Raw genomic sequence first — 104,032 nt, 5'->3', positions numbered from 1 at the left:
TATTAAATAGTGTTCAGTATCCTATATTGCCGGCATTAAGACTTTTTCTTCATATGGTGCAGTTAACTGTTGTTTCAGGTTTCCAATTGAACTGTCTTTTTATAATAATAAAAAAGCTGCATGAAAAAAGCTGCTGAACTGTTTTGAGCATTTGTTTTTCTCTTTCATTGCTTCCAATTGAAGTTTTTCCACTTGAGAAAGTATTAAAGGTGCTGTACATGATTTTAGCCATCACACGACCCTGAGCTGTTGAATTATATGGCAACAAACCCTTTTGCATCAAAGATAGCATTAAATCCAACACTCAGAAAGAGACGTGTTCCATGTTTGTCAAACACAACTGTAGCAAAATAGCGCCCTCAGCTGACAAATATTATGAATCTGAAAATGGAATTTAGCCTCAATTATTCACTTCAACCACAACACAATGAGAACATGCTAAATTATTGACAGGCAAAAGCAGGGGTGCCGGAACCGGGGGCTGGGGGGGCCTCTTCTCTTCTCCTGCCCAACTCCCATCATGAGCCTGGCTGAAGGACAGCCCTAAGAGGTGGGGCGACGATGACGACTGGCAGGGGCTGGTCATTCCACCACAATAGACTTGTTTGAGATGCCAAATGCCTCGCCTTGAAATTAGAGGAGAGTAGGCGGGTGCAGTAAAGGGAGAAGTGAAATAAGAGCTGTCAAGTCAGTTCTCACTTCTCATGGTGGATCAGACACCTTCGAGATCAAAAGCAGATATCACTGGATTCACATTCTTGCACAGTTAATTCTTCTTCTGTTTTATTGGCGGATTGCAAATTAACAGTACATTACTGCCACCTGCTGTTATAAGATATTGCTGATAAAGTGGATATATATGTTTGGATATATTAAATATATGTTTAGATGAAATTAAAATAAATATGATGAAAAAGACACTCAATGTACATGTTATTTAATTTCCCCTATAAAATGTGTCTTTCCATCCATCCATTTTTCTTTTGTTGTTGTTGTTTAATAAAGACATATTTTAGATATTTCAGAAATATGATAACAATCCCATACAGTCAGAATGTTGGGAATATTAAAATATAATTTCTACACATAAAAACATAATATTAGAGAAGAAAAAAAAAGAGAAGAAAACATCACGATTGTTTAAGCCAGTGAGCATTAAGCTGTGTCATCAGCAAGTCTTTTCCCATTGTGCCCATGTCAGCGCAGTTGACCCCGACTTGCACTGTGTTTTCTGGCATACGTCAGATTATTTTCACGGTTGTTGTTGTCATGTCATATATTCTGGTCACAGGACCATGCGTACGTTCCCGGATATTAGTATATCCGAATTCTATTCATAGTGCCTCTCGCATACCTAAAGAGTTTACTGTTTTACCGGCCGAGAAGTGTGTATACAGCAATTACTGTTGAAAACCACCTTCTACAGCTCTCCGCCATTCTTCTTCTTCTTTGGGGTTTTATGGCAGTTGGCATCCGGATTGTTGAATTACTGCCATCTTCTGTTCTTCTCTTACCTAGAATCCATTATTTTTATTTTATTTTCTCTAAAGTCGCTTGTCCAGTCCAGTCTTTTTTTAATTTTTTATAATTAGACACTTCCTCCCTTGTTTACTGTCTGCACATTCATACCTTTAATATTGACCTCTATCTGTCCCATTTCCCGTAGCTGTATCAACAATTCTTGTCTTTCTTGATTGAATTTCTCACATGACATAAGAATATGTTCCGTATTCCTCGTATTCCTGGCACTAATTACACAGATCTGTTGGATGTTTTCCCATGATGTGAAGTGTACCATTAAGGTTGCTATGTCCCATTCTTAACCTGCTTATTATTACTTGCTCTCTCCTACTCATTTATTTCTTACAATTGTTACTGTGCTTTGTATTGAGTATAAATGTCTCCCTTTTACTGCATTATCCCACTGTTGTTGCCATTTTTTAATTATTTCCTACCATACAATGCTTTTCCCTTCTGATGTTGATCATTTAATATTAAAGTCAACATTTTCTTTTTTGACTGCTTTTTCCACCACAATAGACTGGACTCTCATTGCCCTGGATACCTGAATTTGCTGGTACCCACATGAATGTAAAATTTTCCCCCTGCCTAGTTAATCTTGAATAGCTAAACAAGAATCCATAGAGTAGATCCTGATGGTTTCTGGTTGTGCCTGATTCAATGCTTACAAGAGCAGCTACTGAATCACTGCATACTAAAAATGTATTACCCCTGGCTTGTTCAATCCATTCTACTGCCATCAAAATGGCAAATAATTCAACAGCATAGACATTAAGATAGTCAGATGATCTTTTACTTAGCTCCACTAGGAAACTAGGCACATTAACTCCAGCTCCTGTTGCATTTGTTTCTAAGTCTTTTGATCCATCTGTGAAAATCTGAATATTGTCCTTGTATTTAAAGTCTCTATACCTATAATATTAATCTACAATATCAGAAGTCTTGTTGTTTTGTCTAAACTTCAGTGGTTCCATATCTATGACTGGACACTCCAGTGCCCATATTGGTTTAATGGGCCATGCAACACTCTTAACCCGAATTAGTTGACTTAACTCGCAAATCGCGTGGAAACCCGTTGCCCTATACCACTTTAGTTTTTACACAAGCTAAAACTAAACATGTTGAGTTGTATTAACATGGAACCTTAACTTTTTACACAAGCTGAAACTAAATATGTTGAGTTGTATTAACATGTAACCTTAAGTTTAGTATTTATATTTATTAGTAGTGTGTTCTCAAAATCATTAGATAAAACTATCTATTATGACTTGTTATTGCTACTCATAATTTAACACAATTACTGTATTTTCCTATAATTTAATTAGCTTTTGATTTTATTTTTTTTTAAATATGTTATAAAACATTGTTTCAATTAAATTGTATTGAAAAAAGAAACACTTCTTAATGCTTCCATGCATTTTATTTTTTTTAAATGGCAAAACAGCCAATCTTGTTATGACAAACTTAACATCAGGTCAACATCAACACATCCATGAATAATCTTGAAAAAGGTCATTTAAAATCATTGAAACAATTGTGTGTGGGTGTTGTATGTGTTTGTGTGTGTTGTCTGTGTGGGTGTTGTCCGTGTCTGTGTTGTTTGTGTGTGTGAGTGTTGTCCGTGTCTGTGTTGCGTGTGGGTGTTATCCGTGTGTGTGTTGTGTGTTGTCTCATGTCTGTGTTGTGTGTGTGTGGGTGTTGTCTGTGTTGTGTGTGTTGTCCATGTCTGTGTTGTGTGTGTGTGTGTCTGTGTTGTGTGTGTTGTCCGTGTCTGTGTTGTGTGTGTGGTTTGTCCGTGTCTGTGTTATGTGTGGGTGTTGTCCGGGTGTTGCCCGTCTGTGTTGCCGTGTGTGTTGTGTGTGGGTGTTGCGCGTGTCTGTGTTTGGGTGTTGAATGTGTCACAAATTTACAAGAAAAAAACATAATGTCTCCAGAGATTAAAGTGGTAAATCCATAAACAAAACAAATTTGACCAGAAATACCCACTCAAATGTACAAGAAACGCAAACAAACAGGATCTGTTTCATCTGCCTAAATGAAGAGAGGCCTGAGCTTGAACCAACAGACTATCATATAGAACAAAATCTGATTCCATCTACATAGACTGGTGAAGAACTGAAACAATAATGTCTTGTCTTTCTGCTACAACTCAAGTTTTCACACAAGTCACATCCTACAGCATGCTTCCTACAGCACTTAAGTGTGTGTACGTGTGTCAGTGTTGTTTGTGTGTGTTGTACGTGTGTATTGTGTGTGGGTGCTGAATGTGTCTGTTGTTTGTGTGTGTCTGCGTTTTACGTGTGTCTGTTCGTCCACTTGTTTTACAGAAAATAAAAAGGTTTACCCCACAGGTAAGAAAGTATTTTACTAGTGTGGCAAAAAAAAAAATGTAGTCAACAGCTTCTTACAGTAGACTTGACATCTCTTTACATTGCAAGCTGATTTTTCAAAGTCTGTAGCTTTGGCTTTAGGTCAGCGTGGCCTAACAAGAGCAATACCTGTTGGATGAACTGAAATGTGAGCTTCATAGTCTTGGGGTAGTTATGATGGAGTGCATACATGAGTCCAAACAGAATGCACATTGCTTTTGGCAGATCTTGAATATTGTCCATCACGACTTCTCCCTCAGTGATGATTTTCAACGAGGCTGGACTGAGATGCTGGGAAGATGTGAGCACAGCACCTTCAAGCTCAATAAGTATCCCAACATCAAGGTCACGAAAATAATCATCATCATCAGATTCCTAAATAAAGAATAACAGAAGAGCACAATCATTACATTATATTTCTCATTTGAAAAAAAAACTTTAATCAATATAAGAGTGTCATGGTGAAACATAAATAATGATAAAAATTATAAGAAAGCAAGAGCTTACTTACAAAGCCTGCTTCGAAGAAGTTTGTGGGGTTGTCCCCAAGGATGATTGGAAGCCCTCTGAGCACCTGTGTCCGGATTGCAGTTGGCTCTGTAGTCTTTTGAGAATTAAACACAGTACCACAAATTAGCTAGCTAAAATAAAAAACAAATAATAATCTATAAAAAAATAAAGCTTAAAAAAAAAACAAGCAATGTTTGGATTGAATTATACAACTAATAGAGTAGCATTGTGATATGAAGTTTATACAAAACCTGAGAAAAACAATGCCAAGTACAGAATGTGTATGGACTTACATTGGTCTGTTGTGAAATCTGTGTCAACAACTGTCCAACATTCCCTCTCTTGGATCGAAATAACTCGAGGAGAAGAGGACTCTGCCGATCGATGCTCTCATAGAATTCCAGCTTGAGGTTCTTGCCCACAATCCTGCTGAACTCCATGAACACCTGAAAAATACAGAGAACAAAAAAACTGAACTTAGAACAACTGAACTATACAAGGCAGCTAAGCCATCTGCAAAGCAGTGCTGAAAAACATCCATTAATGTGCTTTTTATATGATTTGCAATGTTGATGAAAAACATCATGCCCCAAATTGAAAATACCAATGTTTTCCTTAAACAGGACAAGAGAAATATACATCTAGACACATTATATAATAATAGAAAGATGTTATGTTCTCTTTCTTAAACATACTTTATCTTCAGTGAAAAGGGCAGGCCAGTGCTTTACCATCGTGCGTATGGCGGGTTCCGACTCCACTACCTCTTTTCTTCTCAGAGAAAACGTCTGATCCATCTTCTGTTTCACAAGAGGTCCATTTGGTGTTCTCTTTTGCATTTCATCTACCAAGTCTTCACAGGCACCCTCCAGTACTGCCTGATCAAATCCATCCGGAAAGTTGGGAAAGTAGTTGATTTCACCTTTGTTTGCCTTCTTGATGCGCTTGTTAGCTTGTTGTCCTGCTGAATGCCTTCCCCGCTTACCTGCATTTACTGCAACATCAAGGCATCCTGATTGCCTACACTTTGTTCTATAATTAGCCATTTTATGCTTAAGGCTATTTTTCCAACCACAACAGCGAGTGGTTGAGCCTCGCTCCTGGAGACAAGGGTGCTTGTTTATCAGTGCTGCTGCAACACTTTCGAACTGAGTAGCAGTTGGGTATGCTGTGTAGCTATTCATGCTCTCTGCCAATCTTTCAAGTATCTCGTATTTTAGTTCTTTTGATACTTTAAGGTATGTACCCTCACTCATAAACAGCAGATCTGCTTGCCTATACTCTACATCCACAGAAAAGGTAGGGATATCATAAAATTCTGGCCACTGTTTCTGTCGCACCTGAGATGAGTGTCTGTATCTGCTGTACTGGGTGTGTCACTAAAGACTTCATCAGATGAGACGGGTACCAGCTCAAGGACAGGCATGACTTTAACTGTTGGTTTTTCTGGAAGTTCTTCAGTATCTATCAGATTGCATAGTTCATTATTGAATTCAGGGTCTAGGTATTGGAGACTGAAGTTATAATGAAGTCCCAATGATTCTTGAAGCTTGCTTATCAAATCATCAACTGTAGAGGCCTTGTGGTAAGGATGACTTTTCTTATATCCGCCTCTGTTAGAATGACCCTCAAGGTCATCTTCTGGTTTGCAGTCATCTTGGGAATAGAATCAATAATTAGGTCATTAGAAATATAAATATCCAAAAGGCCTTCAATTGCTGAGAATACCATCTACATAGACTGATGATGCAACACGAACTGATGTAAGCTGAGGAACTCTCTGGCAGAAAACCTGTTGGACATTCTCAGGATAAGATGTGATCGATGCTGTAGTGACCTTGTCCATTTCAATCAGGGGCGTGTCTAGGGGGAGGCTGGGGGAGGCAGTGCCTTCGAGCCTTCCTCGGCTCCGCCTCTCGAGCCATCCCGGGCTCCGCCTCTCCAGCCTCCCAGGGCTCCGCCTCTCCAGCCTTCCTCGGATCTGCCCCTCGAGCCTTCCACGGCTGCAATCCCAGAGCTTTCCACGGCTCCACCTCCTGAACCTCCCTCGGCTCCGTCTTCAGAGCCTTCCAGGTCTCCGCCTCTAGAGCCTCCTACGGCGCCACCTCTCTCGGCTCCGCCTCCAGAGCCTTCCAGGTCTCCGCCTCTAGAGCCTCCTACGGCGCCACCTCCCTCGGCTCCACCTCCAGAGTCTCCCACGACTCCACCTCCAGAGCCTTCCACGGTGCCACCTCCCTTGGCTCCGCCTCCAGAGCCTCCTACGGCACCACCTCCCTCGGCTCCGCCTCCAGAGCCTCCTACGGCACCACCTCCCTCGGCTCCGCCTCCAGAGCCTCCTACGTTGCCACCTCCCTCGGCTCCGCCTCCCGAGCCTTCCTCTGCTCCGCCTCCCTCAGCTCCACCTCCTGAGCCTTCTACGATGTCGCCTCATGAGCAGTCCACGGCTCCGCTACCAGGAACTTCCATGGCTCCGCCTACCTCGGCTCCGCCCTCGGAGTTCCCCATGGCTGTGGTACTGTGGCCGCCTCTCAGGCCTCCTGAACCTGTCCCCGTCCTGTGGCCGCCTCCCAGGCCTCCTGAACCTGTCCCCGTCCTGTGGCTGCCTCCCAGGCCTCCTGAACCTGTCCCTGTCCTGTGGCCGCCTCCCAGGCCTCCTGACCCAGTCCCCGTCTGGTGCTCCCCGTGGACTACCTGCTTGCCCTCTGTGCCCCCATGGACTGCCTTCTTGCCCTCTGTGCCCCCTTGGACTTCCTGTCTGCCCCCTGTGCCCCCTTGGACTGCCTTCTTGCCCTCTGTGCCCCCTTGGACTTCCTGTCTGCCCCTTGTGCTCCCTTGGACTGTCTGTTTGCCCCTTGTGCCCTCTTTGGTCTGCCTGTCCCCCCTCCCTCACTCCTTGGACGATTTTTGTTTTTTTGGGGTATTCTTTTTTTGTTTTCTTAGGAGCGTCTAGAAGCCGCTCCTTTGGGGGGGGGGGGGTGTTATGTCACGATTCCCTTGTTGTCTGCCCTGTGTTTCACTTGTTAATTGTCATGCACTACAATTCCCATGATTCCCGGCCCTCATCACTCTCTCATTGTATTCACCTGTTTGTCATTTAGTCTCATTACCTTGAGTATTTAAACCCTGTTTGTTTTACATTCCCTTGTCGATTGTTGATGTTTGTAGATGTTGAATGTATATGTTTCAGTGTTATCTTTGCCCTCCGTGGATGTTTCCCCAGCCTGTGTTCTTCTTTGATGTCTTTCATGTTTTTGTTTTATTTTCCCATTGTGGACGTTTTCTTTGTTCCAGTGTTTGTCTAGTTATTTTGCAAATAAACCGCACTTAGATCCTCACCCTTCATCTTCCTTCGTCTGCCTTCATTACAGGGGTAGTCCTTATTGCTGCTAGACAAACTCTTAAAGCTTGAGCTTTCAGAATATCTAGAACCACCAGTGCAGATTTTGACGCTGAGCCATAAACAATACTTCCATAATCTAGTCTTGATCTTATTAAAGCTATATAAATATATTTCAAAGCTATAAAAATTAGCCCACCATTTTAATCCTGAAAGACATCTCATTACATTTATCTACTATATATGTTATACGTTTCTATGTTAAATTTGTATAAAAAAAATACTCCCAAGAACGAAAAGCTTTTAACTTGTTCTAAACATTTCCAATTCAATTTTAACTGACCATCTCTGATTTGTTTTCTAGTAAAGAACATAACCTTTGTTTTTTCAATTGAAAATTTAAAACCCCATCTTATTCCCCAACTTTCAACTTGATTAATTCCATCTTGTACTTTCTTTATTATATACTCAACATTTGTTCCTCTTTTCCATAAAGCCCCGTCATCTGTGAACAACGACCTTCCCAGTCTATTGTGATACTAGAGAATATATCATTAATCATAATGGAAAACAGAGTTGGGCTTAGTACACTCCCTTGGGGTGTTCTGTTTTCTACTATGGTCTGTTTGGAAATCTCTGTTCCTATCCTCACTTGGATTGTTCTTCTGTCTAGGAAGTCCATTATCCAATTAAATATTTTTCCTCCTACACCCAATAAATGCATTTTGATTAAAAGTACCTCTTTCCATAGCATATCATAGGCCTTTTCAACATAAAAAATACAGCCACTACTGATATTTACTTGGGCCTTTCTTATTTCATCCTCTAAACATATTTTTGGATCCATAGTACCGCTTCCTTTCCTGAATCCACTTTGATAAGTTGTTATTTCTACTCTCCAAGAAGTACATTAATCTCTCATTTATCATACATTCCATTAATTTACAAATGTGTGAAGTCAGGGCAATAGGTCTGTAATTTTCTGATTTGCTGTCATCCTTTCCAGGCTACCTTATTGGTATTATTATCACCTCTTTCCAGCTCCCTGGTATTCTAACTTCTTCCCATACGTTGTTATATAGCAATAGTAATTTCTCAAGACTTTCTATGCTTAAGTGTTTAATCATGTAGCATATCTCATCTTTACTAGAAGCTGTTTTTCTAGTTTTTCCCAATGCTCTATTTATATCTCCCATGTTAAAAGGAACGTCAAGCTCACCATCACTATTATCTTTCCTCGCTGTACTCAGATTTTCTCTCTCTCTGCCTCTGTTTCCTTCTTCAGATAAATTATTAGAGCTATTTATCTTATCAAAAGTATTTGCCATCATCTCTACCTTTTCCTTATTAGTTACTGCTATTTCACTTCCCACACCCAGCACTGGATACTTCCAATCCTTTCTATCTCCTTCCATCCTTTTTATCATTCTCCACATATCTCCTACCAGAGTTTCATTTCCTATTGTATCACAGTGCTCTTCCCAGCATGATCTTTTTGCATGTCTTATTGTCCACCTTACTAATGCCTGTGCATGTTTATGTTGGATCAAATCTTGGAAATGACGTGTTCTTTTAACCAGTTTAAATGCTCTGTTTCTATTTCTCACGTCTTCCTTGCATTTATCATCCCACCACGGCATTATTTTTTTCCGTATATTTCCTTTACTCTTAGGGATAGCTTCTATTGCAGCCAACCTTATTCCCTGCTTAATTTTGTTATCTAATGTTTTTATATTCATTTCATTATTAAACTGATTTAAGAAACTATTACTTATTCCCAAGCCTTCTCATATTTTCATTTCCCACCCGAGCTTTCTATGGTCAGGGGAGTTTCAATATTTATCTTACACCATATAGGATAATGGTCACTTCCTACAGTTCCTTCTTGATATACTCACCAATTGCTAATTGCTGCCATGCTGTTTGATACAAATGTCAGATCCAAAACTGATTCTTTTCTTGTACGAACATCTACTCTAGTACTACTTCCGTCATTTAAACATACTAAGTTCATCTCATCAATATTTCTTCTATTACCTGACCATTAATATCTGTTCTTTCACTTCCCCATAAAGTATTGTGCCCATTAAAATCACCACACCACAATACACTACCATTAATCTGACCTTCTATTTCCTCTCATTTCCTAACCTCTAGTCCTTTGCATGGATTATAATAATGTATAATTACCAACTCCTACTTTTAGCCCACACTTTTACTACCACATACGCTTGCTCTCTTCCTACACCTATTATTCTATATGATATTCCTTGTTTTATACAAGTGGTATCCTCCCTCATCCTCCTCCCTCCTTTCTATCTCATCTTACTGCCACATAACCATATAACACATATTCTAAGTTTAGTTTAGTTTTAGCCAGGTCTCTTGAATACACACCACATCTGGTTTAGCTTTTCTATTAACTATAAATTGTTTAAAATCCTGTCCGTTTGCAATCAGGCTTCTCGCATTCCATTGTAATATTAACACTATTAATATTAACAGCCTACACATGCAGACTCTTGGCTTGACTGCATTCTTAGCTCATCATTTATCTCTTCCCATTTTAACCCTACCATATTCAAATTATGTTCTGCTGCTTTCGCGATAATCTGAATCTTTTCTGTTTTTGACTTGATCTCATATATTGCATTTATCAAACCTGCAATAAATGTCACCAATTTCTTCTTTTCCATCCATGCTTTCTTTCTATCTTGCAGCTCTTTCATCACCATTTATTCTTCAGTAACTCCTTCCTCCCTATTTTGCTTACTCTGTCCTACCATTTGAACTGCCTCAGCATATGAATTTTTTTTCTTTATTCTTATTAGTTGTCCACCTCCTTTTATACACTGCACATCCCCAATATGCAACACTGTGGTTTCCTCCGCAATTACAGCATTGTGGTTTCGATCCCCACTTCCCATAATCATGTTCCCCTCCACACCTAGCACGTCTACATTTCCCCTTACATCCCTTAGTTACATGACCAAATTCCTGGCAATTTAAACATCTCATGGGTTTTAGAAAGTATTCTCTTACACTGTATCTTATGAAACCAAAATATGCCACCTTTGGAAGTACTTTTTCCTCAAACTCTATCAGGATAGCCTCAGTCTCTTTTTTTCTCTTCTCCCCTTGTCATTCTTTTAACATTCTTTACCATATTATTATCCACCTTCAGGTTCTCCACTACATCTCTTATGTTAACACTGAGAGGAACCCCATAGATCACTCCCTTACCACTGATTCTTTTTTCTCCAACTTTTACAACCTTAAACACTTTAACTTTCCCAATGCTCATCAATTTCTTCGCCTTTTCTACCTGTGCTTCAGTCTTGCATCCTAATAATAAGTTTCCATCTCCTAATATTCTTGCATATTTTACTTCCCCAATCTGTCCTTTAATCATTTTTGTTAGTTTGATCGGATCAAACTTCTTAACTCCTCCTTCCCCCTCAAACCTAACTATTACATTCTTCAAACCTTTCTCTGACGTCTCACCCTCTCTTCCACCTCTAACTCTCCTACACTAGATTAATCTTTTTTCCTTTTTTTCCGACTTTCCCCCTTCTTGCCTTTATCTCCTCTCCTTACCTCAGCCCATTCACTTCTCTTACTTCCTTCTACCTTTCTATAATCCATACTATTGCTATCGTTTTCTGTTTCCCTTCCTGTCATGTTGTTTGGTATTGCAAAGAACCCTGTAACAATATCTTTCTGGACCTATACAGCCCATTGGTCGATATCCTCACAACACCTCCTCCACAATATCCGGTCTTACTGTTTTCCGCGTCAATAGTAGTAAGTCCAAAGTCAGTTGTTGTCCTCTCCAATACGCATGTCTCCACGGAAGTGCAGCCACGTTCCGCACTCTCCGCCATTTGTTTTAAATCCAGCATTTGAACCTGACGTCTCCTCAGCTCCCGATCTGCCGGAAGTAGTAGGAAATCCAGGCATTTCTCGCTTAGTGGCTGTGTCTCGTTTGGAAGGCTGCGTCCTCCAGGGTCGCATTTGACGCTGCATATGTCATACAGGCATATCTCCAGTAACTTTGGAGCTGGGAGGAAAGCGCCTCTGTTTATTATATGACCGGCTAGACATGAAATCTGCTGCTAAGAGGCTGGTGTGGGCCAAGTTTTTCAACATAGGTCAGAGTTGTGTGGCTCCAAAGTCTCGTTTCAGAAAAGCGAGTAGGACACTTCGAATGCAGCCTTCAAATGCGACCTTCTTTCACAGGAATTTAGAGGGTGCATGAGGTGTATCCTTCATGGACACTCATAACCCACAATACTTTGCTTCAACTGAAATGTCTAAAAAAAAAATATGCCAATTTGCCATCAATAAATATGATGTTCAAACGCAAGTAAGTTGAAGTACCTAGATGGGTGCAGAGCAGGGCCGGCCCGACCCAATAAACCAACTAAACATTTGTTTAGGGCCCCGTGATTGGTTCGGGGCCCCACCCACCACCCCCCTTTATTTTATTTTTTGCCCATCAATTACTCTAATCAACAAAACACACAACCGTATCAATGAAACGTAGTATGTTTCATTTTGTATATTTTTTCTAAATTAACTAGAATTTTCTAGAAACCTGTAGGGCCCCATACACTATTTTTGTTTTGGGCCCCCAAAACCCTATGTCCGGCCCTGGTGCAGAGTATATAATATGTATAATTATATTAATATATATTAAAATAAAGTAATATAGACTAAAAGCACAACTGTAAAATCTATTTTCCTTTCTCTTTACATCATTATAACTATCCTAAAATTGACCTCATACATTTCCTTAAAGGGAATTGGTTCCCTTCTCACTCAAAGCGCTTGGGCTTGTTAAAGAGTGGCGTGCTCTCATATCAACCATGATACGTTCCGTTTCCATTTGTCATACGAAGGCCGTCTCATTTAAACGAGGTTTGTTTGAAGGAGGACACTCGGTATACAACAGCCTTCAAAGGACAAGTCCTACCTAGCAAGCAGCCTTCGAAACGAGACACAGCAAATGTCTTATGCGTCCTATGGATTCGGACATACTGGGCATACTAGCGTACTGTTTTTGGCATACTATATAGTTGGGAAGTTGGATATTCGGACGCATATTAAGACACATTACTAACCGACATGATCACCGGTAATCGGTGTTGCGCAGATTTTGCTCATCTCGATCGATTCTAGACTGCGCTCCCTAAAGGCACGATGGGAAACGAGTTGCTGACACACAGCTTTTTTTTTTATTTTATTATTATTTTTTTATTATTATTGAACTATAGCATATACAAACAGCATGGCAACAATCATATATCATTGCAATATAACAATGAAATCAGGTGCAAAATTGCATTACAGAAAACAAAACAAAAAAAGGCAGGGTTTGTTTTTTAAATCATAGGCCCTATTCTTCAATTATTTCAAAAAGTTTTTGTGCATATTTACTTTTCATCATTTGCAGGGCCTTTGTGTAAGAAAGAAACACATTGTGAAATGCAGAAAACCTGGGTTTAACGTTCAAAAATTTAGATTTGTGTATATAAAATTTTCCAAAAATGAGAATGTCATTAACCAGAAAATCATCTTCGTATCTGTTCATAACAAGTCCAAAGACAATGTCCTTATGAGAGAAATCTGAAAGAAGAGGAACCTTTGGGAAAAGCCACTCATGAATGTCAAGCCATAAAGCCTCTACATACATACATTGAAAATATAAATGATCAGTGGTTTCTACTTCATCACAAAATACATAATTTCTAGTTTCAATTCCAAATCTTTGTCGCACTAATTCACTGGAAGGATAAACATCATTTAAAATTTTAAAATGGATTTCCTTGACTTTGGGGGTTAATGGGAATTTTAAATAATTAGTTTGTAACCTGTAAATTGTTTCTTTTGAGAAGAACAGGGATATCAAGTTTCTATAACCTACAAAAGGGAATAAAATGTTATCAAACAAATTTCTGATAGATTTGTTTGAGAATGTAGTTTCTTTGAAATCGTAACCTCCAGTTAAAAGTGATGGGAGACACAGGGTGGTGGAATTAGAGGTTGAAAGGAATCCTTTGATTAAACATATAATAGAGTTGGGGATAGCTTTGATTATAGAATTAAATGTGTTCCGATTACAGATAATATCATATTTAAGACAAAAGTTCTCATATGAAATAAAACATCCTCTGCTATTGACTAAATGAAGCACTGACCAGATACCTTTCTCCATCCAGTCCTTATTATACAGTGATTTATTTCTTATTGTGATATATCTATTATTCCATATTGGGGTCTTATGTGGCGTAAAATTATTATTGTATAAAAGTTTCCAGTACAACCAGACTTGCTGGTGAAACTGGGATAGTTTGACAGGGAGACGTTGGGGAGTGAAATCACATCTAAGTAAAAATTCTATCCCTCCCAATTTTTTAAAAAGGTCTCTGGGTTGCTGACACACAGCTTAATGCTCATAGGCTTAAACAACTGTGATGTTTTTGTTCTCTTCTAAAATGTTAATAGTTTTTTAAATGTATTTTTTTATCTCTAATATCATGTATTATGTGTATATATATTATATGTGAATATTCCTAACACACTGCCTGTGTGATTTCTGTCAGGGAAATGTGATTATCATATTTGTTTAAAATGTTAAGTATGTCTTTATTAAACTAAAAATTTATGGAAATGGAAATTTAATAACATGTACACTGAGTGTATTTTTCATCACATAATTTTATTTTCAACGAAACATATTATTAAATGATGTCCACTTCATCAGCAAGTTTATAACAGCAGGTGGCGGTAATACACTATTAAATTGCAATCCACCAATAAAAGAGAATATAAATATAAATTGGCAATATTGACTGCGGAATATTGTTGTGATGACGTCACAACCAGTCCAGATTGTGAGACCCTTGAAATATTTCAGGACACTTATTTAATTAGCCTAATATCTTTCAGGGAGTATGAACATTTTGTGCACACCATTCCATGGGGGAAAAAAACAGCTTACAGCCCCTTTAACTTAAAATAACGTTGTAAAATCGCTGCTAGTTTGTCTTTTGGAGCGTTCTTATTTTAATTGATTATAAAATTCCGGATAAATAGCAGGTTTTTCGAGCTGCAACCATCCCTACAAACCCGACAAACTTGAATTATCTGAATGAAAACACAAAACCCCGGAAATAGATTTATTCTTCGCGTGATACGGAAAAATACACTGGGTTTCCAGCTAATAGTGGTCAATTCTGAGGAGGGTGAGTATACTTTTTAATCTCGGCTCTGTAAAGTCCGTCTCACATTGACGAACATTTAAAGGGCTTTCTTCCATTGCAAATATAACTGTTTTTAAAACAGTCTTTTTACTTTTTTTGATGGTTATTCTCTGTGTCCAGAATATTGCACTGTTAAAGGATTCGCATTAAATCAAAAAATGTATATAACACCGTTGTGAAGACTATGCAAATATTGGTCACGCGACTAGAACTTGTGTGTGTCGTACCAAAAACGACTTGTGTTTTGCTCACGAGAAACAGGATTTAAAATGTTTTGCTTGAGGGAATTTAATAAAGGCGTCAATGACGCGTGTTAAATATGTCATCTGTTTGGATGTGGATTGAAGTTAAAAAATTGTAAGAGATAGTACAGTGCGAGCAGAAACAGAAAAGTCGGAAGAATGTCAATTATAACGAAAATGGGAGAGCTTTAGCGTACCGGAAGTTGATTGTAATGCTTGAACTGTGGGTCTTAATATGATGTATTTTCAATTCAGTTTCTAAATGTATTTAAGTAGCCTATAATTTTTTTTCAAGGCTGCTGGCTGAGACAGCATTGTCATTTGCAACCTGTTACTTTTCTCAACGCTGGTAAGGATGGACTAATCACAGTCGTTTGTGATGGCTAGATACAGATTTGTTTAAATAATTTAAAGGGAATATCTGTGGTGGCTTTTCACTTGTATCTCAAGTACAAATATTGTCAATTAACAGATTTAAACAATTATACTTTGTAGTGTACAAATCTGCAGGACAGCATTTGAAAATATTTCAATGGGGAACCGTGCGCCCTCTGGAGGAAAAAAACGGTTGCGTCATATGATACAGTTAGAGCTATGATAGGAAAGGTGGTTCTGACGACTTTCACACATTTGTTTGCAGTCAATCCTCTTTAAAAATCTTTTCAGACACTTACAGGCCTGCCTGGTAATACATGCAGGATGATAATCTCAGTGTTGTCCAATCAAAATGTCTTTTTAATGTCCCAAAGATCACTTTAAAATAATTAGGAAATTAACTTGATCTTGCCTGCACCTCCATGGCGAAAATAGGTGTTCTTGTGATGGAGAGCCAGAAACAGATGGTGGAGAGACTGCGGGGTGCGTTTCGCTCAGGCGTGACCATTCCAGTCCACTTCCGTTTGACTCAGCTGGAGGCCATGCTCGCTCTGCTTGAAGACAATGAAGCACAGATTTTAGAGGCACTGCATGTAGACCTTGCTAAGGTGGTAACACACTAACATGTGGACACATCAGTATCTACTCCTACTTGTGACAGACCAGTTTATGATGCCATTTTAATGCTTTCATCATGTCTGTCCCTCTGCAGCCCAAGTTTGAATCAGTGCTGTCAGAGATTGATATGGTGGTAAATGATCTTTGCTACACCATCAGTAACCTGCACACTTGGATGCAGCCCAGTTATGTGGGCACAAACTTGGTGAGATTCACATTAAGGGCCATGAGTTACAATATCCAGCCATTTGTTGCACCATTTACACATGCACCCATTTAGGTACCCATTGATGAGCTATAACATTAATAAAATGTCAAAATGTTAACAGACTGCACTGCTCAGGATATTGTGCTATTCAGAATCCCTCTAAAATGCATGACTATACAGATTTGAGGCAGAAAACCATTTCATTTGTATTTCAGGCAACAAAGCTGGATGACTGTTTTGTTCGGAGAGAGCCATTAGGTGTTGTTTTAATTATTGGAGCATGGAACTATCCTCTCCAGCTAATTTTGTTACCTTTGATTGGTGCCATTGCTGCAGGTACTATCTATCTGTATTTATATATTTATATCCCTATCATAATATTTTTAGTATGTTTAACTTAATTGTGTATTTTTAACAGGTAACTGTGCCATTCTGAAACCATCAGAAATAAGTCAAGCAACTGAAAAACTTCTGGCCGAGCTTATTCCTAAATATCTGTCCAAGGTAATCCTTTAAACAGGCATGAAAACTGGTCAGGGGTAAAAAAGGTGAGAAGAATACGGCAGCAAAAAAATCCAATATAATCGACTTTATATACTGTATATAGCACATTTTAATTTTTCTCATTCATTTCACATTTGCTGCACAAAGAATAAATTGAAAATATAGTAACACATAAAACATACAAAATATGGGGGCCATTTTAATGTGTGGAGGCAAGTATTTACACAAAACACATTATTTTTTCTTTTTCAGCCTGAACCAGAATCTCAAGGGCCCGTAAAAACCGTCCTCGCAAGGGAGCATTTCTGCTCCAACAAATTGAATTATTAATGCAGAACGGATAATTGTTAATTTATCATTAGCCTACTGCTTCGCTAAAAATGGAAATTCAGCATTTAAAGCATGCCATAAGTTAGGGCTGGGCAATTGCCAAAGAAATCTGAATTTTGGGGCTAAATGGCGATGGTATAATCTCAGTATTTAACTTTTTTTTTTTTTTTAATCTGTATTTAATTTAAACAAAAAAAAAGTTATTTCATATCCTGGTACATATTGTCCTACAAACAATGTTCATATTGAAGGCTATGAAAACAAACAGTGAATGCAACCTTTCAGTCTATCCAAAAAAGGGGTCAAATCACATTACACTCTAACATTGCATACATTACGATCTAAAAACAAAATAATGCTTTTTAAAGAAGTAGGCCTAGTAAAATTTACTAAACTTAAAATGAAAATAAAAACAAAACTGATATCATAAAAATACACTTGTAGGTTTGAAATTCTCTAGCACATTTATGTTCACCATCAACAACAAATATTCAACAACAAATATATTAGCAAAATCTATTTATTATTTAGTGTTAATGTATATTTTAGTCAGAATTATCGCGCTCCTATTCTATTGCGCTCCGTCTGTTCGGCGCGCATGCTCGTTCACGGAAGTTTAGCCTGCTGAAGGCTCGTCCACTCATGACCTCAAAATGGAAATATTTGCATAACTTTCTAACATTTACAGATGGAGAATATGTCTGTGGAATCAAGTAAGTTATGCACTGAGGAAATTATTGGAAGTCACTTCGTTAAATATTATTAATAGAGGTATATTTGTTTCCACCAATCGCTGCACAAGTTAAGGTCACGTACTGTATGAAAGCACGTTAGTGCGAGCCCTCCCGGAACCCATAGAGAATGCAAATAACATTGTAAGCTAACTTACCTCAGGCTTGCTTTTGGACGTGCAGAACTGTCTTTGTTCGGCAGTGTGTCCAGTTGTCAGATTCGCGGTGTGACTTTGAAAAAAATTCTGCCGTACTCTCTGACTCGGATTGGCTGTCAGTCGGCATTAGGAATGATGATTGGTTTTTAAAGCCGCGAAGTTTATGGTAACTATAGATACATCACACACACCCCAACACCCCCAAATGTTTTTTCATCGGATCTGCACAAGTCACGTAGGTGACCCATTTTGTTTTTAAAACGGCGAAATTCGCCGAAAGGTGAGGAGTTTTCATGCCTGTTTAAAAAACAAAAAACAAATCCTCATCTCTTTATCCTTTAGGGGTGCCGTTTCCACCTTGGTATATGTCTGTAATACTTCTCTGTGCGTTTTGTCTTTTCCTTTGTAGGAGTGTTATGCAGTCTTTTGTGGTGGACCAGAAGAGACCAAGACATTGCTAGAGAATAGATTTGATCATATCTTCTATACAGGTAACAGTTTTCATCGATAATGATTCAGTGATTTGGCTCCATTCCATTTGCTCCAGCCCTCCGTTACATCCCACCTCTTTATTTCCCCAGGTTCTCAAACAGTGGCCCGTTGCATCCTCCAGGCAGCAGCAGTGCACCTCACTCCAGTAACTTTGGAGCTGGGAGGAAAATGCCCCTGTTTATTATATGGCCGGCTAGACATGAAATCTGCTGCGAAGAGGCTGGTGTGGGCCAAGTTTTTCAACATAGGTCAGAGTTGTGTGGCTCCAGACTATGTTTTATGCACTGCTGAGACAAGAGATAAATTGCTGCCTTTAATCAAAGAGGCTCTTGAGACCTTCTATGGACCTGAGGCTCAGCAAAGTCCAGATATGGGTCGTATTGTGACAGACAGACACTGGAACCGACTGGTTGATCTGCTAAAGAAGACTGAGGGAAAGGTAGTGATTGGAGGAGAAAGTGTCAAAGAAGAGAAGTACATTGGTGAGGAAACAGGGTGTAACTAATCTATTCTATAGATCTTCACAATTATGAACAAAATCATAATTGTCAATCATTTTCCTTGATATTGTAATTGCGATTGATTTTTGATCAATAGAATTTACCTTAAAATATATATTTTGTGTGGGGCATCTGCATTCCATATTTTTTTTTATGTAAGCTACACATCCAAAACAAGCTGAGAAGTTTACTTTCTTTAGTTACTGCTGATTTATTCATCAGTACATCAAGACATGGCCTAAATTACTTAACATTTGCCTTTGCTCAACAACTTTTATTCATATTTTGAATAGACTTAACACTGATGGTCAGCAACTGACATGTCTGTGATTATAAATGCTCCACATCTGCAAAAGAAAAAAAAAAGTTGCATTTACGCATTGGGAGTAGACCTAAATGGGATGCTGTAATTGATCATTTTCATGATTCATTAGTTAATTGTGGCCGCTGTAATTGTAATCTTGGTTATTTGGTTAACTGTGCTGCCCTAGAAATTCCAGTGCAACATGTACACTGTGGTAAAGATTCAAGCCAAGCTTAAATTTTATCTGTTTCTTTTTATTGATTGTCTTTGATTATAGCCCCAACTGTGGTTGTGGATGTAAAGGAGTCAGATCCTTTAATGCAGGATGAGATCTTTGGCCCCATCCTTCCCATTCTGACCATCAAGTCTCTTGATGAGGGAATCAACTTCATCAACGAGAGAGAAAAGCCTCTGGCACTCTATGCCTTCTCTGATGAGTCTCAGGTATGGAGGGAAGAAACAAATGCCAATAAAGGGATAGTTTGCCCCCAAAAAATATAAATTCTGTCATCAAACCAATATGTCTTTGAATTATCTAATCAGCCTTTTGTATGAAACACAAAAGGAAATGCTTTGCAGTGTGTTAGCCTCAATCAACATTAACTTTAATTCTATAGAAAAGGATGGTGATTTAAGCTAACATTCTTCCTAAAATCTCTTTTTATCCTCCTGAGACCCTAGAGCGCAGTCATGGTCATTGTAATCCCTGTGTGCATTTTCCATTCCCCTTTTTGATTTGTAATTAGTAGCCCCTAAGTAAAATGCAAAAAATAAAAAATAAACTTTACCAAATAGTTTTCTATGTTAGTTACTAAGTTTTTAAATTGTACCAAGCTATAAAAAATAATTTTTTTATCAAATTGTTTGTTTCCAGGAGTGTTGGTTATTCATGTTTTTGAGATGTTACAGACATTACACCAGGAATTAGCATAAATAATTCTGATTCAAAGTAATGGCCAGCATCATACAATCACTGCCGTCATTGTTAAAATAAAATTATACATTACGTATACATACATTCTGAATCTATGTACTGATTCATATCTGCCAAACATGTTGAGTTGTACAAATATCATCTGCAGCCTAAAACTGAAATTTTGAACGGATGTTAGGATGCACTTTGGCTGCATAGGAAAGCTATAGGATGCTCCCTAATAAGGGAATGACTTAATCTCCAGTGTGATATCTGTCTGCTTTGGTCTCAGAACAGTTTGAAACGTACCTTATTTTTATACTAACTCCATATAAAGCCTCTGAAGCAACGTTTTCCAGCCCTTTCATGCATTCATTTATTCTCATATCAGTGATAATGCACAGTGAATATAGGATATTTTAGGAAAATTAGCCTATAGTGTGTCAGAATTTTAACCCTTTAATGACAGCATAGAGTCTCCTGAACTGAGATCAGTTTAAATTATTCATAGCCTATACCAAAGTCAACACGTTATGTCCACGCATGTGGACGCAGAGTCTCAGGAGGTTAAACAGAAGTCAGTCATACAGGTTTGGAACAACATAAGGTAAACAATGACAGAATTTTCAGTTTTGGCGGAACTATCGCTTTAAGATAAGTAACTGAAATAAATGATGTGATGTGACAGATAAAAGGATACATCTTTTTTTTTCTAAGGTTGTGAATACAGTTCTTGAGAAGACCAGTAGTGGTGGCTTCTGTTCAAATGATGGAATAATTCACATGACCCTTCCTGGTTTACCCTTTGGGGGAGTGGGTATGTGTGTTATCCAAGTACCATGCTTAAATTAAGTATGTACTTAATGTAACAACATCAGTGTATGCAAATTCACTTATCTTTATTTTCTGAAATGTAATGAAATATGTTAAGAACTTCTAATTTGTGTTTGTCCAGGTGCCAGTGGGATGGGTAGCTACCATGGTCAGTGGGGTTTTGAGACGTTCAGTCACAAGCGTGGCTGCATGCTGAGGGGATGGGGGCTGGAGCGTGTCAATGTTCTGCGCTACCCCCCCTACAAAGAAAGCAATCTTGGCTGGCTGCGCTGGGCCACCACTGCCAAGAAGAAGGGGTGGGCAGGATGCTCCATTATGTGAGGGGTGTGTATGATGACTGATGCCGAGACTTTTCCTAATGCAGCAGACCGTAACTAGCATACAAAAAACAAGCCATGTATCGGAGTTTGGTCAGCCACACAGACCTTTTCTTTGGATTTCCAATAGTGTCAGATTGAGATTGAAACTGTGTGTAATTAAAAACTCCACCTTCTGACACTTCCCTTTTTTAAATGTTTACCCACATATGTTGATTGAGAAAAGCCTATCCAGTCTAGAGAAACGTACAGAATGATACAGGGTCCAAAATGTATCATCCATGTTTGATATCAAACACTACATTGAAAAGTGAGCATTTTTAGATAGTTACGTTTGGATACAAAATATGGTTTTGTAGTTTTTATATTGTCATTTATTTTGCAATACATCTCATTATACATCAGTATTGTCTATAGGTGAAAATATCAAGGACTTTTTTAAGTCTATATGTTTACCTGTCATGTTGCTTTTATCTTTGAGTTGGAGTATAAACCATCTTTGGGTTTTCTTCTTTGTACCATCAGGAATCAGTACATGATGGGAATGATTATTGATATTTGTTTAATTGACTTACTGCTCATATTCTTTGTCAAGGAACATGATCAAAAACATTTAATTCTGTTCACTTTCCGATTAAGAATCAATACATAGAGAATGACATTACATATACCGTAAATAGTGTGGTTCTTGGACTCTTTTAACATACCTTGTGTAAACCCTTCAAATTATATGACCTTGAAGTTTGTGACTTTATTGGGGCCTACTTTTAATTGTAATGAATTTCAGTAATATTATGTAGTTAAATGAAAGAGGTTTCCTGAAAGGAAAACCAACATAATTTTATCTGATGTTTTATTTGAATCATTTTCTAAACAAAATAGTTTACCAGGGATTATATTAAACCAACAGGCACAGTATATTATGCGACATGGTAACACACTTCATAGAATATACAGACATAAAATCATGTACTGTAATCTTGTGTTGCCATCCAGTTCATTTAAAATGAACCTAATGTCTTGTTTCTGTGCAACATACAAATGTGAGAGCTAGACAGAGTTGTACACTTGCATCTGTAATGTCCAGATTCCAGTACTGTGTCTATGGACTAGACTTAGTGAGACTTTTCAGTAAAATGTAAAATACAGAAAGGAAGGTCACATGGTTCAGACGTGGTGTGCGAGGTGGTGACTGTCCCCACAAATGTCTCTGAACAGACACTGAACCAGTTAAACAGTTGTTTACTCACTCCTGCCTAGAGTCTATTTCAGGGTCCAGGTTTGTAGGAGGAGGGAGGGTTGCTGCCAGGCTGGCCAGTCTCAGAGACCTGAGGTTGAGGGGAAGTGGAGGTGCTTCCAGGGCTGGTGGGTTCTTTTTGAAGAAGTTCTGGCTCATCTTGCCCAGCCTGTGGAGGATGAACCAAGACCTTGTCAATTATCCCGAAATCCTGTGCTTCCATCGGACTCATGTATCGATCTCTCTCCATCACACCCTCTAACCAAAGAAAAATTAATTCATCATTTTATGAAGTCAGGAAGCCAAGCAATATTTGTAAAACCACCCAAGGAGCATTACCTATAGTCTCCAAAGGCTGTCCTGTGTGTTTGGAATAGATGTTGTTGATCTGTCTTTTCAGCTTAAGAATTTCCTCTGCCTGGATGGCAATATCTGTTGCTTGCCCCTGTAATTATTAATAAATTGTGATTTTTTTTTTTTTTGTTGCTAAATTATGAAAGCAACTCTTTCCAGTGTTTTCGCTTGATCAGTTTTTTTTTTTTTTTATCCCCCATTCTTACCCTTGCACCTCCGGAGGGCTGGTGCACCATAATTCGGGCATTAGGCAAAGAATGCCTCATTCCTGCAGTTCCTGCAGCCAGAAGCAGACTGCCCATACTGGCAGCCTGGCCCACACACCAGGTAGAAATGGGATTTAAGATGTACTGCATAGTGTCATAGATCGCAAGTCCAGCTGTAACTACACCACCTGGAAGATGGAAGAAAAGAGAAAAAGAAAGCAAAAAAGAGTGACTGACAAAATGACAGAGTAGAAATGTGTAAAGAGGCTTCCACATCATTCATGTCAAAAATACATTGAAGTCTTGAGTTTACTCACAGCACTGAAATAATTTCAACTTTGACCCCATTGCCACTAACCGTTAAAAGCATCAGCCAATGATTACCAGGCAATTTACATATACACAAAATGTGTTCGAAAGACAGATTCAAATTGATTTTCATACACATTTTTATCTCACTAATTATGTATTTTAGAGTACAAAGCAACAAGAAATACACTCACTGAGCACTTTATTAGGAAAACCTGTACACCTATATATATATATATATATATGCAATTATCTAATCAGCTAATCGTGTGGCAGCAGTGCAATGCATAAAATCATGCCGATACGGGTCAAGAGCTTCAGTTAATTTTCACATCAACCATCAGAATGGGGAAAAAATTTGATCTCAGTGATTTCAACCATGGCATGATTGTTTCTGCCAGACGGGCTGGTTTGAATATTTCTGTAACTGCTGATATCCAGGGATTTTCACACACAACAGCCTATAGAGTAACAGAATGGTACCAAAACCCCCAAAAAATCCAGTGAGCGGCAGTTCTGTGGACGAAAACACCTTGTTGATGAGAGAGGACAATGGAGAATGGCCAGACTGGTTCGAGCTGACAGAAAGGCTACGGTAACTCAGATAACATCTCTGTACAACTGTAGTGAGCAGAATAGCATCTCAGAATGCACAACACATCGAACCTTGATGGGCTACAATAGCAGAAGACCACGTTGGGAACTTTATTTGGACCATGGTGTTCCTAATAAAGTGCTCAGGGAGTGTATTTTAAAACTGTAATACTTTATGAAGAGACCTATTATGTTCTACAATTTTTTTTTTAATTCATAAATATTTACCTTATTGGTTTAGCGTATTCAGAGACATTAGTTCTTTATTAAAATTCACCAAGAACATCCTAAGACGTAAGCAAGTGCAGTATTACTTTCTGCATTCTTTTCTCCAAATACATATTTTCAATGTTTACTGAGCACACCTCCTACTTTCTTGCCTGGAAAACCCATAAATTTGCCCTTCTGTGATGCTTTATGCCATGCTTGTTGTGTAAATAAAGCAAGTAATACATATCTACATCTTACATCTAACCCTGTATAGTGATTGATCGGAACACAAAAACGTGACAATCTTATATCTGTCAATGTTCTTTTGGTTCACATACCAGGACTGTTGATGTACATGTGAATAGGCTTATTATTGCTCTCTGACTGGAGAAAAAGCAGCTGAGCGATAACCAAAGAGGCCACAGAGTCGTCAATCTAGATAGAGAGACAGAGAGGTAGGAATCAACTGGCAAAAAAAAAAAAACATTTCTGAAGCTTGCATGACACTCCATGCATTTGTACTTACTGGGCCCATCACACAGATGATTCTCTCTCTCAGTAGCCTTGAGTAAATGTCATAGGCACGCTCTCCTCGACCCTGAAAACAGAAAAAGTGTTGTAAAGAAAGTGGTCAAGTTCCATCTTTATCATTTTAGAACAATCATTGAAGTAATTAGCTATTACATTTATGGAGATCTGGTGATCTAGAGCTCACTTCTTGATACTAGTAATCAGAGTCCAGAAAGAGAGTAAGCAAGCAAGCAAGAAGAAATGTTAACGTTCTTCTAATCTGCTCTCACCGTCTGCTCCACAACGATAGGTATGAGTGGACTTCTCCATGTCGCACTCTGATGAATGGACCGACTTCCTTTGAGTGCAGAAACACCACATTGTAAGACCCTCTATAAAAACAACAGTTATGGGGGATAATAATCAATGATCAGCGTGTAAAAATTACAGACACGCTCTCTGCTAGAACATTTTGTACAAGGTCGTTGGAAATGCTGTGTCGAAGTTCCCTGGTGATATTTACTCAATATAACAATGATATTACGGTTAAGTGTGTATAGGAAAAAAAGCAAAAACTATTGTGAAAACGTCTTTAAAATTTCAGACAGGTAACTTGAAATTTAGATATATAATTTAGCAACCTTACAGGCAAAAGAATGATTACACAATAACGTGGTTTTTCAGTACTATCTTTGGAGTTGTTTGACCAACATATTTGACATAGATGGACCGAAGTTTGTAAATGCATTTAATTTTTTTTTTTTTTACATGAGCAAAAAAATGTTTTAAATACTCACTCGCAAAAACATGTTTCTGTTGAACATCCCTCCACACGACCTCTGTTTCTGCTCACCCGGATGTGCTATTAGGCAGCTCTGTCGTGGGTAGAGATCTTCTAACCTCTTTGCTTTTACCATAGGAGAGCGTAACGTTCAAGTAGGCCGTAAACCGACAGCTAACTGTCGCAAAATTGTCCGTGTCTCCACATATAAAACCATTTTATCGTAGTAAACTCCACACATAGTTAATTCCAAACGAACAGTTTAGTATAAAGTCTGTTGAAGATTAGCGGACAGTCGGTAAATTAATTAAGTAATGAGCTGTTTCCTCACAAAAACAGTTTATTCACATACCCAAGAATCTTCTCCATAGATATTCGTAAAAAAAAAAACAGCCTCTAGTTCTCCACCGGTGTACGTTACTCCTTTGTTGTGCTTACTTTGTAGGTAACTATTGGTAGAGAGGTTCTGGCTTCACACTCCACTGTCACATGACGAGTCCTAATGTCACACCACATATGAACGCAAGATTACTACAGTTAATGTTGAATTTTGTATGACAAATTGCTTGTTATGTTAATCATTTGGAAGTCGCTTTGGAAGCGTCTGCTAATTTACTCAATTTAAATGTACAATAACTAAATGTACAAATACTATCTATGAAATATAGATACTAATGGATTTTGTTTTAAAGCACACTTGGAGGCCTATGAATATATAATGCTTACAAAATGAAAAACTGAAAGTGACCATCTTCTATTATTTTATAAAAAATGATACCTATAAATATTCTGATCAATATAATGAATTAACTTATAATTAGCAAAATGCAGACATGCTACCTGTGATGCATGAGTCTTATTAGCATTACTATTAAGTTATTAGCAATTATAATGGATCTCTCTCTCTCTCTCTCTCTCTCTCTCTCTCTCTCTCTCTCTCTCTCTCTCTCTCTCTCTCTCTCTCTCTCTCATTTCTTCATTTTTAAAGTTAAAATTGCCATACACAAAGCAGATAATGACAAGACAAAACTAATAATAAAACTGTAACAAATAACAATACAAACTGAATAGAATTCTATAATAGAAATAATAAACTAAATAGAATTCAAATAAGGTGCTAAGTCATGAATAAAAAACTAATAACAATATACACAATACTATATCAAATAAAATAAGCATTTAATAAGACACTATGAACATTAAAAAAAATACTTTGACTGAATTAAGGCTTACTGAGTGGTTTCTGAGTGTGTGCAGCTCAAAAATTAATTTGGCTGCAACTGATGCATGATTGTCCTCCCCCAGTAACACCTACATTTGATCTGTTTCCGCTGAACTGGAAAACTGTGACATGAGGTTTGAGAGTTTTTCAAAGTATTTCTCTCTCACCTCTGTAAATGAAGAAAGTGAAGGAGTAAGTGTGTCTCAGTCTCGACATCACCCATGTCACAGTGAGCACAGACCTTTGGAAGCAATGTTTGTCTGTGTCTGCCTTTTTCTATGGCCAGACCGTGATCACTGAGTCTGTATTTGGAGAGGATCTGTCTCTGTTTTGGATCTCTTACAGTGTGAAGATATTCTGCCAGATCATATGTTCTGTTTGATAACATTCCGATTTGCTTTGGTTTTTACGTTCATTTTCCCAATGATACAAATATGAATTTTTGCTTTCTTTTATAATTTGGTTTATTCTGATTTGGTTGTGTTCAGCAGTGCTAGTCTGAAACTGGAGTTTGTTAGTTGTTAGTGGGTTGTGAGTTTCAGAGCCAACTGACAGAGGGGACTGGTTTTAGGCTTCAGCTCTTGGGTTTTAAGGGCTTCATCTTGCAGTGTCTTAGGGGAACTTGAATTTAGGTGTGTGCAGATTGCATGGGATAATTTTTCAATATGTATAATTAGGGAGTATCTGCCTAGTTCGGCCCGGCATGCATTAGTAGGTGTTCTTCTCTGAACTCTTTCTACTGAATACTGCATGCAGGGTTTCTGTGGGGTGTTTGTCCCATCTAGAGTAATCTGCCATATAGAGTGGACCCTAAACCTCACATCCGTACAGAGCAATAGGCATAATAATACTATCAAAAATGTAACTCCAAATTGTTACAGGAATGGCTATTTGGGTAAATTTGCCCTTAATGCACCCTGTGCATTCACTGCCTGACCAAAACCCCCTGAAGCACTGATTTAAAGATTGAGGTAGTTGTAGTGTAGGGTGTGTTATATGGCAGTGTTTCCCAGAGTGATTGTGTATCTGGTTTCCTGTAATCTGGATTGTGTATCTGGTTTTTTTATTTATCTGGAACATCATCATTTTAGTTTTTTCAGATTGACTGTCAGGGCCCAGTTGTGACAGTAGTTCTCCAGCAGGTCCAGGTGCTGTAGCCCTTGTGCTTTGGCTGACAGCAGCACCAGATCATATGCATAGAGAATACATTTTACTTCAGAATTATTTAGCGTAAGACCGGGTGTTGCAGATTGTTCCAGTAGCACTGCTAACTCATTAATATAAAAGTTGAACTCAAACTGCAGCCCTGTCTCACTCCACGCCTTTTATCGCCAATTTTAACTCCTCATCCAAATACATACATTTTATTGTGTCGTACATTTTACCCCCAGTGTCGGATTGTAGAAGTTTATAATATAGACCATCATGCCAATTGGAAACAAATGCTTTTTTAAATCAACAAAACATGCATACATTTTGCCTTTGCTTTTTTGGTGAACATGCTGGTTGACTATCATATGTAATGTGTGAATGTGGTCGGTGGTGCATGGTTTGGTAGGAATCCAATCGGACTCTTACTCAAGACATTGTGCTTGGTAAGGAAGGCCTGTATCCGGGCATTCAGGATACAACAGAAAGTCTTCTTCAGATTACTGTTCACACAAATGCCTCAGTAGTTATTGGGGCCGAATTTGTCTCCACTTTGTCTCCACTTAATACACCCATATAATGGGTGTATTAAGCTCATACATACTCCATGTATCAGGAAAGTATCCAGTTGGCAGAACCAGACTGAACAGTTTTAAAATTACTGCAGGGCTGTGCTTCAGGATTTATATTCTAATGTTGTCTAAACCACATACCTTTCTGGGTTTTTGTGCATCTGTCAATTATTCTCTACTTCTGATAGTCTGAAGGGTTTTGGTTATTTTTTTTATTGCATTCCAATTGACTTATTTTGCATGTTTTTTTGGTCAGGTGTGAGATCTTTGGGAGAAATATGTTTGAATACGTTTTTAAAATAGCCATTTCATAATTCTCTGTTTTGTATGGCTTTGTCTGTGTTTATTTAGACTGTTCCATTTTTCTCAGAACTGATTATCATTAATTGAGTCTTCAATTTCATTAAGAGTGGTTTAGATGTTGCTTTTTGTATTTTTATTTTTAGAGTTCTTCACAATAATTTTGTCTGGTTTCAGCTTTGTCTGGCTCTCTGTGCTTTTGGTTGGAGAGCTGTCTGAGTTTCTTTTAATTTTATGTTCTTTATCAAACCAAATTTCATCCCCAGTTTTTAAATTAGTTTTCTTGTTTGTATGGAGTCAGTTTGCTTTGAGCACCTTTGAAAAATATAATTTATTTGATGTACTGCTGAATTTACATTAATCTTGTCAGCCATAAACTTTGTTATTTGAAATCAATTGATTAGGTTGGACATTTCTTTGGAGCTAACAGCACTAAGGAATTCAGACTCACATTTTGGGGACCATTTGTATGTTATGTTTAGTTTGAACAGATTGCTGGGCTCTTGATCTGTTCTATGGTGTTGAATTTTCTTTTGGAACACATTAATTTGACTGGTCTGATAAGGAAGACTGTGGTCTGACATTGAATGCACGTATTTAGGAGGGGTCCATGCCTGTAATGGTATATCGACTACTCTAGATCACCCTCATGATATCCCAGAAAGTCGAGATTTTGAGTAAAACTAAAAAAGGACTTCAATTTTGATCTGTTTCTCACCACACATAACATATCACTTCTGAAGCCATAGATTTAACCACTGGAGTTTTATGGATTACTTTTATGCTGCCTTTATGTAATTTTTGGAGCTACAAAGGAAATAAAGATTGAATGGACATACATAACTGAAATATTCTTCTAAAAATGAACTATCACTTTAAGGGCTAATGTTCTCACAAAAATAGTCAAATACTGTTAATATAGAAACAAAGGAAAAAGGTGACACAGCAGTTTTGCTTCGAGTTTTAAATTCATTATGACAAGCATTAATTCATTCATCATACTTGTATAGATATATCGATGGGGAAGCACCAGGAAACATTAATATGTGACTGCTCTGTCGCTTTATGTAGTTTCACGCGGGTTTTAAAGATAGGGGCGCAATTGAGACGGTTACTGCCAAAGTCATTCTCGTCTTGACATTGTAGCAAACTTTTCCCTTTCAGCCAGAAGACATGTCCAACAACAGCGCAAACAGCAGCTTGGTGGTTCTCCAGAAAACCGTAAAACAACTGCGAAACGAAGCAGGCATCCGGAGAATTAAGGTGAGTAAAAGACATTCAAAATCTAAAAGATTGGAAATCTTCTCGAATAGGGTGTGACTTGACAGACTTGTTTTTGGCCAACTGCTGACGGTCTCTGCAAATCCTGCTACATTGTACAATCATTTAACTTTTTTTTTTTTTGTTTGTTTTTTTTTTGTATACATCAATCAGTATACTGACTCTCATGAGAGCTATAAAGCACGCTTCAAACAAACGAAGAATTATACATGTTGTTGTTTACAGTTGTTTGCTGTCATTGACAGCTTCTACCGTGGCCTGTCTGACGTTATGGCTCTTCAAAATTACCTTCGTTTTACTGAACTGTTCTCGCCTTAACCTGCGGATGATAAAATCCTCATAAACTGATATCACACTGATATCACTTTTTCACCTAGTAGTACTATTTCAATAAGCTGGTGTTTTAAAAGGTAACATACAATCTCCAAACTGTTCCTCGCGCATAGTCTTAATTACATTTGACAAACTCCATCCAGTCTGTATCGCGCGATAGTGTAGCGCGTTGACGCGACGCGAGCTGCGCACAGTGGAGCTCTTTGTTGATTGTGAGTGTGTGACAGTGCCACAATTGTTGGCCGCAAAAATCCAAATCCTTATTAGTTGCCACGTTACCACTGGGCCCCAGAGACATTATTTTTAAAACAACATAGGGCTTTATGTGTTATTATAAAATGTATCATGAATCAAATAAACACTGTAACTTCTGACGACCGCGTGACTCTTAGAAATGTTAGGTTTTTTCTTCAAATTGTCAACAGAGCTGTTATTTATCCAAAAGCCTATGTTTAAAAAAAGGACTGTGCAAAAGTCTTAGGCACTTAAGATGCTTCACACAAAAAAAACATTTTATAGCTTCAACTTTATTGTGTCAATTGGAAATATAAATTCAACCTCAAACAGTCCCTTTGCAAATAGAAAAGAAAGAAGAATAGGGAGCCCTGCAACAGATGGCATGGTCCCCACAGAGCCTCCCACTAAACATTGAGTCAGAAGCAATTGAGACTGTGTACTAAATAGTGCTGTGGTGAATTCTTCAAGAGGATAGGAAAATCCTATCTGCCAACAGCCAAGAAAAACTGTGTCCATGTGTACCTTGTTTGGAAGGCAAAAGGTGTCACATTGAATATTGATTTAGCTTTTTTATGTTAACTGGACTTTGTGTGACGTTAATTGATAAATGGACATGGCAGCAATTATCGATCATTGTTTTAATGAATGGTGATCATGCATGATATGACTTTTCATTTAATTTTAAAATTCAGTGACAATTATCTGACAACTAAACGCGTATCCAAGAGAGAGCTTATTTTTAATTTTGAGATTGATTATTTTGTGCTTTTTTTAGGGGTACATTGATAGTCAGAGACATCTCATAGCAACCAAACTGATACAACACTGCAATGCTATTGTTAGGATCATTAAAAGAGAGTGTAATTACCCAAGTTTTGAACACCTGTCCTGACTCATCAATGGATATTATTTAATAAAAGTGAATGTTTGTCACTGACTGTAAACCTCCCTGCCCTGGGTGCTGACAAGTTTGTGTGATGTAACACCTGCTTCTCGACGATATGGGAGTTGAGAATTTCCACACGAGTTTCCAAGTTAGAAGTCTGACATAAAGTGTCATTCCTTTGCACTTTCCCCCGTTGAAAGGTGGAAATTCTGACTCTCCGAGCTGAATGAAAGGCTTCATGAATCATCAAAGCAACAACAATATGGAGCATCGCAGCTTTCCCCACAGGAGCAAACACTTGAGGACACACACACAAGGTGCGTGTGGCAGCGGACTCAATGCGCTGCGAGTGCTTCAGACAGCTAGACAGAGCACAGCTAAATGGAACAGAATGAAGCATCTTCAAAACTGAACTTTAACTTAACACGCATATTAAAAACACGATGGTTATGGTGTCCACTGTTAAGCCTTCTGCGATTTGAAAATAGACGGTTCAGACAGTCACTAAAAAAAACTGGTGGACACTTACTAAGATTACTACGGTAACCTGAAGGAAGAACTGACAGACACAAGTTGTACCCATTCTTTAATTGAGTTGGGCAGAAAATATTCACATAATGACAAAATATGATGCATTATATTTTGATTATGCAATCTTTTGTACATTTTGTAACAGATTATTTGATAACAGCCTATAAAAATGAATAGACGATACACTGTAACAACACGTTGCAATGCAGCAGCCAAAGATGTTTGTCAGACATGTTATTATAGAGATATGTACATGTCATAGCCCCTCGAGTACTCGGCGAGTAATCAAGTAGTTAGTCCGAGTACTCGAGTAGACAAAATTACCAAAATGACCATCCATAATTTGTATATTATATAATCATCTTCAACCTAGGTTTCTCAAGCTGCAGCCGATCTAAAGACATTCTGCTTGCAAAATGCCCATAAGGACCCTCTCCTTATGGGGGTGCCATCCAGCGACAACCCCTTCCGCCCCCCCAAATCATGTGCACTGTTCTGAGGTACCAGCAATCAACTTGGTGTTAAATGGTTTGTAATTTCCCTGTTTATCTTTAACTGAAATATAAACCTCTCTCTCTTTCCCCCTAAGGAGTTGTGATGAAGAATCTGGAGAACTACTGAACATTCCTGTTTTACACCAACTTTTTCAATATACAGTTGCATTTTGGCCTAAATCCCCTTTAGCTGCTGCTCTCTACAGCGGAGCTAAATTAACACTACTCTTATACAGTACATTTTACATTTTTATATCTGAGCTGTGTTGTGATTTGAAGTCTAGCAGATTTAATAATATGATTCATGAAAAAAAAGCATCTAAAAATGAATTTAAAGAGTGTGCTGATACTGCTAATTTGTGCAACACCTGTGGACATTTTCAGTAAATTAGGGAGCTCAGTTGTTGCCAACAAGAGTTTGAGGTCTTATTTACATAAACATGTAAAAAGGACCTTTGGTAAAATGACGGTAAATATGCAAAATCTTTGACAGGGTTGTTACTGTGCTGCCAAGTCAATTTCAATATTGGCCTTAGTAGAAAAGAAAAAAGGTATATTTTTGTGCAATGTGGTCTGTTTTTGATGAAACACTGAATCTCATTGTTTGTTTATTGATAAAATTAGGCTTATACATGGACTGTTGTTATCATTAAACTCTTATGCTTAAGATATTTAATTGTATTAGCCAGATATCTGTATTGAAGGATAAATATTTCTTGACTCTCAGGTTCTGTTTTATAAAGTTCAATGCTGTCTTTCTGATAAATACCTACTTATTCTAAATACTGAATAAGGTACTAACTTTTATTTCGGTGTATTAAAAAAAGAGAGATCCACTGAGTAAACGTTTGATGTAATAATACACATAAAATACGTCGACACTAATCCATTTAAGTTTGAAACTTCCATTTTCAGTTTCCTAATGTCATCGTTTTCCAAAGTATGCATTCTGTTTTTGGTGGAGGAAAATTACATTCTATTTGTGGTTGAGAGATTTTCAAACATAAAATGTAGTGTGGATGTGGCCTATAGTGTTAACACAAGATACACAAGTGTACATATTTGTTGGTAAAAGGGCGCTGCCTTCCTGTCTTTGCTGTTTACATTGGAACACCAAATGTCTATTAACCTATCAGCCACCCTGCTTTGCATATTCTCTCTAAACGTGGATGCATATTTATCTCATTTTATATCTGTATTTTTAACTGTCAACCACTAGTGGACAGGGATTCCAATGTAATTTCTATGTGATATTTGTTTTTGTAACAAAATGAGTATTGCATAGTTTACTTTTTCAGTAACACTTTAAAATAAGGATCCATTTGTTAGCATTAGTTAACATGAACTAATGAACAATGATTTTACAGCATTTATTAATCTTGGTTATTTTTGGCAAATTTTTTAACTAACAATAAACAATTGATTAATAAATGCTGTAATCTAATATATTGTTAACTGATAAACAATTAGCAATATATTATATTACAACATTTATTAATCTTTGTCTAACTTACATTAATGAATGGAACCTTTTTGTAAAGTGTTGCCTCTTTTTCTGTCTTTTCACAGAAAAATTGTAAGTGTTCTTAATGCTTTGTGCTTGCAGTAGCAACATCTAATTTGTTTGCAGTAGGCAACATAGAGATAACGATAGCATACTCCACCCTACCTTACATCATTTTACCATATAAAAAAAATATTACAGCTTCTCATAGCTTCTTTATTTGAATGGGATTTTATTCTAATCATGAGTTTAGCAGTTAATGTAAACATTTAAGAGAGCTATCTCCTATTGGTTGACTATTGTGTTGTACTTTCACATACAATAAAGTTGAAGTTTTCAAACTCACACATTTCATGCATTATATTTATTAGTGACTTTACTAAAGATAGGGACACAATTTTTCTTTGTTGGTTTATATTTTTTTAATTAAACTACATTTGGGGGAGATTGAGACATGTGGCCATGTGGAGGCGGTAGTAAGTCGGGCCTATCTTGACCACTGACTCGAGACGAGATCTGAGCCGCAGCGAGCTGCCTGTCTGTCTCTCCCCAGATCAAAGATGGCGATGTCCGTGTTCTCAGGCGTGCGCCTCCTCTCCATCGGAGACGCCAATGGAGACATACAACGACATTCAGAGCAGCAGCCTTTGCGACTGGAGATCAAAACCAACCAAGACGCGGCTCTTATAAGTCTCTCGAACAGTGAGTAGATGCTGCCTTATACATATTTTGTTCCCGGCCTTAGCTGAGTGTTTTATCCTAGCTTAGCCTAGTGAGAGAGTGTGTGCGGCATGTGCATGTGTTGCGCTGGCTGACCGTACATGCGTGCAGGACCAGCAGCTTATGGGTTATTAAATCCCATGCGTCTTTCATATAGGCCTGTCCGTGCTCTCAGAAGGACTTACAGTTGTTAGAGCCAAGGGTTTGATTTGATCATGCATGGCACAAACCACGTTGATTGTAGCCTGTTAGCACCTTTAAACACTTTGAATTGTTAAGCTGCTTATAGTTAGCAGCTACCCGGCTAACACTCATTTTAGCTCTGAATAATAACAGTGTATTTCTATAGTCTGATCTGTACACAGAGTTCGGAATATGTCCTGTGCGAAAGGTCGTCCAACTTCATGGACAGACTTTTAGCGGGACAGAATGAACGGGCTTTGGAGAATGTGGATTGGCGCCTATAAAGTTAGCCGCAGTCTGAGTGTGTTTTAACTGTCGTGCTTTCAGAAAGTGCTCTAAAACTTTCAAAGTGACCTCTTCTCTGTTCTGCTCTTTCCTTTTCCTTATAAACATTAGATCAATGCATTGAGTTACAGATTTCTAACGTGTATTTGTTGTTTGGTTGAATGGATGCTGTGAGTTGACTTGATTGAGCACATCCCAACCGCACACTACTATTACTGTAACATACTATGCTATTCTATACTGTGGTATACTATCAAAATAACAACTTGTCTCCAGGGTCAAGCACAGAAAATATTGTGAAAGTAATATTAAATTAAGCGGTGCTTTCTTATGCCAGTACCGTTTGGTCATTTATCTTTGTTCTGCGGGGAACAATAGCGAGTCCCCCGCCTTCCTTGTCTCAAGTGTCCTGCCTGTTCATTCAGCGCTCAGAGCTTTTGTTTAGTGCTCATGCTGCTGCTGATGCCCTGTGAATGAGATGAATGTCTTGAAACACAAACAGATGCGTGACCAACATTCAACTTAGACTGAGGTTTATTTTATTCAAAGCCAAAACAAGCTTCTCTAATTTTTTTCTCCTTAAAAAAGTATTTTGAGTTCAATACAAGTTAAGCTAAATCGACAACATTTCTTGCATAATGTTGATTACCACAAAAATTCATTTCGACTTGTCCCTCTTTTTAATTTAATTTATTTATTTTTTAAATCTGGGTTACAGTGAGGCACTTACAATGGAAGTGAATGGGGCTAATCCATAATCATAAAAAACTCACCGTTTCAAAATACAGCCACAAGACATTAACAATATGCGTGTTAACATGATTTTTGTGATCAAATCTTTTACTTACGTTTCTGTGTAATGCCCAATTTTACAACTTCATTGCCATGACGACGTAACACTTTAAAACCTAAAACAATAATGAACAAGATTTAAACAACTATACAGCTCAAATAATACAACATTTTTACAGAAGAATTAATGCAAGTGCTTTTTTTTTTTTTAATTATAAGCATCAAATTGGCCCCCTTCACTTCCATTGTAAGTGCCTCACTGTAACCTTGATTTTTGTTTCTAATGGAAAGGAGGGAACCCAGATAGCACACGTACATCTCTGAGATGTCTGTTTAAATCTTTTCATCTGGAAGGCATCACAATCTAATTAAAATCTGCTAAACATCTTAAAAAGATCAGATTTACTAACATTTAAATCATAAAAAGATCAGGTTTACTAACATTTAAATCATAAACATCTCAAAAGACATATCTGCTAAATCTCTTATTTACATTTGAAACATACTTATTGTCATATGTCTCATATTGCAGATGAGCAAACAACATAAAAATATGTCTTCCAGATGTAAACACACATCAAATAGACATTTGGGTTATGTAGGTGTGCTATCAGGGACAATTTGTGGTAATGAACATTATGCAACAAATGCAGTCGATTGAGCTTGTATTGAACCCGGAATAGGCTATTCTTTTTAAGCCCAGTTTTATTAAGCATTATAACTAGAGGTCGACCGATTAATCGATCAGCCGATTTTTTTTTTTTTTTTTTTTTTTTTGTGCATTTTTTAACATAATCGGCATCGGCCAATATCCAAGTATATCAAGCCGATTATTAAGCAGGCGCATCTGTGGGCAGCCTAGTGTTGTTGTGGAACACGTGTTCGACGCACACTGCCCCTAGAGTCATTTTCCAGCAGAGTGAGCAGACCTCATCCAGTGCCTGAGGAAGGAGCTAAGTTCCTTGGAGAAAACAGTAAGGATTAAATTTGTATAACTTATTTATATTTAATTAAAAACTTTTGATATTTTACTGCCAACTTCAAGAAAAAATGCGTCAAACGCGATGTTCGGCTACTTTGGACATTGATAGCGTAGTTGAAGTTGCATTATCACAGCAGAAGGGTGGCTATCATGTCACAATAAGTAAGCAAGAATTTTGCGATTACAGACAGTGAATCTGAGACTTTTATTTGTTCTGTTTGTGTGTCTTATATTTGAGAGGGTTGTCACTCAATGCAGAGAAATAAGTAATACAAAAGATACCAACGCACTATAGGCTATTGAAGGACTGGCTTTGGTAAGCTCGGACGTTATCGCTTCTGCTGTCGGTACTGGAGAAATTAAGAAAATACATTTATTATTGCTATAAAGAGAACGTTATTTTATCTTGCCAGCCATTTCTATGTATAGTAATATGAAACCATTCGTCTGTGATGCAATTTAGCTATTCGCAGTCAGAGAGAGAGAGAGAGAGAGAGAGAGCGCGATCTCGCGCACAGCGAGCACAACACGAGCCCTGCTTAATGAGTGACAGAACTAAACATACAAACGTAGCCTGGTTTAGATCTGTGATATTAGTCTGATTTTATTTTAGATTTCGCCTTCCAAAGATTATAAAAATAATATTTATACATAAGCCGCATTCTGTCTAGCACAACTTCCTTCCCTTCACAGCGGTGCACTGACATTTCTCCCTAAAACTCAAACTTAACGTCAGAATCAGCACGATCGGTGATTGTTGTAAAATGCTACTGTTGCTAAATTGCGGGACACGTTTAATAATAAAAAGAGCACAAGAGATACCGTTCCCAAGGCGGCGCACGCTCCGAAACAGACCACAAAGAGACAAGCCAAGTATAGGCTACTTTGGGTTTCATGTGCGCTTCTAAACGATCAAATATACACACAAATATGTCAAAACGACCGGCTTGGAGATTCACTTAAACACAGTTTATGTCTTAAATGGATGTAGTTATGGAAATAGTTGGGAGAAAATATGCTGCATCAGGAGCCTATTAGATCTGAACTCGGCCCTAATAAACATGTTGATGATTGAGCCATTACTGTGAATCAAACAACAAAAGGCAAAGAGAAAATCACTTACAGCTCTTGAATGAATAACTTCTGCATTAATGAGCATTAATCTATCTATGATAAACTATGCAGTGTTATTTTACAATTGATTACTTTATTAGAATTCTTTTTAGACCACACCTGAGCAGTAATGTTAGTAGACCTTCCTGAAATTAAATCACTGTGCCTATATAACGTTTATCTTTGTTTAATATATATATATATATATATAACAAAAAGAACCGTTAAGAATACCGTTAAAGTACCGGATCGATAAGCAGTATCGGTAAGAGTAGTAATACCATTAAATCCTTAACGATACCCATCCCTAGTTATGCCTGTGCTTCTCTTGGATGCTCTGAATATTGGATTATGTGTCTGGATTGTCCCTTAATTAAAGCTGGATTTGGATCTCAACCTTCATGTCTCGAAGCAGTTCGTAACACCTGCTTTGTTTATTTAATATATTTGTTATGCATTATTTATACAATATGTTTTTACATTATGCATTTTTAATTTAAGTCTACAAGTGCAGATTGGTCAAGTGTTCAATAAATGTATTTGTTGAGAGATTTTGTCTAAAGTAATTATTTGTTACATTTTATCTTTCAGATAAGAGGTTAAAAACAAGCACATATCGGCCAAAATAAATCGGCAGCATTTATCGGCCATCGGCCGACCGGGATTTCAAAAGATCGGCATCGGCCTGAAAAAACCCATATCGGTCGACCTCTACTTAAAATCGTGTAGTGTAAACTCAGCATAAGTATTTCTAGCAATTCAGTCCACTGTCGGCTATCTTTGGAATGTTCTCAGGAGGCTATTTGCAGTCATGACAATGGAGCTTCTATCTACTTGAATGGGGGAAAATCTTCAGAATAGTTTAAGATTACAATCAAAGAACATTTCACATCAGTAGTAAAATCTGACAACACTAGAAATCATCAATTGTGCTTCTTTACCTCAGATTACGCTACAGTATTTTTTCCCCCCAGCTCATATATCTAATGCTCATTCGTGTTCTTGAGTTGATTGACAGGCAATGTCTGCATCTAAAAGGTGATTGGCTCTTTTCCTGTAAGGCGGGATTTCCTCTCTACGTTCTTTACGAAACCTCTTGTGAGTTTTCTCATTAAAGTCAACTACTGTAATGGCAGAGCAACAGTTTGAAGAGAATATTGCTGAGCAAGTAAAGCCAATATGTTTACAGCAACTTACAAGTCCAGTTTAATGGCAGACTTTTGAAGGTAACTCTATCGCCACATTGAGAACTGAGGTTCGTTACCACCACAGTAACACAAGAAAACCGGATATGTACAGTATGTTCAACCTTACCACGCAATGGCAATGCATATTGTCAAAGCACTCTTATTTGTGTATGCATATATAATACAATAATACTTGTTTAAAGTATGTTTCTGCCCTTACCTGTAGTAAAATCACTGTAATGCATAGCCTCTCATGTCTTATTGCTTTAAAAATACATTATATATTACTATGATGAGATATTTAGTGAGTCGTTGTTTTAATGATTTTTTTTTAACGAGCAAGAGCTCATAAATGTGTAGGCCCCTATTATTTGTTATCAATTAACATACTATGAAGAGATATCAGCAAGCGTTTCAGACTTGTTAGTTCACATATTACTTTTCACTTTAATTGTGTCTTGCCCTGTCATGACTTAGGGAGAACCTGTTGTCTCTTTAGCTAAAAGTTCTTCAAAAAAAGTTGTTTAGTCTTTAGTCCTAGAGTTCTAAGAGTCCAAAGGACTCTAGATGCCAAGCATCTCTCCTTTTCTAGAGCAAAGAATATCTTACATTCAGTACCTTGCTCTTTCCTGAGCTGCTTCGGAGACTGCACTTGCTCAGTTATATAAATGAATGTCTGCATAATCTATCCACAGCAAAATTGTCCTAATCCTGCAACAGCTGGGAAAATAAACGACGATGCCAATCCTGCTGTAGCAGCAGTTTGAAGGGGAGGTGGCACCATCTGAACTCAAAATGTTAGCATGACACCAGGATAGTTTGGTTTGATTTGCCTTATGTTTTTAGGAGAAAGTAATCAGCCAGATTTTTGAATGTCTACATACATTTTGGTCCACATTGTAGCTTATTCTGGCCAAGAACTGCCCACTTAAAAAGCAAGAGACCATTGACTGGCGTGTTAAGGCCAGTTCACACTGCTGCAACAAATGCCAACAGACACCAACACTTCTAACATTCTTTGACTGCTGTATTTACAATGTTGAGAATGTAAATATGTTGCATTGCCTGACAAGGAAGAGGTTGCAGATGAAGCCATACACGTGCAATTTAATGTAGAAATGTATACGCTCGATTGATGTTTAGCATGTATTCAGTGTGACATTGGGCTATAACTTCATTCAGTGAGTTCCATTTGAGTGCATCAATTTAGCGCACATGATTGTCCAAAAAATGTGGGAAAAGTTTATATTTTTTAATTCATACAGATCTGCATTGAGTTCAGTGTTTGCATTTTCTGTGAATTTTACACCATTTGAAAATTAAATAATCCGTTTTTTATGCAAGTGAGAAGAGAGCTCTTTTATCCTCATCCGCCTCTTGATATAGGATAGACAACATGTGTATTCCCTCACAAGTTTCATCCATATAAACTGCTGAAACAAGCTAACCAACACAAACATTACATATCATTTTGTTATCTTTATTGCAAAAGGAATGGAATAAACAGTTCAGGTTGTGGATATCTTGTTAACTTGCAAGTTAGTGCCGCAAACAAAACAGAGTTTATGCCACTAGCTTGACAAACTTTTGGAAAATCCAATGATTATTTTTTCCTTATAATTGTTGCAAATCCGGTATCTTGTAAACATGACTTGGTTTCCAAGTAGACTGACAGAACAGATGAAGTTGCTTAATGCCAGCCAATTAAATTAGAGCTTGCCAGATCAAGAAAGGCTGTTCCAGTTTTGTGTACAATATGCATCAGATGAACAGTGAATAGGGGCGTGCTGGCTGTTATGTAATGTTAAACTTACCATTCCTAAAACTAAAGTTAGCCTAGGCAGTGAGGTTACAACGTGTGGTTATACTCTCTCTCTCTCTCTCTCTCTCTCTCTCTCTCTCTCTCTCTCTCACACATGCACACATACATATTTAATTAAAAGTTTAGCACTTTTTTGTTTGTTTTTGAATTGTCTTGTAACCTATATTTACAGTAGGACCAATTATTGGATTGCATTTATGCCTCTAAAAATCTTTGAAAAGTCATTTTTTTGCAAAAATTGTATTAAATTAATCTCTAGTATTATCTGCTCTGTTGAATTCTGAAATTGTCTCATCATTTGGCAGCAGACTGTTAAGGGTGGTAGATACAACAAATACTTGTATTTATTTCCAAATATTTCTTCACTAAAGGTAAGAATAGTTAATGAGACTGTTAAGGAATTCGAATCAGCAACAGTCCCCTAATAGTGCACTGAGGTTGACGTTTGACTGAAAGTACTTTATTGATTCATTACTGCTTTGCTGTTTAATTGTAATTGCTGTATAAAAATCTATATCATATGTATTCTGTTCATATATACATCTAGATGAGGAAACATGTGTGTTTAAGTGTTCGGTGTCGCGGGAGACAGAGTGCAGTCGTGTTGGGAAGCAGTCCTTCATCATTACTCTGGGTTGTAACAGTGTCCTCCTGCAGTTTGCATCTCCAGCAGGTAAAACTCACCATACTCTTCCTGCTGTGATTGATCAGTTTGCTCAAACAATTGTGAGTCATTCAGACAAGTACTCTGCATCACTCATAGTTTACAAATGCTCCTGAAATCATTTCAATGAATATAAAACATGGTGCTATCAAGCAAGTACTCCACTGTCCTAATGTGCTCACTTCTGTTGTGTTTGTTAGATTTCTCATCATTCTATAACCTCTTAAAAAACTGCCGTGGACACAGGGGTGAACGTTCAGTCTTCAGTGAAAGGACAGAGGAGTCCTCAGCTGTACAGTATTTCCAGGTGTGTTTGACATGCATATGCGAAGAAATCACTTGATGAATTGGTTCCATTCTTCACCTACTACCTCATCAGGAATGTTTTTTTTTTTTTAAGTAACAATAAAATTCATTATTATTTGATGAGTTTACATGCAAATGGCCTGCTAAAAGCAATCATAGGCCAATTAATTATAATGGGGACATTTGACTACTTTATCATAATAGCAGTGAATAATATAAGTAGTGGTCAACCGATATATCGCTGAGAAATCGGACGATATTCAGAGTTTAATTATCGCATTGGATGGTAAATTTTCCCATTTGGCCGATTTGTGTCTTGATGGCACCAAAAATCACCTGCTTGCATGTGAAACGACTGAGAAATGTTACGCGTTATCATGTTACTACAATAATAGACCATTGTTCAACGCAGTCTCTTTTAAATGGTCCGCATATCAGAGCCGCAGAAGACGCGCTTGAGCTCATAATGTTAATGTTAAAGCATTAGCCAGTTTCTCCCTCTCTCTCCTCAACAGTTCCCTGTAACTTTTAATTGTCTTGTCTAAAGATAAAAAGGTAAATATCAATAAAACTAATAACATATATCAGGGCTAGTCAATTGGCGGCCCACGAGCCAAATCCGGCATGTCAATCATCTTTGTCTAGCCATCCGACTGATTTTTGATAAAATTGCCTCACCATCTGAAATACCAGTGCGCTCTGTGCAAAACTTAGCGTTTGCCGGCGCAAGCCTCAGCAATCAATGGTGAGTTTAACCAGAGACTTATTAGCAGAGACAGGCCACTTCTATTAAAATGAATGGGTGAAATTGGAACACCCAACCAAAAAGCTCTAGCACCCAACGGTCAACAGATGTTGAAAGAAAGTCCCGGCTTACAGGTAAAAGAGCCAATAACCTTTTAGATACAGACATCACCTGTCAATCATCTCGAGAACGTGCATGCGTATTAGCTATACAAGCCAGAAAAATTAAATTTTTAGGGTAATCTAAGGTAAAGAAGCGCAATTTAGATTTTACTCACGCTGGATCCGCATGAGTACATGAATGCAACTTCAAAGTACAAGCGCTTCATTTACACTGAGTAAATGTCTTATTCACTATGCATTGTATGTATGATTGGTTTGATTTTGTATTTTTTGAGAAAATGCAATTGCTAACGTTGACATGCCATCCATAGTTGCTGGACTACTGTGTGTACTGTTAGTTCCTTCTTCCTAATATATTAACAATTTCTTCACTTGCAAATAAATTATTAAAATTTGATGACCAAACAGAAATCAGAAGAAACTGCTATCTACCATTTACAATACAATAATATTTTTTTTTTTTATTCATTTTTACAAAGTTAAAGTTTTGTGAGAAATTGAGTAAATATAGTGCTAAATAAGAGTTTATAAATGTAAGCAATTTTATGTTTGTATCAACTATATATTAAATTGTGATATATATTGGCACTCTGGATCTGACCACTAATTATAAGTGCTCAGATTAAGTACTTTTACTTTTCTTCTTTTGTGACGTTTTCTCTTCTTTCTCCAGTTTTATGGCTACCTCTCTCAGCAACAAAACATGATGCAGGATTACGTCCGAACTGGAACATATCAACGGGCCATCCTCCAGAACCACACTGACTTCAAGGATAAAGTACTGTTATTTCTCTCTTTGACACATCTGCTGGAGTTTTACTGATTTATTTTTTTCCCCACATATGGATTGCAAGAGAGTAATTCTAAATTTGGAAACGCAGTGCTTTTCAGCATTTCTAGTTCTTAAAACAACAACAAAAATGTATTGGTCAGGCAGTTTTGCCGTTATGACCATGATGAGTTTTAACTTTTATGTTGTCCATACCTAAATATCTGACACAGGAACAGTTCACTAATTAAATAAAAATGTAGACCTTTGAGAGTCCACGTCATTTGAAAAGGTTATTTTGAGTTTGTTAAGATGATAAAGCTCTTTCCAGTTTGTGCACACGGGGTTTCTTTTAAACACACCAGTTTTTCACTAAGTGCATTTTTATCAAATTAATCTGGTTGTTTTAGATGTAGTTATTATTTTAAAGAAGGTGATTCTTGTTCTCATTCTTTCTCTCTGTCTGTCTTGTTTGTCTCAGGTGGTGTTGGATGTTGGTTGTGGCTCTGGGATTCTGTCATTTTTCGCAGCTCAGGCCGGAGCCCGTAAAGTCTATGCTGTGGAGGCCAGCACCATGGCTCAACATGCAGAGGTAGGACAGATCTATTTAAACATTAACATCTGTCTTGGGTGATCTAGATATACTGTAAGTGGACAGCAGAGACAGATCGCTGTGTACACTTAGTAGTAATGTGTGTCTCCTGTGATCACTTGTGATTGGATTATTTGGGAAGGTTTTCTGATTATGTGTTAAGGATGCATCAATCTGATACCCAATCTCGATATCATCTCTTTTTACTGTAAAGTTCCAAAAATGACATAAAAGAACCATTAAAGTAGTCCTTATGGTATGTACATTTTACCTAAAGTCTCTTGAAGACATTTGATAGCTTTATGAATGGCAAAATGCTATGTTTTAATAAATCAATCTATAGTCTGCATGCTCTGTTTTCACATACACCTTGCATGTGCAGGGCGCTGTTTTCAGCTCCACTTGTGCTCTACACAAACTCCATCTCAGATATAAATGCTCGATAGTACAGTTCACATATAGCATGCATTGAGATTGGAACCGGATGGGCAATTCACCATAATTTGAGTAAGAAACATTCAAATTCAATATATTAGACAACGCGCACAGTTTTTTCTATGTGTAAAAGAATACCCTCAGTCAGTTCCACACAGTGAGGTATAGATGGTTTAAACACTGTTATCGGATCGGTATTGCCGATACGGAGATTTTAGATTGTCGGAATTGGATGAGGAGAAAAATATGGTATTCGTGCTTCCCAATTGACCATTCGCCCCCGCGCCTTAAGAGTTTCTGACCAATCATTCACGTATGAGCATGAATAAGATCACACGTACACTACAAAAGTTTAGGGTCACATACACATTCTTTATTTATTTATTTTATTTCACATTTTAGAATAATAGTAAAGCCGTCAACTATGGAATAATAGAAATGGAAATATGTGAATTATGTTGTGACTAATAAAATCCAAAATAAATCTAAATTGTTATATTTTAGCACCTTCAATGTGGCCACACTAGAACCTAGAATTTGCAGACATGTACTCTTGACATTTTCTCAATCAACGTCTTGAGGTATCACCCTGGGATAATTTTTAAACCGTATTGAAGGAGTTCCCATCTACAGTGAGTACGGAAAGTATTCGGACCCCCTTAAATTTTTCACTCTTTGTTATATTGCAGCCATTTGCTAAAATCATTTAAGTTCATTTTTTTTCCTCATTATTGTACACACAGCACCCCATATTGACAGAAAAACAGACTTGTTGACATTTTTGCTCATTTATTAAAAAAGAAAAACTGATATCACATGGTCCTAAGTATTCAGACCCTTTGTTCAGTATTTAGTAGAAGCACCCTTTTGATCTAATACAGCCATGAGTCTTTTTGGGAAAGATGCAACAAGTTTTTCACATCTGGATTTGGGTATCCTCTGCCATTCCTCCTTGCAGATCCTCTCCAGTTCTGTCAGGTTGGATGGTAAACGTTGGTGGACAGCCATTTTCAGGTCTCTCCAGAGATGCTCAATTGGGTTTAAGTCAGGGCTCTGGCTGGGCCATTCAAGAACAGTCACGGAGTTGTTGTGAAGCCACTCCTTCCTTATTTTAGCGGTGTACTTAGGGTCATTGTCTTGTTGGAAGGTGAACCTTCGGCCCAGTCTGAGGTCCAGAGCACTCTGGAGAAGGTTTTCGTCCAGGATATCCCTGTACTTGGCCGCATTCATCTTTCCCTCGATTGCAACCAGTCGTCCTGTCCCTGCAGCTGAAAAACACCCCTACAGCATGATGCTGCCACCACCAAGCTTCACTGTTGAGACTGTATTGGACAGGTGATGAGCAGTGCCTGGTTTTCTCCACACATACCGCTTAAAATTAAGGCCAAAAAGTTCTATCTTGGACTCATCAGACCAGAGAATCTTATTTATCACCATCTTGGAGTCCTTCAGGTGTTTTTTCATGTGTCTTGCACTGAGGAGAGACTTCCGTCGGGCCACTCTGCCATAAAGCCCCGACTGGTGGATGGCTGCAGTGATGGTTGACTTACTACAACTTTCTCCCATCTCCCGACTGCATCTCTGGAGCTCAGCCACAGTGATCTTTGGGTTCTTCTATACCTCTCTCACCAAGGCTCTTCTCCCCCGATAGCTCAGTTTGGCCAGACGGTCAGCTCTAGGAAGGGTTCTGGTCGTCCCAAACGTCTTCCATTTAAGGATTATGGAGGCCACTGTGCTCTTATGAACCTTAAGGGCAGCAGATATTTCCACAATTCTGTCTCTGAGCTCTTCAGGCAGTTCCTTTGACCTCATGATTCTCATTTGCTCTGACATGCACTGTGAGCTGTAAGGTCTTATATAGACAGGTGTGTGGCTTTACTAATCAAGTCCAATCAGTATAATCAAACACAGCTGGACTCAACTGAAGGTGTAGAACCATCTCAATCAGAAGAAATGGACAGCACCTGAGTTAAATATATGAGTGTCACAGCAAAGAATACTTAGGCCCATGTGATTTTTCAGTTTTTCTTTTTTAATAAATGTGCAAAAATGTCAACAATTCTGTGTTTTTCTGTCAATATGGGGTGCTGTGTGTACAATAATGAGGAAAAAAAATGAACTTAAATGATTTTAGCAAATGGCTGCAATATAACAAAGAGTGAAAAATTTAAGGGGGTCTGAATACTTTCCGTACCCACTGTATGTTGGGCACTTATTGGCTGCTTTTCTTTATTATTTGGTCTTCAATTTAGTCATCAATTTAAAAAAAAATACAATATATATATTTTTTTTTAAATAACATTATAGTTTTGTAATTAAATTAATATGGTGGTACAATTATATTTTTGTCTACAAAACTAATTTCAAACATTTTAAGCATACGCCTTCAGATCAAAATATTTTTAAGATCATGAGAAACATTTCAGGCAAGTGACCCCAAACTTATGAATGGTAGTGTACATTTGCTCCAAGGTCAATTAAAGCAATTGAGTGTGTTTTGAGACATAAGCAGTTCTGTTCACTTGCAAAAATGTTATCAGGTGTGTAATCGCTATCAAATGACCCATTTCTCTTTTCAAGTGACTGTGATAATGGTTCTTCTTTTTTCTGATTCGCAGTCTCTGCCATTTTCAATCAAATTACTGTTTAATTTAACGATTTATTTGACAAAAACTTGAGAGAAATATGCCTTACAATGTCACTCTTCATTCCAGCCCAATTAAGAATATTATCCATTCTGTTCTCCCATTCCCATGGGTAGTTCTTCAGAGCAAGCAATTTTAATCAAGGGGGGTGGAGCTTTGCGAATAGTCAATTATGGATATGCTTGGGGCCTTTCTATTTTTTCTATTTTTTTTTTATAAACAGAGTAGACAGTTATTTTCTTTTTAAAGACACGCATAACCGGCAAAGTTTCAAATTCTTGTTTTACAGCAGTGGTTGATTGAAAGGTGAGTAAGCAGTCCTTCACAGTTGCCCACAGCAGAATAGGGTTTACAATATAACTTAATTTCTGTAGCACATTTAAGAACAACAGCAGTTGACCGAAGTACTTTTCGTATGATAGAACTAAGAATAAACAAACAAACGCATAGGATAAAACAACAACAAAAAACACATCATACATTTAGGAAACCAGAGCAAACAAAGGAAAAAAAAAATATCCACATCTGAACAACTTTCAGGATCCGATGGCTCGCCCACAAACACACTGGTGCCATCTTGGTTCCCAAGCACATCATTTACACTACAAATTGACATGCTCCTCTAACTGACTCTAAGTTGTTTGAGTGATGAGATCAATTGGGATCTGATCAAATCACCTGAGATTGATGTTAATACCACTGGTGTACATTATATAAGTATCCACATAAAATATCCACATTTAGGCCTTATTACAAATGTGTGGGTAGTGATTAAATCGAATGGTTATTTTTTCGATTAATCTAAAGACTAATTTGCCAATTTCCCTAAATATTTTTTATTATTATTTCTTGATTAATATAAAAATTAATTTTCCCAAAATAAATATAAAAAACTTGTCTCATTAAAATTTTAATAAATTCTTCTCTTAAACACAAACAAATGTACAAGAAACAGTGTGCACTGCAGGGCATTATTCTGCAACAAAAATAGCCATGTCTTAACTGGTAATCTCCATTTTACAATCCAACATTAATTTAATTTTGGAGAGATTATATGTTGGACTGCTAAACTTGAGGTTGCACAATGTTTTGATATTCCTCCTGAAAGTGACTTGAATTTGACTTTTGTTTCATTTATTTTGTTGTTGGATTGCTAAATGTAGATTACTGTTCTTACTTAAAATCACTCCAAAATAAAATTAAAGTAATCTACATTTAGCAATCCAACAACAAAATAAATGAAACAAAAGTCAAATTCAAGTCACTTTCAGGAGGAATATCAAAACATTGTGCAACCTCGAGTTTAGCAGCCCAGCATAAAATTATTTTACAGTAAAATTAGTGCCTATTTGAGTAACACTTAAATGTTTTTCTAATAGGGATAACAAAAATTTGTCCATTCTTAATCAACTATCAGTAATACACGCACTCAATTTACCACATACACACAATCTCTCTCCCCGTCATCTTACAGTAAAAGTAGTGCAATTAGAGCAACAGTTAACTTTTTCTAACAAGAATAAATAAAACTATTGCAATCTGCATTAAATCTCAGTGGGGCAAGGAATATAATTGAAACGATTTACAGACTGTAACAGTCACACAGTTTACGCCATTTTCTCACTCATACATGGCAACCCTCTACTATCATTTTAAAGAAAGAATCGCCATCGGCTAGTACATTTTTGTTTTTACTCGCCAGACTTTTGATGACATGTAAGCATAATGTAACAAAAAAATATATAAAGCAAACTGAGAGAGGGGGGCCTCTTCATATTCACACAATATAGTATATTGTAATTTTATGTTATTTTTGCTTTATGCTTTTTAAAATTGTACAAATTTCAATTTATATGATGTCATGAAATTGCATTTTTAGTAATGATACAAGCTGTTGTCACTGTTTGAAATTTCGTACACATTTTAAACAAAACTGTTCACAAGGTAGGAACCTAATATTGAAAATTAGGGGTTACGATTGTGAAATTTGGCTGACAATTAATTGTCAAACAAATAATTGTGATTATGACTATAATTACTGTTTTAGGAATATGATGATTAATTGTGTGTTTTAGGTGTTTCACGAATATGATGATTAATTACCATACAAACTCACTATGTGTGCTTCATGCACACAACAAAGTAATTTATACAAATTTAGCTTGGGTCATATAATAAAATAAGGGTATATGATTTCCTTTTCAGGCTTCAAAAACGTATGAATGACAGTCAAATAAAATAAAGTAATATTTTAATTATCAAAATATGTCTAAATAACTCCAATATATCTCTCTTTTTTTGTCCGATTTACTTTTGATCCATTGGACTTTTTCAATGTTTTCTTTTCCTTCTTTTGTTCAGCTAACCTGTATAGCTAGTAAAATATTTCTGCCTTAAATTCTTCTCTTTCACACATTATTTTAAGGCTCTAGTTAACTCAAGCCCTTATTTCTCGTGAAGGAAGACTTTGAGATTCTCTTTCATGCATTTTATCATCTCAACCAACCAGAAATAGAGCAGGGCATCTCCTCTCAATCACTGCCTGTTATTAACACTGCGTGAATAAACCCACAATGACCACGGATATTTGCCATTACATGGATGTTAAATGAAACTAGATTAATCGTCCACAAAATTAATACTTTTATACCTTGTTTATATTTTCGCGGGAGTTTGGCATTTTTTGGTCTCATAGGGCGAAATTTACTCTCATATGCAAGTGATTTACTCGCAATGTAGAGGGCTGCATGGCCGTTAAAGTAAACAGAAAATATAAAATGGCCAAATAACAAAATTAAGTTAAATAAAGTTACGTTAGCAGCGGTGCAGAAATTACTTTTAAAATGGGGGCGATGAGGAAACATTTAGAAAATACATTTACTACTAACAGAAACACGTGTTGTAATACTATATCATGTTTGGGTGGGTGGGGACAAAAAGTAAACGGGACTTACGGTGCTGCCGTCTTGACAAGAGCTACAGGATGCTTTCGCTTCAAGTGTTCGTTCATGGCAGTTGTACGGCTTTGATAAGCCATTTCCAATTTGCATATCTTACACAGCACCACATCGTTGGGTCTCCGGCTAAAATACTCCCATGCTTTAGATCACCATGGGCAAGTTTTAATAGCTGCAGATTTTTCTTCGGGGAATCCATGCTTAAACCCGGTGATGCCATTTTTAATTATTCCAATGCAACACACCGACGCATGTTATACAAATCGCCGTATTTCTGTAATCGATGATGTCGATTACATCGCTGAATCATCCCAGCCCTAGTGGGTAATAAGATGATTCCTGGTTAAGGATATTAAAATCTAACATGATGATTTTTGTGTCCACAGGTGCTTGTGAACAGTAACAGGCTGACAGAACGTGTTCTAGTGATTCCTGGGAAAGTGGAGGAGGTGACCCTACCTGAGCAGGTGGACATTATCATCTCTGAACCCATGGGCTACATGCTGTTCAATGAAAGGATGCTGGAGAGCTATCTACATGCCAAGAAATTCCTCAAGCCGAGTGGTGAGTGAGTGCAGCATATAAAGGATTAACCAAACGAAAGCAAGTTTTTCACATAAAAGCATTTTATCAACATGACACAGTGGACCACTCTACATACCAGTTCATCACAATCCATTGCACCATTTACGGTGTTTACAGGCAAAATGTTTCCCACCATTGGAGACGTTCACATCGCACCTTTCACAGATGAGCAGCTTTACATGGAGCAGTTTACAAAGGCCAATTTCTGGTAAGCATCTTACAATAGGTAGAAGATAGCAGGGAGGGAGGCAGTCATTTACAAAATAGTAGATTACTGGGGGATTGCACCAGTTTTTTTTTTTTTTTTTAAAGCACCTCTAGCGTCACCAAATGGAATAAAAAAAAAAAAAACATTGCTTTTAAAAAGCTTTTCCGAATACACCCTTCTGCCATTGGTTGAACAAAAAGATAGTTCTAAAAAGGCTGTTCAAAATCCCCAGACAAACAGCAATGTTTTGATATCAGCTTTTGGGGGAAATCAACCTGTGAATGGTTTTCTGATTGCTGTCTCTGCATATTAAGCTGGAATAGAAAACAAAATTACAAAGTAGTCCTGATGAGTTTGTTTGTCTGAAACTGAATATTCCTATCTTTCAGGTACCAGCCATCTTTCCATGGGGTGGACTTGTCTGCGCTTAGAGGAGCTGCAGTAGATGAGTACTTCAGACAGCCTATTGTGGTATGAATTACATAACTTGTTGATTGGGTGTGTGTGAGAGTGTGTTTGTGTTTGCTTGATTTGGGGCTGCACAATTAATCGAAAAAGTAATCAAGATTACAGTTACGGCTGAGAAAATTACCTAATCATGATTGTGTCAGTTACAGAATTATTTGTTGGCGTAGTCTCGTCGTGTCTACATTTTTCAATATACAGTTTGGGGCTGCACAATTAATCGAAAAAGTAATCAAGATTACAGTTACGGCTGAGAAAATTACCTAATCATGATTGTGTCAGTTACAGAATTCTTTGTTGGCGTAGTCTCGTCGTGTCTACATTTTTCAATATACAGTTTATTTTCATGGCAACATTGAGCATCGTAGCCAATCAGACATGTCCGCTGTGCGCATAAAAGCAATGATGAATCAGTGTTTAGCTTAGACAGACAGAATCAGAATGTTTTTGCCATTTTCTGTGCTGATTTTGTTCAAATCAGTTAACTAAAACAACACAGGAAATGGCTGCTGTGCCGAAGCAACAAACACTGGACAAAACTTTTAAAAGGAAGGAAAAATATCCTTGAGAGAGCGAAAAGGCCAAAGAGATTACCGAGAAAGTGGATGAATTCATAGCTTTGGACAACCAGCTCATCTCTATTGTAGAGAGTGCAGGTTTTTGCCGTCTTTTGGATCCACGCTATACCCTGCTGTCTCGACACTACATTTCAGACACTGCATTACCAGAGCTGTACAGTAAGTTTCGTGACAACATACGAGGTGATTTCAAACGTAATGTGACTGCTGTTAGTTTTTCAACAGACATTTGGAACTCTAACGTTTGCCCCATGTCATTGCTCAGCCTCACTGCACACTGGATTGATTCTTCCACTTTCGAGTTTAAACGTGCAGTATTAAATGCGCACCAGTTTCGTGGGTCTCATAGAGCCGATCATGTAAAACAGGCCATCAAGGAGATGCCGAACACGTCGGAAATAAACCAGTACGTGTTATTTTGCGTTGCAACGCAAGGAATATGTTTTGAATTTGTTTTATTGAATTCATTATTGTTGAACTTGGGCCTGTTCAAGTTTAACTGTTTACGCCACTTTTAAGAGTAATTGCGAAATTTAGAATTAGTTTTTATAGGATGGATTTTTTGTTGTGACTATTCAAGTCAAGCTGTTTACACCATTTGTAAGATTATATTCATCCATACAGAACTCGGTGGATATGTGATTTATTTTGTACCTGAATATTAAAGTTTAAATAAGCTATTACACCATTCTAATTAGAAGTTGATTTTATATGTGGATTTTATAAAAATGCTAGCAGCACTAAGTTAAATGCATTAAGCTGAAGACATCTTTTAGTTACTTTGTTTACTTAGTTACTTTTGTAAACAAACAAAAAACAGTCTGCAGGTGTATCTAGGCAAATACAAGTATCAGATTGAGACCATTCTAAAGATTTGTTTAGCGCAGTCTGTTGCATGTTGTATGTCTCACATGAACACAGGTCTCTGCTTGTTGTGCATGTGTAGCCTAAATAAAAAAAAAATGGCATGCAGTTATCCTAAAAAAATTGTTTCATCAAAATTAATATTCATGATTACAGTATCAAGGGCAATGATTGACAAAATATGATTTTTGTCATAAATCCCTAGCTTGATTATTTCGTAAGTATGTTGCTAGCATGTCAGAGCCACTTGGAATGTTCATTTGAAGGCAGTGCTTAGGTTTGTGCCTTTTAAAGGGGTCATGGCATGCATTTTTATTATTTTCATGTATTTCTTGAGGCTCACTTATAATATTAGTAATGTTTTTAGCTTTTTGTAAAACAATTTTCTTTCCTCATTCGGAAAGTCTGTTAGAAACACTTGACAGTAAAGGGCCATTGTTATGATTTGCTTTTGACTGACCTGCTCTCTCATTGCCATCTCACTGCTTTACCCTACTGTGCAGGGCTATGGAGTTGATTAAAGGTAAAGTAGTCGTGGTTGTGTTGTGGCGGTGGTCCGATACAAAAGTCTACAAATGTGTGGCATCACAATGTGGTGGAAGGTGAGAGCGAGTCATTTTCTCAGCTTGATTTCAACCAGTGCTCTTTTTGCAGTATGGAGTAAGTTTTGAGTTCTGAAACTTACAGCATGTTTTTGTAGTACAATGAACTCTTATATGTCAAAAGATCAAGGAAAATTGTATTCCTTCCTCATGTCATGACCCCTTTAAAGCTGAAGTGTGTAATTTCTGTACAATCGAATGGGACTTCAAAATTAAACATTGTTTTCAAAACAGCGTTACGAATATGCACCTGTCTTCTGTTGATCGAACAAACGGATAGCCCCACCCACAACTTACACCATCGATCCAGTAAATGTTGCTGGGTAGGGCTGGACAGGCCCCTCAAAACAAACAAGAGGAAATTTTGTAGCACCACAGGGTTTACAGTATTTGTGAAAAATGAACCTATGGGTGTCTTACATACAGTGGATATAAAAAGTCCACACACCACTGTTAAAATGCCAGGTTTTTGTGATGTAAAAGAATGAGACAAAGATAAATCATGTCAGAACTTTTTCCACTTCTAGTGTGGCCTATAATGTGAACAATTCAATTGAAAAACAAGCTGAAATCTTCGTGGGGGGAAAATGAAAAACCTTACAATAACCTGGTTGCATAAAGTGTGCACACCCTCTTATAACTGGGGATGTGGCTGTGTTCAGAATTAACCAATTACATTCAAACTCCTGTTAAATAGAAATCATTACACATCTGCCATCATTTAAAGTGACTCTGATTAATCACAAATAAAGTTCAGCTGTTCTAGTAGGATTTTCCTGACATTTTCTTAGTTGCATCTCAGAGCAAAAGCCATGGTCCGCAGAGAGCTTCCAAAGCATCAGAGGGATCTCATTGTTGAAAGGTGTCAGTCAGGAGAAGTGTACAAAATAATTTCCAAAGCATTAGATATACCATGGAACACAGTGAAGACAGTCATCATCAAGTGGAGAAAATATGGCACAACAGAGACATTTCCAAGAACTGGTCGTCCCTCAAAATTGATGAAAAGATGAGAAAACTGGTCAGGGAGGCTTCCAAGAGGCCTACAGCAACATTAAAGGAACTGCAGAAATTTCTAGCAAGTACTGGCTGTGTGCTACATGTGACAACAATCTCCCGTGTTCTTCATATGAATGATGGGGTAGGGTGGCAAGACGGAAGCCTTTTCTTACAAAGAAAAACATCCAACATTGAAGTTTGCAAAAACAAACATCAAGTCTCCCAAAAGCACGTGGGAAAATGTGTTATGTCTGATGAAACCATGGTTGAACTTTTTGGCCATAATTCCAAAAGTGTTTGGCGCAAAAACAACACTGCACATCACCCAAAGAACACCATACCCACAGTGAAGCATGGTGGTGGCAGCATCATGCTTTGGGGCTGTTTTTCTTCAGCTGGAACCGGGGCCTTAGTCAGGGTGGAGGAAATTATGAACAGTTCCAAATACCAGGCAATTTTGGCACAAAACCTTCAGGCGTCCGTTAGAAAGATGAAGAGGAAGTTCACATTTCAGCACGACAACGACCCAAAGCAAACGTCCAAATCCACAAAAGCATGGCTTCACCAGAAGAAGAATAACGTTTTGGAATGGCCCAGCCAGAGCCCAGACCTAAATCCAATTGAACATCTGTGGGGTGATCTGAAGAGGGCTGTGCACAGGAGATGTCCTCGCAATCTGACAGATTTGGAGTGCTTTTGCAAAGAAGAGTAGGCAAATATTGCCACATCAAGATGTGCCATGCTAATAGACTCCTACCCAAAAAGACTGAGTGCTGTAATAAAATCAAAAGGTGCTTCAACAAAGTATTAGTTTAAGGGTGTACACACTTATGCAACCAGGTTATTGTGAGTGTTCTTTTTTTTTTTTCTCTCAAAGATTTCAGTTTGTTTTTCAATTTAATTTTCACGTTATAGGTCATATTAAATGTGGAAAAAGTTCTGACATGATTTATCTTTGTCTCATTCTTTTACATCACAAGAACCTGGCATTTTTACAGGGGTGTGTAGACTGTTTATATCCACTGTATAGTTGTCTCTGCATCTTGAGCTTAAGTTTAATACAGAAGACTGTATTTGAAGTATGTATGCGTGCCTGTTATGAAAGGCTGTATTTTGTGGTTTGGGCAGATCTACCGTGGTGGCATTTGCCATCCTAAGAAATGTAAATATTGTATTATGTATTAAAATATGTATGTATTAAATATTAATTTATGTATATTATAGTTGATGTTGACATTGTAGGGTTTTATTCATGTCAAACTGCCTCAACTCTCTCCGATCACATAAATTACTACTCAGACCCATTTTCAAGTCCATTTTTCGATTGGATTCAAGTCCAGGCTCTGGCTGGGCCACTCAAGGACATTCACAGAGTTGTCCCATAGCCTCTATTGCATTGTCTTGGCTGTGCGCTTAGGGTCATTGTCCTGTTGGAAGGTGAACCTTCTGACCAGTCTGAGGTCCTGAGTGCTCTGGACCAGGTTTTTATTAAGGAGATATCTATATTTTTCTGCATTTAGCTTTCCTTCAACCCTGACCAGTCCCTGCTGCTGAAAAACACCCCCACAGCATGATGCTACCACCTCCTTGCTTCACCGTTGGGATGGTATTGCGCAGGTGATGAGCGGTGCCTGGTGTCCTCAAGACATAATGCTTGTAATTGAGGCCAAACAGCTCAATCTTTTTAAACAGACCAGAGAATTTTGTTTCTCACATTCTGAGAGTCTTTTAGGTTTTTTTTTTTTTTTTTTTTTTTTTTTATATGTCTTGCTCTGAGGAGAGGCAGAGCAGAGTCTGGCTACTCTGCCATAAAGCCCAGATTGGTGGTGTTTCAGTGATTGGTTGTCCTTCTGCAAGTATCTTTCCATCTCCACACATGATCTCTGGAGCTCAAACGGAGTAATCATCAGGTTATTGGTCATCTCTCTTACCAAGGCCTTTCTCCCCCAATTGCTCAGTTTGGCCTGGCGGCCAGCTCTAAGAAGAGTCCTGGTTGTTCCAAATTTTTTCCATTTAAGAATTATGGAGGCCACTGTGCTCTTGGGAACCTTCAATGCTGCCAAACTTTTTTTTTTGTAGCCTTCCCCAGATCTGTGCCTCGACACAATCCTGTCTCTGATCTCTGCAGGCAATTCCTTTGACCTCATGGCTTGGTTTTTGCTCTATGCATTTTCAGCTGTGAGACCTTATACTGACAGCCGTGTGCCTTTCCAAATCATGCCCAATAAATTGAATTTGCCACAGGTGGACTCCAATCAATGTGTAGAAACATCTCAAAGATGATCAATGAGAAATGGGATGCATCTGATCTAATTTCAAGTGTCATAGCAAAGTGTCTGAAAACGTATTTCTGTGCGATGTTTCAGTTTTTTCTTTTTAATAAATTTGCTATGTTATCAAAAATCTGGTTTTTGCTTTGTTGGTATGAGGTGTAGATTGATTGTAGACAGGAACACACAATCCCTCCATCAGTGCTCAGACTATCCGCAGTAGGCTGAGAGAGGCTGGACTGAGGGCATTTGAAAGGCAGGTCCTTTCCAGAAATCACCGGCAACAACGTCGCCTATGGGCACAAACCCACCTTTGCTGGACCAGACAGGACTGGCAAAAGGTGCTCTTCACTGACGAATCACTGTCACACCAGGGGTGATGGTCAGACTTACGTTTATCCTCGGAAGGAATGACCGTAACACCGAGGCCTGTACTCTGGAGCGGGATTGATTTGGAGGTGGAGGGTCCGTCATGGTCTGTGGCGGTTTTTCACGGCATCATCGGACTTATGCTTGTTGTCATTGCAGGCAATCTCAACACTATGCGTTACAGGGAAGACATCCTCCTCCCTCATGTGGTACCCTTCATGCAAGGCTCATCCTGACATGACCCTCCAGCATGACAATGCCACCAGCCATACTGCTCGTCCTGTGCGTGATTTCCTGCAAGACAGGAATGTCACTGTTCTGCCATGGCCAGCGAAGAGCCCGGATCCCAATCCCATTGAGCATGTCTGGGACCTATTGGTTCGGAGGGTGAGGGCTAGGGCCATTCCCCCCAGAAATGGCCGGAACCTTGCAAGTGCCTTGGTGGAAGAGCGTAACATCTCACAGCAAGAACAGGCAAATCTGTTGCAGTTTATGTTTTAGTTGTTGAATCATTTTATGTTCATACAAATATTTACACATTAAGTTTGCTGAAAATAAATGCAGTTGAAAGTGAGTGGATATTTCTTTTTTTTGCTGAGTTTAGTATTTGTTGCAGTGAAGCTTAGTAACTTAATCCGTTAAAACCAAGCATGGGCAATTGCTTTGATGTTGCCACCCCTCATATTCTGCATACAACCCCATTAAAAAAATTATAGATCTGCCCCTGGGTTGGGGTGTCTGTGCCTACTGTTTGAATGTGGTAAAGATTGATGCTATGAATGTTCATCCTTAAGGGAAGGGTCATGTAGCACATCTTAATACAGTATGTACAAGAACTCTATACATGTTAAGCCTAAAGAATCAATATTGTGGCAGTGCTAAATGGTAATCTTGGTGGTTTATTTTCATTAGAGATCCTTACTAAAACTCCCTGGTTTTCTGAAATGTTCAATTTGCTTTGTTTAATTTTTTCTGTGTGTTTGAGGCTAATGATATGAATGGTTAACCCAGAAAGGACATTTTTGAGATGTTGTTCCTCTATGCCTGACTTTCTTCGGTTGAAAACAAAAGGAGAGTTTTTAAAGAATGTGAAATAAGGTCTGTCCGTCAAGTTCTCCATTATAATGTCATTTTGGTCTGTTTTTCTCTTACCAAGAGAGTACCCCCAGAACAAAAAGAATTTGAATATACAGAATGAGTTGAATGGACTATTTAAATGGTGCTTTTTTTTTTTTTTTTTTTTTTTTTGGAGCTTGACAGCCCAAGTCCTAATTGACTCATTATATGGAGAGAAAAAAATGTAGACCGGATGTTCTGCAAAAACTCTTTTTTTTTTTTTTTAATCACAAAAAGAGTAATACAGGTTTGGAATTACACCTCAGCTTAATGAAAACTGTTAACATTTACATATATCAATTGTGTGCTTGATTTTTCTGTTCACTGATTTTCCATCATCAGAATCTACTTTACACTGTGTGTCTGTCTGTCTGTCTGTCTGTCAGCAGTAGTCAGCTGTGCAGGCATTTGTGGTGCCTGTTATGGTGTTACACTGCTGGGACAGTGACCTGCCGTTGCTCTGGTCTGACTCTAAGTGTTGCTGCTCTAGCAGCCTTCAGAGTTCAGGCTAAGGCAGGAGAGCCCTCTGAGCTAGGACTGAGTCTGCTTTACTGTGGCTTAGCCCTTGACAGGAGGCCTTACAGCCCATCACCCTGTTTATTTGACCTGCTTCATCCTCCTTAACATGCAAGACTCTGGGTTATATCATGACAGCATACTTTGGTCTGGCATTTCTCATCTTCCTCTTATTTTTTTACAGGACACTTTTGACATCAGGATCCTGATGGCAAAATCAGTGAAATATACAGTCAACTTTTTAGAAGCTAAAGAAGAGGATCTTTACAAGTACAGTATAACTAAAAAAAAATCTGGATTTCCACAGTCATGAGAGAATTTGAAACTGTGATTACTAGAAACTAGATTACAGAAGTCATATTAAGTAATATTATATTGGATAAAGTAATTAAAGTCACACTTTTTTTTTCCCCTTTTCTTTGTTCTCAGGATAGAAATCCCCTTCAAATTCCACATGATGCATTCAGGGCTTGTGCACGGGCTGGCTTTCTGGTTTGACGTGGCATTCATAGGATCAGCGTAAGTTCGAATACATCCTCTTTTCATGTATGCGTTAATGAGATGTGCAAAATGTCTTTGTGATTCTTATGCCAAATGTGGGTGGTCAGTGTGCCTTGATATGAGGGAAAATATTTTTATGTGAGTGTCAGAGCCTTGACATGACAATAAGAACTCATGCTTAAGACAGATTTAACCATGGTGCTCTTGTGGAAGCTGCAGGGTTTGATTCTGACCTGTGTCGTATGCACTAAACTTTATTACTTAACACTGAATATTTTCTCATATACACAATAGATTTACTATTTATAGGTATGTGTTTGAGTAAAATGAACATTTTGGTTTTATTCTATAAAGTACTGACAACATTTTTCCCAAATTCAAAATAAAAATATTGTAATTTAGAGCATTGATTTGCAGAAAATTACAACTGATCAAAATAACAAATAAGATGCAGTGTATACATATTCATTTTTAAACGACACAATACTAATGTTTTAACTTAAGAAGAGTTCAGAAATCAATATTTTGTGGAATAACCCTGATTTTCGAATCGCAGCTTGCATGCATCTTGGCATGCTCTCCACCAGTCTTTCACATTGCTGTTGGGTGACATTATACCACTCATGGCACAAAAATTCAAGCAGCTCGTCTTTGTTTGATGGATTGTGGCCATCCATATTCCTCTTGATCACATTCCAGAGGTTTTCAATGGGGTTCAGGTGTGGAGATTGGGCTGGCCATGACAGGATCTTGATCCGGTGGTCCTCCATCCACACCTTGTTTGACCTGGCTGTGTGGCATGGAGTATTGTCCTGCTGAAAAAACCAATCCTCAGAGTTGGGGAACATTGTCAGAGCAGAAGGAAGCAAGTTTTCTTCCAGGATAACCTTGTATGTGGCTTGAGTCATGCGTCTTTCACAAAGACAAATCTGCCCGATTCTTGACTTGCTGAAGCACCCCCAGTTCATCACCGTTCCTCCTCCAAATTTACAGAGAGTGGGAGACAATGTGGCTTCAAGGCCTCTTCAGGTCTCCATCTAACCATTAGACGACCAGGTGGAGGATCGGTGATGATCTAACCACAATCAGTTTCTGTGCTTGAATGTGCAGTTAAGTTGAGCTTTTACCTCTTGGAAATTTATACATACCAATTTTAGCCACAGGAAGTGGGCAAAAACATTAGTGAAGTTTCAGAAACTGGAAAAAAAAAATGGGTACTGTATTATTGTGTAAATATTTTTTAACACTTTACAGAGTCAACTATTAACTCACAAATTACATTTTCCCAGCCCTAATATAAATATAAGGGGGGTTAGACAAAACATTTCACTGGCTTTGTACCATTTTGTATCATTGTGCCTGTAGCAAAACTTTGAATCCTGAATCTGTTTTGATGTGTGATAATATTATATTTAATGTTGGCGAACAAAAGTAATGTTTTGTAATGCCTTAAATATTGTAATTAATAATGCTTTTCTCCTGTCTCTCTCACCACAGGGTGACAGTGTGGCTCTCTACTGCTCCCACAGAACCCCTCACTCACTGGTACCAGGTGCGCTGTCTGCTGCAGTCACCTCTCTTTGCCAAGGCAGGTGATACCATGTCAGGCACTGCGCTTCTAATTGCCAACAAGAGGTGAGCACACTTTCTACCTAACCTCAAGTTACTTGTTACCTTTTTTTTTTTTTTTTTTAGTTCTTAGTTAAAAGTTTTTCATTTTTCACTTCCTCTCACAGACAAAGCTATGACATTAGTGTTGTTGCTCAAGTAGACCAGACAGGTTCCAAGTCCAGCAATCTACTTGATCTCAAGAACCCCTTCTTCCGGTAAGTGAATGAATTGCTTTGCACACGAAGAATTTGATTTCATTTTAAAGCAATCTAAATCATGCAGGATGTGTTGCTGATGCTATGCAGGTACACAGGCACAACACCGGCCCCTCCTCCAGGTTCACACTATTCCTCCCCCTCCGAGAACATGTGGAATACTGGGGGTACTTACAGCATGAGCCAAGGCATGTCTGTCACACATGTACATCACAAAAACCTTCGAATACAGCATGAACATACATGTAAAAGAACTGTGTCCGTAAGAGTCTGACATAAATGTCTCATCTTGATTAGAATGATTCATCATCAGTGTATACAATATTTTATGATTGGTCAGTTAGCTGAAAACCCTCCAATACAACATCAGCTGAAAACCTCTCCGGATACACTTGTAACCTTGTTTCCCTGAGAGGAAGAAAACGAGACATTGCCATAAGCACTATTGGGAGAGTCCTTCTTACACAACCTTGTTGAAACCCTTATACAATCATGCCAATCCTCTGATTGGCAATGGTGTCTGAGCCCCGCCCCTTTAGGCATGCATTAGGCCTATATTAGCGGGCGCTCAGTCACCATTTCTTCATAATTTTCTGACTGGGGGACAAGAGTGAGTCACTTAATTATGAAACTATGAAGTAGTCGTGTGGCCAGCTTTGGCAATGTCTTGTTCCCTTCATCTCAGGGAACCAAGGTTACGCATGTAACCGGTGACGTTCCATATCTATTCAGTTCTCTCGACATTGCCGTAAGCACTATGGGGAACCAGTGTTATTATAGTTAACTAAAACCAACTAAAATTATAAAAAATAAATTATTGGAAAAAGTGAAACTAAACACTTTTTCATAATTCCAAAACGAAATAAAATAAAATTTATCTCGAATTCATTCTTGACACTTAAATTATGATCCAAATGACACATAACCTAACATTACACCTTTGAAGAAAGCTTAGGATGTCTTCTACATTAGTCTAAAGCAAAAATTAAGAAATATTCAATATTGGAAAATAGGACCTTTTGAAGATCCTCTTTTGACCAAATCCAAGATGTGTTTAAGCAGCAGGGCCAAGTGGGACAATGGAAAACAAATTCTCTAGAAAAAATATATATATATTTGAAATAAATGTTAATTTTTTTCGTTTACACATTCACATCATAACATTAAGTTAATTGTTTATAAACTTAACTAAATTTACCTTTAAAATGTTCTTTGCTTTTCCCGTCAGTGGCCATGAAATGACTTCTGCCACACCAATGATCAATTTTAAACCTTAAAACTAAAAAAGGGATAGTTGACCCAAAAGGTTAAATTCCTCTCATCATTTACTTACTCATGCCATCCCATATGTGTATGACTTTCTTTCTTCTGTAGAACACAAATAAACATTTTATAAGAACATCTCAGCTCTGTAGGTACATGCAATTCAAGTGACTGGAGTCTGAAACCTTGAAGCTGTAAAAAGCACAAAAGCACCATAAAATCACCCATAAGAATACAGTGGTTTAATCCATGTCTTCTGAAGTGATCGAATCTATTTTGGGTGAGAACAGACAAAAATTTAACTCATTTTCACTGTACATCTTGCAATTGTAGTCTACAGGAACGATCATGATTTCAAGCTCTATTACACTTACTAGTAGAGTTCGCAGAGTGCAAGATGACATTGGGAAATATAATTAAGCTTGAAATCATGATTGCCAAGGAGATTGCTGATGTCAAGAATTACAGTAAAAGGGGAGTTAAATATTGATCCTTTTTTAACCCACATAAATCGTATCACTTCTAAAGACATTGACTTAACCACTGGAAGTCATATGGATGCCTTTTATGTGCTTTTGTTTGTGTTTTGCAGAAGAGAGAAAGGCATACATATCTGGGAAGAAATGAGGGTGAGTAAATGAGATAATTGAAATTTTTGGGTGAACTATACCATCAGTTGTTCATGCCCCAAAGATTAGTGTAGTAATAATTTCATGAAATACATATGGATCAAGCTTAAATGTCTTTTGTCACTTGCCCATATTTGCCCTATATTATAAAATTTGCAACATTTACGTTCCATATCAATTCAGTTCACTCGATATTGCCATAAGCTCTATGGGGAACAAGTGTTATAGTTAACTAAAACCAACTAAAATAATTTAACTAAAAATAAAAATTACCTTGAATTCATTCTTGACACTTGAATTATGATCCAAACGACACATAACCTAACATTATGTATTTAAATGAAGCTTAGGATGTCTTCTACCTAGAAATATTAAATACTGGAAATTAGAACATTTGAAGATCCTCTTTTGTCCAAATCCAAGATGTGTTTAAGCAGCAGGGCCTACTGGTAAAGTGGGACAGAGGAATAATTATTCTCTAGAAAATATCTATATATTTGAAATTTATTTTTATATTTTCTTCTACACTTTCACATCATAACATTAAGTTAATTGTTTATAAGCTTAACTAGATTTACCTCAAAGTTCTGTCATTTTCATTATTTGCCCTATTTTAAACATTTTACAACATTTACAATCTACATTATACATGAAAATACCATTATATAGATGTAACACAAGACTGCCGTGAGAAATGTAATGATGTTAGACCTTTTTAAATTACACCAGTAAATGCTCAGCTTTGGCAGCCATAAAAAATACTAATACTAAAATAACTAACTAAACTTCGAAACTACAAAACATCGAACTACAAAACATCGAAACTAAATTTAACAAACAAACTGTGAGAACTAATAAAATCTAAACTAAATTGTAATGACTGATTGAATCAAAAATAGAAATAAAAGCTAAATTAAAAATCCCAAACTATAATAACACTGTGGGGAATGGAATCCCATCACGCCGCACTACATGACATTACACTCCCAGAATTATAACACTAAATAGAGATATTATAAGCAGTCACAGGCCAATGACTTAAGTCATATTAAAGTGTATATGAATAGTCCCACATGACGGATGCCAGATGGAAATTAACGCAGTCTGGAATCTATATGAACCATATAGACATGCATTGTATGGTTTAATAACCCTCTCACAACATGGTTGGAAAAGTAGGTTTTATTTCTTATGGGAGTACATATCGAAATAGCATGATGGCGACCAACATGAGTATACAGCAACCTTCATGGTGAGCCAGGAGGGGAACACTTAGAATGGATATATGTACTATATAGTCATATAGTATGAATTAACCCCTTCATGAGCCCAGTCCGGAAGGAAGTTTTATTACAATTAAAGTACTTTATGGGAAATGTACAACAGTCTGTATGCAGGTGGTTGTGTAAAATGACAGGGAAGCCTGTACTTAAATAGGGGCACAAGATTGTTTTAGCAACAGGAAGTTCAACAGCATGTAATCAGGTGGCTGTGTTGATTTATAGTTTGTAGTCCACCCATAATAAGGGCTTGGGCTCATCTGCTTGAATGTAAGCACTCTATACAGAGAGGACTTGTGAGGAGAAGAATGCCACGTCCAGGTTAAAAAATCTTGCGAACGTGTTTTGTGAAGACCGTCCTGCTGCCACACATATGTCCTGTAAGGACACATCGTATATGCATGCCCATGAAGAGACCATGCCTCTGGTTGAATGCACTTTGACACCAAAAGGGCAATTTGTGCCCTGTGATTCATAAGGTAAGTCGATTGTATCAACGATCAAGTGATAGTGCCTTTGTTTGGAGACAGACATTCCTTTTGTGCGTCCTCGATAACAAATAAAGAGCTGATCTGACGGGTGCGCTCAAAACATGCAACCAATGCCCTCAACTGGCATAACATGCATGGATTGCTCTTCATTTGAATTAAATGGTGGAAAAAAGGCTTTCAAACGAACCACCTGAGCCCTGAAGGGTGTTGATACAACCTAAGGCACGTAGCCTTTTAAAGGTTTAATGTCATTTTAAATGACAAGCCAGCCTCCAGGGTTCATGACCGACCAAGGCAATTCTGGCTCTTCTAATGTGCTCCGTTCAGAGGCCACACGTATTGTTCCAAAGCTCTGGCTGGGGTTGCCAAATCGTGCCTTGTGCTTGAGAGAGAGGGTCTCTCCTCAGCCGTATTTCCCATGGAGGGCCGTCTAGTATTTCTATAATCTCCGGAAACCAGGACTGATTGTGCAATTTCGGCACAGTTAACAGAACTGATTCCATGTCCTCTTAGACTTGGATGTGAGTGGAGGTGCATCAGGGGAAATGCATACGTGCATTTCGCCATCCATTTGTGAGACTGCGCGTCCACTCCCAGCCGGGCTTGGGACATGGAATACCAAAGGGGATAGTGTGATTCTCTGTGGAAGCGAATAGGTCAACCTCCGCTTTGCGTTATATTTCCCAAATCCTCAACATTGTCTGAGGATGAACCATTCCCCTGGTAATGCTCCCTGGAGTGACAACAGATCCAGACAGCAAATACAGACAGCCCAGGACATGTCGCACGCAATAAGAGATGATGCCCGCTCCATTGGAGGAGGCGTTGTGTCATGCTCATTAATTGTGGTGATCGTTGTCCGTCCTGGCGATTACTGTTGTGTTATCCGAACGAATCAGCATATGGTGATTCACAATGTCTGAATGAAAAGTTCTCAAAGCTAAAAAGACTGTAGTTCTAAGTGATTTGATGTGCCATGCCCGTTTCGCACCTGTCCATGTGCCGAAAGTCAAGCGTCCATAACACCCCCCAACCTGTGTTGGATGCGTCTGTGGTCACCACTTTTCTTATGAAAAGCCATACAGTGGTGAGAGACTGTGATACGCATGCGCCAGATGCACCAGGCATGATGTTGAATGTACCGCTTGAGCCAGTACTGGAGAGGTCTCATGCGTAACAGACCTAACGGTATGATGGCAGATGCTCCCGCCATAAAACCCAGCATTCTCTGAAATACATTCAGTGGCAATATATTCCCCAGTTTGAACTGAGACAGACATGGAAGAATGGTCTGGATGCACTCATTTGTGAGGTGTACACGCATACTCGCGGAGTTAAGACAAACCCCTTAAAAGGAGATTTGCTGGCTGGGGAAAGTGTACTTTTTGCCAAGTTGACATTCAGACCCAGATTTTTCAGATGGTAAAGCAGCAAGTCTCTGTTGATTGGTTATTACTAGCCCAATCAGAGGCACTACTGAGCTAACACAAAGTAATTCAAAACATGCACACCGTTCATTTTCAATGGGGCGAGCGCTGCATTGAAGGAAGGAGAAAATAACAGCTATAAACTCCCCTGTGTGTGTCACAGTCTGGGACAGTCTCTATCACGTTTTTTGCGAGGATACTAAATCTGCAATCAACACTGGCACATCTTGTGGTCAGACCACAGATTGCAAATTGCCGGTGAAGCAAAATGGCTGCCTGCAAACTGAATCGTATATATCCGTGCTCTATCGTTTTTAGCAACAGTCTGACACACCTTTTAGGACTCGCCACCCGTCTGCACAGCCCCACCGAGAGCGAGAACCACATTATAGCGACCACGAGGAGGGTGTGTGTTTATATACAAGTATACAGTAACACCAGCTGTAGCGCTGTGTGAAGCAGTTAGAAGTCTCTGCTTAAGCACAGCATTGATTAACGAGAAGCGTCTGAAGCGACGAACCTGTTCAATGAGTGTTCTTCGGCGATGTGGATAACTCTTCACCCGAACATACAGGGGAGCGGAAAGCCGCTCTGCAGGCACTGAGCACAGGCAACGAATCATCCTGTCTGCGTCTGGAAATGCCCGCTTATATAGGCCTAATGCATGCCTAAAGGGGCGGGACTAAGACACCATTGCCAGTCAGAGGATTGGCGTGACTATATAAGGGTTTCAACAAGGTTGTGTAAGGAGGACACTCCCCATAGTGCTTTCGGCAATGTCGAGTGAACTGAATCGAAAGGGAACCTTCCCATACAACATTACATTTCTACAGAGATGCTTTTGTGTATTACTGTGCTCTGTCTCATGTTTTTCTTCTCTCTTCAGGGATGCCTGCAGCCTATGACCTCAGCACTGTCATTGGTGGCAGTGGGTCAGCTGTGTCCCACAACAATCTCATCCCCCTTGGTACAGACATGCATGCATGTATGGATATTTACACACACACTCACACGTACACATACACATGCAGCGTGAAATCAGCTCTGGTAGGGTTTAAGTCGTGGTCAAATCCATGGTTAAGATCTCTCCGGGAAAAAGATATTGGACTCAAGTATATTTAATTATAAATTCAGACAGGTTTTCTAAGCATTGCTAGAGTTTACATTTCAGCCGGTCATCTTTTTACCAGATTCACATTGTTTGCTGTTGATAATTGAAATTTTGTTTTTCTTGTCTTTTTTTATTTTTATTTTTTTTTGTTTGTTTTTTTCAGTGAACACTGGGATTGTGAACCATACTCACTCCAGAATGGGCTCAATTATGAGCACAGGAATCGTCCAGGGTGAGTCTCTCTCATACTGCACTTATGTAGTTGTCATACCTGAACAAAACATAATCCTGGAATTCACTTGGTTTAATGAAAAAAATCACCCATCTCTTAAATGGAATGGATATGTTGTTACTGTTCAGGAATGGAACAATTAAAGGAAAATAGTGTTATAGCATGATATAGCTACATTAGCCACAACATTAAAACTACCTGCCTAATATTGTGTAGGTCCCCCTCGTACCGCCAAAACGGTGCCAACCCGCATCTCTGAATAGCATTCTGAGATGCTGTTCTGATCACTTCAATTGTAGTGATCAGGTGGAGTGGTGATGGTGTAGTGGTCTAAAGCACATAACTGGTAATCTGGTAATCAGAAGGATGCTGGTTCGAGCCCCACCATTGTGTCCTTGAGCAAGGCACTTAACTCCAGGTTGCTCCAGGGGGATTGTCCCTGTAATAAGGGCTCTGTAAGTCGCTTTGGATAAAAGCATCTGTCAAATGCATAAATGTAAATGTAGTGTTAACAGTGGTTATCTGAGTTACCATAGACTTTGTCAGGTTGAACCAGTCTGGCCATTCTACGTTGACCTCTCTCATCAAGGTGTGAAAATGTGTGAAAATCCCAGGAGATCAGCAGTTACAGAAATACTCCAGCCCGTCTGGCATCCATCCCATTATCTAATCAGCCAATCGTGTGGCAGCAGTGCATAAAATCATGCAGATATGGGTCAGGAGCTTTAGTTAATGTTCATATAATGGGAGAAAAAAATGTGATCTCAATGATTTGAGTATTTCTGCAACTGCTGATCTCCTGGGATTTTCACGCACAACAGTCCCTAGAATTGACTTTGATTGGTGCCAAAAACAAAAAAACATCCAGTTAGGGACCGTTCTGTGAATGGAAATGCCTTGTTGATGAGAGAAGTCAACTGAGAATTTTTCAGCCTATGTAAGGCACATTTTAATTTCTACAGAAGCACGTCAAGTCTCTATCACCAAAACGTAGACGTTTTTTTTTATCCGCAAGCACTCTTCATGAGGAATTCAAAGCGGCATTTAGCACTGGCGCCCTGACATTAATCATGAACGCAGCTTCACGATTGCCGTTGGAAAGTGGATAGCCACAGTCTACCGGCTGATTTAGAGTTTAAGAGATTTAATGCGATTAATACAAAATGTAATCACATAATTTGAAACTGCTGAAATCTCATTCTCCACAGTATTACTTGGCCGACAGAATGTTGCAATCTGCTTTGCTACATCGTGTAGCCACATTCACGATTCATGTCAGGGCGTCAACGCTAGTTCAAGCGCCACTTTGAACTCCACATGAAAATGCATTTTCGTGGTAGTTAAGATTTAATATGCTTATGTGGTAAATAAATTGTGCCTTACAGAGGCTGCAAAAACTAAAATTTAAACCAAAAATTAAAACTTAATTTCTGTCACAACCTGGGCTTGTTTTGTACAACAAATAGTATTAAGAGGTCCAGGGCTTAAAGTATTCCGGCCGGGGGCCGGATTTCCGGCTTGAGGGCAGGTCCGGCCTCCGGCGCAGGCAAAATTTATTAATCAGGCTGCAAATTACAGTCGGACGCACTTTCGGTGCGGACGCGCTTGGAAAAAACGAGTGCGCCGCTTCCATTATGAGCGCGCATACCGCGCGGCTGCATTTGAAACTGGGAACTTGAATGCGGTTTAATATTTTCGAGTCAATTGATTTCACCTACCAATCATATGAGAGGAGCGCAGCTCTAACTAACGCCACAAGCCTATCAGAAGCAGAGCAGGGCGGGTCCTGGCAACAGTGTGATTGAGATCCATACCTCACGTTAGCGTCGTCGGTGAAAGCATGGAGCGCAGAACTCCAGAAACAACATTAGGTGACTTAATGTCATCATGGATGAAAAGAAAGGAGATGTGAGTTGGTTGATTTCAGTAAATTAGCTCAGGTCAGCATAATCATATTTTCGGTCTACACCTTTTGATGTTAGCCTTACGTTGACTGAGCTAACATTAACATACACTGCTGCTAGGTAACTTCAGACTGTTAGTTAAATATTTAATGTAGAACATTCTGTGTAGCTTACTAAAAAAAACATTATGTGTAGGCCTACCATGAAAACGAGTCCACTTTAAACCGCTTTATTTTCTGTCAGCAATGTATGACAAGTAACGTTGCAGTGTGTACGCACCTTTAGTGCGGTCAACGTTAACGTATGCGATTTCTTTTTTTTTTTGTCCAGCATTAATGTTTTAAAATATTTAACACAATTAACGCTGCATCCGTTCTTTGTCATTCTTTAGCTCTTATTAGTTATTAGTTTGTCCACCAAATGCTTTAAACCATTAATGTGCGACAAGACAAAAGAGAACGCACTTCAGTAAATGTCCTCACACACACACACACACACACGAGGCACAAAAAGTCGCGAACCAGTATCGAGTTCTCTTTCGAGCTTGAACGAACAATAACACACACATTTATGCCAAAATGTCCGTTTTGTCGAGTATCCTCACAAGAATCAATCATTATTAACTTTAAATGAGTTAAATAAAATCTTAAATGGAAGTAAAGAGTAGTGAGAGAATGAGACGCGTGAGATCCTGTCACCAGCTGTAGATCTTAAAGTGACAGTAGCCACTAATTCTGTCTGTCAGTAAAGTTAACCAAAGAACAAAGGGAACAGAGAAAACTACTAACTACTCTTTGACTAAAGAACGCTTGTAGCTTTAATAAGGATTAATCGAATTAAATTTATAATTTATGCATTACGGACTATTTTATAACCCTAAAATTTAGTATACTAAATAAAATATCAGTGATACTGGCCTTCATTAATAAAAAGATGCCATTAAGATACAGCCGTAATACTTAAAAATAAATGGTTCCATTTGAAGATAAGTCCGTCTCTGCAAAACAATCCCCCCCCCCCCACACACACATATATATATGTGTGTGTTTCTTTAACTTTGTGCACTTTCAGCACTGTGGAGATTTATTTTGATGTAATATTTGTCATTTTTTCTGAAGTCATGAAAATTACCACCACAGTGAAATTTCTACAACATTTCTGTAGTGTGCTTAATAGAATTCTGTTGTGGCGATTAATTAGTTTTTATATTAAACAGCTTACTCTACGGCTAATAAAAATACTCATGTCTCATGTTTCATCTAAAGCATACTCTCTAAAATAGTCAGTTTTGTGAAGTGTAAATTTGTTTGTTTTCATAAAATCAACCCCTAGGACATGAAAATGCAAGAAGTCGAAGAAACGCTCGTATGACAACAGAAACCATTTTGATAAAAAAGATTATTACTTTGAAGAGGTCCATAGGGATGCATAGTTTAATTTTGCACAAAAAATTTGCTTTTGTGAATAAGCCTTGACAGTCTACTGGAAGTGTGTGCGCTAAATGGTCGTTTAAATTCTTGTACCCCAAACATTCATAAATTAAAAAAATGTAATGCTCTCAACTGTTGCTTTCTTCTCAGGGGCCACAACTGCCCAGCAGGGTCCCAGCAGCAGCAATCCACATTACCCCGTCACCAACCAGTTCACCATGGGTGGCCCTGCTATCTCCATGGCATCTCCTATGGCCATCCCCAGCAACACCATGCACTATGGGAGCTAAGGCCATTGGATGGCCTCTGCATGTCCAGACCCTCACCCCTAACCCCCCTCTCCAAACCGACCGCAGCCAAATTCAGAATACCAAAACAAGCGCACCAGTCTCTGATCATCACTTTATACTCTCACTATACATACAGTATATAGATATACATGTATACGAATATATATTCTACATTCTGTCTCTTTCTCTCACTGGTGTTTTATTCGTACATATCCGTCCTGCGACGCTATAACGTCAGCACATGCACAGACATTTGGCCAGTCAATAAGTTTGAGGTGTGTCACTGTAACTCTTCCCCCACTATAACACACAGCACCTGCTCCACAACCAGCCACTTGGCAGCAGCACTTGTTTGTAAGCATGCTGAAAAAGCACAAACCAGAGACTCAAAACCCAGTGGAACAGAACTCGACTGGAAGATTGGTCGCTGACAACGGGACAATATATATATATATATATATATATATATATATATATATATATATATATATATATATATATATATATATATATATATATATATATATATATATTTTTTTTTTTATATACAAATGCTTTACAGGTGTGCACATGTTTCCTTGTCAAAGTCCCACCATTTTTAAGGCACACATGGACATTAATTCAAGATCTTTTGCAGGATCTTGTCACTATTCCTAAAACTCTGAATCCGTTCTGCTCCATTGAAACTACACTTTGCTGTCGGCTTTTAAGTTTCCCATGACATCGACAAGCCGTTGCATCTCTATTCATTCAGCATGGACTTTAGACAGCCACCTTGACTCACCTAGATGTTTGTAACCTCCCATCGCTCACCAGAAGTGATGGACACATGCTGTAGATGCTCGCAAATCTCTGGTGGAACCTGCCTGTAGACCCAATAGCATTGATGGAGATCATCTTACTTCTCGTTCCATATATGACTGTGTTCATTGAGTGCTTTTAAAGTAGTGCAGTCCCAGATTGTATGTTGCTTGGTGTTCCCTGAGGTGAATCCGGAGCATGGTTTATCAAGACCACTTCTGTCAATTACCTACCACAACATCACGCAGATCTGACTCTTATAATTGACAAATGAATTTAGTCAGCCAGTTTATGAGGACAAAAAGGTTTCAGGAAAATAAGATCAGTCCCAAACCCTCTGCTACCTGCCAAGGAGGACCACGGAAGGCTAGGAAGGACAGTCAGCATTGGAGGGAGGATGACAGAAGGATGAATGATATAAACGGTGAGGTCTGTGGACACACGGAACCGCTACAGCAGTAATGCTGTTTTGGAAATGCAGTATCCTAGTTTACATCCCCAAACCCTTTCTTGTCAACTTCTGTGTGTTGTGAGACTTGTTGGGGGATTTTAGAGGAGATTTAAGTTCCTGACTAGCCATAACTCTCCTCATCGTTTCCTTACTCTCACTCTCCCTCCTTTACTTCATACGCTGGGGAAATGAAACTCCCTGCAAAGACTTAAGTTGTAAGCATTGCTTCCAGTCACACATTTTCAGTTAATTTGGGTTTGATTTAGCAACTATCATGAGATAAAGCCATGCCTGCTAGTTTGTAGAATACATTTTTTTTTCTTTCACAGAAAGCAACAGACAAAAAAAGAGCTAATTAAATCCTAAAAAGTGTGGCTACTTGCAGTAGCATTCTATTTTTTATTTTGTGTGTGTTTTTGTTGTTGCATAGTCCTTTGCAAATCCAATATGGTGCAAAAACATGTAGAGATAAAAACAGAAATTTATGGTTTGGACATATGTAATCAGCATTTGTTGAATTTTTGGGTAATGCATAAACGGGTACATGGCTTAAGATTTATTATTGTCTGCTTCCAAATGAAGCAAAATATCCTAATGGGATACCCAGAAATGAAACCTCTTGTCATTATTTACTCACCCCATCTTGTTTGGCAACCACATTTCTTTATATCCTCTGTGGAACACAAAAGGGGAAAGTTTCCTTACAATAAGACTGACAATTTACTCTATAGTTGTCCATATTGTCCAGCTTGGCCATTTTTCAACATTTCTTCTTGTGTGAAAAAGTCATACAGGTATGGATCGGTGCAGTGAGGGTGACAGAATTTTTGGTGAACCATTCCTTTTTAGACAAAAACTGAGCACTATTAGCCACACCTGTACACCTACATATTCATGTAATTATCTAATCAGCCAATCATGTGGAAGCAGTGCATAAGATCATGCAGATACGGGTCAAGAGCTTCAGATGTTATTCACATCAACCATTAGAATGGAGGAAAAATTTGATATCATTGATTTCGATCATGATATGATTGTTTGTGATTTGAGTATTTCTGTAACTGCTGATCTCCTGGGCTTTTCATACACAACAGCCTCTAGTGTACTTAAAAACACCCAGAGCGTGGCCGTTCTGCACATGGAACGCTTTGTTGATGAGAGATGTAAATGGAGAATGGCCAGATACGTTTGAGCTGACAGAAAGGCTTTGGTAACTGATAGCCACTGTACAATTGTAGAGCGCAGAATAGCACCTCAGAAAGCACAACACGTCGAACCTTGAGGTGGATGGGCTACAACAGCAGAGCACGTTGGGTTTCACTTCTGTCATCCAAGAACAGAAAATTGAGGCTGCAGTGGGATCAGGATCACCAAAACTGGAAAAAATTTATCCTGGTCTGATGAATCTCGATTTCTGTTTAGGCACACAGATGGGGTCGTAATTTGGCACCAACAGCATGAATCCATAGACCCAAACTACCTTGGTGTAATGGTGTGGGGAATGTTTAACTGGCACACTTTGAGCCTGTTAATACCAATCAATCATTGCTTGAATGCCACAAACTATTTGAGTATTATTGCTGACCATGTACAGCCCTTCTTGGATGTACATGGTCAGCAATAATACTAGTATCTTCTAATAATAATAGTATCTTATAATGGCTACTTCCAGCATGATAATGCATCATGTCACAAAGCAAAAGTCATCTCAAACTGGTTTCATGAACATGACTTCCCTGTTTTTCAGTGGCTTTCCCAGTCACAAGATCTGAATCCAATAGAACACATTTGGGATGCGGTAGAATGGGAGATTTGCAGCATGAATGTGTATCTGACAAATCTGCAGAAATCGCTTGATTTGAACATGGACCAGAGTCTCAAAGGAATTTTATACAAGATCTTGTGGAATCCATGCCACAAAGAATGTAGGCTGCTTTGAGAGGGGAGACCCTACCCATTATTAGAATAGTGTTTCTAATAAAGTGTTCAGTGAGTGTGCTTAGTATGGAAAAACATTCCTCTTTGTGCTCTTAAATGCATGCGATTACAATACCAACCAAATTCAAAATGACAAGGTTTACCCTGACAAGAATAACTTTAATACACGGTGTCATCAAAACAGAAAACTTGCCAGAAAAATAAATAATTACTTAATCCAGGTACTTCCTCTCACAATTTAAAGAACAATACGAGTAGAACCCTTTAAAAGGAAAGAAAGCAGAGCAGTCAGGGGTTATAAGGCAAACATTGCATCATATACATGTCAGATCACTCAATCGATTTAGTTTATGATTTCTTGCAACAAAGTAAAAGGAATTACATAAGTGGGCAAAACACTATCAAATTTAGGCTTAACCATAACACTTCAGGAAACCAATATCAGGCGAGTCATTTTGTGTATTAGGACAACCTTACAAACTCAAGTCAAAATCAAAGCTGAAGTTATTACTTGTGAACAGAGATGTTATTTCTATTATGGAAACACAGTAGATCTATTTGTTAGTACACTAGTCAGAAGAACTCCTTCATTGCTCAGTTATCATAATTACTATACATTTCTATGTCGTTCTATGTCGTTCCATGTCCACTGAATCCAAGGACTAAGCTTCCATTTGGTTGGTCAGTGAGGTTTTACTGTGTTAAGTCCTGTGTGATTAGATGCTGGAGTAGTCTGAAGTACAGTGTGTGATGATGATGATCCTGTCTGTGTTTGGAAGAAGTAGAGCTAAAACAAGAGAGGAAAATGTATTAATTATTGATGCTGAATGTCTTTCACAAACAGATGTCTGTCTTAATGAATGGTGTGATGTTCTTGAAGAAATAATCAAACAGCATGTAGAGTCAGAATGAGAGGATATGAAGATACAAGGAACCAACACGAAAGGGCGCGTGGCTAACCATCCGTAAAGCACTCTAAATTTTGAATAATCCCTATGCACAAGAATTGTATCAGTAACATGTAACCAGAAGTCCAAAGATCCAGAAAAGTAGTCCCACCTTTAAAATTAAGATTTTAACAACTTTGCAGGGACATACTAATTAATTTTTCACATACTAAGTGTTGAGTAAAAATGTATTTATTTGATTTTTGTTGCCGATAGAGCTTGAGATCTATTAAAGTAATAGTTCACCTAAAAATTTGAATTCTCATAATTTACTCACGCTCATACCATCCCAAATGACTTTCTTCTGTGGAACACAATTTTGTTTTTTTTAGAACAATATTTCAGCTCTGTACATCCATACAATGAATGGTGACCAAAACAAGGAATCTCCAAAAAGCACATAAAGGCAGCATAAAAGTAGTCCATAAGACTCCAGTGATTTACTCCATGTCTTCTGAAGTGATCTAATTGATTATGGGTGAGAACAGACCAACATGCAACTCCTTTTTTGCTGTAAATCTTGCCATTGCGGTCTCTAGACAGGATCGTGATTTCAAGCTTGATTACGCGTTCTAGTGCTTGACGCATGCGCACAGCGCTGGCGCTAGAAAGTATAAATCATGATCGCCAAGGAGACTGTTGATACCAAGATTAATAGTCATTTTTTTAAAATTTTATATTATGGTCTGTTTTCAACTAAAATGGACTGGATTGCTTCTGAAGACAGATTAAACCACTTGAGTATTTTGGATTACTTTATATGCTTTTTGGAGCTTCTAAATTTTGGTCACTATTCACTTGCATTGTATGGACCTACAGAGCTGAGATATTCTTCTAAAAATCTTTGTTTTCTGCAGAAGGAAAGGCATACGCATCTGGAATGCATGAGGGTGAGTAAATGATGAGAGAATTTTCATTTTTGCGTGAACTATTCCTTTAAAACCGGAATATTCTTTTAAAAACAATAAAAAGGATTTAATGAGTTTCTCTCACCTTACAGCCGACTGCCAGAAGAGCATGAAGAGACACTATAACTGCCATGGTAGCAAAAGCCGTTAGTTTGGTGTCGTCACGAACAGTCGGCCAGAAAGTGATGACCAACACTGAGCCAGAGATCACCATAGCAATGACAATCAATAGCCACTGAAGCCAGTCAAAGGGAATGGTCCATAATATCTTAAAACAGAACCAGAGTATGACTTATTGGTCTTAACCAATAAGTCTGAAAATGTGTTTTTGAACATTATCACAGACTCACCGTAGTAGGGATATATATGAATAGAGAGTAACCGTAGACACACACAGTCTCTAAAAAGGTATAACCACTGGTCTGTCTCTCAACACTCTGACGCCATGTTAGGAATCCCCAAACTCCTAGAGGTACCAGCCATGCATAGAGGAACACAGCAACTGCTGCAATTGAGACTAAAACAGAACAAATAATTTAGTTAGAACAGTCATGAGTAATGGATAGAAACAGTACCACTACATAAGAACCATTTTCAACTTATTGTCTAAATGTCACAAATTATGTGACAATGAAGTTCCATGATTTTTTATTTATTTTTTTGTCTATACTGATTGCGGGATATGCTCTTTAAAATTGTATAGATATCGAGCTTACGAGACGCAATTTCAAGCAAAAACATGTTTTAGAACTGAGCAGAAGTATATCCTCTTTAGAAAAGTCTTATTAAATTCCATGACTTTTGCGGGCCTGGAACTCACAATTAAAAAAATTCCCTTATATTTCCAAGTTTTCCATGATGGTGGTAACCCTGTACAAGTGAATTAATCTTCACATGGCATAACTGCCATCGCACCTCTGTGGAATTGAGGCCTGTAGTGAAACTCTGGGTCTCCCATCTTATTCAGAAAGGTGGAGAGGTTTCCACTGATCACCACTGAGAACACTAAAGTCACACAGATCCAAAATGGGCCTGACAGAAGGGTAAGAAAAAGAAGCATTTCTATACATGATCAACAAATGCATTAAAATATTTAGACGTGGTTTGACAATGCTTTGAAGAGTTCTTGTTTAATAATAATAAAAGACAGTACCGTATAAATCAGGGTTACTTCGAATGTGGTGTTTGACAAAATTTCGTCCAGGCAAAGGCATAACTGAGCCTTTTATCCTATCAAGCACCTAAATTAAAACACAGCAAATACATTAAGTGCAGCACTTCAGTTGTTGATGTAAATGACTTAAAATAATGAATTTCCAAGTAAGTAAATGACCAAGCAAAAATATTAGTTACACAGAATTTATAATAAATCTTCTGCCTAATTTCATTATATGTTACCAGGGTTGGGAGCAACCTTACATTTTGTAGTTATTTTTTTTTATTTCTCTTCTCTTCTCAAGTTTAGTTTATAATTATGTTCAGCTACAGTGGCCGACTAATTGACAAGTCATCTAACAATTGACTAGTTGATTAGTGGGTCGACTACAAACATTAAACGTGTCTGACCATGTTTACGTGAACAGAACGCAGCCTATATTATACATTATCATCCTTAACATCAACTAGTTGTTCAAACAACAATCTGACTAGTCTATATGAGCATTTTTAGTTTTGCACATCCCCACCCATTTCATTTAAAATCATATTTAACTTGGGCAACCTGCTTCTACACTAAAAAGTATAATTCCAAACACACTGAATAAGCAAGACAAAAACGTTTTTGACAGCAATTTTGGATAAGATGCCCACACAGCTACACACCTAAAATAAGAAAAACAAGCGGCATCTTCCATACCTGCAATGTATCTACGTTGAAGAATGACTGGTAGTATTCGAACGTCCAGAAACCACTGGCTTGTTTTTCACCTCCAAGCAACTGGGGATAATGAACAGAATACTGACTGTCTACCACAGAAGTGTCTTGAAAGTGAGAGGCATGCAGCTACAATCCCAATTTTGTTTTGCAACTCACCTCTGAGCTCTCCTGCTGATTGTCCTCATCATCTGAGAGATCAAGTCTGATGTCTCCAGAGGAAGCAGTTACACTAGGGCTGGAGGCGCTGAGGGTCGAGGCTCCGGGATTTGAGGACAGTAGATCTGTGGCCTCCTCAAACTCTGGAGAGGTGCAGAATGGAGATTAAATTAACGAGACAATTTCAAGACAGCACATATTAGAGGCATAATAACTAAATTTACCCTGAAACTTTAAATCATCTGGACTAGCCATGACTGGAATGGAGATCGCAGGAGAACTCACAGGAAGTTCTCATAAGAATTCCACCTGTGAATGGAAAATGATACAAATTATATACGAGTGTCTAATAGCGCCAAGACTATCATCCATCTCAAGACAATCACATTATCTTTGTCTAGATCGTTCGCAAAAGGCTGTATTATTCCACTTAACCTCGAAATAAACAAAAAGGACGACATTTTTCAACAGATTGCAAACAGATTGACTCACCTGGCTGCTACAATACGGTATTCCTGTACTGGTATGCCAACACTGACTCTGACAACTACAACAATCAGGCTTGTTTGAAGCTATCGGGTAAAAAAAACAACAACTTTATATTTGAACTGGAACCTTTTGACGAACAGGGCTTCTAAACTTCTCTACGGATCCGATTACAGTTAGAACAGACTCGATACCGTCTTATTACACACGGATTTGTCGCGATCTTCTCCATATTCCACGTCACCTGCACGGTTCCGGTGCGTCAAAACAAGGTCACGTGACCGGACCAAAGCCGGAACCAAAATTCCATGTTTTCTTCTTTTGTTTTTTGGCAATTCGCAGTCTATGTACATATCGCCACCTACTGTAATGCAATCGTGATTTATTTAGTTAATCTTTTCCTTTAACCTTCCATTCTTTCGTTTTCCTTCTCTCCCTGCTTTCGTACACAACTCCTAATAATGATCTTGTTGACCTTTATATTTAAATATAAAATTAACTCTCTTCTCTCCTCTTCATACATACTACATTCAAATATTACATGCTTAACTGCTTATTTTCCTCCACAATACTCACATAAACTATTTTCATGTACCTAGTTATCATAACCTCTTCTTTCCTATTTCTTCCACAAAAAAAAACTACCATTTTTTTTTAAATCTCATATAAATGCCTACCCTTACAATCATTATTCCAAACCCTTGCCATTCTTTAACAATATTTTTTCCTTATAATGGATTTAATATCACCTTTACCCAAAGGAACGGTAACATACATTACTTTCCTTATTAAAGCATTTTTAGCTAGCTCATCTGCCACTTCGTTACAAGATATCCCTACATGCTCTGATACCCAATAGAATCCTTCTTATATTCCATTCCTATTTATTTGCCACAACGACGTAAATATTTAATTAATCAGATCTTTCCTTGATGACTGCCAGTTAGAAAGTGTTTTTAAAACAGATGCAGAATCAGAACACACCACCACACTGTCTGGTCTTATCTCCTCTACTCACATTAATCCTATACTAGCAACCATTTCTACAGCATATACTGACAACTCTGCTGTTAGTCTCTTTGTTATAGTTATATAAAGATCTGGAATATACTCCCACTCCTGTAGTCCCTAGATTTGAGTCTATTGAACCATATGTATATATTTGAGTTCTTGTATAAAATCTGTCCTTTACATTATATTTAATTTGTCCTATTTCTTCCCATTATCTTCTCTTATCTATATCTCCAAATATATTTCAGCATCAGGGAATATCCAAAACTTCACTCCATACAGGTGACACATTAAATATTCTGTCTACAATTTGATACTTTTCTGCCACATAATTTATAATCCACCCAAAACTCCTTCCTTTCTTATTTATATACTCCAACAGTTATTTAAAATATCAGAAGCAATATGGCTTCAAACAACAGAGAATTAACCAGTGTCGAATTAACTGCTCCTAGACATATTCTGAGAGCTCTGTACTGTATATTATCTAATTGATTTAACAACGTTATTGAAGCAGCACCATAAATCATGCATCCATAATCAAGCACAGACCTTATCATGGCTTGATATATCATCAATAATGATGTTCTTTCTGCTCAATATTCTTTCCCTGCTATTGCTCGCATCACATTTAAAATTCTCAGACATTTATTATCCATTTCACATATATGTTTCTTCCGTGCATATGATGGCTATCAAACCACATATGCAAATACTTAAATACTTTCACACGTTCTATAGATTTTCCATATAGTAATAATTCTAATTTATTGGGAATTTCTTTTTTCTAAGTATAGTGCATACAACATGCTTTGCTTGTTGACATTTTAAATCTCCAATCTATGGACCATTGTTCCACATTTTTAATGGCTGTCTGCATACTTAAATTCACATGAGAAATGTTTCGGCCTCTCTTCCATATAGCACCGTCCTCTGCATATAAAGCTATACCTGGGCCTAAGTTTGCAACTGTTCAAAAAAATGAAGGAACACTTAAATCACACATTGGATCTCGATGAATGAAATATATTGGAGATCAAAATCTTTAAAGTACATTGTGTAATTCGTTGAGAACAAAATGACGTAACAACGGTCAATGGAAACCAAAATCACCAACCGCTTGAGGACTGGATTCAAACTCACACTGAAAATCAGTGTAAACAATTGAAATCACAGGATGTTCCAACTTGTGTGAATTTCATCACGGCAACTCATAATGTGACTCAGTAGTGTGTATGGCCCCCACGTGCCTGTATGCACTCCCAAGAATGTCTGGACATGCTCCTGATGACACGGTGGATGGTGTCCTGGGGGATCTCCTCCCAGACCTGGATCAGGGCATCAGTGAGCTCCTAGACAGTCTGTGGCGCTACTTGCCTTTGTCGGATGCATTGATACGTAATGTCCCAAAGTTCTCAATTAGATTCAGGTCTAGGGAACGTGAGGGCCAGTCAATGGCATCAATGCCTTCGTCATCCAGGAACTGTCTACACACTCTGGCTACATGAGGTCAGGCATTGTCCTGCACCAGGAGGAACCCAGGGCCCACTGCACCAGCATGAGGTCTGAGAATGGGTCTGAGGAGCCCTTCTCTTGGTATCTCCTCCATGCTCTTGAGACTGTACTAGGAGACACAGCAAACCTTCTTGCGACAGCACATATGGATGTGCAATCCTGGAGGAGCTGGCCTACCTGTGCAACCTGAATGGGCTGCAGGTAGTGCCTCATGCTACCAGTAGTGACAAGGACACTAGAAAAATGCAAAACTAAAGAAGAATCATTCATAGAGCAATTGTCTGTGGCCACCACCTGCAAAACCATTCCCTTTTTGGGGGTTGTCTTGCTTTTGCCTCTCCAGTGCACCTGTTGTCACTTTCATTTGCACGAATTCATTATTCATGCATTGGCTCATGCTTTTTTATATATCAGCAAATTATTCATGTTTAAATGCTGCATTACTTTCTCTAATTACTCTGTTACACTCTTCTGTCCAACGTGGCATTTTCCTAAATTTTATGTTGCTGCTTCTAATATCATATTAGAAGGAGATCTGCAGAAGGTTTCCACATGGTCTTTTATCACTTTATCTCTATTTATCTCACAATAATTATAAAATGAAGACCAGTCCACATTATCATACATCCATTTTCTTAGCAGGTAATGCCCCATTTTACAGCTATTAATATTAATTCACATACTATTGGAAAAGGATTACTTCCAAAGATTGTACCAGTAACCACATTCCATTCACATATCTCAGCAATTTCAATTGAGATTAACGTCAAATCTATACATGATGTTGTATTCCTCGTTACATTAAATCTAGTGCCTTGCCCTGTATTTAAACAAACTAAAGACCTATCTTCAATGTTCTGTTCAACTATTTCCCCATTGGTAGCTATTTCCGTGCTACCCCATAACCAGTTGTGTGCATTCAAATCTCCGCACCATAACTCCTTTTTCCCCCCATTCCCTCCAACCTTCTCAAGCAAACATTGTGTAATTTTTGAACATGTATTATAAAAATGATATACAATAAGTGATCCCCCTTGATAATAAATTTCTACCATAACACATTCTGCTTCTTTAACTTCAGGAATTGCCCTATATACTGTTCCTTCTCTTATAAATGTAACTACTCCACCTTGTGTTCCCAATCTATCTTTTCGTACAGAATTATATCCTGGCAAAATATACTGCTGGTTTGGCTTCAGCCATGATTCTTGTATGCATACTATAACTGGTTTCTGATCTAACTCGAATTCATATTTCTTGAACTCTTGACCATTTGCTATCAGACTTTTTGCATTCCATTGCAATACACTAATTACATCAAGCTAGTCAGAAAACTGAGAGGTTTCATGCGAAGTTGATCGAGGAAGTACATCATGAATCATGTTGGCTGAAATACCAAAGAATTCTGATGTAGCTTCCAAATTGTTTTAATCACTGATCTGCTTGACAGCATTGCTGTAACATTAATAACATTGACAATGAATTAACAAGGAATTCTCTTCTAGTGAACATTGGTGATTACATTTAGCTTCATTTGATTTTCTGTCTCCATGGTCTGGGATTCTAATGGTTTATTCTGATAGACCATCTCCTTTTCTCTGCTTTCTCTATTCCCACAAGCGTTTACTGCTTCTGCATAAGTCACTTTATATCTTTGAATTTCTCTGGCTTTTATTTACACCCTCCACAATTACAACATTTTCTGATTAAAATGTTTTATTGATTCATATATTGAACAGAGAAAACAAAACATATATACACATAATCAATATTTAACCACCAGTATTACCCATCCCAATCCCACCCTGGTCTGGCCTTTAACAACATCCCAGTGGTCATACATGATTATAAACACACAATATATATATAGGCCTAAAGCAATACAAGCAAACATACATATATAATTGAAATGATGGTGGTGCAGGAGAGAGAGAGAATGTTTACGGGCAGCTGTCAGTAATGTGTGTTTGTGTCTTTTGTTTAAGTTCCTCATTAAAATATTATTTATATTGTCAAAGCGTTTCAGCATCACATGTCTCCCCTCACAATTACAACATTTTAAAGTATCCATTTCAGGACACTTATCATACTCATGCTCCCCTCTGCATTTTACACATTACATTTTTCCCTTGCAAACTGCTTCCACATATCCTACATAAGTGCACACTTATGCAACCAGGTTATTGTGAGTTTTTTTTTTTTTCTTTCCTCAAAGATTTCAGTTTGTTTTTCAATTGAATTGTTCAAGTTATAGGTCACATTAAAAGTGGAACAAGATCTGACATGATTTATCTTTGTCTCATTCTTTTACATAACAAGAACCTGGCATTTTAACAGGGGTGTGTAGACTTTTTATATCCACTGTGTGTGTATATATATGTATATATATATATATATATATATATAACAACATCCCTTGAACTCTTATATTCGTATATATATATATATATATATATATATATATATATATATATATATATATATATATATATATATATATATATACGAATATTACGTTGTATATTAATTAACATATTTAGAAATTGTCAATAACTCTTGAAATAAATGAATGGCTCAATCGCAATTTATGCTGGTCTATTAAGCCCTGTTTTAAGTTATTTTGTATAGATTTGAAGAATAAAATTACTGAATGCATTGACCAGAAGAAAGTAATTTGTTTAATTCAATTTTTTACACTGTATGACAAAGAAAATTTGTAAATTGCTGAAGAAAAAATAAGATTTGTCACTAATATTTGTATTCAAAATGTGAATCTCGGTTTCGTATTCTTCAGTATGTTGTTATATGTCTGTATGTTTCTTGCTAAATTAAATAATAATAATAATAATAATAATGTACAGTGGAACGGGGAAAGGCAATATGTTGTTTCCTTACCGGAACAATAACATGTTACGTTCCGAGCCTCACGGCATCCTGGCGTACCAGTTTCATCATCCGACGTTGTTAAGTTGATTCAAACACGGAAACTGTTTGTTCGCTCAAAGTTCTTCCTGTGATACGTCCAGCGTGAACTGTGAACTATCATATTTCTTGATTTTGTTAGTTTGCTAACATGGCCGCCTCGTGGCTGTTGAAGAGATGGTGCTCAACGGCAGCTGCTACGGTGACAACCAAGGGCACAAGATGGCAAAGATTACTGAACAGTCGTGCAGGTAAGAATAGTCTGTAGTACATAGTTTTTAATTCGTTTACTTAGTGGCCAATGGGAAAATTGTCACTGATGAACATTCATAAAACTATGTTATTGTGGTCACTATGTTCAGGTGCATGGTGCCGTGGTCTTCTAGGTGATTATAAGGAGGCTTGTCGTGAGGCTGTGTTGGGGGCACGGGAGCGACCCCTCAAGGCCTCAGTCTACTTCGGTCTGCTGGGAGGAATGTATGCCTGTTATTACACCAACCCTGACGATACCTCCTTTGAAACCAGCCTACTAGAAACTTCCAACCGCCTGGCTCTCCTGTCACCATGGATACGCAGCGGCACCTCAGATGCCCATGTTCAAAGCCTGGTGAAACTGCAAAATGAGGGCCGGCTGCGCTATGCCAGTCTCGGCATTGTATCTTTGACTTATTACACTGACTACCACCCTGACTCTAGCCTGTATGAGGCATGTTGTTCAACGATCTCTGTGCCCTGGTCAGAGCTGCCCAAACGCATGCTGGATGTGGGCTTTGCAGGGCGCTGGTGGGTGATCGATCATAAAATGAAGGACTATGATATAAATGAGGAGGAGTTCAAACATCTGCCCCCTGCTCTGGTGGCTACAGTTCCTCCTTCTCCCCAGGTAATTGAGAAGAACGAAAGGCTGCATCAGGAATCGTGGAAAGCAGTGGTGATGGAGGATGAGAGCAGCGCATTATTAGACCATGTACAGAAATAGGTGGACACATCTGTTGAATTAAAGGAAATGAACAACACAAGATAAAAGGCCCAGGCATTTTGATGAGTTTGCTGTGCCCCACCTAGGAACCTAAAGAACGTGCTTGCAAGAATTAGCTATGTTGATAGGAGAGGAACAGTAAAGGATACTGTATGTCAGCAGTAATCATTATTATAAAATGTTAATAGACGTCTGCACCATTTATAATTACTCTTTAATAGTCTGTTACTTTTACTGCTAAAGATGTTCAAATAAATGTTGATAACTTGTTGACTATAAATCCAATAAAACAACTGCAGTGGATGTTGACCTTTATTGGGAAGATGCACAAATGCTCAACACTACCTTACGAAGTCTTAATTAATTACAAAATTATCCCTTTTACTTTTCTTTTAGGTTACATTTTTATATATCAATACCTCACATGTAAGAAAATAAATTTGTTCCTTAATTTTTCTCTCTGGTATAGAGTGCAACAGTGCCCGCCCAGTTGTCTGGGTTCTATAAGTATTTTTCCCATTAATTTTTCCCCATAGAAATCATAAGATTCTTCATAAAAGAGTTGTAAGCCATGAACCAAACCAACCAGCTCCAAGTTAAATCACAACACAACAAACTTTGTTTTGAGGCAAAAATGTATTTGAAAATCTGACAAAAAGATAAAGGTACAAGGCTGTATACCTGCTCACTTTCATGAGGGGATGGACTACAATCTCATGAAGCATTGATAATTATGTAATTAAAGGAAAAAAAAGATGGGAATATATCAAACCTTTGATTTTAGTTTGTTTACTATAAGTATAGAAACAATATATCTTAAATTTCTTGCAAAATATTCCAATATGTACAAATAACTAGTTTAAGAGTGAAGAGACACCAATTCGATTGCGTCATTCACAGTGCACTGGAGTGGTCAGTCGCTCCGAGGCTCATTTCGCGGGTTGGCTGCAGTTCTCTGATTGGTGAAGCTTTAGGCCCTTTTCTAACCACAGTTCCGGTACTTTTCCCTTAGTAACTTTCTAGATGAGAACTCTTATAGAAGAACGGCATACCTGAGGAGAATTTTCCTCTTTTGCATTCCGACTCACAGAAGTAGCCCTCATAGTGACATCATCTATTAATGACCATTGTTCTTGTGATGTTATTTGAACACGGGATTTAATAGCTGCAAAGGATGCCAATAGAGTTACACATTTTAGGACTGTTTTATACTTTGGCTTCATCCGAAAACTTTGGCAGCTGTCAAAACAGCTAATGGTTTAAACAACAGTGTTTTTGGATGAACGGAACTCTCTGAACAGTTTAAAAAGCACCTTATTTTATCCTACCTTCATCCATCCTTATACAGCCTCCGCAGGCATTTTTCAGTTTTCTGATGCATCCTGTCTTCAGGTTACAGTTTAAACTAAGTGTGTGAAGTGCAATATGGTGTCCCTGCAGCCAGAGTGAGAGATGAGATGAGGTGGCGAAAGTGCTCTTAAACCACGCAGCACACACTGAACTCCGCTAAAAACATGTTGAAAATGCACTATAAAGCTATCAGCTAAATCTTTTTCAATAAATGCTTTTATGACATAAACTACTGTACTGAAATACTCATTTACTTAAAAAAATACGTCTTGATGCAAGTTAACCAGATAGTCACCGTCACTCAATCTAGTGTAGATGAGGGAAGTATCGTGTACACGATACTTCCCTCATCTACACTAGATTGAGTGACGGTTTAGTGTACAATAGAGATCAATTACCCTCTCGATAAATATCGGATTATTTGTATTCGTCATTCCAGGAAGAATTATGTAGTAATACAGAAATAATTTTATTTTCATTATAGTCACAGTACAACCAGTACAGATGTGACTATCAGATTAGCGCAATCCTCTGAGTAGCAGACTTTCAGCTAGTGTGTTTACTAACTGCTTCTGTGGACTCAAAGCTATTTGTTTATCATAGGTTTTTGACCAATCACAGGTTGCAGCACCTCCCACTGTCTGCAACAGACACTTTATGCGCCATAAGTACCTACTCTGGAGTAGGAGCTAAAATGTCCCCTAAAATGGCTTCAAGGAACTATTGTTCCCCAAGTACGAAAGCGATGAAAAGTACTAGCCCCATGGAAAAGTACCTAAAATGGGCTTTAGTACCGCCAGTTGGAAAGGGTTGTTTTTTTTGTGCTGGACCATAGGTAATGTAGTTGTTTACCATGAATTCCGCTATCAAGCACTATTTACAATGAAGTTGAAATAATGAAGACTGTTGGCTTTAACAGAAGAATATACCATCGATGAACAACCTCAGAGCTCATGGCAGATCATTTTGCCAATTGGGTTGATTGAATGTTTGTGACCACATACAAATAAATTCCTCAATTGTGGAAAAGTTTTGGATGTATAATATATTTTTCTCTGTAGAAAAGAATGCTGCAGTTTCTTAGTAAATAGCGATTGATGGTTTTTGCTGCCTCTCAAAAAATAATTGGTTTAATTAGTTACATTAATCGCATTACCTTTGAATGACCTACAGTGAGGAAAATAAATATTTGAACACCCTGCTATTTTGCAAGTTCTCCCACTTGGAAATCATGGAGGGGTCTGAAATTGTCATCGTAGGTGCATGTCCACTGTGAGAGACATAATCTAAAAAGAAAACTCCAAAAATCACAATGTATGATTTTTTAACTATTTATTTGTATGATGCAGCTGCAAATAAGTATTTGAACACCTGTCTATCAGCTAGAATTCTGACCCTCAAAGACCTGTTAGTCTGCCTTTAAAATGTCCACCTCCACTCCATTTATTATCCTAAATTAGATGCACCTGTTTGAGGTTGTTAGCTGCATAAAGACACCTGTCCACCCCATACAATCAGTAAGAATCCAACTACTAACATGGCCAAGACCAAAGAGCTGTCCGAAGACACTAGAGACAAAATTGTACACCTCCAGAAGGCTGGAAAGGGCTTCGAGGAAATTGCCAAGCAGCTTGGTGAAAAAAGGTCCACTGTTGGAGCAATCATTAGAAAATGGAAGAAGCTAAACATGACTGTCAATCTCCCTCGGACTGGGGCTCCGTGCAAGATCTCACCTCGTGTGGTCTCAATGATCCTAAGAAAGGTGAGAAATCAGCCCAGAACTACACGGGAGGAGCTGGTCAATGACCTGAAAAGAGCTGGGACCACCGTTTCCAAGGTTACTGTTGGTAATACACTAAGACGTCTTGGTTTGAAATTATGCATGGCACGGAAGGTTCCCCTGCTTAAACCAGCACATATCAAGGCCCGTCTTAAGTTTGCCAATGACAATTTGGATGATCCAGAGGAGTCATGGGAGAAAGTCATGTGGTCAGATGAGACCAAAATATAACATTTTGGTCATAATTCCACTAACCGTGTTTGGAGGAAGAAGAATGATGAGTACCATCCCAAGAACACCATCCCTACTGTGAAGCATGGGGGTGGTAGCATCATGCTTTGGGGGTGTTTTTCTGCACATGGGACAGGGCGACTGCATTGTATTAAGGAGAGGATGACCGGGGCCATGTATTGCGAGATTTTGGGGAACATCCTCCTTCCCTCAGTTAGAGCATTGAAGATGGGTCGAGGCTGGGTCCTCCAACATGACAATGACCCGAAGCACACAGCCAGGATAACCAAGGAGTGGCTCTGTAAGAAGCATATCAAGGTTCTGGCGTGGCCTAGCCAGTCTCCAGACCTAAACCCAATAGAGAATCTTTGGAGGGAGCTCAAACTCCGTGTTTCTCAGCGACAGCCCAGAAACCTGACTGATCTAGAGAAGATCTGTGTGGAGGAGTGGGCCAAAATCCCTCCTGCAGTGTGTGCAAACCTGGTGAAAAACTACAGGAAACGTTTGACCTCTGTAATTGCAAACAAAGGCTACTGTACCAAATATTAACACTGATTTTCTCAGGTGTTCAAATACTTATTTGCAGCTGTATCATACAAATAAATAGTTAAAAAATCATACATTGTGATTTCTGGATTTTTTTTTTTAGATTATGTTTCTCACAGTGGACATGCACCTACGATGACAATTTCAGACCCCTCCATGATTTCTAAGTGGGGGTGTTCAAATACTTATTTTCCTCACTGTATATCAATGGGGAACTTTAATTCATTTTCAAGGGAAATCATCTTTCAGATTAAACTCTTTACTCTTCCTTGCTCTCTGATTTGTCTTCCTCCATTAGTCTCTCACTCTCTCTCACCCATGCAGTCCTTGCCTTGCCACCTTAAGGTGGTTGGTATTGATTCGCCGGTTCATGGAGCTGCATTCGGCCCTTTATTTCTGATTGGTATCTCAGCTCCTGGAGAGGATTATTCATTCTGATCATGCTGGTCTATCACAATAAAGAACGTGAACATGCTTTATGGCAAGTTTAATCATGGCAGGTATCATATTATGTCTTAAAGTAAAATAACGAAATTAAAGGGTTGTATGTAGCCCTACTTAAGATACACCAATGAATGCATAGAAGCCCATTTGAGGATGTTTCTAATAGTGTAATAGCAGCAGACTAAAGAGGTTTATCTGTGTGTAACTTAACCTCTCTACATAACTGCTGAGGTCAATGTTGAAATAATAATGTCATTAGTGTGCATTTACAAACTGCCTGACTGAAATATTACATGTCACTCAAGATGAGTATTAATGAGTGAAGACCTCTGGCTTGCTTCAGGCAAAGGCTGGGCCATCTGAAATCATAATGATCCCCTTTTAACTTCACTTTCTCTACTGTTATAGATGAGTCTCACTGTTGTATATTGAAGTGGTCACTTAGCATTATCACACCGCTGTTATACAATCACTAAAGATTTTCAGCTGGTTGGAGGATGATGCTTTAGTCAAAGGCAGCAGTATCTGATGTGCCTCTATCCTCATAATGTAGTGAAGCACTCTGTCTGTCCATCAGAGTGTCCACTGGGACCCATACATTGCTTGATTGCTAAAATGGAGGAGCTTTTCTAATACTTCTCTCTACAAGACAATCTCTCAGCCCAGACACCACTGCTGCATCCCAGTGCTTTTAAAGTGCTGTCCCTAACCTTTCTTATTGCCTTCAAGCTCACTGATCTGAGATAACTAGGCAGCAGAAAGCAATGGAGTGGAAGCCCACCGTGGTTTTTCATGTAGTGTTGCTGTTGTCTTGTTTGCTTTTTACAAAGGCAAAATTATGAGGAAGATGGTAAAACTGGTACTTTTAGATTTTACATTTGTTTTGCCCATATATTTTAGGATTTGATAGACTTAAAGGATTAGTTCACCCAAAACAGCACTAAGAAGTGTAATAAAGTAAATTATTTTAGGTGAACTATTCATTTAATTTCATGGCATGCAGTAGAAGTCAGTTACATGTTGTTGTCATTTACTCACCCTCATATTGTTACAAACCCAGTTAAAATAATCTCTTCCATGGAATATAAAAGGAGACATTTTAAAGAATGTTGACACTGCTGTCAAGTGAATGGTGACTGATGCCATCAGTCCTTCAAGAAAGGGGTGCAAGCTTGGGGTCAGCGAGGACATTATGGTAGAGGGGTGTGGGCCATTCGTAGGGGTGAGGGAGTCTAGCACTGACCCGAATGACCACAACTCCAGCCCCCCCTCCCATTATGTCTGATCAATATGTAACTATGGAGGGAGAGAGGATGAAGAAAATGAGGGGGAGGAAGAGGTTAAAGCCATGTCAATGCCACCAGGCATAGAATCCTTTTGTGCAGCATCTGAAAGTGTCTATCTGTGGGGAAATATATTGTATGATTGGTCTATTATTCAAGCCTTCCCTTAAACATCTATGTCGCCCAGATGTCAATTTTATGAGTGCATTTAAATTTTTAAGATGTAATTTTAGCCTGTTTGATCATCTGCAATATCCCTAAAATGTTCTCTATTTGGATATCATAGGACATTTAGCAGATGTTTCAGGCCATGTCCACACTAATATGTTTTCGATTGAAAATGCATAGGTCACAACATTTATACCTCTCATCCACACTGGAACGGCACTGAAAACTGGGACTTTCGAGGGGGCTCTCCATAACCGCATGCTTTGAAATCTATGACATATAGGAAACTGAAAACGTAGACATGGCCTGAGAGTCTTTTATGATTTAGAATAGTGATAGACCAATATATCGGCCAGGCCAATTAATCGGTCGATATTTGGCCACTTTAAAATTATCTGCATTAGCCGATTAACAGAAGTGCTAACTTTCACTTGTTTCATTTCCAAAATCTACCAATAGTTTTGTCAATGGATGGTCAACACTTTCTGTTTTCAAGGTTTTTCCTTTTCAAGTTTATACAGATTTTAGTACATATTGCATAAAATTATCATTTCTGTTGAAAATCATAATTTGCTGTTGCCAATCAGTTTATAATTGTAGTACATTTATAGGCATTTAAATCGGCCATTGGCCGTCCTGCTCAAATAAAATAAAATCACTTTATTGTCACACGGCCATATGCACAAGTGCAACAGTGGGTGAAAGTCTTGTGTGCTGTTCCGAGCAATGTAGAAGTCATGACAGTGAAGAGACATATACCAATTTACAATAAACAACATATTTACACAATTTACATAATGTACACATAATTACACAACACAATATAATATACTATGTACAATATAATATACTGTGTATAGAATACACATACAATAATAATAAAAAAAAGACAAATACATGCAGTAGGTTGTATTGTAAAGAGAATATAATTTATGCCAGTCCAGTGTGAGATAATAAGATTAATAAAGTGCAGTGCTGATGTATATTGATCGTGAGAGATCAAGTTCAAAAGTCTGACTGCTTGGGGGAAGAAGCTGTCATGTAGTCGGCTGTCATGCGGGTCCTGATGCTGCGCTACAGCCTGCCCGATGGTAGCAGTGAGAGCAGCCCATGACTCGGGTGGCTGGAGTCTCTGATGATCCTCCAAGCTTTTTTCACACACCGCCTGTTATATATGTCCTGGAGGGAGGGAAGCTCACCTCTGATGATGTGTCTGGCAGTTCGCACCACCCTTTACAGGGCTTTACGGTTGTGGGCGGTGATATTGCCGTACCAGGCAGTGATGCAGCCAGTCAGGATGCTCTCTACAGTGCTGGTGTAGAACCGTGTGAGGATGTGGTGGTTAATTCCAAACTTCCTCAGCCGTGAAGAGGCGCTGGTGAGCCTTCTTCTCAGCGGCATCAGTGTGGATGGACCATGTGAGTTCCTCAGTAATGTGGACACCGAGGAACTTGAAGCTACTGACTCTCTCCACCGGTGCTCCATTGATGGTGATGGGGCTGTGCTCTCTGTCTTTCCTCCTGAAGTCCACTACAAGCTCCTTGGTTTTACTGACGTTGAGGGAGAGGTTGTGCTCCTGACAAAAGTGTGTCAGAGTGTGCACCTCCTCTCTGTAGGCTGTTTCATCATTGTCAGTGATCAGACCTACCACCGTCGTATCGTCAGCAAACTTAATGATGGCATTGGAGCTGTGTGTTACCACACAGTCATGTGTGTACAGGGAATACAGGAGTGGGCTGAGAACACAACCCTGATGGGCTCCAGTGTTGAGGGTCAGTGATGAGGAGATGTTTCTGCCCATTCTAACCACCTGATGAGAAAGTTCAGGATCCAGCTGCACAGCGAGCTGTTTAAGCCCAGAGCCCGGAGTTTCATGTCAAGCTTGGAGGGCACTATGGTGCTGAATGCTGAGCTGTTGTCTACAAACAGCATTCTCATATATGTGTTCCTTTTTTCCAGTTGGGAGAGAGCAGTGTGTATTGTAGATGCAATGGCATCATTAGTGGAGCGGTTGTTGCGGTAGGCAAACTGCAATGGGTCCAGTGAGGTTGGCAGCACAGAGCAGATGTGATCTCTGATTAGCCTCTCAAAGCATTTGCTGATGATGGGGGTCAGAGCAACAGGAAACCAGTCACTGCTCTCTAGGTGTTAGCATTGGCAATTGAAAAACCTGTATAGATCGACCACTAATTAAGAATGTAAGTGAATCTGCTCTTTTAAACATGTTTGTACACAATAGTTGTGTTGGCTTGACAAAGCTCAGCCAAATACAGTTATTCTACAGACTTGGGCTAGAGTTGTTTAAAAAAAAAAAATTTGGACTGTAACATGTCCTAGAGCATTCAAGCTGCATTCACCAAACTCAGCACAGAACTTCAGACTGTTCTGACTCTGGTTTCTATGTCTTATTCTAACTGATCATACTAACAGTTTTCCTATAGCATGCATGTCCCATATTCCATAGAAGTACATCGATGGAATGTTTAAATTAGCCAAGGCTATTTAAACTCTGACTGTCCAAAATTTAAATGTAGACAACCCTGCACTAGTCTGTCTGTCTATGTATCCATCTGCCAATCTATCTGACAAGGCAATATCAAAGTTTGTCTTGACAAACTTGACCTATCTATAAAGAATGTGATACTTTCCAGTGGATGTACTTTTTAACAAACATTACATACACATATGTGTGCTTACTTGATTATAAACCTTAACCTATGAGTAACCTAAACTATAATTAATCCACAGTTGGACTTAAACGATTAGTCTTGATTGAAGAAGTCAAACATCTGTTGTGCTGTTTTAAGTTACCATGTTCAAGACTTGTTACGGAAGGAACCTGCAATCAACGCCAATAAAGTATGGGCAGTGTGAGTATAATCAAAGCACACATTTTACTTTTATATGGGTTTTAAGGCACAACTCTGCATAAACTATTTTTAGGGCAGTGGCTCACAGGGAGCAAAGTGTTAAATGTCTGGCACACAAGGAGGAAAGCATGAAAGTGTGCATGTGTTACAATGTGGAGGAGAGAGAGTGATGAGAGGAAAACAGAGGAAGGGGCTAAAAAGAAAAAAAATTATGTCTGTCTGGAGTGTGAAAATGTTTGAAGATAGTAAGGAATAGAGACAGAACAGGTACTGTTGGCTGAGAGAAAAAGAGTGTGTAAGAGAGATTAGGGTGGGGAAGAAGGGGGAGGGAAGGAAGCAAAGAGTGATGTAGAAAGAGAGAGAGAGAGGAGGGAGGAGGGAGGGGGGGGAGCAGAGAGCATTCACAATTTTCATTCAAACTGACACAGTCTGCGCGTCCCGGTTTGCACTCCCTTCTCCCTCCCTCCCTCTCTCTCTTACACACACATACACCAGACCGTCTGCAGTTAAGTTAACAGCAGCAAGAGGAAAGCTTCAGAGACACAGCAAAAGTGAGAGGCCGGGACAAGGAAAACGAGGAGACCAGCTGAAGGGGTGAGAAGTCATGGAATTCACAGAGAGATGTTAGGGTGGAAGGTGAGTTGTGCAAGAAGGTAGAGTTTTAAAATAGAACAGAGAAAACAAATGAAGAGGGTAGAGGGGAAAGGAGGGATAGATTGAAGGTGGAGGCATGCAAGGGTGGAACGACCGAGCTCAACGCATGGTGTGAGGCAGAGAGAGAGAGAGAGAGATCGACTGGAGAAAGACTGGGTATATGCATCTGAGCTCTCTTTGAGAGTCGCTATGGTAAGTGTGTTATTCTTTTTATATCACTGCCACCACCCTAAATTAGTACCCTTCTGATTTACTGTAACTGTTTTGAATGCACGCAAGAGGGCTTTAAGAGCTCAAAGGAGGTTTTCCATTTCCAGCTATTATGATACGAATTTGATTTGACAAATGTGACAAGTGCTGCTTATGCGGTCAGACATTACTGCAGGAGGTTTTAATGTGATGTTATCTACCAAGGCATGCATGAGTGTTGTGCTGAAATGTTAAGGCTAGTTTTTTGTTATAGATATAATTTACCTTATTTCATTTTCAACTGATAACTTGACAAAGTATTTGCTGTAAACATTAGTATGTGGAGAGAGTCTGTTACTGTGTATTTGGCAGAATGATCTCCTAATGGTTTGTGTATGCATGCATGTGTGTGTGGCTGTGGTGATATCAATCCCTATGAAAGTGAATGGCAATTGGATTAAACTATTGATTTAGTCTGAAGCAGGTAGACATACACCCGGTTACCCAGACGAGGGGGAAGGGCCATCCACATTCTACTGCAGACATCTTCATCAATAATCCTCTTGCACCCAAAACTTACAGCTAATTAGATGATCAATTGCACTTTCCTGAAATGACCTAACAATCAGACATTTTTCACACTGTGCCTCTTTAGCTTGGGCAAAGTTCACTTTAAATAGAAATGTGAGGTTAGCGTCTTAGCGTTTTATGATTTTTGTAATGGTAGTTTTATAATTGTTTTATTTTTGCATACCCTGTTGAAACTTCTATTCTATGATGTGTTTTATATGGTTGGAATAGATAACATTCTTCTTAAAAGCTCTGTAAGTTTGTCAGTTATACTAAAGATAACTAATTGTTTATTCCACATCCTGAAATTCAGTTTTAGGACTTTTTAAAAAGTTTATCATTGAAGGACCCACACAAAACTGGCTGTACCTCCAATGAACTCAATGACTAGAGGGTTATGAGTTCAAGTCCCAAGTGGGTGAGGGGGCTCTTGGTAGCCTTATTTTTCTTCCAGACCCTTCCCCCTCTTTTCCGCATCTCATGCACCAGCCATTGCAAACGGCTGGACAAACATGAACATCAAGCCCATTACTTTTGCCTGCTTATATTGTCGATATGGTTACCTTCAAAGCAGATGATCCAAAAAACAAAACAGCAGGACTCATTTTGTGCATTCCACACATGGGGTGTGTGATAAGGGTTAAAGGCCTGAAGAACAGATTCTTTGCAGAACAGTTGTTACATAATAGATCGGTCAAACTACAGAAGTTCTTCAAAACTTGTTTTGTGATGAGATTGCATCCATGCTGTACTGTCTGTATGCACGTGCATATGTAAGTGTGTTTTCGAACGTATCCATCCAACAGACAAGGCACATTTCAGACAGCCCCTCTTTCATAGGAAATGAGACCCTTTGACCTTTGCCATTCAGTCTGTCTGGAAATGCTGAGCCTGGAATCGATCAACACCCCTTGCCCAGACATGCACTCACCACCTCTACTCTTCGACCTTCCACATCTATTCCTCCTTCCCCCTTCCATTTTTCTCTTTTTCTCCGTTCGGCAACCCCCCATTCCCGCTTAGTCTTAGCACCGAGTCCCTTCCCCCACAATCAGATAATAGACCCCACAGAGCTCATGCTATACTTCATGCAGAGCCCTGCACATGCTTTACTTGAGCATATGACCAGATCTCCATGCACAGCCCCCAGTGCTCACGCAAAACTTCCCTGTGAGCCAACACAGCGAGGAAGGGGATGTGTCCACTGTGAGTGCACAGTAGGCCATTGATTAGTTGATGTGTTATTAACACAATGTAGACTAGCCAGGTTGACATTTATGGGAATAATTATAATATTATGTCATCTCATGCATAGCCTCTGCAACTCTTCAGGTGTGTTTTTGTGTCCATTTTTTGTATGCTTGTGCAGAACTTCACAATTCAAAGTTGAACATTCAACACTGTGGGTGAGTTTGCAAGTCATAGAAACCATAATTCAAGACTAGCTGGGGTGACATATGGCATCATGTGATGTATATGCATTCTGCAAGTGTATTTGAATCAGTTGTATGCATGTTCAAGTATACTTCCAGCAGCCTTCAAGGTGTGCGTCAATCCCAAGTGAGTTACAGTGAACATTCAACGCTGTCGGTGAGTTTGCAAGTCAGAGAAACCATCGAGTGTTGAGTGTACCCTGCCTCTTGAACAAAGACTGACCACACGGACCTTGTGAGTGCCAGTGATTACACATGCGAGTCCATTTTGTTGCTGAGCTGGCCAAGATGGCTGCTGTAGTGTCTCTGTCCCAGCTGACCAGTGAAGAGAGAGAATGTATTCTGCATCTACTGTCATAGCTCAGGGTCCTGATTCACATTCATTGCTGTCGGTGGGTTTTATCTTTTCAACTCGCCGGACGATGAATGAGAACTACGGCCCCTCCTGTCTTAATGCCCGAAATGAAAGCTGTGGATTTTTGTGTGAAATAAGGACTGTTAATTTCACTCAACATGTGTACATCATAGGTCAATAAACAGGATGAGAAAAAAGAAACTGGAATACATCATTGTCTTTAATTGTATGTCATGTGATTTAGAAAACCTTTACTAAAATAAATCTTGTATGTTTTGGGATTTAGAATCCACAGTGTCAAAAGGAAGACCCTGGAGCCAACAAACCAGATCTGTCAAATCAGTGACCACTGTGACCTACACCGACAAAGAGAGAGTCAACATTACTCACATTACTCCTCAGGCAGAGTGTGCTTGTAAAAAACGATTAGTCGAGTGTTTGAGGTGGATCACCAGGGAAACTGTCATGACTCTACAGAGGATATACGAAGTGTATTCATGCACTACAAATTCAAACAAAAAGCACAACAGCATTTGGAAACTAGAAGGATGCAATGAAAGGAATGTTCAGGATTCAATACAAGTTGGTGTAATTTTGATTACAACAAAAAATATTTTAGACTCATCACTCGTTTATAAAAAAATATAAAAGAACAGGACACAATCTTGCAACAATAAGTTACATCATTGCTCCATACAGCTTTGAGAGATGTTCAAGTCTCTGACCCAATTCATTGTGCTGGCCAATGGGGTTGTCAGCTAATTAGAGTGTGACTTCAGTAATTGGGTTGACCTGATTGTTTGAAAAGCAGGGTATGAGAGAGTGATTGGGCCAGTCAGCTATCACATCTGAGTGAAGACTCTACTGTAATCAATATAGAGACTGTGCACTGTTCAGTGACTCTCTGCTGTCCAGCATTATCAGTGTCATGCCTCTCCATTGTTATCAAAAATACATTCTCAAAAATCCTCTAGAGAGGAGAATATGAGATTTAACCCCATTGAAATGTCCAATCTGTGACACAAATTTACCCTCCTAACTTGCAATTCTTTCCAAATCTCCATGTCGATTACACCCTGCACTATGTATTATATTATGACTATGCCTCTACATGGCAGTTTACAAGTCCTGAATTATCTTTGCTTTGGCCCACACACCACTCCTTTTCCTGTATTAATGCTGCTAACATCCTGTGAGACACATTAGAAACATGAAAGGGGGGTCAGAGACACTTTTTTTTTACAATAGAAGTGAGGGGCCAGTCAATAAACGTTAAAAGACACACTGTTTCAAAAGTATAGCCAAAAGATGTAAACAATTTATGTATTAACATGACTGACTGGAGAGCTAACTTCCAGCAGAGTTTAGATCCAACCCTAATCAAACACACCTGAACCAGCTTATCAAGGTCTTTAGAATTACTTGAAAATGACAGGCAGGCGTGTTGGAGCTAAATTCTGCAGGCAGATAGCTCTCCAGGAGCAGGGTTGGTCACCCCTGCTTTAGTGTGGTAAAATCGGGGATTTAACAGTGTTACACCATTTACCTGAATACAGGGTATACACTCACCTAAAGGATTATTAGGAACACCTGTTCAATTTCTCATTAATGCAATTATCTAATCAACCAATCACATGGCAGTTGCTTCAATGCATTTAGGGGTGTGGTCCTGGTCAAGACAATCTCCTGAACTCCAAACTGAATGTCAGAATGGGAAAGAAAGGTGATTTAAGCAATTTTGAGCGTGGCATGGTTGTTGGTGCCAGACAGGCCGGTCTGAGTATTTCACAATCTGCTCAGTTACTGGGATTTTCACGCACAACCATTTCTAGGGTTTACAAAGAATGGTGTGAAAAGGAAAAACATCCAGTATCGCGGCAGTCCTGTGGGCGAAAATGCCTTGTTGATGCTAGAGGTCAGAGGAGAATGGGCCGACTGATTCAAGCTGATAGAAGAGCATCTTTGCCTGAAATAACCACTCGTTACAACCGAGGTATGCAGCAAAGCATTTGTGAAGCCACAACACGCACAAACTTGAGGCGGATGGGCTACAACAGCAGAAGACCCCACGGGTACCACTCATCTGCACTACAAATAGGAAAAAGAGGCTACAATTTGCAAGAGCTCACCAAAATTGGACAGTTGAAGACTGGAAAAATGTTGCCTGGTCTGATGAGTCTCGATTTCTGTTGAGACATTCAGATGGTAGAGTCAGAATTTGGAGTAAACAGAATGAGAACATGGATCCATCATGCCTTGTTACCACTGTGCAGGCTGGTGGTGGTGGTGTAATGGTGTGGGGGATGTTTTCTTGGCACACTTTAGGCACCTTAGTGCCAATTGGGCATCGTTTAAATGCCACGGCCTACCTGAGCATTGTTTCTGACCATGTCCATCCCTTTATGGCCACCATGTACCCATCCTCTGATGGCTACTTCCAGCAGGATAATGCACCATGTCACAAAGCTCGAATCATTTCAAATTGGTTTCTTGAACATGACAATGAGTTCACTGTACTAAAATGGCCCCCACAGTCACCAGATCTCAACCCAATAGAGCATCTTTGGGATGTGGTGGAGCAGGAGCTTCGTGCCCTGGATGTGCATCCCACAAATCTCCATCAACTGCAAGATGCTATCCTATCAATATGGGCCAACATTTCTAAAGAATACTTTCAGCACCTTGTTGAATCAATGTCACGTAGAATTAAGGCAGTTCTGAAGGCGAAAGGGGTCAAACACAGTATTAGTATGGTGTTCCTAATAATCCTTTAGGTGAGTGTATATATACAGTATATATATATATATATATATATATATATATATATATATATATATATATATATATATATATATATTAACAATGTTAACAAATAATAAAAAGTTACAAACAGAATAAACAGTTAGAACTAGTCAGTCACCGATTCTCGATGCCCAATCCAAGTAACAATGTTGCTACCAAACATTCAAAAAGCTCTTTAGTTTCTACTAAATTGTAACATGGCGTGCCTTTTCACTTGCCCATTTATCTAGTTTTGCATAGAATGAAATGGTTCGGTGCCACACTGTTTTCAATTGAAATGACTGCTAATTGGGTTAGCGATCATTACTCATGTTGGAACGAAGGTATGTCTTTATCAGCTTTAGCTTGCTGAATGATCTCTCCGCAGAGGCAACTGTCATAGGCATTGTCAGGAAAACTCTCAGGGCTACTGTTACATTTGGAAAATAGGTTGGTCAACATAACTTCAAACCATACTGGACATTTAGTTTTGTGTAGTCTAACTAATATAACTCCTACCTGATGTCATCACTGGTCTCCTCTATACTTGATGCCATCGCCGACATCATGTCTGTCTCTTCATTGTCAAACAAACATTATGTAATAGATTTTCCATATTACTTTTTCCATATCAATAATATTAATAAATTAATATGTTGGTATCAAGTGGCTCCCTCTACACTTCCACCTAATGTTAGACCTACCTGTTGCCTTCCCCTGTCTTTCCTGATCCACCATCCTCACACCTGAAAGAAATGAACTCACTGTTAAATAAAGCAACCTAAATTCAATTCTTAAATCAGCCTAGTGATGGCATCATATAAGACAACTATTATGCAGTAAGGTTGTGTTGCTGTTGAAATTACATTGCCATATTTGTACTTTTTAAAATCCAAAATGTTACACACACACACACATATATAGATATGTAATTACAGGGTCACATCTCTCTCTTCCTTTAAAGGTCTGTGCTATATATATATATATATATCTATATATCTATATATATATATATATATATATATATATATATATATACACACACACACAGCACAGATTTTTAAAGAGAGAGAAGAGAGATGTGACCCTACCATAGGGTTTAACCAAAATCTAAATGTAAATATCAGCAACATTATTTTGCATTAAGTTAGCAAACACTTGCCAGTCTGTTAACATTAATATTTGCAAGCCTCCAAGTTTGCTAGCAAATCTATGCATGATAGATTTGGTAAACCAGAGATATTGCATTAGTTGTTTTCCAGATTCTTGTAATTTATCGTACATGCTTCCTTCTATTTTTCAGTTTTCAGCTCAGCAACCTCGGTTTTGCATATTCTAAGCTAGCTAGCTACATATTCTGGCTGCTACATTCCCAGTCTTAGCAAACTTTGGCTAGTCTGTTAACATGAATATTTGCAAGCTTCCAAGCACAGACGTCACACTTTAAATCCTACCTGTTGCCTTTCACCATCCACTTATTAAGCTGCTGTCACATCCCTTACATGCAATCTCCTTTTCCCTCTTTCTTTTTCTGTTTTTAGCCCCCGACAGCTTTTTTGCTTTATCCATCTTTGAGTTTTAACGACAACTCACTCCTGCTGCTCACTCAGCGCTCGCGTCGCGATACCCTTCAGTCAAAATAAATTATATGATGGAATCTTATGAGGGCGCCGGCGCGTAGTCTAGCCTGTTAGTCCTCAAACATTTATATAACTTTTTTATATTTAACTTATATAACTTTTATATAGATTTTATATAAATTTATAAAACTTATATAAATTAGAATTTGTTTTCGTTTTTTTTTTTTTACCATCGCTTTGGCGCCCCCATGGAGCGGCGCCCATATGCGCCGCATATAGCGCATACCCACTTTTTGCACCACTGCATGTATTATAATGGGCATTAATATTTTTCAGGTTTATTTAAATTCAGAGTTGTTAAAACATTGATAATGATTTTTAATCCTCATTAATAAATGATACCCTTATGAAAACTTACCATGGATTTACTGTAGTAATATTGTATTAACCATGACTAGTAACCACAAATGTAGTAACCATGTATTATAATTTTTTTGGCAGTAACCAAGGTTTTGATACAATTAACCATTGTTTTACTACAGCATTTCTGTAGTATCCAAATGGTAACTTGGTTTTAGTAATAGCAACCATACAATAATATCTATGGTTACTATTGAGGTAATTTGTAACAAATTTTTTAAAGGGTAAACAAAGCAACCTAATAATTTTCTGTTTAGGCCCATAAATATATAAAAAAATGTAAGTAGTAATAAAAGTTACTGGTTTTATCCAAAGAATTCAAGTAAAAATTCAATTTAATTGAGGTATCATCGATCTCTGCGATATTGGCCTAAAAGTACTTGGTATAAGATTGAAAAGAAAATAAGTGGCATTGCCCATTCCTAGTGACAGTAAACTAAGAAAACAATACACATTCATAATATGGTTTCATAGTAAGTGAGTACCACATGAAAGTTTGGAGGACAAAAAGCAGGCTACTCTTTCAAAGGATAGTTCAACTAAAACACACAACATTTTAAACTCTCATTCATTTACTCACCCTCATGTTGTTCCAAATCATATGACTTTTTCTTCTTCCGTGGAATACAAAAGGAGATGTTAGGCAGAATGTTCGGTTGGAGTAAATAAAGACAAAATGTTCATTTTTGGGTGAACTATCTCTTTAATTTTTGAAAGGGAGTTTGGAACAAGTGCTGTGCTGCTCTAAAACAAAGCTTCTGCACTTTTGAGGCACAATTGCACACAGTCAGATGATAGATCTGTATTCATTATCATGGCAACAGAACCTTGGCTTGACAGAGACAGAGTGTGAGAGTGGCAGAGAGAGAGAGAGAGAGAGAGAGAGAGAGAGAGAAATATTGAGACAGAGATCCAGGCAGGCCTGCAGGGCTGTTACTTCTGTCAGAATTGATGATGAACAGTCATTTGGTCATCCCCAGTCTGCACACGCACCAGAGACCTGCATAACAGCACAGTACAGGATCCATTGCAGGCACACAGTCATAATTCATCCCACTGGCAGCTTGCAGGGATCATATCAACAAAGCGCAGCACATAAGCATTAAAAAGGAAACATTACAGATGCCCTGCTGCAAAGACCAGCATTACTGGTCACCAGGATATGCTCTATTTTGAATTCTGGCCTGCTGGTATCCTCACCATGCTTCTTATCTAGCTTAATGGTCCATTAGCTTGACCAGCACCAAACCAGCACTAACCAGCATCTAAGGTCTAAGCTGGTCTTTTCAACAAGGTGTGCACTGAAAACAACTTCTTTCAGTTCACAACCAAGAGGAGCTCTCTACTGATTTCACTTTTCAGGGAACACTAATTTGTCTTGGGAATGAGAGATGCAGATAAGAATCTGCTTACTGCTTTACAGTGTATGGGCAGAGCCAGTAGTTATAAGACTAGAAAAATATAGTAAATTAAATCACATAGATAAGATAGCGACCCTCCAACAAGAAGGTGCTTAAAATGATGGCTTTTATAAAACTCATACTCTTTATAATCTTTTTAACAGCCTATATGTCCATGATCTATTGCCGTTGTATTTTCAGTCAACAAAAAACAGCCATTACTAAGGCGACATCACACGGGAGGTGGGAAAGTGATAAGATAAGCACTATTTTGTGGTGCTACATCTAAGCAGAATGGCGCAATAGATGGGCAGTTGCCACAAACTTTCTAAACTTTATAGTTTCTTCTAGTAACCCTATACAGAATCAGTGAAAAAATATAATCAAATCAAACAAATCAACATCTTCAAAGGTATTTTCTAAGATAGTATGGCTTATAAGTAGGTTAAATAAAGAAACTTTTCTTCATCCAATG

The 104,032-nt window shown here is 38.4% G+C and overlaps 5 protein-coding genes and 1 non-coding gene across 7 annotated transcripts; 4 read left to right on the top strand and 2 right to left on the bottom strand.

Annotated features, from left to right (window-relative positions):
- Nucleotides 1-14,743: 14,743 nt before the first annotated feature.
- Nucleotides 14,744-21,541, top strand: aldh3b1 (aldehyde dehydrogenase 3 family, member B1). The gene is made up of 10 exons (XM_052139680.1): nt 14,744-14,984; nt 16,055-16,227; nt 16,332-16,442; nt 16,661-16,781; nt 16,864-16,949; nt 18,578-18,659; nt 18,750-19,142; nt 19,742-19,908; nt 21,095-21,194; nt 21,333-21,541. The coding sequence occupies exons 1-10, from the start codon at nt 14,891-14,893 to the stop codon at nt 21,530-21,532; spliced, it is 1,527 nt and encodes a 508-aa protein (XP_051995640.1). The 5' UTR covers nt 14,744-14,890; the 3' UTR covers nt 21,533-21,541.
- Nucleotides 21,542-22,796: 1,255 nt separating this feature from the next.
- LOC127653133 (ATP-dependent Clp protease proteolytic subunit, mitochondrial-like) lies at nt 22,797-25,880 on the bottom strand. The gene is made up of 7 exons (XM_052139681.1): nt 25,746-25,880; nt 25,239-25,340; nt 24,965-25,036; nt 24,777-24,873; nt 23,326-23,513; nt 23,105-23,210; nt 22,797-23,023 (listed from the first exon to the last, which is right to left on the bottom strand). Exons 1-7 carry the CDS (start codon nt 25,863-25,865, stop codon nt 22,797-22,799), a joined length of 912 nt encoding a protein of 303 aa, XP_051995641.1. The 5' UTR covers nt 25,866-25,880.
- An 8,890-nt stretch (nt 25,881-34,770) lies between these two features.
- carm1 (coactivator-associated arginine methyltransferase 1) lies at nt 34,771-74,690 on the top strand. Of its 2 annotated transcripts, none has more exons than XM_052140167.1 (16): nt 34,771-34,940; nt 41,870-41,995; nt 42,187-42,293; nt 43,833-43,937; nt 44,410-44,520; nt 50,944-51,121; nt 51,260-51,350; nt 51,740-51,821; nt 59,314-59,399; nt 59,559-59,648; nt 61,128-61,265; nt 61,367-61,456; nt 61,547-61,644; nt 67,433-67,513; nt 67,821-67,889; nt 71,374-74,690. In XM_052140167.1, exons 1-16 carry the CDS (start codon nt 34,799-34,801, stop codon nt 71,511-71,513), a joined length of 1,734 nt encoding a protein of 577 aa, XP_051996127.1. In that variant the 5' UTR covers nt 34,771-34,798; the 3' UTR covers nt 71,514-74,690. The 2 variants fall into 2 exon arrangements, with proteins under 2 accessions (XP_051996127.1, XP_051996126.1); XM_052140166.1 differs by having other exon boundaries at nt 67,433-67,531.
- On the top strand, nt 58,995-59,198 carry LOC127653489 (small nucleolar RNA SNORA74). The gene has a single exon (XR_007971808.1). It is a non-coding gene; the product is annotated as a small nucleolar RNA SNORA74 (small nucleolar RNA).
- Nucleotides 74,691-74,849: 159 nt separating the features above from the next.
- On the bottom strand, nt 74,850-79,348 carry yipf2 (Yip1 domain family, member 2). The gene is made up of 9 exons (XM_052139667.1): nt 79,083-79,348; nt 78,815-78,899; nt 78,591-78,733; nt 78,414-78,494; nt 77,712-77,799; nt 77,474-77,590; nt 76,909-77,075; nt 76,644-76,826; nt 74,850-75,490 (listed from the first exon to the last, which is right to left on the bottom strand). Exons 2-9 carry the CDS (start codon nt 78,843-78,845, stop codon nt 75,386-75,388), a joined length of 915 nt encoding a protein of 304 aa, XP_051995627.1. The 5' UTR covers nt 78,846-78,899; nt 79,083-79,348; the 3' UTR covers nt 74,850-75,385.
- Nucleotides 79,349-84,529: 5,181 nt separating this feature from the next.
- LOC127653273 (mitochondrial import inner membrane translocase subunit Tim29-like) lies at nt 84,530-85,804 on the top strand. The gene is made up of 2 exons (XM_052139912.1): nt 84,530-84,775; nt 84,887-85,804. The coding sequence occupies exons 1-2, from the start codon at nt 84,676-84,678 to the stop codon at nt 85,501-85,503; spliced, it is 717 nt and encodes a 238-aa protein (XP_051995872.1). The 5' UTR covers nt 84,530-84,675; the 3' UTR covers nt 85,504-85,804.
- The last annotated feature ends 18,228 nt before the right edge of the window (nt 85,805-104,032 follow it).

Source organism: Xyrauchen texanus, chromosome 12, assembly GCF_025860055.1.
Source record: "Xyrauchen texanus isolate HMW12.3.18 chromosome 12, RBS_HiC_50CHRs, whole genome shotgun sequence".
NCBI classification, from domain to species: domain Eukaryota; kingdom Metazoa; phylum Chordata; class Actinopteri; order Cypriniformes; family Catostomidae; genus Xyrauchen; species Xyrauchen texanus.
This window is presented reverse-complemented; position numbering and strand designations above follow the sequence as displayed.

What these genes read in the sequence shown, in the direction of transcription:
- aldh3b1 (XM_052139680.1), top strand. Translation starts at nt 14,891, where the DNA reads ATGAAAACACAAAACCCCGGAAATAGATTTATTCTTCGCGTGATACGG. An exon ending in TGCATGTAGACCTTGCTAAG is followed by an intron (nt 16,228 to 16,331) that starts GTGGTAACACAC and finishes GTCCCTCTGCAG; the next exon opens with CCCAAGTTTGAATCAGTGCT. An exon ending in GATTGGTGCCATTGCTGCAG is followed by an intron (nt 16,782 to 16,863) that starts GTACTATCTATC and finishes TATTTTTAACAG; the next exon opens with GTAACTGTGCCATTCTGAAA.
- LOC127653133 (XM_052139681.1), bottom strand. Translation starts at nt 25,865, where the DNA reads ATGGTAAAAGCAAAGAGGTTAGAAGATCTCTACCCACGACAGAGCTGC. An exon ending in CTATCGTTGTGGAGCAGACG is followed by an intron (nt 25,037 to 25,238) that starts GTGAGAGCAGAT and finishes TTCTGTTTTCAG; the next exon opens with GGTCGAGGAGAGCGTGCCTA. An exon ending in ACAGCCTTTGGAGACTATAG is followed by an intron (nt 23,024 to 23,104) that starts GTAATGCTCCTT and finishes TTCTTTGGTTAG; the next exon opens with AGGGTGTGATGGAGAGAGAT.
- carm1 (XM_052140166.1), top strand. Translation starts at nt 34,799, where the DNA reads ATGGCGATGTCCGTGTTCTCAGGCGTGCGCCTCCTCTCCATCGGAGAC. An exon ending in GCAGTTTGCATCTCCAGCAG is followed by an intron (nt 41,996 to 42,186) that starts GTAAAACTCACC and finishes TGTGTTTGTTAG; the next exon opens with ATTTCTCATCATTCTATAAC. An exon ending in CTCAAGAACCCCTTCTTCCG is followed by an intron (nt 61,457 to 61,546) that starts GTAAGTGAATGA and finishes GATGCTATGCAG; the next exon opens with GTACACAGGCACAACACCGG.
- yipf2 (XM_052139667.1), bottom strand. Translation starts at nt 78,845, where the DNA reads ATGGCTAGTCCAGATGATTTAAAGTTTCAGG. An exon ending in AGATGATTTAAAGTTTCAGG is followed by an intron (nt 78,734 to 78,814) that starts GTAAATTTAGTT and finishes GCACCTCTCCAG; the next exon opens with AGTTTGAGGAGGCCACAGAT. An exon ending in TCAACGTAGATACATTGCAG is followed by an intron (nt 77,800 to 78,413) that starts GTATGGAAGATG and finishes GTTTTAATTTAG; the next exon opens with GTGCTTGATAGGATAAAAGG.
- LOC127653273 (XM_052139912.1), top strand. Translation starts at nt 84,676, where the DNA reads ATGGCCGCCTCGTGGCTGTTGAAGAGATGGTGCTCAACGGCAGCTGCT. An exon ending in ATTACTGAACAGTCGTGCAG is followed by an intron (nt 84,776 to 84,886) that starts GTAAGAATAGTC and finishes CACTATGTTCAG; the next exon opens with GTGCATGGTGCCGTGGTCTT.